The sequence below is a fragment of the Pan troglodytes genome, chromosome 22, assembly GCF_028858775.2.
Source record: "Pan troglodytes isolate AG18354 chromosome 22, NHGRI_mPanTro3-v2.0_pri, whole genome shotgun sequence".
NCBI classification, from domain to species: domain Eukaryota; kingdom Metazoa; phylum Chordata; class Mammalia; order Primates; family Hominidae; genus Pan; species Pan troglodytes.
Genome location: NC_072420.2, coordinates 40,502,330 through 40,646,508, shown reverse-complemented (window position 1 = coordinate 40,646,508; position 144,179 = coordinate 40,502,330). Strand labels below are relative to the sequence as shown.

Sequence of the window (144,179 nt, the reverse complement as noted above, 5' to 3'; positions counted from 1 at the left end):
AAGCTGAACCAGAAAGTTTTCAATAATATTTAGACTCAGTAATAGTTTTTGAATGGTGGGAAATGGAATAAACCTGTGCTAGTAAAGATTCCATTGTATGGTGATGCGAGAGGCCTGGGTGTGTTGAAAGTGAGAAAAAGCAGATAGGCTGATTCTTGCCCTTAAATAATTTGTAAGAGAGCCTGCCATTTGCAGTAACATGGAGGAACCTAGAGGACATTATGCTAAGTAAAATAAGCCAGACAGGGGAAAAAAAAATACTGCCTGATTTCACTTATACGTGGAATACAAAAATAATAATTAAATACATACAAACAGAATAGAAAGTTGATTACCAGGGGTGGGGGCTTGGTAGGAATGTGGAGACATGGAAGCATATCAAGATGCAGTTAGCTGGGATGGATTACCCTAGAAATCTAATATACAATATGAGGACTGCTAAAAAGTGTCCATTTTTGGTACTCTTACTACAAAAAAAAAAAAAGAACTATGCAAGGTGATGGATACGTTGATTTACATGACTGTGGTAATGACTGCACCATGTACACGTACATCAAAGCGACATGTTGTAAACCTTAAATTCATATAATGAGAATATTTAAAAAGAGAAAACAGAGGTCACAGTTCGGCTATACCTCTGGGCCAACTGCCCACAGCCACATAGCTAACAAACCATCCTGATTTCCTTGCAATGCTAGCTGTAACTGTAAACAAAACTTAAGATTTTATTTTGTCAGCATGATTCTGAGCTAATCAGCTACAGACAAAACAGCTTATACAGTTCTACTTGGCCTAAAAGGAATGAGAGTTTATAATAGCCTGTAACAATAAAGTCAGTGTTCTTCTTCATTTGTGCTTCATGAGCTGCACTGTAAATGCTATGACCTGAGCTACTTAGCACTTTTGGTTAGAAGTCTCCCAGTTCAAGACTGCTTTATTACATGCAGAGTAAACTGTTAAAAAAATTTTTAGGCCAGGCATGGTGGCTCATGGCTGTAATCCATGAGCACTTTGGGAGGCCAAGGCGGGCAGATCTGTTGAGCTCAGGAGTTTGAGGCCCACCTGTTTATAAAACAAGACTCTGTTTCTAAAAAAAACAAACAAAAAAATAGACTGGTGTGGTAGCACACACCTGCGGTGCTAGCTACTCTAGAGGCTGAGGTGGGAGGATTGCTTAAGCCCAGGAGGCAGAAGTTGCAGGTTTGCAGTAAGCTAAGATCTCGTCATTGCACTCCAGTCTGGGCAACAGAGCTAGACCCTGTCTCAAAAAATAAAATAGAATAAAATAAAGTAATAAAATAATTTGTAATCTCTGTATGCAGAAATATATTCTTATCAGACAACGGAGGAGCTTTCTTTAAGTACAATACATCACAGCATACGCTGGACACTAAGTACGGGCAACCTGAAGAAGACTGTTCACACAGTGGGACGTCAGCAAACAGTCCAAAAGACGAGCATCAAGAGAAAATCATGACTCAAACTTCAGCAAAGGTATAGGAGCCAGAAACCCCTCAGAGGCAGCAGCTAAACAGCCAGAAGAAATGGGGAAAAGAGAGCACCACAGTCCAGGGCCCCAAATACATTCATACCTGGTTTTCCAGAGTGGAGCTAGCCCAAGGGCTGTACGAGGCCAATCTGACACTTCTAGAGCTTTCCATGTGTTTCTGGCCCTTCCTCTTCCAATCGTTTTAGCCACAGGCCCTGGAGGTGACTTGGAGTTGACAGGGTGAGCCCTGTTCACGGCCCAGCCTTTCCAGCTCTGTGGAGTTGCCAGCGCCTTCACAGAACACGGAAAGGCCATCCACACTGGGCTCTAACATCGCCATCCTTCCTCAGCGAAGCCACCAGCTCTCTCCCCCAGGTCTCTCTGCACCCTGAGCACAGCTGCTGCAGAGCACTTCCAACAGGCCGCCTATGATTGTCGGCCTGCTGCATCCTGCAAAACAAAGTGGCACATTTAACATTAGCAGAGGTTTTATTTACATCATTGGCTGCTTAATGACCTACCGTAGATAGTCTTCCGTACTTGTAACAGATCAGATTAGCTGTGCTTCATTGGTTTCTAGACTGTTCTTTCTGGGAAGTGTTTTTATAGACTCATTAGTCAATCAGCTGGTCTTTGTGAAGGCTACGCGATTTCAGAACATCTCACTTTTGATAGGCAGGAGAGGTGGAAACTGCCCCCAATATCCCTCTAGAATAGTAGTGGTGAGTTAAAGGGATGGTATTAGTTACCTAGAGCTGCTGTCACAGATTACCACAAACCCGGTGGCTTAAAATAACAGACAAGCATTCTCTCACAGTTCTGCAGAAGAAATCCAAAATTAAGATATCAGCAAGACTATGCTCTCTTCAAAGGATCTAGGGGAGAATGGATACCTTGTCTCTTCCAGCCTCTGGTGGCCATCTGCATTCCTGTGGCAGGCCAGGTCTCACTACCAGCTGAACAGGCAGCCTCCACGACAGCGGTTTCGGCACTGACTGAGTGGTTAAGTTAAATACTAAAAGCTGAAAGAGGTTGGGCATGGTGGCTTACGCCTGTAATCCCAGCACTTTGGGAGACAAAGGCGGGCAGATCACAAGGCCAGCAGTTTGAGACCAGCCTGACCAATATGGTGAAACCCCATCTCTACTAAAAATACAAAAATTAGCTGGGCGTGGTGGCAGGCACCTGTAGTCCCAGCTACTTGGGAGGTTGGGATAGGAGAATTGCTTGAACCTGGGAGGCGGAGGTTGCAGTGAGCCAAGATTGCACCACCGCACTCCAGCCTCGGCAACAGAGCGAGACTCTGTCTCAAGAAAAAAAAAAAAAAAAGGCTGAAAGCGCCAGCGTCCTTATACAAAAGCTGGAATGTAACAAAAGCCCACCAAGAGTTTTGCCCAGGCCTTTCCTGGGCCTTGAAGCATGACAAGATAACGAAGGAATTCTTAACAGGACCTGTTTAGGATTAAACAAGTTTTACTGTGGGTCTGAAGAATCTCTCCAGACCTTCACAAACAAGTTTTATTGGGAACTCCCCAAACCGCCCTGATTTAGCAGGTGACAAGATAAGGGTAATCATCTCTGGCACCTGGACCCATCTACATTAAGTAAATTTACTGAGGCTCCAGAGGAAGGTCTTCAGGACTCAGACCTTAGTGATAGATTAGAAGTTAATCACTTATATCTTTGGATGAACGCACACTTACATGTACACATTAGCTTAGAAGGTATATAAGCTCCGGAAAACTTTGTAATTTTGAGTTGGCCCGGTGATATTTTCCTGGCCTTCTCCCTGTCCCTGGTTACAGAAATAAACTTTCTTCTTTCCCAGTTCATCTACATCTCATTACTGGGCTGTGAGAATAAGCACCCCTACCCTCGATTCAGTCTGGGAACATTCCTTGGCTTGGGACTGTCTCTCTGCACTCTATGCCTCTGTGGTCACATGGTCGCCTCCTCTTCTGTCTGTGTAAACTTCCTCTGTGTTGTTCTTATAAGGACGCTTGCCATTGGATTTAGGGCCTACCCAGATAACCCAGGATAATCTCATCTCAAGATTCCTAACTTCATTACATATGCAGAGACAGGGTCTGGGGTCTCTGCCTTTTCCCAAGTAAGGTCGCATCGACAGATTCTGGAGATTAGGATGCAGACATATCTTTTTGGGGACAAACTATCCCGGTTTTCCAGGGACTGAGGGGTTTCCCAGAACATAAGAGGTTTAATGCCAAAATGGAGACTAATTGATTACCCTAACTCTGAGAAACAGATCCCAGAAGAGGAACACCCTTAGGCAGAGTTAGGCAGTGGTTCTCAAAGTGTGGCCTGGACCAGCAGTACCAGCATCAACTGGGTATTTGTTAGAAATGCACATTCTTAGGCCCCACCCCAGACCTACTGAATCAAAAACGCTGAGGATGAGCGTCCAAAATCCCTGTCTTAGCAAGTTCTCCAGGTGATTCCAATATACACTGAAGTCTGAGAACCTTTGGAGAAAAATTTAAGTCTTGGCCAAAAAAGCACAAAAAAGCAGAGAACAAAACCCAACTGGAACGTTAGTTCTCTGTGCTGGCAGCACATTTGAATCCTTTGAAAAGCTTTGTGAAAATCCTGATGCCCAAGCCCTATAATTGGTCTGGGGAGGAGCCCACACAATGGTGCTTTTACAGAGCTTCCCAGGTGACTATTGTGTGGCAGGACCCAGCACCTAAGCCACAAGGCTCCATCCAAGAACAGCTTAATGAGCACGTGAGCAAGTGCGGGGCTCCAAAGAGGTTGCTTGCTCCTTTGTGCACTAAATCACAGAATACACACTAGGCTTTTATTTTGAACTTAAAAAGAATGAAAGACCATATTTCCTTGGTCTACATCTACAGATGGACAACAAAATGTAATTTCAGAGTAATTTGGCAAGCAGAAGTATGTGAATAGCTTAGGAGTAAAAAAAAAAAAAAAAAAAAAAGTTCCCAAATTAAGATAGAACAAAATGAAGGTGTGATGTGGAGGAAGGGTAGAAATGCCGAATATTTTCTCTGAGGTGAGAGGCTATTTTCCACACCTGGCAATGTGAGCCCACCAGGAAACCACAGCAGGTTGACAGGGGATGCCACACTCTGCCATTATGCATGTAGCCATTGCAGCAATATTTTGACTTCTGTCTTTTTTTCCCCACTGCTTCAGCTGTGGCCAGGATTCCCTCGCAGTTCCCAAGAGAAGGGAGTACACCATGCCATGCAGGACCAGTCGGGAGGCTGGGGAAATCCTGGCCCGGAGCCCTCATGATGGTTTCCATGGTGAAGCAGAGTAGATAAGTTTGAGCAAGTTTAGGATTGGATAGTTTGAATAATTTCAGCAGGCTCTGGGCTGGAGAGATGGTCTCTAGTTGTCCAGTACCTGACCTTTGGGGCAATTTAGGGCAGAGAAAACACTGGCTTGGTATATGAGTGTTTGATAAAAGAGGTGGTTGGTGATTTGGGCTTTCTTTTATTGTTTTGCACATGAAAGGCGTGTTTGCAGGGAAAATGTTTGCTATGTCGGGAATTCGCTAGCCCTGGAAGGGATCGTCTCTCCAGGCCCCAGAATAGCAAAGCATCATAAAATGCAAAAAATACACATATGACTAATATACCCACATAATCTAAAATCACAGGGCTCTTACCCTCAGGTATGCCTCATAGGGAACCTGAGCTTGTTAAACCGGGAAGCTGGTGATGCAGACCTGGGAGCCAACTGAGTAGAAACCATGGGTCTGCCTACGATTATCCCGCAGAGAAGGAATAAGGGGAGTGCGGTGCCCAGAGCGACTCTTCCATGTATTAGTGAGCAGGAGGAAAGGAACACCCAATAACGGGGAGAGAAGAAACCAGCAGAGAGGAAACATAGTGACAAGAGGATAGGGAACTCTGGGATTGTCCCCCAGAGGGTCAGCCAGGATTATCACCAGTGATATTTGGAGGGAAGGAAGGGAGGGCCAGCCCTCATATGCCAGGTGGGTAATTTTTTTCCAGAAATGCAGACAACTTTTTTAAAGAAAATTGGCTGTGAGGAGAAGGACAGGAGTCTTAGTAAATACCAGAGAAACGGAATGACTTTGTTTTTAAAGCCAGAGTAGACCTGACCATATTTTTACAGGAAGAACGGGGACCATGATGTGGAAGAAACGGAATGCTCACAAAAAGGAGAACTGTGGAGCAGCTTTTTTGGACAGCTGGGAGGAGAGTGATCCGGCACACAGGGCAACGGGGCACCTTTATAAGGGAACAGACATTTCTTCATAAACAGGAGTGAGAAGAGAGATGAGGCTAAGCCACGCCGTCCATAAGAGGAATGAAATTAGGATTTATATTGGAATGGCTTCAGTCTGCTCAGTAACATGGGAGGTGAGATCATCTGCTAAGACTTCAGGGAGCAGCTGACAGTGGATAAGCGTTTAAAGAGAATTTAAAGGGTATGTGGCAGCTACTGGGGAAAACCAGCAGAGTCAACTCTGAAAGAAGGAATGACCTGCAGGGAGGATGGACAGAGGTTAGAGCTCAGGGGGACACTGGGGAGCAGGTGTTCCCAAAAACAGGAGCATTGATTGAAAGTCTGTGTAAGGGCAGTTACCTCCCAAGCTGTCCACCTCCACCCGGCATGAGGCTGAAGTTCATTCTCTAGAGAGACTGAAATAGAGGCATCACTGAGGTTAAGAGAATTCAAAAAAAATTGACACACTAAAGGGTAAGACCCCTGAGCCCCTTCAGTTCAGAGCACATGAGTTGCCAGACTTATACTCTTCCCGCTACACACTCATGCTAGGACTTTGAGGATTTCTCCTGAGCCCTAACAATGATCCAAACATAACAATGGAAAGACCCAGCCAAACCTCCCTACCTTGAAGCCACGGGTCAGCAAGCCTTGCCCACAGATACTTTGGAATGCACTGCCTTTAAATATGAACTATCAGCAGACATTTCACAAAAGCATCTACAAGCACAGGGTTTCTCAGCCTCAGCACTATTATGATTTGCAGCTGGAAAATCCTTTGCTATGGCAAGGTGTATTAGTCAGGGTTCTCTAGAGGGACAGGACTAATAGGATAGATGTATATATGAAAGGGAGTTTATTAAGGAGCATTGACTTACACGATCACAAAGTGAAGTCCTGCAATACGCCATCTGCAAGCTGAGAAGCAAGAAAGCCACTCCAAGTCCCAAAACCTCAAAACTAAGAAGGGGACAGTGCAGCCTTCAGTCTGTGTCCAAAGGCCTGAGAGCTCCTGGCAAACCACTGGTGTAGGTCCAAGAGTCCCAAAGCTGAAGAACTTGGAGTCCAATGTTCGAGGGCAGGAAGCATCCAGCACGGGAGAAAGATGAAGGCCAGAAGACTCAGCCAGTCTAGTTCTTCCACGTTCGTCTGCCTGCTTTATTCCAGCTGTACTGGCAGCTAATTAGATTGTGCCCACCCAGATTGAGGGTGGGTCTGCTTTTTCCCGTCCACTGACTCAAATGTGAATCTCCTTTAGCAATACCCCTACAGACACACCCAGGAACAATACTTTGCATCCGTCAATCCGATCAGGTTGACACTCAGTATTAACCATCACAGGGGGCTATTCTGTGCATTGTAAAATGCTTAGCAACATCCCTGGCCTCCACCCGCTAGATGCTAGCAGCACCCACGCCGGTTGTGACAATTCAAACTATTTCCAGCTATTGACAAATATCTATTGAAGATGAAATATCTGCCTACTCCCAACCCAGTTGAGAATCACTTATTTAACATGAAAGGAAAGACAAACTCTAAAAAATAAAAAATAGAAAAAAAGAGATGCTGCAGGGAGCATAATATATCTTTTGGGGAAAAAACTGTAATTAACATCCTAATAGCTATGAGTAGATACTTTTTAAATAAAATCAGAAAAAAAGTGTGATTACAAAAAAAATAGATTCAAGCAACTAAAAATAGACATAGGAAACTAAAAATATCAGGTCAAAATGAAAAACAGATGCATTGAAAGGCAAAATTGAAAAAAGAAATCTTCCAGCTAGTAAGACAAAGTGACAGAGAGATGAAAATGGGAGAGAAAAATAAACAAAATGAAAGGATCATTCCAGGAAGCCAACATCCATATAACAGATATTTTAGAAAGTTACTTCAGATAAAAATGGAGAATAAATTACCAAATAAATAATTTAGGAATATTTCCAGGAACTGAAGGATGCAAGACTCCAGTTGGAAAGTTACCTTTAAACATCCAGTACAAATGGATGAAAGACACTTACCTCAATGCAATCCATGTAAATTTTCAGAAAACTGGGGCTAAAGAGAAGAATTTTAAGTCTTTTAGAGTAAAAACTAGGGCACAAAAGATTGGAAATGAGAATGGTGTTGGATTCCTCTTCAGCAATAATGGAAGCTATACAATAAAGAACAATTCAGAGTCTTAAGAAACAGTGCCACGTGTTGACAAGGATGGGCAACTACTAAAAATCTCATGCGTTGCTGGCAAAAATGCAAAATGGCACAGCCACTTTGGAAAACAGTTTGGCCATTTCTTATAAACTTAAGTACAAACTTACCATATGACCTAGCAATACCACTCATTGAAAAAGAAATGAAATAAACACATATATGCACACAAAGACTTGTATGCTAATGTTTGTTTCAGAATGAATAATAAAATCCCAAAATGGATGCAAATAAATTGTCTATCAGTTGTTGAAGGGATGGTACAGGATATCCATACTAGGGAATACTACTCAGCCATAAATTGAAATGAAATACTGGCATACACAACAACATGGATGAATCACAAAACATACTAAATAAGAAGTTAAACACAACAGTCTACGTAATGTATGATTCCTTTTATATGAAGTTCTGGAAAAGGCAAATCTATAGTGACACAAAGCAGAGCACTGGCTGCCTGAGGTTCAAATATAGAGGGGCATGAGGAATTGTTTTAGGGTGATAGGACTGTTCTGTATCTTGATAGTAGTAGTCGTTACACAGCTGTATACAGTCACCAAAATCATAAAACTGTATACTTTTTAATGAGTGATCATTATTGCTTATAAATTATGTATCAGTAAAGCTAATAAGAGTATTAAAAACCAAAAAAATAATTGTTCACCCCCTAAAATTGTATACCTAGCCAAACTATCATTCAATTAAAGTGTTAAGAAAAATACATCTTAAAAATGCAGAAATTCAATACCTTCTAGGTCCCCTTTCTTCACCTTTCTTAACAGGATCCTAAAGATATATTCCATCCACATGAGAAAGATAACCATGAAAGAGGAATGAACATATGATGACCTAGGACAGGAGAAATACTGAACAGCTCCCTGAAGGATAATGAATAGACACTCCAGGATGGAATCTGTGCCAGAGCCCTACTGGAGCGTGAAGATGGAGGAAGAGTCTCTGAAAAAAAATTTGAAAAAAGGAAACTACAGGTTACTCTTGAGACCTTTGAATATATTAAGGAAAAATATATTTTTGGTGGAAAGTCCAGCATTAAAATAGTGGTAAGTACATAAAAACTAAGCAAAGGTAAAATTAGAAAATTATTAACTCCAGGAAAGAAAATGTGATGACAGTATGTTAAATGACTCAGCTGTGGATTACATTAACAAAGACATAATAAAGAAAACATCAAAACATCAATTGTATTGAGAAAATAAGGGAAAGGAAAGATCAGGAGGAGAGGCAAATCCTCATGTTTCATGGAGGAAGTCATCATACAATATCTGAAACTGAAAAATTAAGAAAGAGCTACATAAGCAAGTTTTAGAAATATGGAAGTAAGTGCCCAAAGGAGCAGCTGAAAAAGTTGAAAGCCATTTTGGCAGGGCAACAGGACATGGAAATGGAAATTTTGGGGTATAGAATGCTGATAGATTCTTATCAGCTTAGTAGAATCATGTAATGTTTTCACAAGTAAGAAACAAAAGCCAGGCAATGGGCCAAGAGGGAAGGGGAATGTGTATGCTAAAAAAATTAGGCTGACTTAGAGGCAGAGGCTAAAAAGAAAATGAAGGTTAAATGGGGGTGGTTGGAAGAAATTAATGAGAGGGCAGAGACACAGTCATAGTGGGGCTGTGGAGCAAGGTCAATAAATGGCTGTGGTTGCAGACATGCAGAGGGAATTAATGGAGGCAGCAGGAGGGTAGGGGTGGAATTCAGCATTCGGATCAGAACAATGTGTTTCAAAAACCATCTTCATCAATTTTCTGTTCATCTGCAGGTCAGTTCTTCAAGCACTTCATTTTTCAAACAAAATGTCCCTTTTGTTCTATGCTAAATCATTTTATCAATAAAGAGTCATAATAATGAAGAACAGTTATCAAGACAGTACTGCCGCTGCTCAAGTTTTCAAGGGACACATGCACTAAACACTTACATGCTGTAACGCTTTGCTGGAAATTCTGCCTTTGGCAGATGAATGTGCTTCTCTTTACATACCCTGGTCTACCAGATTAACTAAAGGTCTGCAGGACTCATGATGAACATGATTAAGAAAACAAAGCCTAAGCCATGACATGAATATTATGCTTTTAAGAATTGGCTCCAAATAAGTCTAAAAGCATAGACAGGCTAAAGCCCCTAAATGCAGAATACAACCAATGGCATTATATACATCTTCAAAATGGAGAAAATAGTTCCCAATCTGTAGGGTCAGTGTCAGGGTTAAATGAAAAAAAAAAAATGAGAGCACTTAGAATGACATCTGGCATGGCATGTGAGCTGGACACGTGTTCATAGTCACAGCCATGGTGGTCACAGCTGCTGGTGGCAGCTGGCATGGTAGCATGTGTGGTACCACCATGCAAGCTCACCTTCCCCCTGCACATAGAGTCTGCTCCTCTTTGGTGGCAAGTTTACACCCTGCTTTGTAATGCACTTTAGTTTGATCCTGACTTTTCTTCCTTGTTAGGCTGAAATGTTTCAAAAAGCAAGAGCTCTATCTCATGTATCATTGATTTTTCAACATGCTGGAGTAGGGGGACTTGAAAATAATAGATGCTCAACACCAACAGTGAAATAAGAAATTTTTGAAATAATGAGCATGACCCACCATTCAAGGATGTTTATCCACTCTAAAGGGTGACAGAGAATTTGTTGTCTGAGGCTCCACAGTAAGGAACCTATGGACTTTCCTTTTATTTCATCCATGGGACATGGGTTGGCAACAGTTCCATCTCAGATGTGCTCCTTGATAGATGGAAGATACAGACCCCCTGGCTCCTCACTGCCTGTTAATAAAACATAAGCGCCTCACTTTCATTTATAACTTTATGAGTTAGAGTGGTGCTAGGTGGAAGATACAGACCCCCTGGAAGATACAGACCCCGGACTCTTCACTGCCTGTTAATAAAACATAAGCACCTCACTTTCATTTATAACTCTATGAGTTAGAGTGGTGCTAGCTGCTATAACAGGTAAGTCCCCAAATCTCTGGGATGCACACAATAGTAGCTCATTTATTGCTCAAGTTAAATCCAAAAGAAGTGTTCCTGAACATCAGGAGGCCTTCTATATGACCATTCAGTGACCTGGATGCTTTCCATCCTGTGGGACTCTGCAATTGTCTCCATCTGTTAAGACTGCTAAAACAAAACTGCCATCAAATGGGTGGCTTCTATACAGGAATTTATTTTTCACAGCTCTGGAGGCTGGGAAGTCCAAGGTCTAGGCATAGATTCTGCATCCAGTGAGGGTCTGTCTCCTGGTTCATAGAGGGTACCCTTTTGCTGTGTTCTTATGTGGTGGAAGAGGCATGGGAGCTCTCTCAGGTCTCATTTATAAGGGCATAAATTCCATTCATAATGGCTTCCTCCTCATGACCCCCCTCCCCCATCCAAGATCCCACCTCTTAACACTGTCACACTGAGGATTAGATTTCAACATAGGATTTCTGGGAGAACACAAACATTCAAATACTAGCAGCCCTCTTAAACCAGTTCCAAAGTCACCCTAATGGGCATGAAAATAAAAGTGCTATGTGTGATCCTCCATTCTTTCCCCATCATGGAAACAAGGATAAAGAGAATGGAGGACCACACATAGCACTTTTATTTTCTATGCACCTGGCTTGAAAGTGGCTCATGTGGCTTCTGCCCTGTGGTTTCACTGGCCTGGACTCAGGCACGTGGCCACATTTCACTGCCAGGAAGGCTGGCCAGTGTTGACAGGCTGTTCCCAAGATGAAGAGAAGACAGGCTGGTGAGCTGTTAGCCAGCTCGGCCACAGTGGCCATCTGTCGTCCAGCCTGGCCTTCACCTACCTCTCCAGACTTAGATTCCACTGCACCCCTCCAAGCTCCCTATGCACTTCCCAGCCTGGAAGAGTTGCTATTCCTCAAAAGAAGTGTTTTCTTGCCTCTGAGTGTGGCCCTTCCTAAAATGTCCTTTTCCCTATCTCCACCTGTTCAACTTCTATGCTTTCTTCGAGACGTATATTTCTCTATCAAGTGTTCCCCTAGTCAACATTGATCTCTCCCCCTTCCCATTCTTCATCTGTTTGTCTCTCAAAGGACTCACCACTTTTACCTCATTAGGGAACATGTCTGTCACTTCCATGAAAAAGCAAACTCCTTGAAGACAGATGGCCACGTCTTGCCATTGTGCCTCACCGAAGAAAACCTATAAGCACTACCTGTGCCTGACTGCATCCTTCACTCTGTCCCCATGAAATTGGTTCAATGCCTTGGACATGGTAGATGCAGAGTGAACTAGAGCCCAACTCATGCTCTCTGGTGTCACCTGCCCCAGTCACAAACTGACCATGGCTATCCAACTCCTAGAATGAAATCTGTTGCATCTGCAGACACGGAGAGTGGGCTTGCCAGAATTTGTGGCAGACAGGGTTATCCACTAACTATGTACTTATCAAAGGCATGGTAGAACATGTTTTCTCCTACCTCAAAACCAAACTACAGGGAAGTTATTTTCTTTCCCACCTAGTGACTTTGTTTCTTTTCTCTCTTCCCTTCCAGTATCTCTTCCTTCCTTTGATTCTTTTCTTCCTTCTTTTTGCCCTTCCTCCAGCTTCATTATTCTCTTGGTCTTTATTTCTTTCAAAACGTTATTTACTTTTTTATCTGCTATGTGTACAAGACAGATCTGGATCAATAATCAGTAATGAGGTACTAAATTACATAAGCTTGTTTTTCCCGCTTTGATCTTCTGCAAGCCAGCAGAAAATTTTCCAGAACAGAAGGGGTAGCATAGAATAGGAAAGTGAACCTGGTCCCTTTCCCCACCTGCCAAGAACCTACAGCCTTCTTGCTTGCAAATATGGTATGTGGCTCTATTCAGACAAGGTAGCCTCGATCTGCTTCAAACAGGCTGCCAATTGATGCTTTGCAGCTTGATGTAGATTATGCTGGAGCTGCTGATAAATGCAGTTCTGAAAGCAGCCAAAGTAGAAATAAATTTTCTGTATCCTCTCACTCAAAGTTGATAGCTGTGCTTGAAGAATAAAACATCAGGCTCCACCTAGCCAGCTTCTCTTCTTTGGCAGATGAACTTGTTAACATTTGCTTCCATCAACTTGAGACATCTGCATTGTCACTCCCGTCAATTGCTTTCATCCAGTTTCTGGACCAGAAAGTGAGAACTTTGGCTATATTTTCAGTCTTTGATGTGTCCTTGAACAAGTCACTGTGGGGACAAGAAAGCTGAGACAGTGTCTAGGGTGAAAGAAAGAACTTTTGCAAGGAAAGGCAGCCCCCAGTCAGCACGTAGCTCTAAGCACTCAGTTCCAACGAGCTCAGCCCCCAGTGATAAGTAAAGGAAATCTGAGGCTAGGCATGGGGGCTGTGACAACTGTCCCACAAGGATAAAAGACCAGGAGTCAGTACAGTTAGAAGCAGCATCCTATGGGGCAAAAGGCACAGGCTCTGAAAAGTCTGCTTAGATGGAATCAGTGGTTCTACCATTCATGAATGACCTGGGAAATTTGTCAAGGGACTCTGTGCCTCTGTTTATTTGTCTGAAGATTGGATAACTACAAGTGTCCGCCTCAGAGGCTTCCTCTGAGGATTAAAAGGAGATAATCCTTGCAAAGTCCTCAGCATGGCATCGGGCACAGAAGAAGCACTCCTTGAACACTGGCCATGTGTCTGAGACTGGCTAGGTGCTCACCACCTCCATCTGCTTATCTGGGCAAACAGGAGGATGATCTTCCCACCCTCCCTTGCAACCGAGGCTGTGCTGTGTGATTTGAGCTGACCGATGGAATGCGAGTGGGCATGGGCGCCACTTCTAGGCATGATAATAAAACAAACAAATGTGTGCAGTGGGTTGAATATCACCCCCCTAAACGATGTACCCAAGCCCTAACTCATGGAACTCATGAAGGAGACCTTATCTGAAAAAAAGTATTTTTGTAGATGTAAGTTAAAGATCAAAAGATGAGATCATCCTAGATTTAGGGTAGGCTCTAAATCCAATGACTGCTGTCCTTGTAAGAGGCAAAAAAAAAAAAAAGAAGAAGAAGATTCACACAGACACAAAGGGTGATGTGAGGATGGAGGCAGAGACTGGAGTTCCGTGTCTACACTCCAAGGAATGCCAAGGACTGCTGGCAGCCACCAGAAGCTAAGAGAGCCATGGAACAGATTCTCCCTCTGTCTCCAGAAGGAACCACCCCTGCCAACACCTTGGTTTCAGACTTCCAGCCTCCAGAACTGTAAGACAATAAATTTTTGTTGTGTAAACTATCCAGTGTGGAAATTTGTTATGGCAGCCCTAGAAACTAACACATTTTGTGATCATCCAAACTCTTTCTCTCAGAAGCAAATGACCCAAAGACATAGTCATCCAAGGGACAGAACCTGCATCCCTGAGTCACTGCCTGGATGGAGAGCTGCCTAGATAGCTGCACAAAGCTCATCAGGCTTCACAGGAGTGAGAACAATACTTCCTGTGTATTAAATCACTGAATGGTGGGGTTGTTAGTTACAGCATCTGGCATTGATTATCCAAGCAATATGACTATTATTCTTAAGGGATCTATAGTAGGGATCTAGATAGAGAGGAAAAGAAGCCTGGATATTAGGAAAGGTGGTGAAGAACTAATTACAGTGATTGAGTAACTGTAGTTAGCAGTTCCAGCTCCTCACCTTCAGTAGCATATCAAGTTCTGGACCTTTCTAGTGGATATGGGTTCAGGATAGAGCGACCCACATAGTCCTGCTAAGCCCCACATTATCCCCACAACCTACTGAACTAACTGTTGTCTTAGAGACTAAGTCAGACTTCTTATTACAAAAAGAATGATAGAGTCCATGAACCCTATGGAAAGCCACGGGGGAGACCTCAGATTGGGAATGAGTGTGATTCCAGACCAGAGGAAGCCAAGAGAAACACCCCAGGACTGATTCAATCCAGAATGAGCATCCAGTTTAAAGCAAGTTAAAAATGATGTAATCTATCTAGATGGTAACTCAGCTTGTTACACTGCCCATAAAGGAAACTAGAAAATCACAGCATGGGACTTAAAAACTATAGGAAAAGAGGAAAGACAGAACCCTGGAAAATGCTGAGGGGCTACAGTGGAATCAATTTCACCCCAAACTGAATTGATTTTAGTTAGAATAGCTTTTCACAGTCCTAGACTAGCACAGGTGCTGGGAGGTGGGCTCTGCTATTTGCAGGCTATAGGGTCATGCCTCTCTGCAGCCAGGGTGGCTGAGAGCTTTTGTCCACCAAAGAACATTGGCACAAGGCGTCAGGGAGCCTCCTGGGAAGCAGCTATCCCAAGGACAGAGAGCTTCAAGGTGACTGAGGTGACCAAACACAGAGTTGTTCTCAGGGAGTGAGGACCATTCCATGAATGGTCTGAGGGTAATGGGCATCCCACTGGGATGAAGCTTCCAGAAAAAAATAGAGACCACATCTCTCTCATTATCATACCTTCAGGACTTAGATGGATCCCAATACAAAGCAGTTGGGTCACACCCTCCTACTCTACCTTCCTTCCCTTCAAGGAAAGGGAATAACTCTTGATAGACATAAACTAAGTTAATGTCTACCCATTTTTATCTTAAGGCACTGATTTCTTAATTTAAAAAAAAAGAGGTTGTGAAAAATAAGACATAAACAAACCATGGTACGTATGGTCCAGAATGCTTGGAACCTGAAGTTCTTCAACAGAGAACAAATAGGCAAGCATCAGGAAGACAGAGAGGGGCCAGGCCATGGGTAACGTGGCACAGGGAAGGGAGGGGATGAACATGTGCACAGAGCACATCCCTGTTTTAACCTGAGATGCAGAAGCAGATTCAAGATGTCAGTGTATCCCAGAGAGTGGAGCACCAAGTCACACATGCAAATCAGTAAAGAAAGCAGAGTCCCTGAAGCCACCGAAATGCATGTTCCACCAGCCTAGAAAAGCAGAGGGAGAGTTCGTATACAATTCCCAAGGAGGCAGAAGAGAGGGGTTCATGGCTGAAATGCCTGTGATCAAATAGGTGAGGCTGACGCAGCAGCACGTGATCTTGTGATAGACACTGAGACCCTCACTCTTGGGCTGAGGGTCCTTTCTCCTCCTCCTACCTCTCTGGTCCTCTTCTAGAAGCTTCTGCCTTCCCAGCTATCCATGGAGTCCTGTCCCTTTCTCAAGGACACATCTGCTTTTTCATAAATGTGAGCTTCACTGTGACACATCTTGCATTTTTCTCTCATGCTCTTAGCTGACCTCTCATATATATGTCTCTTAAGTCTCCCATTTGAATGAAGCTTCCAGAGAAAGTAGAGACCACGTCTCTCTCGTCTTCGTACTTCCAGGACTTAGATGAATTCCAACACAGAGCAGATGGGTCCTCCTACTCCACCTTCCTTCCCTTGTAGGGAAGCTTTTCCTTCAAGGAAAGGAAACAACTCTTGATGGACAAAAACTCAGTTAATTTCTGCCCACTTATATCTTAAGAGGCTGATTTCTTAATTAAAAAAACGAGGTTGTGAAACAGAAGATGTAAACAAAACATATGGTGCATATGGTCCAGAATTCTTGGAACCTGGAGTTTTAGCTAAAAATGCCCACGTGTCTCCTTTGCCATATGTCTTGGGATGGGTTCTCCTAGATGCAAACCTTGAGACAAGCATTTAAATATAAGTGGTTTGTTTGGGAGGTTTTCTGGGGAGTATCAGGAGGGAAGTGAGCATGTGAGACATGGAGCAAAGCCCATGCAAAGTGCACTCTCCAGCAGTTTACTGCCTGTGACCTGGGGCTCACCCCTACAACAGAACTCTGGAAGGCAGAACGGTACAGCCTCAGAGTGATTTCACATAGAGAGCAAGTTAGCTGGGATATTTATCCTCCAAGTCCCACCAGGCATTGGCCAGGAACGGTGCTGAGCGGCAGGAATGCCAATCACTTCCAGCTGCCCTGTGTGCTGGCTAGGAGATGCATCAGCATTTGCTGGAAGGATGAGGGCTGGGAAGATGCGTGCATGGATGGAAACCATCTTCTGCCATTCCAATCACATGTCTCCAGGCCACACAGCACCAGGAGAATTGGACAGGTGTCAACCGTCTGGGGAATTCAGGCCACATGTGTGCCTATCTACCTAGTTAAGGCCACAAAAGATGGCCCATGAGGCAGAGACTGTGCTCTTCTCCATCCATACTCCCAGTTGTCCACCGCCTTGTCCCCTTCCTGTGGCTGGACATGAATGCAGTGGTGATCCATCTCAGACTATGAGAGAAAGGGCAGGACATTAAAGATGGCCAGACAAGGTAGAAGTTCTGGTCCTAATACCAGGAAGCTGCTGCTAATCCAGACTCTTACAGATGAGACACATGAGCCCTGTCGTTGAAGCCACCGTTACTGGGGGTGTCAGATAAAGCACTGAGATTCCATCCTAATGGCCACATCCCTCCCCTCCACTCTTCTGAAATTCGCACTGAAAAAGCAATGGAGTGGGCCACTGTTTGTTTGCTTTTGCTCTTTCTTCCATGTCTATTCCCAGGGAATTCAAGCAAGTGATTGGGCAACCTAGCCAGCAAGGGGCGTCTCAGGGCCTAGATGGACAAAACACAGCCTCCCATCTCTGGTGGAGAGTTGCAGATGGGTGGCGGCAGCCTTGCTGAGGGTTCAGCTGCATCAGGGTATGCACTGGCCCTGAAGGATGCTATGCCTGGGCCTGGCCTGTGGTTGCAGGCAAGCGCTCCATTTCTCAGAGCTTTGCTTCACTTGTTTATAAAATGCAGGGCTGAATGAGGTCCCTAAGGTAGCTAGCAACACTCACGCTCTTTGATTTATAAACATGAAAACACATCAGGGAGCCAGTAGATGTGGGTGAGAGGCACTGAGGAGATGAGACCTGGATTGGGAGCCAGACATTCAGAAAGGAGCTGAAGAATGCCTTTGTTCATTGAGACCAAGAAATCAAAAAGGGGGACCCAACAACTCCAATCACTGTCCCACGGAGTTCCCTCACCTTCACACACCCACAAGGAAGTTATCAAAGTCATAGAACACCCACTTTCTGCTTTACCACCCCACCGGTCCTTTACACTGGGTGGATGGGCAGCTCCTCCCCTGGGAGCTTGACAGAAGTGGGGCCAGGGAATGCAGGGAATGGCATGGTATTTCAGGCAGGAATACAAATGGTGCAGAGTCTTCACAGCTCCCTCTCGGCCTGCAGCTCTGCAGTGGCACAGCCATTTGCATGGCAGCCAGATTTATTGGCTTGGCTCCGTGCCTGGGGTTGCAGAGGCTGCTGGCTTGGTTGCAAACAAATCACACGAAAGAGCCTGAGCAACACCTGAACAAGGAGAAAATCTGTGGCCAGTGCTGGCCACAGGCCAGCCTCCAAAGCTCACCCACGGTTGTCAGGCCACAGCAGCTGACGAACCACGATGCTGCTGGTTTGCCTCAGCCCTTGGCACCTCCCTGTCCAAGGGGGTCCTACAGAGACTGTGGTATAATCATGTTGCTGCAGATCCCACCCATTCCCAGAGACCAGGGCTGAGGATAGTGTGATCTGCCAGCCATCTCAGTAGCCTCACCACCGTACCACAGTTTTAAAGACCAGAAAACATTTCATCAGCTCTTCTGTATCTGCAGTGTCCTCATAGAGGGGAATGTACTGGATGACTGTCTCGAGGGATGCTGTGTGAGCTGGGGTGATAGTAATCAGTGCATGCATCACAGGTGAGCTGCAAGACCACACCAAGCATTAAGGTACTAGAGACATGGCACAGAAATTAGCGCTGCATTATAATTTCCAAGCTACCACGAACCTAGTAGCTTCAAACAACACAATTTACTATGCTATAGTTCTGGGGCTCAGAAGTCCAAAATGTGTCTATTATAATAAGGTAAAAATCAAAGTTTTGGCAGGGCTGTGTTCCTTCTGGAGACTCCTAGGGAGAATCTGTTCCTTCCTTTTCTAGAGGCCACCTGCATTCCTTGGCTCTTGGCCCCTTCCTCCATCCTCAAAGCACATTCCTCCCACCCTTTTTTCCAATGCTGATCCTCTCTTGCCTCCTTCTTAGAAATATGCTTGTGATTACATTGAACCCACTCAGGCAATCCAGTACAATCTTTCCATCTCAAAATCTTTAACTTAATGACATCCATGAAGTCCTTTTGGGCATATTCATGTGTTCTGGGGTTTTGGACATGGACATCTTTAGGGGTCTTATTCTGTCTACAGTCATCACTATTGGAATGCAGAGGCAGAGGATCCCCAAAGGACTTGAATCATGAGAGGCATCATGGGGGCACTGGAGATTACAGAACCCAAATGGTGCCCCACATGGATAGGAGGCACTGTAAGTTACAAAATACGTTGGTGTTCAATGCCTCCTACTAGATGAAGTGGGTGTCAAGGCTTCAGGCTCTCAAGTCAAACCCAGATGCAGAATTCAACCTCATCTCTCAATAGCTGCATGACCCTCATCCTCTCTGAGCCTTAGGTTTCTCATCTGTAAAATGCGGATAAAGTACATCCTCTTTAAGACTATTAAGACTCAATGAAATAATATGTGTGAAGCCCTTAATAGCTTGCCACAACCTGATACACAGGAAGAGCTCCACACAGGTTGCTTTTAATCCCTCCCTACCATCCTGGGAGTTATGTCCACTTTATAGAGGGGAAGGTTGTGGCCAGAGGAAGTTGTGCTTCTTTCCCAGGACAACTCCAGTACTAGGCTGGCTGACAACAAGCCCAGGGCAGTCCACTGCCTACAGTGAGGGTAGGCTAACAGCAGGCATTTGTTCTATACAGAAAGAATGACATGGCCAGGCATGTTGGCTCACGCCTGTAATCCCAGCACTCTGGGAGGCTGAGGTGGATGGATCACCCGACGTTAGGAGTTTGAGACCGGCCTGGCCAATATGGTGAAACCCCATCTCTACTAAAAATACAAAAATTAGCCAGGCATGGTGGTGAGCACCTGTAATCCTAGCTACTCGGGAGGCTGAGACAGGAGAATCACTTGAACCCAGGAGGTGGAAGTTGCAGGTTGCCAAGAGCCTGTAAAAGAAAGAATAGCATGGAATAAAGTAGGATCCTGGGTTTGCAGTTTTCAGGTGCCTGTTGACCTCAAGACCACCATAGGCTTGGGGATTTTTTCAGCTTTTTGGGGGAATAAACAGAGGCCTAGAAACGTACCTGTGTCTTGGTGCCTATCTGTCCTGAATTCCACTCTATGTCTAGCCGTTGTAAACTAGGATGACAAGAAAATCTACAGTGCAGTGGCTTTCTAACACCCTCCTTAGAGAGGAAAATGAAAAGCTGAAGCATGCTGGCTGACTTTGGACTCTGACCAGATCAAGGTCTTCCTTGACTGTTTACTGAATGAAAACATTAGGGTTCCTTTATGTACCTCTGCCCTCAAATACACTGGGAAAGATGATTTCTGTAGAGTGCATGCCACAAATGTGGGCATGGATGTATTTATTCATTCTTGCTGCAAGTTCTTACAGAGCACCTGAACCGCTGGTAAAACGGGTGTCCCTGACCTCATGGAGCAGCATGGAGGAGACAAGTATTGATTGGACAATCACAGTGATGCCTGTGAATTACAGTTGTAATAAGTGCCATCAGGAACAGGACCTTAGGTGAGTCGGGTGAGTAGGTATGTGGGAAGGGTTGGGGTGTGAGGGGAGGGGGCTGTGGCAGAAACTGCAGTGATGCCCCAAATCTGCTTCCTCCACTTCCTGAGCACACAGGTGGACTGCATTTCCCTGCTCACCTGCACATAGGCGAGACCAGGTGTTTTCTCCCAGCCAGTGGAATAAATGTCAATCAGTCACTTCTGGGTTTAACCCATCAGAAACTTTTGACACAGCCTCCCGCATGGAAAATGCAGATGACTCTGGAGCACCAGTCTTGGATTCTGCTGTAAGCAAGAAATAAAGTTCTACTGGGTTCAGGCACCGGGATTTGGGGGTTTGTCTTTCCATCAGTTCGTTCTCCCTCAACTACTCCAGAAAGTAACAGGTCAGCTCAGAACTAAGATGATAGGAAGTACCAGATGCAGAGAAAGAGGGGCAGGGTGAGATTGAGAAGCAGACTCAAGCATCTTGATGTTGGGGCGGGCAAGAGAGCACATCCCAGGAACATCAGAAGCCTCTGGAACAAGAGGAGAGGTGGCAGTGTGGGTGCCACACAGAGGAAATTGGCTTTATCCTATGAGCACAGTTAAGACATTAAAGAATGTTGAAGTTTGAGGGGAGGGAAGCATGGAAAAGATGATAGGACCAGGTTTGCAGTTTTTAAAAATTACTCTGGTTGCTACAGAATATACTAGAAAGAGGAAATGATGTGGTGATATTGGAGGGATGGTCACTGAAAGTATCCAGGTATAGAACAGTGTTAGCTCTCAGGATTAGCACTGTCTAAGCCTTTGCACCTGTCAAGAGTTACAGAGTCAGCCACAAGTGATTTTGTCTAGAGCCAGACATGCCACATGTGTGGTTCCCAAACCACAGTGCTTGGTTAGAAGGCCTGGGTACAGGTGGCCTGGCTGCAGCAGAGGGAGGAAAGCAGCCAGCCTAATATTTTTGGCATCAGTAAGGTTCACATAAGAATACAGCAGGAAGGCATGGACTCCTCCTAGTTACATCGAATACCATGTGATTTCACCTGAGTCTAGGCATTTCTGTGCAGGAATCCATCTCATTAAATCAAAGACTCAGCCTGGCTTTGAACAAGACAACATCTAACAACATAGTTCATGCTGTAGGTAGCCTAGAAAATTCTTCCTTAGCTTGAGGGCTACAAGAAAGACCCCCAGTAGAAGCCCCAGAAGCACTAACAGAGAAGTATATCTCTCTCCTTTCTGAGCTGTCATGGTCCATGTGATGGTAGTAGCTCTTTAAACCGTCAGATGCCAGAGAAAGCCTGAAGCACAGGCATATAGAAATAATGAGTGGTTAGCTTTTTTTGGGGGGGGGGCAAAAATTTCATATTCAAATCAGCTTTACAGGGCAGAGAGCAAGAACAGTGGCTCTACTTTAACAATCCTCTGGCGGTTTTATTCATAAAGCCTGATCAAGCCTTGCCCTCCAGCAGGTGCCCTCCAACACATGCCTCAGCCCAAACCCATCATTATCCCCTCTCTGCAGACTCCTAACTCCCATGGAGGGCACATACAGTATAGCAGCATTCTGTTTACCCTTAATTCTTATTGAATTAAGCAACTGTTAACAAAAGAGCAAAAGACTTCCTAAAGGGCAATGGGGCACTGAACATAGTGCATTGTCACAGCTGTAGGGAAAATGGAGCCAGTCTTGAAGCAGCAACCAGAGGGGAAGAGTGGCAGGCGATGAGCATAAATCCACGTTGTGCAGTAAATCAATGGGCAGTAAATAAAGTCCAATCTACTGTTCAGTCTGATCAAATTACAGAAACTGAAGCCCAAGGGTGAGCTGAATGTTATGGACTGAATATTTATGTCCCTTTAAATTCACATGGTGAATCCCTAACCCCCAAGATGATGATATTGAAGTGGGACCTTTGGAAGGTAATTAGGCTTAGATGATATCAAGAGGGTCGGGCCCCATGATGGGATTAGTACCCTTGCAAGATGAGAAAGAGCTGGGCACAGTGGCTCATGGATGTAATCCCAACACTTTGGGAGGCTGAGGTGGGTGGATCACCTAAGGTCAGAAGTTTGAGACCAGCATGGCCAAAATGGTGAAACCCCATCTCTACTAAAAATACAAAAATTAGCAGGGCGTGGTGGTGCACACCTCTAATCCCAGCTACTCGGGAGGCTGAGGCAGGATAATCGCTTGAACCCAGGAGGCAGAGGTTGCAGTGAGCTGAGATTGCACCACTCCACTCCGGCCTGGGTAACATAGCGAGACCTCCATCTCAAAAAAAAAAAAAAAGAAGAGCAAGTTCACTGTCTACCATGTTACCATGTGAGGACACAGCAAGAAGGTGGCTGTCTAAAAGCCAGGAAGAGAGACCTCACCAGGAACCAAGTCCTGCAGCACGTTCATCTTGGACTTCCTAGCCTCCAGAACTGTGAAAAATATGTGTCTATTGTTTAAGCCACCCTTGTATGGTATTTTGTTTTAGCATCTCTAACTAAAAGAGTGACCAAGGGACTCTACCTTGATTGTCCACGATTTGAGCTGTAATCAAATGAAATCTCCTAAACATGACATTTGTGTGAATCCTCATCTTAAACGCAAATCCTAAATAAGCCCTAACCCTAAACTCTTCCTGTTCAATCTCCCCTTACAATTATACTAATTTATTTAGGTTAATCTCCACAGTCTATAAAATGTGTGCATTCAAAGGTACAATAAGAGACTCATAAAACTTGAGAAAAGATGATCTTATGAAGTTAAAATCAATCAACCCAAAATAGCTGACCCATGCAAATGACAACCCGTGAGATGGTCTGTCACTATAACTGTTGAGACTGAAATCATGCCCAAGCCTCCCTCAACACACAGGAAGATGAGACAGAACAAAGAAAAGGAATTGAAAGTAGTCGGAAAGAAGAGACAAAATTATTGTTATTTGCAAGTGATAGGACCTGGAAATCCAAAAATATTCACTGGAAAATGATCAGGAATGTAGTTCAGTAAGATGAATAGTTACAGAGCTAAATCTACAGAAATCAGTAGTTCTTTGAGATAACAGCAACACCTACTAGAGAATGCTTTGGAAAAATATCGTGCTTACAAGGACAACAAAAACTATGAAACACTTAGAAATAGAACAAAAAGAAATGTGCAAGACCTATATGAAGAAAACTACAAAACCACCAAACGTCATAAAATGCTATGAAAACAATAATATAAAGACGTCAATTCTTCCCCACTGTGCCCTAGTTTATTTATAAATCTAATATAATTCTGCCTGCCCATGGTGTTCTGTTCTTTTCTTGGGTGTCTTGGATGTTCTATTCTTGGATGTCTGTGAGACCTGAATAATTCTCTCTTTTTTTAGCTAGTATGAGTGGGTTTCTATTCATTGCTACCAAATGACTAACTCAACCTAGGCTACCTCTTCATCTCTCATGGGCTCATGTACCTTGAGTCTCAAGTCCTCTCCTTCTTCCTGCACCTGTCTCCACATGGGCTTTTGCAGCTCCTTGAAAAAAAAAAAAAAAGTTTTTTAAAACCTTTTTTGCAACTTTTACCTGTCACCACACCAGCCTTGTCCCAGCTCAACATCTCCCTCACCTTAACTGGCTCAGCTCCCATGAAGGTTAATTCAGAATCACTAGAGAAATATTCAGACAGGCTGAGCCCACCCCTTGAGTCAAGTGCCTACCACTGGTCCAACTGGCTGTAGCCAAGGGAAACTGAGTCCCATGGCTTCAGTTGAGTGAAGTGTTGTGTGTTGCATGTTGATAAGGGAAGCCATGGTTGACTCTTTACCACACTGGTTTATCAATAATGACAGCTTACATTTATTAGACACCTACACTGAGCCAGACACTCATGCATTTTGCCTCATTCTAAATTCCTAACACTTTGCCAACCACCTTACCACAAAGATTTTATCATCACTTTGCTGTTAAAGAAACTGGCTACTTGAGGTAGGTAACTTCTCTGTAGTCACTTGACTGACTGTAAGTCAAAGATGGATCCAGTTTCAAGTCTCAAATACTTGGGTTCTTGCCTCCTGGCCTCCCCAAGTTCAGAGAGCAGAGTCACATCCCCCAGGCTGAAGTGCAATGATAAATTCAGCCTCTGGGATGGCAAAGTTGTGCACCTCCTTCTCAAGGACTTTGCCCAAACACTTCTTCACCAACCACCGCCCTTATTTACCCAGGAACTCCTGTCAGCCTTCAGTGCACTGCCGGGCATGGCTGCACCTGGAGAAGACTTGAGTGATTGATTCTCCATGATCTGCCGTGCTGTGCCCCTCCTTCCATTCCAGCATCTGCTTATCCTCATCCCTTCCCCACCAGACTGACAGCACCTTGACAAGGACTGTCCTGCTTTGCAGCCACTGCACCAAGTCCACACCCACAGCAGGAGTTGAATACACATGGCTGAAGGGACATTGAATTACTGATGCTCCAAATTGCTGGCACCCCATAGCACCTCAGGAGTTTCCTTCCTTTACCCTAAATAAATACTGCAGCCCATGGTAAGGAAAAGGTGCTCCCAAGCCTGGAGCCACAATCCCTTGTCCTTCTTCTGGTTTTATGAGACCACAGACTCAACATACCCAGTTCCTATGCTGATGGGGGCACATTTGGAATCTTCCTCATGCTGTTAGCTGAAGCTCTAGACCCTGATGAATCTACCTGGGAAGCGAATAGTTAAATTCATCCCCGTGTTTCAAAGGAAAGCCGTTATACCCCTGTCCTGTGATTGGAACAAGAGAGGCACATCACAATCTTTGAGGGACCTCTCCAAATTTCACGTCTCTCACCCCACTCTCATCCTTCTTCCCCCAGTGGGCCATTGTTACTGAAAGAATATTCCCAGTCCCTTGGGGACATAGGGAAGACCCACTCCATTGGGATTTTCTGCTGTGCATGGAGAGTCCCCTCTAAAGAAAGCATCCTCATTATAAGCCAGATTAGCTTCCAGAGGGGTCAGTGTTGGGGCAGCACCGGCCAGAGTGCAGCCAGTATAGACAGTGCCCCTACTTCCTTTAGGTGAACTATTCAGAGGATGGAGGTGCTTGAAGTATGAGGTGTGGTGAAATTGATCCAAAATATGTAAGTGTTTGTTTTGTTCCTGGTTTACTTTACATTGGTAGCTTAAGGGAACGCCAAAGAAGACTACATGGAGACCCATCTGATTTCTGTGGCATTCATACCCCTGCTGTCTCAGGAAGCTTTTCCTGGAGTGTCCCCTCAGCCTGTGGTCCTCTTTTCAGTAGGGACCACAGCATCAGGAGCCCCTCAGAGTCCTCGCTGGTTATCAGGGCCAAAGTGATCCTGTTTAGCTCTCTGATGATTGGAAATTCATCAGAGTCTATGAGTTTTCCCTGTCTCTGTCGACTGCAGGGAATTGTCTGGCAGGAGAGATTTCCTTACACAAGAAAATATGCACACTTTCAGAGGGATTTTTGAGACAGTAAATCACCCAAGCATGCCAGTGTTTCTTGACCTGTGCCTTCCTGACAATAAACGGGGCCCTGCCGCAGGAACAGCGGCACATCCACCTGCAGTCATTGCCTTGCCCATGCCTCACTCACACCATCCCTTACATCCACACACCCATGCACACACATGTGCACACACACGATGTCATCCCTCACCCCTTTTCCCATTATTCTTCATGCTCCACCTTGACCCTTTGTTAAGGAGCTGACAAAGGAAAGACATGCAATGTCCCACTGTGTACGACAGCAGTCGTGGAGCATCTCAAACATCTCAGGAGGTTGAAGATGAGATGTGACTTACACATCACGTTATCATGTGGAAAAGTTCAAACAAAAGCCACAAGTGTCTCCCAAGGCGGGTACCCACCCAACCAACTGGCTCCCAAATCAGTGGCGGTGAGGTCCTCTCTGTGTGATGGACCTCTCCTCACTGCCTACAAAACTACTTTGGGATTTACAGAACAGTTTACCTGCAAGGTTTGCATGGGAGAAGGTGGAACGGAAGAGAAGCCTGATAGCTTCTCTAAATTGCTACAGGTTGCAATAAATAACCCTACCACGTGGCAAATCACAGCATAGAGGAAGTTGGGGAGTTTAGAGAGGGTGCCAGTACCCTGGAGCCACACAGGTGCAGAGCACTGCAGGTAAGCTGCAGAATGGCCTATAACAGGCTAGAGCGTCCCCTTTGGAGATCTGAAATGGGTCTGCTGAGTAAATCTGGGGATGCTCCAAACACAAATGCATCACCTTCTTCCATTTTGTTCTCCTGAATCAGTCATAATTCCCCAGGGAAACTTCTGTCTTTGGCACCCGAGGATACAGGGCTCTATTCCCATGATAAGAAGAAAATATGTTGCCATCGCCAGCCAGCACTTAGGACTCTGCAAATGAGGCAAGCATGGCTGAAAATGGATCTCTCACTCTCAGCAAAAAAGCTCCTAACAGAAGACAATGTGTTACATCTCTGACTCCTAAGAGAAGGAAATAGACACCTGGCTCACAGTCACCTCTAACATCAGGTAAAATAAAGAGAGAAAGAAAGGCAGTCACTTGAATTCACTCATCGTAACTTCATTTTATTACAACATCAAGGAAAATAGTTGCAGGAGGAATGAAAATGGAGAGAAACATAGAGATTAAGCTACTCACAATTCCATTGTCTATACCTTCCTACAAGGGTATAAATATCACAGGTTTCTGTACATGCATTGGAGGTTTGCTATGCGTGTGTGGATTGTGTGTGGATGACTTCTCTCTAGGGTGTTGTTCTTTTAATTTCTTGACAGATGATGGTTGAATTTGGTGTTTTCAGGTGGACTAGGAGGGGGCTCTCCCGCTAGGACTGAGACCCAGCCTTCTTCTTCTGGAATTTTCTGAACTGAGACTGAATGGCCACCGCTGCACGTTCTGTCTCTGGTGCATCCATGTCAATGTCAAATTCTTCTTGAACTTTCTTCTGTCCATCTGTAGCAAGACAAACACAAACAGAAGGCAATCACTGAGCTGAAAATAGGAAAGCAGACAGCCCCACTAGATAAGTGAAGCCAGGAAGTCCACCTTGGGGCACACACAGCGGCTTAACTTACACCCCAGGACAAGAGCTCATCTGCAAAGTAAAATCCAGTGGAGTGTTTTGACAGAGCTCAGAATCTACCACCTGAGCAGGACAATGAAACTCAAGGACACAGTCTCAACACTTCATGTATTTTCTGCACATGATTTTCTGTTCTCAATGACCATCTTGATATATGGTTTTAATATTGGCTGTGCTGTTACTTTCTCCTGCTATCTCACAGAGGTACCATTTAATATTGCTAAGATATTGGTCCAATGATAGCTGATATTCACAATTACTGAGTCAGCAGAGTCATATACTGAGTTTCCGTGTATAGTTCTGTGTGTCATTCTCAGGAAAGATTTGCTTATTGCAATCAGGGCTTCCATTTTTATCATCGTCAAGATGGGATGACACCATTTGACCTTCACAGTTCGACTGAACTTTCACAAAGCTTACATTCTTGTTCCTATGAGGTAGACTTGGCAAATGGCTTGCTAAGGTGGAGGGATTTCACCAATTCACACGGTGACAGGATACAAAGCGGGGGGTGGTGAGGAGCGAAGGCTTGGGCCTCTGTGCTGTATACCTTACCACAGCACGGGGCCAGTGCAGCCAAGACAGAAAAACAAATAAATCAATAAAATTCTTCAGTCGTGGAAGGTAAATGTCTTTCAAAAGCCTCTAGTCTGATGAGACCCGGCGTGTCCAGGGTGGTATGGCCGTAGAGTGTATAGTGTATGCTGCTCGGGTGATGCGTGTATCAAAATCTTACAAATCACCACTGAAGAACTTACTCATGTAACCAAATACCACCCGTTCCCCAAAAACCTACAGAAATAAAAAACTAAAATAAAATAATAAATGCCTCTAGTCTGATGAAGGCTAAACATCAGATTCATCAAAGGCATCCTTTTTCTTTTTCTTTCTTTTTTTAAATACAGGCATGAGGGTCTCATCCCAGACTCAGGGCTTCCTCCTTGCACAGCCGCAGTGGGAAGGGTGCTCCTAAGAGCAAGATGGATGTTGAGAAATCCGTGTCCCTGTGGGGAGGCCAGACATCTACACTTCTTTTAAAAAGACTCTCAGGTGTGGCCAGAATTGAGCTCCAAGGACAAAGGAGGCCTTGGAGTTAGCTCAAGCCGGAACTGGGGACAGAACTGACCTCTCCTGGGACCTGGGCCAAGAGCCTCGCTGCCACCCTGGGCTTGCACCTAGAGCAGAGGAGGCCAGCCCTGTGAGGAGCACAGCCAACTTGGAGATGGGAGAACTGGAGGCATTCTGAGGCAGAGGAAAAGCCCCAGCCAGTGAGCAGGGAGTGGGCTCTATTCCTGAGTGTCACCAGGCAGCCTGAGTTCATCATCCACTACCTTGTTTAGGGACTTTGCATAATAATGCTCAGGCACCAGCTCTATCAGAGAGGGTGGAGGAAGCTGGGGTTCCTTGAGGACTTGAGGTAAGGCCTGCTTGTTCTATTCTGCTTGCTCTAGATAGATAGATAGATGATGATAGATAGATGATAGATAGATAGATATAGATAGATAGATAGATAGATAGATAATAGATAGATAGATAGATAATAGATAGACAAACATAAGTAGATGATAGATAGGTACAGATAGACAGGTAATAGATAGATGAGAATCAGCACTTATTTCAGATGTATCTGCAGAGCTGTAAGCAGCCTCCTCTCAATTTTCCTAGATCCTAAGCAGCTTCCACCTGGAACCCTTCAATCATCCTCTCACCTAGGAGGAGGGAATGTCAGCTCTGGCTTTGGAAGCCTTGTAGGACTGATGGAGCCATGACCCAAATCAGAGAACTGTTGTCTTCTATTTCAAACTTGCTGCCAGTGCTCATAAAAGCAGAGATGTTGAGTGCACCAATGTTCAGGAATATTTCAGAGGCAGGGGAGGGGGGTGCTTCCTTTTTAACCCAGGACAGCCCAAATGATAGACAAGTGGAACTGTTTCTCACACTCCAGGTAGCTATTCACATTGTCTTCTACATTGCCAGGGCCCTTTCTTTGCAGAAAAATAAGGGGTAGGATCACTGGGAGAAGTAAAAGTTTCCTGTGGCTCAAGTAGATGCTTTAAAAGTGGTTAATTAATGTTATCACATGAGCCTGGGACTGGAGGGCAAGTGTCTAGCAAACCCAGAATGCAAATGGCTCCAGTGTTTGTGCTCATGGCAATAAACCCTTTCGTACCAATAACATCCTTGGTTAGGTAGCATCTACAGCACTGGGAGTTGTCATTTTTCATAAGGTGGTTTATAGTCCCAAATCCTTCTACTCCCAGAGGAATCCTTGCATCAACTGTACAGTGAGTGCAAAGGGGAAAAATTCACTCTGATTCCAAGTAGGAGGGGAAGTTTCCCTTTTAAATGTAAAATGTTGCTGGAATCTGAAGTTTTTAAAGGGCCTGATTCATCTTTTCCCTTTTATAATGATGGAAGAAAGCGGCAATATTATTTTTTGACAAATGACAAATGAAGACGCGGAAAATTATGTATATTAAGGAAATATATAATGAAACAGTGAGGACAGGTCACAGAAATCAATTTTGCACTTATATCTTAAACTGATATCTCAGCCAAAAGTGATCGATTGATTCCTCATTTGAAAAATATTACATTGTTTAAAACAGAAACCACTAACATTTAAGGAATCGCTACTTTCTGTATACTTCAGAGTCCAGTTCCCGGGGGGAAGGTCAGATGCTGTTACAGGAGTGACAGGAGCTCCTTCCGCTGAGCCAGCCAGGAGTGTGTAAGGAAGAGAATGGGGCACCCAACTGCAGTGGAGAAGGGACAACCAATTAGACTTGGTGGCACAGGGTTCAGTACAAATGGTCTGTGGCCCTGGAAATCAGGAAAGTACAGTTCTAAATACCCCAGATTCAGCAGGCACAAAGGTAGGGGAGGAGAATAAGGGAAGGAACCACAGCCAGGCCTCCACTCCCAGAACCACTCTTCAGGGCCTTGGAGCCTGCCAAGGTTCCCCAAGGATGACCCCAGTGACAGTGACAAGGCCACAGGAGCAGGGTGGCCCTGTGAGGAGCTTCCCCAGCCCCATCACTCCCGGGCAGAGGCGGGGACCCACGGGCAGTACAGGGGGCCCTTTCTACTGCTGACACCCACAGGGAAGCCCTCGGCCACGCCTGCTGGGGAGACTGAAGAGCCCTAGGAGAGGACATTCCCCGAATATGTCCCCTAGGGGCACGCCACACCCCCAAGCCTGCATTGCAGTTCTTCACGGTGCAATTGCTACCCATTACTTTACTTCTTTGTTTCCTTCTCTGGTTTGTCCTCGGTCTTCTACGCTAGAGTGTGAGCTCTGTGAGGCCAGGGACTTTGTCCGCCTTGTTCCAACAGCTTACATAGGACCCAGCACACAGTAGGTGTTCAATTAAAAGCTGTTGATTGCAAGTGAGCCATTAATTAATATGCTAGGCAGCTGTCAAAGGCACGCTTTTATCTGGAGGACTAAACAAGCACGGTACCCTCCTTGGTAACCATTTACTTCAGTTTGTGAGGCGAGTCCTTGTCCTCACTCCCTGCAGCATTGTCATGGAGGAGGGTCTCAACGGTTCTCTAAGGAGGCATGTAGCTGGGAGCTGTCCTGAGAAAGCCACTGTCTGGGCAGCCAGAGGGACACAGCCCACAGGGGGCACTGTAAGGAAGATGGAAAACCTGGCACCTGAGAATGACGTCAGGAAGCACTGCTGTTTCATGGGGGAAAGCCTCAGGAAATGCTCAAGGCTGGATGGAGAGAAGAGGGGCACAGGTGTCCAGGGGCAGACGTCCAGACCTCAATAGGCACACAGGGAAAGAGGAAGGCACAGGTGTACCCTCATGTCCCTGGGCCAGGGCCTGTGGCCCCAGAGGAGCCTGTGGGGACCCAGCAGAACCAGAGAAGCTCCAGGCGGGTTTTTAAGCCTCTTCTTGCCTAGAACAGAGCCTGCCACCAATAGCTGGCCAGGGAATAAACAAAACCTGGGGCCAGGTGTGGTGGCTCATGCTGGTAATCTCAGCACATTCGGAGACTGAGGTGAGAGTTTGAGACCAGCCTGAGCAGCATATGGAGTCACCGTTTCTACAAAAAGTTAAAAATTAGCCAGGAGTGGTGGCAGCTAATTTTTACACAGAGCTGAGCATAGTCCCAGATACTCAGGAGACTGAGATGGGAGGATCACTGGAGCCCGGGAGGTGGAGGCTGCAGTGAGCTATGATTGCACCACTGTACTCCAGCCTGGGCAACAGAGTGAGACCCGTCTCAAACAAAAACAAAAAACATAGGCCTCGTGTCCCAGCAGCCAAAGCCCTCAATCTCTTGGGGTTGAGAGGCTGTCTCTCTCCTCACACCTAGATACTCTCTGCACTGAGCGAGGCACCCTGCAGAAGTGGGTCTATGGAGTTCAGGTAAAATCTGAATTTGGGGATTGCCTCTGACTGCTCTGTGACTCTGAAAAAAGTTCTTAGCTTCTCTGGTGCTCAGTTTTCTCATCTGGAAAACAAAAGCCTGTGCTACCTGGCTCCCAGTGTTAGGTTTATGTTCAGATCAACACTCGGTTGTACCTTAAAGCTCAGGCCACACTGTACTGGGCATGGCGTGGAGAGTTGCAAAGGCCAGTGAAGGGGACGTGGGCAGTAAGGTGGCTCTCCAGCCTCAGGGTGTCTGTGTCTGCTCAGTGGTGAGATTCACGGATCACTCGGGCCCTCATCCAGGGAGGAAGGGGGCACTTTCCATCATGGCCGCCCGCATGGCCATCATGGTCAGCTGTGTTTGCTGGGCTTGTTGCAAGATGGCCCCAGCTCAGAAATACAAGGCAGAAAGAATATCCTTAAAATTTGTTCAAAAGAGAGACTTCCCACTGCCGACCGATACAGTCCACAACTCACAAGTCATGTCACTGTAAAGCTTAGATGATGCAAAAGGACATTCTCCTTAGCTACGAGGGCACACACCACGCCCTCCCAGTGGCCTAGAGGCCTTTGCACAGCTTCTGTGTCCAGGAGGGAGCAGGGCGTCTAAACGAGTGGTATGGACGAAACGAATTCCATTGTCATGTCCAGATTGCAGTACAATCATTTCCGTCATGTTACCACTTGCTCCTCCACACAGATGGCTGAAGGCTTAGGTCTGGACCGGGTGGCCTCTCCCTGACATATGCACATAGAATTCTGCCACCTGTATTGGAAAATCACTTTGGCCATGCCCACTCTCCATGGCGGCTTTTCAGTCTGAGGGAGCAGCAGGTTAGACTAAATTACATTTGGCCTGAGGATGCCTCCATACTCCAGTCCTCAAATAAAAACTACAGTCTTAGTACAAAAACTAACTAGAAGCCTCACTCGGGAGTACTGTACAGGCATGCTCTGGTCAACAAATAGTGGGCTCTCCATCAATCACAGCAGCCCATTTTCAGTCGATCACAGGTGGGCAACTTACTCAAACAGGGCAAAATGCTGCACTGTAACCAGTTAAGCTGCCTCGGTGCCTCACATCTGCTTTCTGCCCATCAAGGCTGCCTGACCACGTGGCAGGCTGGAGTTCTGAGAACCTGTTCTGGTTCAGAGAAATGCCTAATTCTGGAATCATTCTTTGCTCAACTCCACTACATTTGACTTGTCTACGGCTTTTCCTTTTAAGAAGTATTTCACCAAAACACCTTGTAAGCCATCCAGGGCTTCACAGTTGTCATTACTTGTATTTGCCTCAGGTCCTGGAATTCTACCTTTTCCCACTCTGCATAGACATTCCGAAATTTTCAAGCTGACCACAGAACAGTCAAGAGATATTCATGCCAATTAGCAGATTTGATGTAAGAGAACAGCAATTCCCACTCCACTAGAAGACGAGGGGAAACCCGACTTATTGATCACTATAGCTCAAAAAAAATGGTCCCATGATTCAACGTCCTGTGTGCCTGGGGGGCCATTATCCCTCACAAGGCCTTCAGACTTCAGCCAAGTCCATCACCTGTAAGATCTCACCTCAAAGGAAGTGACAATCAAAATCTCTCAGGCTGGGCAGCTACGTGAACTGCTACATTATCTAGCTACCTGTCCGTTACCTGTCCACCTGTCACATTGCCCTTTCTCAACAAACAGTGTAGTTGCAAAATGGCTCCAAGCAATGAGGCTTTTCCCTCTGAGCAGAAACCTCATTAAACCACCAGGACCTGACACAGAGCTCTGCCAATGGCCCTTGAATAATGAAGAAATGATGCTCCCTGAGGCTTGGAAAAATAATGAAGAAATGATGCTCCCTGAGGCTATAATAGCTCCCTGAGCTATAATGATTCAGTTCTGCCATGACCTCCACTAGGAAGCAAAACAGTCCTATTCAAGTTTAAACTTTGCACTAGTATAGACATTTCTTATGTTACTTTCCTGAAATACTGCCTTTCCCCCACAGAAACTGAATAGAAGGTGGCCTCTGCAATTATATGGTTTATTATGTCACAAGAGAAAGCTCAGGCAGCCCTTCTTAAAGATGGAATGGTAATAAAAACCACTCTTTATTGAGCATTAAATAGATCCTCTCTCATATACTCAACTAGATTTTATTTTACAGATCATTTGATGGGCAAATGTAAAATAGAGAATCATAAATATAAAGGTTAGGAACTATTATACTACCAGTTGAAGACAGTCCCAAATGAATATTACGAGTCTCAGGGCCAGGCATGGTGACTCACACCTGTAATCCTAGCACTTTGGGAGGCCGAGGCAGGAGGGTCACTTGAGCCCAGGAGTTTGAGACCAGCCTGGACAACATAGTGAGATCCTGTCTCTATTTTTTTTAAGTCTCTGGTATTGTCATGAAAATCCAAAGAACAGAAAAATGCTTTGATAAATTAAAATTCCACTTGCATTTATCTATTCTGATACAACAGAGTTTGGTGCTGGAGCAGAGGTTCTCACATCAGTCCCATAGTCCATCAGCAGATACTTGTCGAGAAGAGTATGAGTTTGCTCGGGCTGCCATAACAAAATACCAGAGACTAGATGGCTTCACCAATGGGAATTCATTTTCCCACAGTTCTGGAGGCCAGAAGTTGGAGATGAAGGTGTTGGCAGGTGTGGTTTCTCGTGAGGCCTCTCTCCACCTTTTTGCTGTGTCCTCACCACATGAGGACATTAATTTAACATTAATCAATTAACCATCTCTTTAACCATATCCAAATGTAGTTACACTCTGGGGTACCAGAGGTTAGAGCTTCCACATATTAATTTGGGTGGGGAGACGACACGGCTCAGCCTATAACAGCACCTGACCTAATTTGGAGGCTTCATAGGTTTTAAAGTTGCTTTGCATCATAGAGAATCAGAATTTAAGATTCCCTATTTTACAAAGAGAATTTGGGCTTCTGTAATCTGTAGTTTGGACTTACGTAGTCATTTATGAGAGCTGAGGAAACATTCATCATCCCCGTTCTAGAAGGGCCTCGCTTGAGATCACCTCGTGAAGACTGGCCAAGCCTGACTTGGGATCTGGGTCTTGTTCCAAATCTTGTTTTCATTCTGTGGGTTGTGCTACTTCATCTCCTTAGATGTAGACCAAGCTGACAGACTTCTTTAGGGACCAGTCAATATAGCTCTGGCGGAAAAGCATCTCTTGGATGGTCCAAGTCTAAACACATAATACAGTCAACCAGCTTGCAAAATCTGCTGGTTTACTAGGCAGTCTGGGGGAACTATACCAAATTCATGAGTTCGGCGAGTGGTCTGAGAGAGCCATCCCTGTCCTGGGGGCTGGGAGAGAGCAGAGAACAAACCTAGTCCCCTCCCTCCCCAGGAAAACAAATGGAAAGGTAAATGCACAAGTAAGTAATAGAATTTCAGAGATTCAAAGAGCAAAGCAGGCCGCTGCAGAGTGTGAGGTAAGATTGTCAGGTGGGGTCTCTGCCAAGGAGCCATCCTGGGAGGGGCACAGCCCCACAGTGAGGCCAACCAGGATGGGGGCGGCAGCCAGGGCTCTTCATGGATGGTGGGAAGTGGCACTTCCAGAAAAATGGACTTCATCTGTGCGTTCACAATCTAAGAGGCAGGCTTCAAATAATTAACATAAATTCCTAGGAAATTAACAGACATGAAAAGTCACCTAGGGCACGACAGAGCTATTCATGGATCCTGCAACAGTCCCAGAAAGGATAAAAAGTTTGAAACACAGCACAATTCAAAAATATATTAACCCCTAAACTTAGGAAAGGAAACTCTCAAATCTGTTTGTTTCCCAGTTGATGGCGATGAAAGGTCATTGCTCACGTCATCATGGTTAGATCATTGGAGGAACCAGCAATAAGTCACCACAGCAGCTTTTACTTTTAACACACAGACACACACACATACAACATGCCACACACACACAACAGACCGACACATCTACACCCATCACACAGTCACACACCACACACACTCATACAAACACACCACACACACACCACACCAAACACACATATCATACCACATATGCAAACACACCACACACATACCACACACACATCACACATCACACATCAAATACACACCACACACACACCACACACACTACACCACACACACACACCACACCAAACACATATCACACAAACACACAACACACACACCACACCCACACCACACCAAACACATATCACACAAACACACAACACCCACACCACACCCACACCACACCAAACACACATATCGTATCACACACAAACACGCACCACACACATCACACCACATCACACATCACACATCAAACACACTACACCACACACACCACACACACAAACACCCCACACACAGACCAAACACACACACCACACACACACAAACACACCCTACACACACACCACACATACATACCTACACCCACACACCACACACATCACACATCAAACACACCCCACACACACACACCACACACACACCAACACACACCTCTCACTCCACACACATGCACTCATACACAAACACACCTCACCAGACACACTCCTACACAAACACAACCCTCACCACACACACTCATACACACCACACACAAACACACCACACTACACACACAAAACACACTAACATACCACACACTCACAAATACACATTACACACACACATACCACACATACACAAATACACATTACACACCACACACTACACATACATACACACCACACACACACAAACCACACACACCATAGACATACACACATTAGACCACACACATCACACCACATACACACTCATACACACCACACAAACAGGTAAATGCTTTAATTTACATATTTATCACTCTTCATATTTTAAGATTGATTTGATAGAAATGAATGACCTCCTAACGCCTAATCCTGTAGATCAGAAATTTGTGCCCAAGAAGTAAATTGGGATATAATAGTCCCGAGTAGGAGTCTGCCTTCATTAGGAGTCACAGCACATAGCGTACTATAAAAGGACCTAAATTTTAGCAAGCTATGAAGAAATAACAGTCATTTAACTTAAGTATGCCTTGCAATTGGGGTATTTTAATGCCAAGGTTCTTAGAATGTTCTACCTTCTTTCAAAGTACAATATTAACTTTGGAAGAATTAACATCTGTCAGCTGTGTTGCCCTTGATATAATTAAGCTAATTGATGCGGAGTTCTGTGCTGCTGGGGCCCTCTTAGCTGGGATCCCCTCGCCCACACCGAGGCCACTCGGCCAAGGAGAGGGAGTGGGGTTCCCTCCTAAGGACCCAAACCCTTGCCCTTGAGGCAGAGAAAGCCAAAGAGACAGGTAACAAAGCAAGCAAGGATTGCAATTTTATCCTTTACACCTCACATTGGATCAAGATATACTCAGAGAATAAGGCGTCTAGTGTTGGAGAAAAGGTCAATTCCTCCAGAGGAAAAAAATTATAACAATAAATTTATACCCGTAGTACCTAATAATGCTGGCATACAGCATCACACTTTATGAAATGCCAATTTAAAAAAAGACAATAAGCTCTTTAAAAAGCTGGGAACAAAGCATGCAGAGAGCCACTGTGTCCTTCTGCCTGACTTCCCGAGTTGCAGTCCCTCTGCAGCTTGGGGAGTGTGGGATTCCAACAAGCCAGCCCCACAGCCCAGAGCCACTTCTCGTTCCTGCCCGCTGGCTCCATATTTATCGAATGGGGGCTGCTGGTGCGAAGAATTGCAATTTTCCAGGTCTGTGCTAAGAGGCAGAGATTAATGAGCAAGTTCAGGCATTAGCAGTCCCAGGCAAGGGGACTTTCTGCATCTATTGTATTCCCCAAATCAAAAACACAATTCGCATTTCTTCTAGCTTTCCATTTACCAAGTTAGTGCCTTCTTTGGTACTTAAAGCTTTTTCCAAGAGCGAACAATTCTCTTTTGTCCTAAAATAGAAGTATTCTGAAACCCACAGTCTTCGATTGTTCAAATCAAGTTCTCAATAATACAAAGCCTAATTTGGTAGCCAAAAGTAAGAGTTTACTCTGAGCGCCTCTCGGTCATCTATTTCCCATTATTCTGTTTCTCGGGCTTCCATCCAGAGGCACCCTGGCTTATATAAAATGCCCACTGTGGCACTAGATAATCAAATTAGCACAAATCCATGCTTATCGATTACAAAGAATGAGAACTAATGAGATCAGATCTGCCTCCAAATTTATTAAGCGAGGAAGAGCACAAAAAAACAAGGTATAATCATCATTGAAGAAATACTAATTTTTCTGTTGAAAAGGCAAAATTCATTCCTATTTGTATGAATTGCTTAGGCTATCATGACAAAGTATCACACACGGGGTCACTTAAGCAACAGAAATTTATGTTCTCACATCCAGGAGGCTGGAGTCCAAGATTAACGTGTTGGCAGAGCAGGTTCCTCCTAAGACCTCTCTCCTGGCTTGCAGATGGCTTCCCTCTGTGTCCTCACATGAGGATCCCTTTGTGAATGTCTGTGTCCTCATCTCTTCTTCTTATAAGGACAGCAGCCAGACTGGATGAGGGCCCAGCCTGAGGACCTCATTTCAATTGAATTACCTCTATAAAGACCCTATCTCCAAATAAGATCACATTCTGAGGTTATGGAGATTAGGGCTTCAACACATGAATTTGATAGGGAGGGAGTACGCAATTCAACCCAGAACCACTAGCCAAATGCCTACATTTTCAAGAAAAAAATGAAGACAATCAGAGAGGTATGATGAGAAACAGCTTGACTAAGGACAGCTTGAATTCAAGTCGTGACTCTTGACTGTGGTCAGAATTGCCTTCCTGAGGTTCAAATCCTTGCCCAGGCTTGTTTTTCTCTGGAGAGCATGTGCAGGGACACAGTTTGTAAGGAGTAGAGGGCCATCCCAATGCAGAGGTGCACTGCCCAGGACGGCAACCGGCAGCCTGGCTTGCCCAAAGCACCCTCCTTCCAGCTTCTCCCTCTACCACCAGGCTGAGAAGCTGTAGGACATCATTCCCCGACGTCTCAGGTGTGGAAGTCTGCTGCACAGGTGAGGGCTGGCCAGGCAGGTGCACTAGAAGGATAGGAGAGGCAGAAGTGCGCACCAGGGGCCAGCCAACCACAGGAAGATCCCACGTTCTGGTAAGCCCTGAGGCAGAGGTATTGGGTTTCTCTGGGGCAGCTGTCGGGACATCCCAGTGTCCTTTGCCTGGTGGCACATGCCAGGCAACATTAGGAGCAGTCAAGCATCTGCTAGAAAGATCTATCATGTCGCTAAATATCTTCCATATGAATTGTTTCTGGCTGGACACCATCTAGGCTGAGCTCTCTGCCTCCCAGAAATTTTTTTTCTTTAATTTTTGTTTTAAGTTCCAGGGTACATGTGTAGGATGTGCAGGTTTGTTACATAGGTAAACGTGTGCCATGGTGATCTGCTTCACAGATCAACCCATCGCCTAGGTATTAAGCCCAGCATCCATTAGCTATTCTTCCTGATGCTCTCCCTCCCAATAAGCCCCAGTGTGTATTGTTCTCCCCCATGCATTCATGTGTTGTCATCATTCAGCTCCCACTTATAAGTGAGAACATGTGGTGTTTCATTTTCTGTTCCTGTGTTAGTTTGCTGAGGATAACAGCTTCCAACTCCATCCATGTCCCTGCAAAGGACATGATCTCATTCCTTTTTTAGAGCTGCATAGTATTCCATGGTCTTTATCCAGTCTATTACTGATGGGCATTTAGGTTGACTTCATGTCTCTGCTATTGTGAATAGTGCTGCAATTAACATACACACGCTTGTGTCTTTGTAATAGAATGATTTATATCCCTTTGGGTATATACCCAATAATGGGATTGCTGGGTCAAATGGTATTTCTGCTTCTAGATCTTTGAGGAATTGCCACACTGTCTCCCACAATGGTTGAACAATGGTTGAGCGAAGACATACATAGGTTCAAAACAAAGGGATGGAGGAAAATTTACCAAGCCAGAAATTATTAAAGGTCTTATAATAAAAGCCCTTTCTTCCAAATCCAACAAGAGTAGATTCTGCTGTCTGCACCACCACCTCCTATAGCCATAACCAGTTACACTGGGGCCAGGGGAGGAGAGAAATATTATATAAAGAAAAGGGGTAATCTTGTGCTTTTAGAGATCAGATTGCAAGATTTTAGTTTATTTACATAGAAAATACGTTAATATTTACTCGAGAATAACTTGAAGGAAGGTGGGTAAATGAAAATGCTTTTGGGAGTGAGAGTAACATACCAAATGCCTTCTTCTCTCTGAGCACATGGAAAGAATTGAAATTCCTTCCCAGGAATCAGCAGCTAGCTGCCCTAACAGCAAACTGCAGAAAAGCCACAGTTTGCCCTTCTTCACACTCTGACTGGGAAACATAGAAAAAAAATCTCTTCAGGCTGATTGGAGGGATAGAGGACAAATTAGTCATCCGACAATTCAGATAACCCCTCTGTGCAAGCTAACCAGCTTGTAAGCACCCAATAAACTCCAGGAGCAGAAAGGTGTTGTGGCTGAGTCTGTTCATTGCCTTTGTTTATCCCCTTTTTCTTAGTTCCAAAACCCCTGATCTGGGGCTGAGCACATGGTTATCCAGAAAACAGTTTCCAGCCTCCTTACTGTTGGATGTGTCCCTGCAACTAGGATTTGGTCAATATGATGTAAGTGGAAAAAAGAAATCTTACGATAAAATTAACAGACACCCCTTGCCCATTTTTTCCCTCTGTTCATATCTGTTTTCTGTTGGCTGAAAGGTAGGTGCAATGGCTGGTGCTCATGCAGCCATATTCAACCATAAGTTGGAAGTCTTATGCCAAATATTGCCAAACAGTGACAGATGCTTGATGCTCCTTGAAACTACACAGACTCCCCTTGACCATCTACCTCCAGAATCCTTCTATATGACAGAGAAATAACCTTCTCTATTGTTTAAGCAGTTGTTATCTTGGGGTTTCAGCTCCTTTTAAATGAACCTCATCTTCTACACGTGTGTGATAATCAGTGTATAATTCATCAGGAAACATTTTATTTCAAGTTGATAATGGAAATTCACATGTATTTTACTGTGTATTGGATGGGTTCATTTCCTTCCCTGAACTGCACATTTTATCTTTTGCTTACGTGCATCCATTCAGTTTTTGAAATGGGTGGTCATTTCTTCATAGTATTTAATGCTTTAAAAATCCCAGAGATTTTTTTTTTTTTTTGCAGAAATACTTCCTTTATATTCAGTAACCTTTGGCAACATTCCCTCTGAGGCTTCCCTGCTTCATGTTATTTTTTTCTCCTTGTGGGACATTTGCTTCTCCTTCCATACCCTTCCCTTTGCAGTTGTGGAAACTGTGTAGTTTTTCAAGTGCCTGAAAACACAGGAAATTGATGTGAGCAGGTCCTGCTCCAGGGAAGGTGACCTCCCTAGTCAGATTTCAGGCCACTCCCTTCAGTCTGCACTAGGTCTATTTGTTTCTTCCTTTCACAGCTTTGGAATAATTGGAGTTTTCCTTGTTCTCTGATATTCCCTGGTTTTACCAGGTATCAACTGACTCTCCTGAGGGTGCTCACCACCTTCTAGGACTCACATGTGCCCCAGCTTCTAAAATTTCAAATACCAGATTTAAAGCATCAAACTCTAAAAATTTCACCACCATAGAGAATTTCATACAGTTCCCCAGTTTTTAAACAGAAAAAAAGTCAAATGCAATCATAATTACAGGACATTTTTAAGTAGTCTCAAAGGAACATCAATTAGCCTAATTAATATAAGAACCTCACTTGAACCCACTGAGTTTCTTCTAATTCTCCTTGCCCCATAATTCTACAAAGAATTTTACTTTCTTCTTTTTTTCTTTCTTCTTTTTTTCTTTTTTTTTTTTTTTTTTGAGACAGCTCTGTCACCCAGGCTGGAGTGCAGTGGCATGATCTCGGCTCACTGCAACCTCTGCCTCCTGGGTTCAAGAGATTCTCCTGCCTCAGCCTCCTGAGTAGCTGAGATTATAGGCACACGCCACCACACCCAGCTAATTTTGTGTGTGTATGTTTTTAGTAGAGATGGTGTTTCACCATGTTGGCCAGGCTGATCTCAAACTCCTGACCTCAGGTGATCCACTTGCCTCAGCCTCCCAAAGTGCTGGGATTACAGACATGAGCCACCACGCCTGGCCAAAGATTTTGACTTTAAGAAGGAAAGGTAGAAGCCAAGGCAAATGGAGTACGTTCCAGGGTTCGGTGAAGAAGGAAGAGAAAGGCTGGTAAGAGCCCCCGAGAGCTTCATGAACAATGGGGAAAGCAAAGAGCAGCTTGGGTTGAAAAATCATCACATGTACATCAGAAAGGGACTAAAGCTGCTTTCAAAAGTGGGTACTCTGGGCCTTTTCTCCTTACAAATACTCTTTATTCTCTTTGGGGCTGTCTGATTTAAATAAAGAATAAGAATACTCTTTATTCTCTTTGGTGCTGTCTGATTTAAATGCCTTTCTCCCACAGTGTGTGTGTGCATCTGGCATCCTTCATGACGCACGTTTCTGCGTCCTTCTTGGCCCTGGCTGTCAACTCAGCTGCTGGGCCACCCTATCTCATGGGGCACTTCCCGCCCTGGCTCTTCACCCTGAGCTTCTAATCCCTGCAGACAGGTGTTTCTCTTTGCGTATTTCCAGGGATTACAAGCCTTCTTAAATGCACAAGACTATTCGGTAGACGGGTCTGTTGTGTATGGAATTTCACGTGGGGTAAAACTCTCTGGCAACTCCAAAGGGGGTCTGTGAAGCAAAGCCAGGGCCAAGTCCATCCCAGGTCCAACCATGCAGCTGAGCTGATAGACGCCCATCACTGCTCAAAATCTCAAGCCTGAGGCTACCACCAACCTGGAATCTCCATTCAGTCGTGGGTTCTGTGTTTCGTTTCATGCTCTACACTTTTCACGCATGGCAAGAAAATGGCAGAGCAGAAATAGACGCTACTGTATACGACTCTGAAGTCCCATGTTTTCAAATACCCTTCAAACATGCTGAACATGACTGGGCATCCCACGTCAGAATGTTGTCATAAGGACAGAGAGGGCTGTTGCCCAGAGGTGTGTGCCTGGATTTGTAAGTGAGTATTTTATGTCTAAACAAAGATGGGTGCTGATTTCTAGGGACGGCCAGCCCTGTGACAGTTAAACTTCACAATCTCTGCTTTCCTAATCCACAGCCACAGCCCCTCACGTCCCTTCTCTTTGTAGGTTTGGAGCAAAGACATAGCACTTCTATTTGCTTTTTTTAAAATGACACTATCTTAAGAGCTCATGGCCAGGCACTTGCTGATTTCTTGGAAATACCTTTTTAAAGATGGGTCATTTTAAGCTCTGTACCTTTTTCTACTTATCAGGAAGATGAGTTCTTATATTTATAAAAAGATAATAAAATTAAATACCCCAGAAGTAAAGTTATGTGGCATTCTAGACTAAGTAGCTGAACTACATATAGTAACCTGGACTCAAAAAGATTAAGTAAGAGTAGAGTTTTGGTGTTAGTTTTAAGCAACAAGTAATAATGTCCTCACTTTGGGAGGCCTAGGTGAGAGGATCCCTTGAGGCCAGGAGTTTGAGACCAGCCTGCGCAACATAGTGAGACCTCATCTCTTCAAAAAATAAGTTATCTGGTTATAGTGGCCCGCACCTGTAGTCCCAGCTACTCTGGAGGCTGAAACAGGAGGATTGCTTGAGCTGGGAGTTCAAGGTTATAGTGAGCTAAGATCTCACTACTGCACTCCAGCCTGGGAGACAGAGCAAGACCTTGTCTCTAAAAAATAAAAATAAAAATAGATTAAATTAAAATAATAACGTTCTGACACCAAATCACCCCGAAAAATGGCATTGGGAAGTTCTTCCCAGGGTTGTGAAAAGTTCTGAAGCTCTAGACTTTTTTATATTGGTTCAGGTAGATGAACACCTAGGCAGAATTCAGATGGGGCCTGGTTAAATGTGACCATTTAACCAGGGCCTGTTTTATGTGGCACCTTGGCAGGAAAGCAAGGCTCCTGCCCTTTGTGGGTGCCATCGGAGCATCCCCATCCAAAAAGCTTTTACAAACCAAAAATAAAGTGGATTACTTTTATTCTTTTCAAGAAATTTCAAAGACAGAAAGAAATTTTCTGGGATCAGGGCAACAGGATCAAAAATTAATCAGTTTGGAAATACTTTAAAAAAAAAAAACCTTTCAAAAGACCAGCAACGAAATATCATCCCTTGACACATTCTAATTATCAGCAGAGGTAGTAGAAGCATTTCTGTCTAAACCAAAAATTTAAGCAGGGATAAAATACCCATTTGGGGCTGCCATGGCTCAAGGGAGCATTAACAGAGGCTGATGTCAAGAAACTGATGTCAAGAAACAAATTTAGATAGAATGTTAGAAAAAAAAATGTCTAACATCAGTCTATTAGAGATTGCAAACATCTCCCAGGAGCAGTAGCATCTGACCTTTTGCTAAAGTCATTTTAAGCTGAACTGAGGAAATACACAACAGGGAGTCATATTTCACCAGCTGTGAATGGCCGGGGTGACCTAATAGGCCGTTTCTAGCCCAGAGAGGTAATTGGCAACGTTTTATAGTTTTGTTCAACTGTGAGATGTGTGAATAGAATAAGAATGAATATCTTATCTGCAGGTAGCTCATCTTGTCTTCTAAAACCCTATCTCCTTCTTCCACAAACAAGTCTGGATTATAATTTCAAAACTACGGTTCAACTCTTCCACACACAGCCATCATTTAAGGTGACAATAGGCTGGATTTATAGAAAAGACAAGTGAGGCTTTTTCAAGAAACAGCTATAACTCAGTATTCCATTGCCATGGGGCTGGGGAGCACCTATCCCGGCAACCTCTGGCTGAGGTTTCCCCTAGTGCTTGGTTGGTACCAGGTCACGTTGACGAGGCCCACAGGTGAAAAGGTTATAAAGTTTCTAAAGAATGTTGGCTACCTTCTGCCTGAAAGATCGCAGTCACACTTTAATTTCATGTATGCCAATTGCCACCAGAGGGAGGCACCCACTTCTTTTGTGTTTCTGTCGGGTGGACCACTGTTGTCTACACCTGTGCTCACCTCGAGGCCAGTCACTGGGGTGCCAGCCTCCTTTCTAAACTGGACATACGCTACAGAAAGATCCAGGAAAATAAACCCTGTTTCCCTGTTTTACTGTCAGATAGTTGGAAATGCAGTTTTTCTAGAGGAAATGTTAAATTTTCCCATTTTCACCCATTTTGTTGAAATAGTTGTTATTTCAACAAAAATAACTACTTGTTATCCTGTGTTCACAGCCGGTGACAATCCCATTCAGATCTCATCCATTGCCCTTACTTTCCCCTCCACTGCCTCCACCAAGAAAATACATCGTATTTCTCCTGTGGACTCATGTGCGATATCCCCTTGATGCTTACAGAAAATAAAATCAAAAGGAGTCAAATGTCCTACACTGTCCCAGGAAAGAGACAGCCACAGAATCATAAAGAGTCAGAATTCGACAAGTGCCCAAAGACAATGTCATCGTACAATGCTGCAACCCAAAGAGATAAAATGATTCACTGCAGGTGAACCAGGAACAAATGAGTAAAGCATAGAATGGCAGAGACAGAACAAATGGGAATTCACCCAAGCCCCACCCTTCATGAGCAAACCAAGAGTCAGATGAGGTTTATTGGCAGGCCTTCAGGCCAAGCAGCTCAGGGGCACTGCAACTGGGGAAATGGCTAAAGGGCGAGGAAGACCCTAACAACAGTCAGCAAAAATGCCCAGCTCCTGCTGGCATGGAGGCAGCCTGGCATCAGCTAATCCATGGAAAACCCCAGCCAAAATCGGATGCTAAACATTACTCTATCTTATTCTGAAAGTTCCATGAAACAATTATTGAGCTCAGAGTTACCTGGGAGGAACCTTCAAAGCACTTTCCCCAACCAGCAAATGCATTATAATCTACAACCCAGCATCTGCATGGACCATTTCTCATTGCCTGGCCCATTTTCAAAGCTCACTATAAAAACACTTTTTTTTTAATGGACTGGTGGGAAATTGGATTTTGGTGAGTGCACATCCATCCAAACTGCCAAAAGCTTTATGTTTGTGTGGAAACAGCGAAACTTGAAGTGTAAGAAAGTTTGGGGGAGAGGAGGATCATGGTCCCACGATGATTAGCCCCATTTGCGATGACTGCTGTGGGAAGCGAGGTCTGCCCTCCTACACAGGCCAGGTCTGTTGCACTTGGATTTGGTGAACTGGTAGCAACTGGAGTCTGAAGTGAGAATTGCTTCACTCACATCAGTGCCCGGCCACTAAAGTGTCTCTCTGACATCCGAGGAGACTTTGCCTTCTAAATGAACGCCAGAGCATGATTCGATTTCCAATTGTTTTCAGGGTCTGGGATGGTAGAATAGTAGAGAGAGAAGAACACACCTTAGAAATATTGAAGAAGGCTTGGGAGGCCGAGGCGGGCAGATCGCCTGAGATCGGGAGTTTGAGACCAGCCTGAACAACATGGAGAAACCCCATCTCTACTAAAAATACAAAAATTAGCCGGACGTGGTGGTGGGCGCCTGTAATCCCAGCTAGCGGGAGGCTGAGGCAGGAGAATCACTTGAACCCGGGAGGCAGAGGTTGCGGTGAGCCAAGGTCACGCCATTGCACTCCAGCCTGGGCAACAAAAGCGAAACTCCATCTCAAAAAAAAAAAAGAAAAGAAAAGAAAGGAAGGAAGAAATTTTGAAGAAGCTGCTTGCCAAGCACAAAAACAGCAGCAAGCATCCCCTTCACATAATCATAAGTTCCTGAAGGGAGAGTTTTCATAAACGTTGTGATGGAGGCCACGTCGCTGACTTCCCAGTTCCTCCTCCCGGCACCCCCAGCCATATCTTGGTCTATCCAATCAATACATATTTCCACTGATCACAGTTCTATACCATTCCACATCCCAAGAGGAAAAAAGGAAATGGCAACTGGAACAGAACAACCATGACCAGAATGCAAGGAGATCCCAGCAGGTGAATAAGAAGCATCTGCTCCTTAGTGAATAGGAGAAGGGGGTAACTTTCAAAGGAAATACAATTTTAAAATTAAACCTAGTGATATGCAAATAATTTGGCTTCTTGCTCATGATGAGACTGAGGGAAATAACATGTCAGAAAAACAGAGCAGCGACACGGAACAACAGTCTGTAAGAAAAGGGTGTGCTCAGCCTGAGCAGATACAGGATCTGCCCGAGGAAAAAGCGATAGTAAAAGAACAGATCAATACGCCATAATAGCCACAAGAAATTGTCATTATAATAACTGTAATATCTACTCCTTCGAATTAATGCTGGAAATAGTGAAGTCTATAAATGGCTGCATTTGAAATTCAATGATCTCACAGTACTTGTTATTCTTCTTCCTTCTTGAACGTTCAGAATGTACTTGACATTAAAGGGGCCCTGATCTAATTTCTTCGCCACGGTGCAGAAAAGAGCAATTCCCCTGGTTGTGTCGGGGGAGGAGAGAGAAGAACTTAAAAGGAAATACGTGCAATTTAAATAAGGAGATGGTCATTTCTCATATTTTTAAGCAGCTGATCCTGCAGTCACAAATTTGAAGTTTAATTCAAGGTTATGAAGCCAGGAAATCCAAGAGGGATCTGAATGAAAGCAGATTGGCTCCTTGACGCCTCTCCACACGGGTGGAGGCAAAGCTTAGCCTCTCCTCTGAGACCTCAGTGCTGCCTCCCAACCCAGACCAACACCTACAGCCCCAGGCACAGTAGCAGCTACTCCAGCCTCCCAGAGAGCACCTGGAGCCGCGGGCACTCCCACCCTCCTCCCCACCTTTCCTTTGGACCGAGGCAGCTGGGGAGTCATCCAGAGACTCCGCTCAGTGGGAGCAGAGCCTGGGGCGCCACTGAGCCCTTGAGAAAGCAGCTTTCTGGAAGCCCACAGTCTGTGGGTGTGTGGCTGGAAGCTACTCTCCTCCTCCCTCCTGGTCTGACAAACCCCAGTTTACTGGGGTGAACCGTGCCTGCCCAGTCCCCTCCCCATTTCCCAGTTGGCCTGCCATCCAGCCGGGCCTTCCGTTCAGACTGGGTGGAGGTGTGAACGGCTCTGTATCCACCCTCGCCCACCTTCCAGCCAGCTTCCTCTTGCGTCTCCTCTTTGGCCACCTCCTTGTCCCCATAATGACACCTGAGGAGGGATGAGGGGCTTACACCGACTGTGGGGAACACACATTAACCTTCACAGGGACAGCCTCATCGCTCCAGGAATGTCAAATAGGTCATCCTTAAAAAAGAGATCTGACAGTTTTCTTTCCTTTAGAAATACTAAGCCAGCCAATTACACTACACAGTTAACATGAAAGCATGGTCTCAACAAACCACTTTTCTTGCTTTTTTTTCCTGAAGCCAATCCAGAATTTGTATACAAAAATCATTCCCACTTTGTCTTTGGGAAGCGGCAATCACTTATCTTATAATAAGCTACATTTTTTAATTAGTGTGGACAAATGGGAACAGGGTGACCTGGCCCAAAGGCCAGGGAGGGAAGTACATTGGCAACAACTGGAAAAAGGCACTTGGTACAATGGAACCCTGCATTTCTTGCTTCTCAGATTCATTCTCCTCTCTTCTTCTGCTCCACCTAATCATTGCTCTGTAGTTTTGGCTGGGAAAGTCCAATGGGTAGAAGTGATTAGAAGGCACTTTTTTTTTTTTTTTGAGACAGAGTCTCACTCTGTTGCCCAGGCTGGAGTGCAGTGGCACGATGTCTGCTCACCTCAATCTCCGCCTCCTGGGTTCAAGTGATTGTCATGCCTCAGCCTCCCAAGTAGCTGAGATTACAGGTGCCCGCCACCACGCCCAGATAATTTTTGTATTTTTTGGTAGAGATGGAGTTTCACCATGTTGGCCAGGCTGGCCTCAAACTCCTGACTTCAGGTGATCCACCCACCTCGGCCTCCCAAAGTGCTGGGAGCCACCACGCAGGGACTTTATTTCTTAATTCTAGCAACCTACTAGTCTCTGCAAAGTTGCCACAGCTTAGCTGTACCTTTCAACAGGCCGAAGCCCCTGTCTGTCCGCTCCTCCAGAGAGCCCTCCCTGGGATTCTGGTTTCTCCTTTTCTGGGTCTGCCTCTCCCCCGAGCTATGTTCTAGATTGGCTGCTAGAGAGCTTTCTTGGGCGACCCTGGGGACTTCTGCCCGGGGTCCGAAGCATGTTCTGTGGTTGCTCTAAGGGTATCCTGGAGACACGCCCAGGGCTGCAAGGCTGACTCTTCCCTGCCTCATGTGGAGGGGAGAACACATCTAGCTTGAGAGGGAGATCTACTCTCTGAGGACAATTCAGCCCACTCTGCCCACTGACAGCATTATTTTCCAAGGAGAAATATTAGCATTTTTCTGTGCTTTTGTAATCCCAGATGTACCTAATATGAAACCTACAAATTTAAACCATCTTATCATTTGGCCCAGCCTGAGATCTAGGTTGGGTTTTGCTTCTGAAAAACTGCCTGCTGTGCACATTAATTCTATAAATAAGATTATGAGTGTTTCACCTACTTAAAAGAGCAAAAATGTTTTCAAGCGCGTGAGAAATACTATTTCCATAAAAGTAATTGACAAGCAGAACCTGAAACATTTGAAACCTGGAATATCTCCTGCTTGGGGCAGGTTTCCAAAGGCTAGAAGGATGCACATTTTCCTGGTTCAAGCTGCTTCATGGCCAAGATCTTGAAGAAGATCTTTAAGAGCAATTCATTGAGAATAATGGATAACTTTACTTTTTCACCAAGGTATATAAGCTTTCTCTGTATGATGTGGAATGAAATTCTATTTCAGCTGATCTAAAGCTGTCCACTGCTCAATTTCAAAAAGAAAGAAGGAAGAAAAGGATGAAAGGTAGGAAGAAAAGACGGAGGGAAGGAAGGAAGGGAAGGAAAGGGGGAAGGAAGGGGAAGAAGGAGGAGCGGAAGGAAGGAAGGAGGGAGAAAGAGAAAGTGTGAGGAAGAGGGCAGGTGAAATATGAAGAGGCTATAAATGAACATGTTGCTTTGATGTTTTAATTTTGAAAAGTATCATGGCTGTCCGTATTATTAGTCTGAGATCACCCCATTTGCCAGAGGCTAGTTAACTAAACTGATGAGATAATGGTACTATGGACACGATAGTTTCTGGTTTGGCTAAGATGTAGTCCATTAACCTTATTGTGTTCCAGGGGCTTAGACCACAGCCCATCCAAGTTGCCCATTTACAAACAAGACCCTGGTCAAGAGGGAAGTCAGGAGAAAGTGTAAATAGAGACAACCTGGTGTGTTTGGACTGTGGGTCAGATGACCAAAACTTTCCTCCTCTTATTTATGTGACCTTAGGACAAGCCCGAGTTCACCAGCAACTTTGCCTGAGATCCTCTCCCAACCCACCTGCAAGGCCGTGGTGACATCAAAGGGAAGACAGCATGGGGGATCATTTTTTTTTTTTTTTTTTTTGAGACGGAGTCTCGCTGTGTCACCCAGGCTGGAGTGCAGTGGCATGGTCTCGGCTCACTGCAAGCTCTGCCTCCTGGGTTCACGCCATTCTCCTGCCTCAGCCTCCTGAGTATCTGGGACTACAGGCACCTGCCACCACACACCCGGGCTAATTTTTTGTATTTTTAGTAGAGACAGGGTTTCACCGTGTTAGCCAGGATGGTCTCGATCTCCTGACCTCGTGATCCACCCGCCTCAGCCTCCCAAAGTGCTGGGATTACAGGCATGAGCCACCGTGCCCAGCCGCATTTTTTTAAACTATGCAAGCCTATAGAGATGTAAAGAATTGCAGCTAGAGATGGGTAGGAATCTCCGCTTCTGTCCACAAGGCTTCAAGCACTTTCACACCCAAGACTGATCAGAAGCACCATACTTATCCAAGGTGTTCCTTGCTCAATGAAGTTATTATAATGCTCACTCTGAAGGGCAAAACAAACAAAAAGTCACTCTTCTAACCGAGATGGATGTTAATAAATTCCCTCTCAGCACTAATCCCTAAAGTAACCTTCAGGCAGAATCAGCTCACTTGTTGAGCAATATCACCCATTGACTGGGTTTGTCTGGAGACTGCGATGGCTTTAAATGCCCGGCTTAATAAGCAATTCCAATGTCATTTTTTCCCCACCTGGATCAATATCCGAAGCAGCTTTGTGTGTCCATTTCTTCCTTCCAGAATAGAAACTCTTTAGAGGGTTTGGAGCCGAAAGCACAAAGGACCCCATCTCTTGAGCATCAGTCACTTTTGTTTTGATATTTTTTTTTCTGATTTCTTCAAATATGGAAAAGGAAGGAGATAAAGGGCCAAGAACCTCCAGATGGAGACCGGAGCTGTTTGAGTTTTTACCTTGAAGGCGCCACCACCCATGTGCCTCTGGTATTCACAGCAGCACTCGCTATCTCTCACTATGGTGGATTCTGACCTTTAGGCAGCTCAGGGTTTCATTGCCCTAGCAGGAAACAGATTGAGAGCTTTCTAGCCTGGGATATGTTGCACACCTTAGACATTAATGACTTTAGGGAGGTGCTTTTTTCACAGCCAGTGCTGTCTGTGAAAGTTAAAACCTTTCTGACATTTCTGACACACGTTGCAGCTGGATACTCAAAGTTGTCTCTGTTCCTTTTCAAAGAGGCTCATCTTGGCTTGGTAAGTTTCCATGTGGACTATTGAGATTTGTGCAGAATTGGCATATTAGACCCTCAGCGTGGACTCAAGCTTCACCTCCCCCTGGATTCCAGACACCTGCACCCTCTGGCCTACAGGAACAGCAAAACTCTGAATCGCAGGCTGCTCTGTCTTCCGTGTACCCTGATCCATCCTCAAACTCTGATCTGACCACAATCCACATCTGAAGCAGAGCAGAGCTGAGTCACTGCTGCAGGCAGGGGCAGGGTGTATTCCCTCTGTAGCCTTTCTAGAATGCATTTCTTCCTCTTGCCTTCCATCCAGCCACCCTGTGCCCAGGAGCAAGATCAGCCAGGCAGCATCCTCTGCCAAAACTGACCTCCTCTCTCGGGCATGATAGTGATCACTCAATCATCTTTGGTTCCTGGACTCAACATCAGTTTCTTCTTACTCCAAGCTGATGCCCAGCCTTGCACACAAAGCCTTACTCCACACAATTCCACATACCAAGGAGAGTTGACAGATAAAATATATCCTAAGCAAAATCTGCCTAAGTCAGCACGTAGGTCTTGAAAGATAATCTTGCACCAAGAACACAGACACAAGTGGGAGGGGGATGAATGTCTACTGGGAGATATGGAGCCACAAAGGGCCAGGGGTAGGAGGTAGTGAAATTTCTTTGGAAATAAATTTTTGAATTATATTTTTCTATTTGAAAAATCACAGTCCATTTAATGGTAGCATGTACATCTGTCTGCCTATAAATGCAAGTCCTTCTTGGGACCTCTCTCTCTACCTACTTAAGAGCAGAAAAATAAGAAAGTGACTCTGTGTGTGTACATGTATGTGTGTTTCCTCAAAATCCAAAGGTGAGATAAACTTAAACTTTTATGGTTTGGGATTGATTTAAAACAGGGAGAGGAAAGTACCCAGTACATTAACATTTCATCTTATTTATTCTTGGCAATCATATAATCATATCAAATCAAACTAAGTCTTAAGTACTCCTAGAATATCCCCACACCTACTGAAACTTCTCAGGCCATAGTCTCTCTCCCAAGGAAGGGGCACAGGTATTCAAGCATGGAGCCCGAGCTTGTGCAAGGCTACTCACACTCAAAGAAACACAACGACAGTGAGTCCCACAGGTAGTTCAAAATAATACCTTTCCTCTGTAGCATTTACCTAGAGCCTGGATGTGAGGGGATTCTTTTCTTAAAATCAGGTGTGTTCATACACCTTCCACCCACAGAAACAGAGCCTTGTAGAAACAAATGCATCACAGCTCGCTAAGTCAAGAGAAATCCATTCCAGTTTTAGAAATTCAATTTAGCTTGGGTAAGCCTCCAAGCTCTGAAAGTAAGCCCCATCACGAGGTTTATTATTCATAAATCTCTTTTTCAGGTTGGAAGGCTCCCAGCAGCCACTCTGCTTCCAGTATTTTTCTGCTTTTGTGTGTCAATAAAAATATTTAACTCTTGGAGTCTCTCCGGACAACCAGTATCAAGGTATGGATCAAGAAATCCAGCAATGTAGTTTCCCCCAAAAATCTTTCGGTTGTGTTCAAATTACTAATTTGTGGTGAATAATCTAGATTCAGATGGTTGTGTCTATATTTGTAAACATGTTTGAATTTAATTTAGCCATTTAAATGAGACAGAAAGATTTATAATGGAAGCTATGAGCTATTGTTCCTTTCAAGTAGACAGTTATTTCCAGAAACAAATGAAATCTGTGGCTTAACTAATCAAACGATGAAGGTGCTTTGCTCATAGAGGAATGAAAAATCTCTGAACCTCCAAGCCCTGAAACGTTTATTTTCTACATTAAAAAAAATTATAACCCTAATATTTCTGAAAAACCTGTCTTCCTACTGCAGATGATACCACAAAATCTAGTTCTAGTAGAAACATCGGGTTTGAGTGTGTGTACTGAGGTTAACATCCTGGGAAAATGAGAAGGATTTTGAAACATTCTGGAGAGTATGCAGTAGGTCATATTTCACATCAATAAATACCATGTTGACAACAATAACAAAAATAAATATTGAATTTATGAGAAATTTGATTCCCAGAAAATGGTGCTCTCAAGATAATATTCAATGTAATGAAATGGCAGGAAAGCCCAGGAATCTAAATACCTTCTGAAGTTTTAATGTACCTGACTTGGGTCTTCTGTGATCCAAATAATTTCAAGGCACCTGTAGTTCACTCCCACAGTCTTTATTGCTTTGTACGTTAAATGGAGACCTCAACTAAATTTACAATATTTGGATTACAAACACCCTGACTTGTACAGACAATTAATACAATTGAGAATGTTCCTTTTATTATTGTTACTATCCAAATTTCATAACATTTTGATGGGTTTTTTTAATACTTCATATTTCAATACTCAAGGGTCCTTGCTCCTTCAAGACATGTAGACAGCTTCATTTGATATTAATAGGAAATATACATTAACATAATAGATCTCCCTAGATACCTATAACGACAGAATAAAATCATTTGAATTTCAATGGAATGTAATACTAGGTTAAAACGGAAATTCCAAGATGATCGTCTCATATCAGGAATTTCAGAATAAAAAATTAAGTAACTTCAATTCTTTAGGAAAATGTTTTTTAGATTACTTCTAGAAGTTTTTACCCTCATCTTTCTTGGGCTGTTCCAGTTTTTGTCTTTGCTCCTTTTTAAAGGCAAAAGCACAGACTTTAAATTATAATAAAGTATCATGTACAAATATCATATATAGGCAGTTTTAGCTGAAATTAAAGTATAGCATGTTAATAATAATTTACATTTATACAATGCCATTATCCAGTAACTGTAAAATAATCTCAAATTCCCTTTTCTACCCAAAAGTGACTATCATTTAATATCTACAATTATCTAATGAAAAGCCTTATTCATAGCATCAGGAATATTTCCATTTAATTAATTTTTATACCTCCATAAAAAACCTCACTCAGTTTCCACTGGTGTGGACCAGTTTTCAGCTAAAAGAAATTCCATGTCTTTGAATGGCAGAAAATGGCATCACTTATAGTAGCCGGTAATTCCCTTTGGTGCAAAGCACTGAGCATGTCAGCATGGTTTGAAAGACCAATAGGATGCCAAGATAAAGCCAAGGGGCAGAGGCATCGAACACAGAGCACCTAGTCCTGGCTTCGTCACCGTGTGCCTGGTCTTCAGGATCCTCAAGGCATGACATGAGACATGCTGAGCAGTAGTTCCCAAAGTGTGAACCAGGTACCCTGGGGGGTGCCTACATCCTTTAAGGGAGCCCAAAAGATAAAAAACATTTTTGATCTTATAAAAGATATTATTATTATAAAAGGTAAGAGTTTGATCTTAAAGGATATTATTTGCTTTTTTAAATCTCATACTCTCACAAGTGAGCAGTGGAATTTTCCATAGGCTACACATCACATGATATAACAGATTGAACGCAGAAGCCAATATGAAAATCCAGCTGTCCTCTGTCAAACCAGACTTTAAAGAGAGTTGCAGAAATGTAAAATTGCCACTTTTTACTAAATATCCTTTTCCATTTTGGAAAATATAATGACTTTTCATTTTTTAAAATGTTACTTACATTAACATGTAGTAGGTTTATTATTTTATTTTTAATAAATTAATAAGAAAACCATTTAAAACTTTCTCCATTTTAATTTCTAATATAGGAGACAGTGTATGGCAGATACACCTGATATCAATAGCCTAACTTAAGCATACCCTGAGAATGACCCTATGGTCTAAGAAGAATGTGTGCTTAGAGTCGAGTTCCGAGCTAAGGAATCTGGGAGTGGCCAGTATAGAGATTCATTCTTATCTATGAGGAACATCTGAATTCCCAGCCCATCCCATGGGATGCAGGCCATACAGGGGATTGGGGACATTTGTTTTGGAATGAATGTAGATTGCCAAGTAGAAGTTGCTAGAGGGAGGGTGCTAAGTGAAAACGCTGTGTAAACTGCATGCTTGTTACAGGCAGCTGTGGTTCTTTTATCCAGCCCACCGCCACTGGACTGCCCTATAGGTAACTCCCCTCAATAAATCCTACGTCTTGTTCACTGGCTCCAGGTCTTTTCTTCAGTACCATCTCTATAATAGTCAGTAGGGTTCCAGCATGACAAACATCAATAGATATCACCAACATAAACAAAAGTTCTTTGGGGTCCTCAAGAATTCTTTAAAATGGAAAGGAGTTGTGAGAACAAAAATGTTGGCTGGGTGCAGTGGCTCACACCTGTAATCCCACCACTTTGGGGGGCCGAGGCGGGTGGATCAGCTGAGTTCAGGAGTTCGAGACCAGCCTGGCCAACATGGTGAAATCCTGTCTCTACTAAAAATACAAAAATTAGCCAGGCGTGGTGGTGGGTGCCTGTAATCCCAGCTACTCAGGAGGCTGAGGCAGGAGAATCAATTGAACCCTGGAGGCAGAGGTTGCAGTGAGCCGAGATTGTCCCATTGCACTCCAGCCTGGGCGACAAGAGCGAAACTCTGTCTCAAAAAAAAGTTGAGAATCACTACAATAGAGGATCTCTGAGAAGACTTCTGACTGTAAAACTCTGTAATTCTAAGGTTGTGAGGTTCAGTGGAAAGGAACTTGCATGAACAGACGGCTATGAATGTATGAACTGGGAAAATCAGTGGAGGCTCACAGCGCCCTATGCTCCCCTATGGCAGGCAGTGGGTCCTTCCTCATATAGGCAACTACAATATTGCTCCTCCCTTTTAAGCCCCATCCTTTGCTCCTTCCTCTGCTTCCTGCCTTCCTTGCCAGTACCCCACACACCCACCCCAACTCACACACAGGAGACAGGAAAAGCCCTGGGTAGCAAAGGAAGAGCCATTGGCCTCATGGAAAACCTTGTTTCCTTCTTCTCCCAGCCCCCTAGCTCCAATTAGGACATTGTGGAGCCCCCACCTCTCTACTTATTGATATGATGACCCCTTTACCCAGGGAACACTGCACTCACCCTGCCCAATAGGACTGCCCTAAATGGGTGGGCACATTGGCAGGCTGCAGACGCAGAGCAACATTCTCATACCTGAGTCTTGCTCAGCTCAGACCCACCACAGAGGCTCCAAAGGGGTTGTGAGGCCCCAGGGAATTTTAACCGATGGTATTTGAGATTGGCATTATCCACAGTCTGATTGGTGGACACTAGCATCAATTTCATCTAGTTGGAAGCAAGAGTCATTTTCCATAAAAGGAGAGTTCATCTTGAGTTGACAGAAAGGAAGAACACCCAGAGTCTCACCTCACCGGAACTATGCTGTGGCCCTTGGTGCATACCACTGGGTATTTTTTATTATTATGCTTGTTCTTATGTCAATTGCTAAAGTTAGAGACCTGGGGTTCCAACTGGCTCTATTTCCTTCAGGATCCATGCACTTCCCATTTCTAGCTAAATCTCACCCCAATGCCAAGCCTCCATTTCCTGATCCATAAAAATATGATGATCATTCCTACGATTTAGGGTCATGGTTGAGATGGGCCCATGAAGAGGCAGGATGCAATGTTCCTGTCACTGCTATCATTTTTATTTGCTGGTGAATCGCTGCAGTGACATTCACTGACTCAGCACCTTCCAGTGGACCAGCCCCGCATTCTGTGTGCTCCGGAGGGCTGAAGCAAGTTTTAAAACATCATTTCAGAAGTTGTGTACTTCACAGTTTTCAAATCACTTATCTCATTTGATCTCATTTTATCCTCACAACAACTTGGATGATTCTCGCCCACCCTAATGAAGAAAGCAGAGAACTAGATTTGCATTGTAATTACCATGTTGCCCAAAATGGGAGTCCTCCTATGGAAGAGAAACTTCTTATCACGGCATTTAGCTAGCTCAGTTTTCTTCATAAAACCAGACCTCAGTGCTCACTGTGAATTGCTAAAATCCTCTGTAAGCTGAAGCGCAGACACATATAGTAAGCTGTTTGGGATGGGATGTATGATCCGCACCTGCTGCGTACCCAGGGCTGCAGATGGCAAAAGAGAAAGAACTTGGACTATTCATGTCCTCTTACCATTTTCACCAGATGTCTTGTCTTTTCCATTGGTTGCCCCAGCACCTTGTCGCTAAAGGCAAAAAATAAAAGAAAAAAGCAATTGTTATCAGATATACTCGGGATTACTTTTGTCTCTTTTATTGTTGCAAACATCTCTTGCATTATATCAAGTTCTATGTTACTTTAGCTCAGATGGCTAAAGCACTGTGCTAGTGAGAGTAGGAATGGATCCACCAAGAAAGGATGTACTGAAGCTGCACAGACCGGCCCCCTCATCCACATCCACTGCTCTAGGAATGCAGGTCACCAGTAACAAGAGAAACCAGGAGGGAGATCAAGCACAACTTCAACGAAAATATGAAGGCAACAGCCAAGGTTCTGTATCAGCTACAAGATCAGCATTGTTAATGTGTCATTTTGTTAATGACAGTCATTAGGCTGCTGTATTTTCGTTCCAGTCACCATGTCCAATGTCTTCTTTTTTTTTTTTTTTGAGACAGAGTCTGGCTCTGTCGTCCAGGCTGGAGTGCAGCAGCACAATCTTGGCTCACTGCAACCTCCGCCTCCCAGGTTCACACCATTCTCCTGCTTCAGCCTCCCAGGTGGCTGGGACTACAGGCGCCCACGACCACGTACGGCTAATTTTTTGTATTTTTAGTAGAGACAGAGTTTCGCTGTGTTAGCCAGGATGGTCTCGATCTCCTGACCTCGTAATCCATCCGCCTCAGCCTCCCAAAGTGCTGGGATTACAGGCGTGAGCCACCGCGCCCGGCCCAATGTCTTCTTTTTAAATAAATTTTAATCAACTAAGAAACTCTTATGTTTCCTCCTACTTATAAACTATTTTTTCTGCCATTGTTTATACTTGTCCTTTGCATTTTCATTTTACCAGGTTAACTAGAAGTATGAAGTCTTTTAAGGTTAGACTTAACTCTTTGGGGAAGATTCTCTGGGTGTGAAGTCTGGGGAGCCACGTGAAATGCACCACACATGTAAACAGAAAGGGTGTTTCCTCAAAGCTTAACGTGATTCTAGTTATGGAGAGAGAAGCATTTTGTCAATCCCAGTTTTTGGTTGTTATCAAAAAGTATGCTTTGAGTTGAAAAGGACTGAAAAGCTTATAAAGTCTCTTTTTTTTTTTTTTTTTTTTTTGAGACACAGTCTCACTCTGTCCCAGGCTGGAGTGCAGTGGCAGGATCTTGGCTCACTGCAACCTCCGCCTCCCAGGTTCAAGCTATTCTACCTCAGCCTACAGAGTAGCTGGGATTACAGACACATGCCACCACCCCCAGCTAATTTTTGTATTTTTAGTAGAGATGGGGTTTCACCGTGCTAGCCAGGCTGGTCTCGAACTCGTGACCCCGTGATCCACCCGCCTCGGCCTCCCAAAGTGCTGGGATTACAGGCATGAGCCACTGCACCCCGCCAAGTCTCTAACTTTCAGATGAAGAAAATGAGGGAGGTAGGGAGCATGACTTGCCCCAGATCATGCAGCTAATGAGTGGCAGAGTCAAGACTGGAGCCTGGACTTCCTTCACCTCAGGAATTGCTACCATGATGCCACTGTCTGAATGGGATCCTAGAAAAAAACAGCAGAGCACCGAACAAGGAGAAAACCATGATAGGTGACTAAGGGATAAGGTACCCTCAAAATTCATACTTGGGTCCAGGTCTTTAGCCTAAAAACAATATCAGAAAAATAACAATCAGTTCCCTTTGATATTCAACATTGCCATAAGAAATTCTCAGGTCATTTGTCAACCCTTAATTAATGGTAAATGTATCATCTCGGGAAACCTTGCTCTCAGAATCTGAGAAGTATAAATAAATAGAGTAAATGATCCAGATTTATATTAACAAAGTGAACCATCCTCATATATGCTTATTGCATTACGCAGACAATACCCCAATAAAGAAGCAAAGTAAAGCTTCTCACTTATTACCAATACCATTCACTTTCCATCTGAGTCAACGTGAAATGATTTAAATCAGGTAAACCATTTCTTAAATATAGCAGATTCGCAAGTAAAAATGCCTGCTTCTTTTTGTCTGTCCTTATGCTGATGCCTCCTCTTTTTAAACACAAGGCTCTTACATTTGCTGCACTGGGTGGAAATCTGACTACTACTGAGTTGGACCAAATCCGAGATGGAACAGCCACCTCAGGTGATTAAACTCTGGCATTCAAATCCAGTATCTTTCCCTGCATAATTCATAGATGGCTCCAATAAAAGAAAATTTCACAGAATAAAAGAACAGTGTTTTAGAGTAGAATAAAGTCAAATTAAATGGAAGGCAAGTGCAAAATAGGTGCATGTTCAACCCCACTGTCTTTAACTGCCTTAAATATGGATGCCTTTCAAATGTCATGAATAACTTTTCCATAAAAGATCACTTTTTAGAAACCAGAGGAAAACCAAAATGAAATGTGCACAGGGGAGAAAAGGAGTCATTTTTTCGGGATTTCTAAGATGGGGTTTTTATGTCAGGTTCTATTTAATGGAGACACAATGAAGGTGATTTATGTCGTAGGAGAAGGTGTCTCACATCAAAAAATGATCCTGACAAAAAAAGAACTCGTTATTGAAAGTATTGAAAGTATCTCATTTCAGAATTCTTTGAGACCTTTTGACATTTTCAATGGAGGTCTGAGGGCAGAGGGGGAATTCTCCAAGAGCTACCCCATTCCCAGGGTCTGGTCTTTACAATGCCAGACAGTTGCAGTTTCACTGAATTTATACTGGAGAGAGTCTACACCAGGCTGGGTGTCGGGTAATCATGGTTCATGCTGCTGGGGCCAGGCTTCAGGGGCGCTCAAGCACCATCAACTCATTGAGTTCTGACAGCATCCCTGATGGGGTAGATGCCCTTAGTGTCCTCATCAGCCTCACTTTACCAATTATATCCTGAGGCACAGAGAGGAATTTGCTCAAGCCCACGAAGTGGGGAAGAGGCAGAGGCAGAATTCAGCCCCCAAGAAGCTGGCTCTGGAGCCCTTCCTTTTAGCCACTGTACTTAAGCATCTCTCAGTACTGTGTGCAGCATACCTCCTGAGGGCCTCTATTAGTGGGCGGGGAGTTAGGAGGCAGTAAGATTTGAATTTGAAGGTAAATGTGACTTCATTAACACCACAGGCTGGAGTTTTGAGAACACTTGGCTTTTAGGAATAAGCAGAGGCAAACAACAGCCAAGGGCTCAATTCCAGAAATGCTATCAGATCTTTGTTAATGTTTAAATAACATAAGCACCCAGAGCTAGGCTCTACTAAAATAAATAGCAGATGGATGTGTGGATGGATAGATGAATGGATGAGTAGTCGAATGGATGAATGGATGGGTAGATGAATGGATAGGTGGATGAATGGGTGGATGGATGGATGGATGGATGGATGGATGGATGGATGGAAGAATGGATGGGTGGACCTAAGGATGGATGAGTGGGTGGATGGATGGATGGGTGGATGGATGAATGGGTGTGTGGATGAATGGATGGATGGATGGATGGATGGATGGATGGATGGATGGATGGATGGATAGATGAACAGATGAGTAGATAAATGGGTGGACGGATGGCTAGATGGGTTGATGGTCAAATGAACAAACAGATGGAGGTAGGTCATTCTCTAAGCAACCAAGGAAAAGATTCTTTTTCATGACGTGACAGAAGTTAGCATCTTCGGGAAGAGGCTGCCTTTTTTCTCCACCCCACTCTCATCCCCAAATAGGAGAAGATGTGATCTCTTATCTCTGTTCTGAATGAGCTCCAACTACAAGTTCATCATCCTAAGAACATATGTTGCCGACTGAACAGAAGTAGTCATAGTTCAAAAGTATTATTTATTATAATTGAACTAATAAATGAAATCAAGTATTCAAGAAACAGTGCACAATAAATTGGCTTCAGAGCAAACCCTGATATGAGATTCTGGAATCCTGAGCTCTTTCTTAGGAATTTCAGAAATGATTCAATGGTATCATGAATACCACCAATGTGTCATTCAGTTTAGATATCAATATAGCTTAATATGTTAGGTTATGCAGAAGGCAGTACAAGTTCTCCCTAAACAAATATGCATAGCCACAATGACCAACTTAATGCAGGTGTAGAAAATATGCTATTAGAATTATCTAGAGAACTAAGGACTAGAGTATTTGAGAGCTTCATGAATATGCATTCAGATATCCGCGAATTTGTCAGCAGATATCTTCTTTGATGTTTTCCAAGGGATCTAGAGAGTGAATCAGTTATGACTGCTAAGAAGAGCATGGGTTGACACATGTGGGATTTTGCTATCTTTTCTTCTGGGGAAGCAGGTAGTAGAGGGGTAGCAGAGGAAAAAGTCACATCAACTTCAACCACAGCAAAACCAGATCCATTAGATTGTCTAATAATTCCACTCCCAGGAGAATGCCACCATGAGTCTTGCAGTCTATATCACAATACTCAGCTCAGATGTTCTCATTCTTCTCCTGATCATCTCCAGCCCGACACCCACCCTAATGACTTCCATAAAATGCTCCTGTTTGGGACCCTCCACAACACCTTGTCCCCACGCAGACATGGCATCTTCCTGGATGCTCACCAAAGAGTCTAGAAGAAGGACAGCCCCTTCCTCCTTCAACTGCCTGAAATCAGCATTCCTGGTGCTCAAGCCAGCTCTGTGTCTATCTACATCATCAGAGACACTGGCCCTCCCTCTTTAAACATGTTAGAGCAATGTCCCTATTTTTATCTCCAGAGACCTCCACAAAAGACAGGTGGCCCTCTGTGAGACAGTGTATTCCACTTGGATTGACCTTCATGATCACTAATAGTAACACCACTGGGCTCTTTCAAACAAAAGACATATTTCCCTCACAATGACTTCCTTCAATATTGTCCTTATTTCACCATTAGAACATGCTACATACCCGTCTAAGGTTCAACACCAGAATTCAAAATCACAGCCTGCATCCTTGGCCCTGTGCCAGGCAGGTGGTGCATGTGCTGGGACTCTGCGGAGGGGCCACAGGAGGATCCAGGAGGCAGATGAGATGCCTCTGGGTTCTTAAACACGTGCCAAGCAATTCACACAGCTTCAGAAAGCGAGGTTTCCATTCTTGGCAGTGTTCGTGAATAAAAGTAGAGTGCTTCAGAATTTAATAAAACCCCAATTAAAGGGAACCTAAATAACAAATGGGTATATGAAGATCCTTGTGCATCTAACTGTTTCCTCTGATAATCTCATACATGCCCGGTATCCATAAAAAGGCAGGAGAGGTGTTTAAAGGTACAATTTTTTGAAGTAAATTTTCCTGACAGTTCTGTTGCACCAAGATCTGCAGGAAAGTAGTGAAGAATATATATTAGTCTGGGTTTCCCAGAAAACAGAGCATGAGGCAGATGTTGGTTGCACTACGGTTTCATTAGAGAAGGCAGTGCCAGAAGTGAAAGAGAGAGGATGGGAAGGTGGGGAGTGGAGAGGCAGCTGCTATGAGGATTCTTCATCAGACTGGCCATTGAGAGGTATAACCAAATGCTGATCCTCCCAGCCCCGGAGGGTAACCATCCTTCTACCCTCTGTGTCTACGAGTTCAATTGTTTTGATTTTTAGACCTGACAAGTACGTAAGAACATGCAATGTTTGTCTTTCTGTAACTGGCTTATTTCCCTTAACATAATAATCTCCAGTTCCATCCATGTTGTTGCAAATGACTAGATCTCATTCTTTTTTATGGCTGAATAGAGGAGGTGGGGATGGTTAATAGGTACAAAAAATAGTTAGAATAAATAAGACCTGCTATTTGATAGCACAACAGGGTGACGATAGTCAATAATAACTATACACTTTAAAACAATTTAAAGAGTGTAATTGAATTGTTTGTAACTCAAAGGATACATGCTTAAGGGAATGCAAACCCCATTCTCCATGATGTATTTATTTCACATTGCATGCCTATATCAAAATGTCTCATGTCCCCTATAAATATATACACCTACTATGTACCCACAAAAATTAAAACTTAAAAAAAGTTTTAAAACACAAAATTCTAAATGCTGATCTTGCAGTGTGGCCCCCGAGAGCTGTGTGAACTGTGTCTGAGGACAGAGGCTCAGGCTCTAGGGAGAAGACCAAAAAGTTATCCACCGTGGGGTGGAGGATTACCTAGGTGCCGAGGCAAGAGACTGAAGGCACAAACTGTTTCAGTATAATAAAGAAAATAGTTAGAATAAGAATAGTCATAATACAAATTAGATGTAGAGATGATCATGAACAATTATCAATCATTATTATAAACATTATTAATCATTAGCTTTTAATATTACTCTTTGTTGCATTACTAATATAACCTAGGAATAACCGGCGGACATGGGGTGAGGTGCTGAAGGGACACTGTGAGAAGTGACCTACAAGGCAAGAGGTGAGCCCTCTGTCACGCCCGCATAGGGGCCGCTTGAGGGCTCCTTGATCAAGCGGTAACGCCAGTGTCTGGGAAGGCACCTGTTACTTAGCAGACCGCAAAAGGGAGTCTCCTTTCCTTGGAGGAGTCAGGGAACGCTCTGCTCCACCAGCTTCTTGTGGAAGGCTGGATATTATCCAGGCCTGCCTGCAGTCATCCGGAGGCCTAAACCCCTCCCTGTGGTGCTGTGCTTCAATGGTCACACTCCTTGTCCCCTTTCATGCTCCTCCCGTACTCCTGGTTCCTCTTTGAAGTTCGTAGTAGATAGCAGTAGAAGAAATAGTGAAAGTCTTAAAGTCTTTGATCTTTCTTATAAGTGCAGAGAAGAAAACGCTGACCTATGCTGCCTTCTCTCTCTGCTTCGGCTACCTAAAAGGGAAGGGCCCCCTATCCTGTAATCACGTGACTTGCTTCACCTTGTCAATCACTTAGAAGATTCACCCTCCTTACCCTGCCCCCTTGTCTTGTATGCAATAAATAACGGCCAGCCCAGCCGTTCGGGGCCACTACCGGTCTACGTGCCTTGATGGTAGTGGTCCCCCAGGCCCAGCTGTTTTCTCTTTATCTCTTCGTCTTATGCCTTTATTTATTACAATCTCTCCTCTCCGCACACGGGGAGAATACCCGCTAAGCCCCGTAGGGCTGGACCCTACACCACCAGCTGCCATCTCCCGTTGATCCAAGGTGCTCCACAGAGCACCAATTCCCCATGTATCTGGACCATGCAAAGTCTTGCACCTGGCATCTGCCTGGGTTGATGAGGAAGCCCCAAGGCAAGGGGTGGAGGTGGAGGTGATTGATGTGGGCAGGAGATGACATGCTGTTACTGTGTACCTGCCTGAAGTCTGCAGAGCCCACGCTGAGCCAGCCACCCACGGGGGTCCTCAGAGAGGGCCTAGTGACACATGAGAGGTGTCTGACTCAGCACATAGACAAGGCTGGGTGACTATTTTTTTTCACTAAGTTGCAAAATCACAAACAATCCCTTCATATTCAATACCCTGCTAGTTGAACGGACCACATCAAGTTCCACGTGAATAGTCGGCCTTGGATCCATTTCTGTCTGTACTTTGAGCTTAGAATGGACATAAAGATATGTCTGAACATAAGTATGCTACATTTAGGAGCTGTGCAACATCATCAATACCTAGGTCTTCAGTTCAGGGCTTGAACAGAAAATGTGCTGGCATCCCAAACATCACTAACAGTCCCACAAACAAATTCCTTTGAAAACAAAAAACTCGATTACTTCTCAGTCTACTATTCTTCCTTGTGAAATCCATTACAAAATCACAGTGTTCTTGAAATAGCCACCAGTGGGTAAGGCAAGCAAGGCATTTCCCCTGGGCACAAAATTTAAGAGGGCTCCACGAAACTCAGTAATCAAAATAAATCATATGTTAATGCAATATTTTTCAAATAAAAAGTACTGCAAAAAGTCATGATGAACAAAATACTAAAATTTTGTCCAGGCACGGTGGCTCATGCCTGTAATCCCAGCACTTTGGAAGGCCGAGGTGGGTGGATCACCTGAGGTCAGGAGTTTGAGACCAGCCTGGCCAACATGGTGAAAAGCCGTCTCCGCTAAAAATGAAAATTAAAAAAAAAATGAGCTGGGTGGGGTGGCAAATGCCTGTAACCCCAGCCACTCTGGAGGCTGGGGCAGGAGAATCGCTTGAACCTGGGAGGCAGAGGTTGCACTGAACCGAGGTCATGCCATTGCACTCCAGCCTGGGCAAAAAGAGTGAGGCTGTCTCAAAATAAATAAATAAATAGATAACGAAATATTAAAATTTGAAATAGACAGGATTGGAATGACTGATATTTCCTTCTGCCTTGGGCTTCAGTGTGGCTCAACCCAACTCTAGTCACCATGTCTCCCTGAAGTAAGGAAAAGATTGGAGAGACCCAGTAATTCCAAGCTTTCAGAAAATTATTCTAATACAGTCATTGAAACCTTTTCATTGTATCATGGGCCATGCCTGGGCCTGAAGGACTTCTGTGGTTGTTTTGAGAGTGTTTATTACACGACTTCTAGAATGCTGTAGTGGAAGGCCTCGCTTCCACCCTTTGTTGTCCATACCCATAAAATCAGTGTGCTATTCATACATCAGTTAGAAGCCAACTCACCCAAACCTGTTTTATCATTTATCATAACCCAGAACACGAGACAGATCACGCCTATTTGGGAAATAATTCAGCCCAGTACACTTTGTTCCATCTTTAGGATAAAATACAAGTTCCCATTAAAAGACACGTATTTTTCATTCCAGAGATTGAAGAGTATGAAATGTGAAATGAATTCCAGCTGGTTAAATTTGGGGTCCAAATTGCAGTCTAATAATATTTTTTTCTGAATGTATGCCTCTAGCATTTAAGTGGGTAAATCTGTATTCACTCTAACTAAGAACTTGGTTTGAGGCCGGGCGCGGTGGCTCACGCCTGTAATCCCAGCACTTTGGGAGGCCGAGGCAGGCAGATCACGAGGTCAGGAGATAGAGACCATCCTGGCTAACACGGTGAAACCCCGTCTCTACTAAAAATACAAAAAATTAGCCGGGCGTGGTGGCGGGTGCCTGTAGTCCCAGCTACTCAGGAGGCTGAGGCAGGAGAATGGCGTGAACCTGGGAGGCGGTGCTTGCAGTGAGCCGAGATCATGCCACGGTACTCCAGCCTGGGTGACAGAGCAAGACTCCATCTCAAAAAAAAAAAAAAAAAAGAACTTAGTTTGATACTTAATTTGGTGAGATATGGTTGGACTGGGCGGGGGGCTCACCACTTTTGAAGACCCCTAAGGGTTAGGGAATAAGGAGGCTTCTGAAGCCGTCAGGGCCCAGGTCATCTCCAAATTTCTTAGGGTGCCATACACCCTTCCCTTTCTTTCCCATCTCCCCAGTAGACTTGCCTATGTGGCCACCAAATATTCGTAAGAGCTTTATTCATGAATCCGGCTTTGGCAACACTAGAAAGAAAGAGAGCATCCTCATGCTGCCAGATCCACAGGGGACAAGGGACAACTGGACCCACAGAGGCCCCTGGCTCACAGAGGCGTTCCCTCTCGGCCCCGTGATCAAGCCACGCAGGGATGGAAGTGAAATGGGCTCCTCCCAGTCTTGCTGTCAGCCTCTCATGGCTACTGCACAGGAAAACTTCTCTAGTTAAAGGACTGTAGTGTCTCCCAGGCTAAGAAGTAAAGACTACTTTTTAAAGTGAAACGTAGAAATTAGGTACCTTTACCAATGTGCAAAGCTGTCAGGAGAAAAAGTCACGGGTACAGGGTCAGACAGGTACCCAGACTCAGGCAGGTCAGGGGACCAACTCTGTTCATTTTTGCCTTTGCTGAGCCAGGTCCTGGGCTGGGCCCGAGGGTCCCAAGCAGAAGGGACCCACTGCTCCCACTTTGGTGGCTCACAGCCTGGAGGGCCAGGCAGAGAATAAAGCAACCATCTCAGCGTGGAGGGGAGGAGCTGAGACCCAAGAATGATTGACATCAGGGGCAGTGGGGGAGTCCCCTAACTCACACCGCTATCAGCTCTTGAGGGAGGTGTGCCAACCACTGACTGTCCCCACCAGCTGCGTATCACTGGAGAAATTCCTCATTGAAGTCTCAGTTCCCTCCCTGCCAAAGAAAAATGATAATCCATGCCTCCTACTGGCCACATCTAAGGGGCCTGGACCCAGCAGCCACGCTCCCCCCACTTATCCATCAGTGACAGCGTTTACCACAACAGCCATTGTTGAGTGATGTTAAATGGGTGGTTTATGAAAAGAAAGGAAGTATTTGTTCCTAAGTCCTCTTTAAAATTTTGCCCCCCGTTCCCAACGTCTGACTTCTGTTGGCCCCCGTCTACCACGAAGTTGCTGAGATTCTGCAAAGGAAGGAAAATAAATCCATCTCGTTCTCGTGGTGGCTTGAAAGCTCTTGTTAGCAAGTGCTACTTAACACCGTCTATCCCCCGGTGATGTGTCTTCTCGTAAGTTATTTTTCTCCACAGTGCTGTCTTCTTTTTGTGCTGTAGCATCCTGATATCAACACTTCTAATGGTTTCAGGGTTTTAGCTCCCCTGGAATGGCAGCATCTCGACAAGCAGTTCCCTAGATGGATCATAAAAAAGGGGAAAAACACGAATCCGCGTATCTTTGGTATATATTGCACATGGGGACCATGAAGTTTCAGCTATTGCATACTCCTCGCACAATTAATACCCCACACAGCAGAGACACAAAATGCAGGACTGCCTCCAGTCACCCCAGTAAGCCCTTCTAAGGGTTTCTTGTCTGCTTTCTCTGAATCACCCTGTTTATAAAGAAACAAAAAGGCCTGTTACTATGGTATTATATGTAATGTTATTTTGACGAAGGCTAATCAGGCTCTTAGATGATCCATCTTTGAATGAACAGAGAAGCAAAGCCACAGGGATTGCACAGTGAAATGGCATCAACAGCCGGGCAGGTAAGCACGTAGCTGACGACTGCTTGAGGCCACCTCAATCATTAAGCAAATGGATTCTCAGGAACATTGAAGACCTATCATTAAAGGCAACTTCGAAATCAAAGTTGCTGAATTTGTCTGAAGAGCAGAAGAGACTTTTATGCCTACATTTTGTGACAGAGACAGAAAAGATTTAATTTCTCGCCAGTGATATTTTTAAGTCATCTATAATTCTCCTAATAACATTCCAAAAATTGAGCATTAATTTAATCCCTAAAGGTGTAGAAATTCATGTCAAAAGAAAACTTCAGCTAGAAGGTTTTAAAAAAAAAAAAAAAACCAAAAAACAAAAAAAAAAGTTGGTTAAAAAAAAGTGATGGGATTTTCAATGACAAAGGCATTAACCTTTCTAATTCCTCCTCTCTTCTTTCATTCTCACCTCTGGAAGACCCAAAGGCTGAAATTCTGCCTCAAATACTATGTTCTATTCCTGTCATTTTTTATCCTGACCTTTATGGTAAGAGAATTAATTAGCATCACTGCAGTTTAGGCAAACCATTTATAAATGTACCATCATTTTCAGGTATCCACGATTTATTTTATTGGAATTAATTTTATACTTTTTTTCACAGCTATATTTTTAAAATTCGCATTTTCTACTTTAAAAAAATTCTTCTTTGTGCCAATTTTCCTGTTGAAGAACACTGTTTTCTATTTGCAAAAGTAGGATATGGCCGTTGTGAAATTTTTGGAACATAAATGCGCAAGGAAAAATGCAAAAAGCCACCTACAATTCAACTAATCAGAGTTAATCCATGTTAATACTTCAGAATATTTTCTTTCCATCTTCTTATAGGTGGACATATATACAGTATCTCTTTTATAAAACCAACCACATGCCATATATATAATTTCATAAAGGTATACATTACAACTTAAGGAACAGTTGCTATTTAATGACTTCTGTGTGGACTCTTCTAATTTCACAGATTTCACAGTGAAATGTCCAGCCCACACTGTTGAGTTCATTTGGAACTCCCTCTGACTTTTCAAATCTTACATATTTCATACCTGTCACTTGTTTATTTTTGAGATGGAATTTCTCTTTTGTTGCCCAGGCTGGAGTGCAATGGTGTGATCTTGGCTCACTGCAACCTCCACCTCCCAGGTTCAAGCAATTCTCCTGCCTCAGCCTCCCAAGTAGCTGGGATTACAGGCATCTACCACCATGCCCAGCTAATTTTGTATTTTTAGTAGATTTGTATTTTAGTAGATTTAGTATTTTTACTAGTATTTTACTAGTATTAGTGTATTTAGTAGATTTGTATTTTAGTAAAATAAAGCCACTTGTTTATTCAACTTGGCTCAACAAAGACTCATGGTGACGACTTTTGTGTTGCTGTCGGTTTCCTGAAAATTAATATCACAGAAGGTTCTGAATGGTCCTTGACATTGGGCAGAGCTACTACCACTTTTGCAGTGTGGTGGGCTGAATTGGGACCTCCACCCACAATTCACATGAGGAAGCCCTAACCCCAAGTACCCCACAGTGTCATCCTATTGGAAGATAACATCTTTGCAATCGAGTAAAGAGAGCTCATTGGAATGGGCTCTAATCAAATAGGACTGTGTCCTTATTAAAAGGGACAATTTGAACACAGACATGCAGAGGGAAGACAGTGTGGACACACAGGGAGAAGACGGCATCTACAAGCCCGGAAGAGGGGCCTGGAGCAGACTCTCCCTCACGGTGCTCAGAAGGCACCAACCCGGCAGACAACATGATTGTAAACTTCTGGTCTCCAGAACTATAAGAGAATACATTTCTGTTGTTTAAGCTGCTCGCAGACTAATTAATACATTCAGACAGCAACATAGAAAAGAACAGACTCATCCACAGGGGGCTGATAGAAGGATGCTCAGGAAAGAAAGCCGGGCAAAGGCCTGGCTCCCAGGCTCTGGGGCCTGTCCTGGCGTCCTGTCCCAGGGGAGGGAGAGGGTGCCTGGCTTTGGGGGATGCCCAGGGCACAGGGGAGGGCATCTCCTTCAGCGCAGCTTGGGTGTGTGCCCTCTGCAGGGGGGTGTGACTCCACGGGCATGGGCTGAATTCTCTCCTGAACCCCAAACCACATGGAGGTAGGACACTCCCTGGGCTAGAAAGAGATGTGTCCTCCCTCAACCACATGCCCAGAACTGTTTCTCCAGCCCCGAGCCAGAGGTTTCCCCAGCTGCCAGCCTGATGTCCTTCTCGGCCGCCTTGTGAGGGCAGCGCCTGGCAGAGGGACAAGCTGTGGTCAGAGCAGAGGGAGGGCAACTGGGAGCTCCGCTGGGCCTCAGGCTCGTTGCTTCTTAGCAACCAACACCTCCCACAGCCTGGCTCCCCCGGGACTACATGGTTGAATAGCCCCCCGGAGCAGGAGCAGGTGGCGCTTGCTCAGTGTCAGTTTGAGAAGGAGCAGGACAGAAACCCATTTAACGGCTCTGGCTAGGGCTGCTGTTCAGAATCAAAAGCGCTCCCATTCACTGAATGCCCTCCCTGCAGTCAGAGACCCTGGCATAATTTACAAGGACCAGGAACATAGGTCACTCTGGTGTCATTTTGTTACTTTTCTATACTTCAGCTATTCATTATAAAGTAACATTTATAAACTGTTGCACTATGAGATTTAATTGACTTAAAAGCCGATATGATCATGCTATACTCAAAACGGTGTAAATACCTTGCATCGTAATTAGGCTTATTTTTATTTAAGGTGTGCTGGTGAAGAATGTGGGCTCTAGGGCCAAGGGTAGAAAGAAAGGACTGACCATAAGCACACAAAGAAACTTTTCAGGTGATAGAATAATCTCTGTCTCTCTCTCTCTCTCTCTTTTTAAGACGGAGTCTCCTCTGTCACCCAGCCTGGAGTGCAGTGGCATGATCTCCACTCACTGCAACCTCTGCCTCCTTGGGTTCAAGCAATTGTCCTGTCTCAGCCTCCCGAGTAGCTGGGATTACAGGCACATGCCACCATGCCCGGCTAACTTTTGTATTTTTAGTAGAGACAAGGTTTTGCCATGTTGGCCAGGCTGGTCTCGAACTCCTGACCTCAGGTGACCTGCCTGCCTCAGCCTCCCAAAGTGCTGGGATTACAGGTATGAGCCACCATGCCTGGCCAGAATAGTCTATATCTCAATTATAAGACTGCATATGTCAGCTGGGTGCGGTGGCTCACTCCTGTAATCCCAGCACTTTGGGAGTCTGAGACAGGCGGATCACCTGAGGTCGGGAGTTTGAGACCAGCCTGACCAACATGGTGAAACCCCGTCTCTACTAAAAATACAAAATTAGCTGGGCGTGGTGGTGCATGCCTGTAATCCCAGCTACTTGGGAGGTTGAGGCACGAGAATTGCTTGAACCTGGGAGGCGGAGGTTGCAGTGAGCCAAGATCACACCATTGCACTCCAGCCTGGGCAACAAAAGAGAAATTCCATCTCTCAAAAAAAAAAAAAAAAAAAAAAAAAAAAAGACTGCATATGTGTCAAAACTCATCGAACATACAACTAAAAGGGGTAGATTTTACCACATGTAAGTTACACCTTAATAAACTTAACCTCAAAAATAAGTGTGCTGGAATCCAACTACCCAGGTAATCCCAGCCCTGGCCCCCAGCAGCTGTGTGGCCCAGTTCAGGTCACTTAACTTCTCTGAGCCTCAGTGTCTGTTTTTATTAAACGAGAATAACAATATACCCACCTCATTAACGTGTGAGAACTAAATGAGATAAAAACGCTCACATTGCATGGATTTGGTCTCTAAGAAAAATCAGAGAGCAAAATAATGGTAAAACAGGCTAAGAAGAGATGTTTCTCCTTTTTTTTTCATTGTATTCAACTTGCAATATAGTAAAGGTAATGAAAACAGTGCATTGAGCTCACAGTTGAAACACTGGGAGTAAATATGGCGGAATCACCACAAATAAATGATTCCGCTCCTCAAAGCCTCGGCTTCTTCATCTGACCAGTTTCTTTTCCATGGTGAATTAAAATAAAATAGCATACAGAAAATATGTACCTCACATGGATGTTAAGAGACTCCAAACAAAGAATACTGAGATTTGTGTCATTTTTCTCATGAAGGATGCAGGCTCTACCTGTGTTACGAAGTTGTTAATTTCAGCTGAAGTTCCCTGGATCTCTGATTCCAACGGATGCATTTTGTGTGTTTTGTACAAATCACAGCTCATATTTTTTTCTAGAAAGGGAAAATACAGGAGGAGGGAACGCTGATGACAAAGAAGAAATGTGGATGGAAGACTGGGAGAACTCAGTGGCCCTGTTACACGGTGTGTGCATCCGCTCCAATCAGCAGTCTCTCCCCAAACCAGAGGTTGGATCAAAGGGCCCAGGAATCAACATGCAAGCACCTCCATTTATGCCAGCTACAGCCAAATTCACCTGCACCCCCCAACCCCACCAAGCCACCCTTGGCAACCCCATGGATCTGTAGGATGCTAGGACAATGCATCAATGTAGGTGTCTACCACCTTCTGCATCTGAACTGTACCCAAAGAAATACTTGTCCATCCAACCCACTTCTTTGATTGCCTTCCTGAATTGGTGTTGAATCCTTAGATTAGTCTCAGAATAAAGGCTGCTGGTATATGAGCCAGATGCTAGCTAGAGCAGCTGCTGTGATTAGAAAAAAAATAACAGTGGGCTCTCGGACAAAGGCAAAGAGACCCAAATGTTTATTACAAGGTTATATTCTCACAGTCTACGTAGAAGTTGCCAGATTGAAGCAGTACAGAGAAGAATAGAAGAGATTCGATTTCTCTCCCCATCCCTAGAAGTTATGGCTGACCAGCCCGATGCCAAGAGTAACAGGGGGTGGAAAACTGTCAATGAAAGATCAGTGTAATGACAGAAACTGAGCCCTGCCTGTAACTCACCCATTTAAGGGTAAGTCTTTCTTATACAGATGATTAGGGGAAAAACCAACAGGCAGGGCCAGTCTTCTAGAACTAAATGAAACTGACGATGTAATCATTTCAAGAACACTAAGGATGCCTGCCTGTCCCTCCGAGGATGATGTGGTTCTTCTAGCAATTTTATACTTCAAAGGCTAGGGAAGCTGACATGAGATCAGAAAACCCACATGGGGTCTTCCCGGATTACAGAAACCGGCCACAGAGAAAGACACATCTTTTCTTTGCTTTCAGCAGTAATGCCAGCTTTCCATTCCCCCAGTCCTCCCCAGTACAGCTGGTAAAATGCCATGCCGGGTGTACTCAGATAAAAGCCAAAGAATGACCAAAGACCACAGGATGAAATGCCGCAGCAGCTGGGAGACTCTTGCCCTGCCAGTCCCTAAGCAGTCATCCATCCTGAATGATCTCTCACCATGGCCACATTGGCTCTGCCACGGTTGAGCCAAGCATAATGTACCGCTGCACTCGGCATCCTCATCAAGTGAACAAAAAGGTGTGAGAAAGAAAGGACACAGGCCAAACCTACGGTTATTCAAGAGAAGCCCATATTTAGAGCTGAGTGAATAGATGAGACCTCCAAGTTCGGCAAAGATGTTTTCCTTTCTTTGCACCAAGCCACAAGGCTCTGTCTGCAAATGCAAGCAGCTATGTTTTTTCAGTCATAGTAAGAACAGCTAAACACTTTCATGGAAACAAGCCTACTACAAGGTGGCTACTACCTTTATCCCGACTGGATGGAGAGAAAACTTGAGACACAGAGAGGCTTAGGATTATGCACAAGCATGTTACAGCTATGTGAGGGGGTCAGGGAATGGAATTTGAGTCTGGGCAGATTGACTTGGTGTTCTACTTGCCATTTAATCTTTCCGGTCTAGAAGGGGAAAGATTGGCTTGGAAGACGGAAAACCTGACTTGGACGCCCCCTTTCTGCCATCAACGATGCAGACATATGATGCCTCAGTCCATCTGGTTGCAGAGTCGGAATCATGTTTCCTGCCCTCTCTTATTTTAAAGCAACGTTGTGGAAATGTATGACATCGCACAGGACTCTGCATTTGAAAATAGGTGGGCCATTTTAGGAAAAAACGGGACAAATGCATTTCACATTGTCAGGGAACTCGGTAATGTATCACTCAGAGTCCCGTGTCCGCTGTGATGTCAGAACTGCAGATGTACGTTTCATGCATCTGTGAGGACAGGACCCCGGCACCATGAAAACAGCTCTTGCTTCATAAATCACTCTGTCCAGGTGTCTCAAGGTGTTTTTCATGTGTTTAACTGGCTTCCTAGACCCCCATGCAAACCCTTTTCCTATGGAGGCTAATGCCACTGTTCCCGCAATGACCTGTTGTAATGAAATGCAGGTGTGTAGTTTATTTGGCCCTGTGTGCTGCCAAACATGTTTCTCTAACAGTGAGTGTCCCAAGCTTCAGAAGCTGGAGACTTTCTTTTTTGGTATAATAATAAACAAATAGCCAGGTTTCTCCCCCCGACATTCAACTAGAACAAAAATAGCTTCAGAAAACAGTAGAAGCCCAAGATTGTATACTTTTGGAAGAAAAGGAATGTTTTGTCCTAAATCAGCTGTCACAGCCCAAGAAGTGGATTGAGACTCAGATTAGCAGACAGGTAAAAGTTATATGGGCAATTTGATCAGATGCTCCCCGCAGAAGTGAAAATTCTACTCTCCCACAAAAAAAAATAAAATGCACACACGATCACCACTACCAACAACCAACTCATCTAACAGCTGTGCCTCCTTCATAATAGATATTTGTTCCATATTTTGTTTTAAATTCCTCTGAAATCCAGAAGGATTTAATTGGCTGGAAAACAAACCCAATTCCAATTTAAACATTGTTTTCCAGGGACAAGGCACTTAGAAATGGCCAAAGCTCACACCACCAAATTACTTCCTATCTGCACATATTGATCCCGGAATTACTAAGGTAGACCTCTTTATTTCCAAAGCCCAGCATACAAAAATGTTTAATTGAAAAGCCTAGTACATCTGCATTCTGTTCCCTCTGGACATACTCAGGAAGAAGAAGTGAGGACCAAAGACTTGATAGAAAAAGACGTGGGACAAAACTGGCCAGCGGATGCTTTCACCTGGATAAACAACCAGCACTCGATAAAGACAGTTGGAATCAGAATTCGAGGACATTTGCACACAGAGTTTAGCATTTATATGGCCTTTAAACATATACACGTATACACAGACACTCACATGCACACACACACACACACTCACACACACGCACACACAGATGTACATGCACACGCATATGCCAAGTGATTTTGAATCCATTTTATTACTTCATCATCAAAAGAGTCCTCAGCACCAGCCAAGCTGATGCTTGAACACAATAGTTTCTTATTCAAGCATGCTGCTAGGGAGGCTTCCTCCAAACCAACTTGAAAGCTCCCTTGGATTTGTGGGAAAGACCCTCCACCCACTGACCTCCATGGTCAGGCTTGGGCCATTTTGAGAGCTTCTACTTGGACAGGGAATATATAGATATAGATATAGATACAGATACAGATATAGATATAGATATATAGATAGATATAGATATCTCCAGACATTGCAAAGATAATGGAATTATGTTTCTTCAGCTCTGCCTCTTTTGTTTTTAATTTGTTCATTAAAAAGCAATTGGGATGCTTTTCATTTTGACCCAGGACTGGCCTCATGAGAGAGTGACCCATGCGGTCCGAGGGGGACCACTCTCAGAAGGGCCCTGGCTTGGTCTGATATGTTGCTGTCCCCATCTTCAAATTCTAATCAATGTTTAACAAGGGGCATCGTATTGATTTTTCATTGGGGCCACAAATTATGTCACTGGTCCTGCCCTACTCCCTGTCACAGGCTCTTATGGATGTCCGAACTCTGAGCTACGTTACCTCAAAAGAGGTTGAAGGCAGATGGGGCCAGGAGGGAGGGTTACAGAACTGTAATGTGTTTTTAACTGGACTCACTTCTGCCAGTATCTGCCTGACTCTTCAGCCCGTGTCTCTTTTCCTTGTTGTAATACTAATGGGGACATTAAGGAGCCAGAGAAGGGGCCTCCGACGCCACTGCTTGTACCTCTGGAGTTACATTTAGTGGCATTTATATTTTGTCATGTGAAATTTGAAATCCTCATCCAAAATGCAACTGTGGGGGAACTCTCATAGGAATTTCAGCCAATTCTGGCTCCCAGCAAGAACTCAGCAAAAAAGTGATGACATGGAAATTCATAGAATAGTGCCTGAAAAACCAAATGAATCATTTTTAAAGACGGCAAAGAAGGAATCTGGATGAAAAATAACTATGAACTTGAAGGAGGTATTTGGTGGAGGTGCTTGACAAATTGCTACATCTATTTTAAGAAACTTTCTTGGCCGGGATTGGTGGCTTAATGCCTATAATCCCAGCTCTTTGGGAGGCCGAAGCAAGCAGATCACTTGAAGTCAGGAGTTTGAGACCAGCCCAGCCAACATGGTGAAACCCCGTCTCTACTAAAATTACAAAATTAGCTGGGCGTGGTGGCGTGCACCTGTAATCCCAGCTACTCAGGAGGCTGAGGCAGGAGAATCACTTGAACCCAGGAGGTGGAGTTTGCAGTGAGCTGAGATAGCACCATTGCACTCCACCCTGGGCAAAAAGAGTAAAATTGAGTCTCAAAAAAAAAAAAGAAAAAGGAAAGAAAAGAAAATTTTCTTCAAGAAGAGGTAAAATATCCCACATTTCTGAGGTATAGAACATTTCCAGAAATAATATTTGAGGTGTGGCACTGTATTATCTAGATATTTTGACAAGACTTAAGCACATGTGAGAGCAGAGTTATAAATACAGGGTTGAGCCCATCCCCTGAGCAAACTTCAAAGAAAAGACAATAATATAATGGTTAAGAAGCCACTAGAAGCTCTGAGATACAAAGTGCAATGATACTCTACCATGAGCAAGCACGGATAGATACTCTCACAAAGGGAAATAACAGACATACCTAAATCCATGTACACAGTTCTCACAATTGGATCATGTAAATTTTACAACCAACCAATGTGTGCACTTTCAAAAATGTAATTGACTGTCCTCATGTAATCTCTTTCCAATATACAGAAGACTTTTCACTTTTAAAGAAAGATGCAACAAGTCCATAGAGCCCAAATATTCATTGATGTGGATGAGAAAATGTCCAACATGTTTAAAGCAATTTTTATCACCAGGCAGGAGTTCAGAATTAACTACAGTATCATAATGGACATGTATCTATACAATGAGCTTGAAGATTGCTAAATTCTCACATGGCTCTAAATTGTATGACTTTTAAGATTCGCAGAGTGCTAACGTAGTGCTATTCTTCAATCAATGTGTGCTAAGCCCCTACTTCTGTAAGCCCCGGCTGCTTTGGGAAGGTTACCCATTAGCATCTTCTTTCCTCTCCTTCCCAGCTCTGAGCAATGGCAAATTAACCCATGCATCCTGGCACTTGCTTTATACAGAGAATAGGCCTGTAGCTCTGTGTGGACACCAGAGTAGAGTTAATTTTATGTGATTCTGTCTCCCCCTACAAGTTCTTTAAGGGGTAAGGACCACATCTTATTGATTCTCCATCAATGGGAGTTCAATGATATAGTGCTGGGAAGATGAAACGGTATAGAAGAAGACATAATCTCTCTCTCTCTCTCGTCACAATCTAGAAGAAAAAGGAAATGTGACTACAAAATTTGTGATGACTGATTATATATGCAATGGTTTTGGCCATAAAAAGGGCCACCATTTTCTGGACAAATGTTTCTAAAAATTGTGTATGTTAGGGTTCAGAATGCTCTTCCTCATTCAAACAGAGCACTAGGGAGTAAGCAAGGCATAAAGGTGATTGGTATAACCTCAAAGTCAAGAACACTACCAGGCAAAACAAAAGAAAACTTTGCCAACAAGGGTCTTGTTTCTTTGATTGTTTTGTTTTGTTTTTGTATTTGTTTTTGTTTTGAGGCAGGATCTGGCTCTGTTGTCCAGGCTGGAGTGCAGTGGCATGATCATGGCTCACTGCAACCTCCACCTCTCAGGCTCAAACCATCCACCCATCTCAGCCTCCTGAGTAGCTGGGACTACAGGAATGCACCACCACACCCGGCTAATTTTTTTTTTTTTTTAATTTTTGGTAGAGACGGGGTTTCGCCATGTTGCCCAGGCTGGTCTCTAACTCCTGGGCTTAACCAATCCTCCCACCTGGGTCTCCCAAAGTGCTGGGATTACAGGAGTGAGCCACCGTGCCCAACAAGGGTCTTAATGAAACATTCCGCAGGGAAGCATTATTAACATTTCTCAGCTTCTCTGTGTGTGACGGGATGGGAGGCTGGGGGTGTCAGGGTGGAAGCTGGAATCCCTAGAAATAGAGTGGAAGACCTGATGAACAAAACAATGGCTTTGTCAAGATTTCTGTGGCTGTTCTTTTTTTACTCAAGGCTAATAAAAATATTCAGGACAATTTTAATTTAATAAATTACTTGTGCAAACCCTAAGTGGAATTTGGACAGGTTTAAAAGAAATTGGGTTGTATCCAGAAAATGAGAAATGTAATAGGATGGAAAATGTGGAAGGGAAACTTAGGCTTTCTCTCAAGAAGCTCTGTGATTTTGCACAAGATTCATCGTTGGACACTCAGTCCCCTATTTTAAAATGACCGCTTTGAATGAAATGACAACGGTGCCCTTCTCTGATTCCCTGAATTCTAAGTGGAACTATAAAAACGACAGCCTTTCTCAAGGTCAACCGTCCTTAAGCAGGCTGACGTCAACTCAAGGAAGGGCAGAGCCACCATGTTCAGTGGCATAGGTTGTTCACAGCACAACTCCAGGCGGTGCTGTTGGCACAGACCACAGTGTCAACGGCACCTCTGGGGTTGTAAGGTGCTTCACTGCCACAAACACTCATGGTAAAGAAGACTTTAGAATTTCTATTTATATTTGTGTAGGATCTAAGATCAATTTAAAAATTAGGTTTCATTCACAGCTAATATCTGGATTGATACTGACATCATCACTTGGTGGGTAGGAGAGAGTAGGAGTCCCACAATGGGACATTGTCCCAGACACACTGCCTGTTGACTTGCTCTCAGAATATCATCATGTGATACCTTGCAGTTCCTTATGTTCCATTAAGAGGATTTACAGATTATACAATCTACCTTTAACTAAACTAATCTTCCCACAGTAGGTAAGTGGCTTTTAAAATGTCCTATATAGTCACAGGCCACAACATAGATGAACCTTGAAGACATTATGCTAAGTAAAATAAGCCAGTCACAAAAAGACAAATACTGTATGATTCCACGCACAGGAGGTACCAAAAGTAGTCAAATTGATAGAGGTAAGAAATAGAATGGGTTTGCCAGAGGATAGGGGCGGGGTAATGGAGAGTGGTTGTTGAATGGGTGCAGAGTCTTGGCTTTGAAAGATGAACAAGTTCTGTTGACCCGTTTCACGACAGTGTAAATGTAATTAATACTGCTGAACTGTACACTTAAAAGTGGTTAAAATAGTAAATCATATATATATTATTTACTATATATTTAATATATATTTCAATTAAATATATATTCAGATTTAATTGAAAAATTCTGCATTAAATCATAGACTGAAAATAATACTAACACCATCAGCACAAACACCAAGGAAATGATAGAAGCACTAACTAAACCTTCTTTTCTTAGGATGTCTTCATGGGCACCAATACAAGCTTAAAAACCTCAGCCATCAAATTAGAACTCAAAAAGAAGTACAGTTAGCAAAAAGTCTATTGGAATTACAGATTTCCTTACCCTTCCTTTAATGATTAACTCTTACTATATTGGCATATTCGCATGTACACATAATTGTAAAATCAATAAAAATTTGTTGTGTATACATGGTCAAATTTTTTCCCTATTAAGGTACACTATCAAAAACTTCGGAGTATTGATATCCATAGTCATTGTGGACACTATTCCATTGTTCTGTTATGGATCTGCAGGAAGATTGAGAAGATAGTTCCCAAAACATTGATATGCTAAAACAGACAGTTGTTGTTAGAGCAACGACAATTGTGGAAAGTCATAGAAGGCAAGAGGATAAAATCACGTCAAGTCACCCTTATTGTTGTAAGGAGAAGATCTCACTATGGCATAATGGTTTGAAGTTTTGCGTGTTGCTATTTCCACCTAAAACTCTCTGGAAGATGCAGAGATATGATCTGTAAAGGAAGGCTCCACACCATCGCCCGTCTTGGACATGGGCAGGCTTGTGGCAGCGCCAGTGTCTGTGTGTATGCTGTCACCCCTCAGAGATGAGGAGACCAGCACCCAGGATGATGTCACACAGCCACACTCAGCTCAAAATTTGACCCATTCATTGCATCAGAGATTTCTCTGCATAACAACAAAAAAAAAAAACTGTGAGAAAATTTACAATTTGAAAAAGAAAACCCTAAATACAATTAGTCATTTTGCTGGGTGCAAGAAAAAAAAAGTGATATTTCTCTAACAACTCCTAACGAAACAGTGGCTATTATTTAATAAAGAAATTGCACACAGTAGTTCCCCCTTAACCTTCCTTGGTTTCACTTTCTGAGGTTTTAGTTACCTGCTGCTAACCACAGTCCAAAAATATTCAATGGAAAATCCCAGAAATAAACAATTCATAAGTTGCAAATTGCACACTGTACTGAGTAGCGTTATGAAACCGCTTGCTGTCTAAGAACATGAATCATTCATCTGCCCAGCGTATCCACACTGTCTACACTACCTGCCCGTAGCCACTTAGCAGCACTTTCAGGTATTATCGGATGGAAAAAGCATAGCATGCATAGGATTCGGTACCACCCACACTTTCAGCCATTCACCAGGCATCTGAAGATAAGGGGGAGCTACTGTACATAAGAATCATAAATTTTAAAGCAGGTGTAACCTTTTAACTAGCTTTTTTAAAAAATACTAGAACTTAACCACCTGATGAACAGATGCTTGTATTGTTTTTTTTTAAAAAAAAAAAGATCTTGAAAAAAAAGGAAGAAATTATATTATTTCTCCCTCTTGTGTTTCTGTGTTTCCTTGTTATATTTTTACTCTTATTTGATTAAGACACATGTTAATGGGTCTTGTCAACTTCTGGAGTCCTTTTCTCAGAGGTCATATAAAATTAAAATAACCATTACTTCATTCGATTATTGACCAAAGCACAGATGTGGTGCTACGGGAACAGATGACTGTGTCTTTTGTCATGCCACTATACCACAGACTTGGATTGTTATACCAGGAATAGCGTGATCTCAAGCCAATCTGGATCCCATTTTGCTATCAAACCGTCATAAATAATATTTAACATTCAAAAGTTGTCTTTTGAACTACGAGGAAGAGGTCTGACTCGTGTATGGCTGGAGACGTTTTAGTCTCATCCAAGTCCAAGACTGTCCTAAAATGGAGGGCAGAAACCTTGAAGAGAGGGACTCCCCTGCTCTCTATTCTAGCTCCTTTGTGAGGAAAATTGCCTTATTTGAATGGTTGGAACAGTTCACAGCTTTTGCTTCCTTGCCCTTAAATGTTCAATTTGTGGATGATTACCTTCCTGCTTTATGAGTCTAATTTGTCTTCCTTTCATTTATAACATGGCAGGTTAAGAGTAAAATATAAAATAATGGCATTTAGCGGGTGATTGATTTTTCTACTGGCAATGTCATAAATATGGGCCAAGTGTTTCCCTTCCAGAAATGGAATGAGCAGTAAATTCAGTGAGATTCTGAAGCATAAATTCAGAGCTCTTTGTGAGGCATAAACAATATACAAGCAGACCCATGCCTGGAATGTGTGGCTTATGCTAAATTGTTCATGTAGAATGGCCCCAACATGAATGTGGCATTTATAGGTTTGAGCCATTGATGACTGTGGCAAGCTTGCTTTGTTTGTGGCACAAAACAATCCATTATCGAACATTCCCATATCTATACCCCAAAGGCGCCTGTGCCAGGTGACTGGAAAACGTTTCTGTATTCATTGTTCACATTGCACCTCATTTGAAAAATGGGAAGAAGAATGGCAAATAGTTCATCCCTGGGGATGATAGGAAAGCAGAGCTCCTATCAGATTAATCACATGGGGATATGGACGTGCAATTCAGTTTCGAACTCCCCAAGAAAAGAAATTTGAATCCATCCCTTTTTGCATATAAATTTTCATATATTCCTATTTCAAATATAAATTTACTAAAATATTTAAATATTCAAATATCAATTATTTATTTTAATTAATATTATGAGTATGCTATTAAGAATTAATTTTAGATGATAATTAAATTATTTCCTTGCAATAATATGCAACTTGCTTTCCGCGTGCTAGATGTTTACCTTCAACAATATGCCAGAGTTTACAACTGGGCTGACGGAGATTGGGCACTGGGGCTATATTACTACAGATCTGCTTAGACTCTCTCTTATTCTCTTCTAATCACAGTCAAATTGGTTTTCTGTTTCAATACAGCAAACCACTTTCCAAGGTATTCACAGGCTCTGCCTCTCTGGCTACAGTCTCTTTTGCTTGAGTTTCATTGAGCTTATCTGAAGTGAGCTAGTCTCAATGGAGACAACAGGGAAACATAGGATATTAGAATTCTACGTCCCTTGCTCCGTTCCCATATTTTCCCTGACATTTTCCCAAATGTCAAGAGGTCCTTCTGTTGAGATCCTTCTTATTTTTTCTCATTTTCTTTTACTGTCATGAGAGCACTTAAGTTGCGTATATAACAATGCACCCATTTCCCACATAAAAGGATTTACATGGCAAACACAGGTTTCAAATCAGGAGTAAAGAACAAAAGATGGAATACATCTTTTCCAAATGTATCCCAACCACAAGCCTCAACATTTAGAGAAGAGGGTGCCTGGCCTATTGATTACAGCAACTGATAAATCCACATCCCAAAACTTATTTATTCATTCAGTAACTGGACATTTACCAAGTGCCCAACCAGCAGTCAGACTTGTGAATGACATAAAATTGTCCCTTTTGGGAAGTTCACAGTCTGGGATGCTTCTAATCAATACTATGCAGCCTATAATACTTTAACAGCAGGATATTTAATGTTGTGTTTCATAAAAATATCATTCAATATAACATAAACCTGTATGCATGCATCCCTTAAAATTCTTCTTTTCTCCCAGTATGAAGACCTTTCTAGAAAGTCATTTTAAATTAACGAAAAGCCCCAGGCTTAGGTCCTGATATTATCTGTGCGTCCAAATAGTTCAATGTGTCCAGTGGCCTAAGAACAGAAGGACCATAGACAAATTGTGAATGCCTTCCCCCGATCACATCTCTAACGAAGCACTGAGAGTAGAAATTAGAATTTTAAAAAATAATGCAGGTTGGGTGCGGTGGCTCACACCTGTAATCCCAGCACTTTGGGAGGCCAAGGCGGGCGGATCACCTGAGGTCAGGAGTTCGAGACCAGTCAGACCAATATGGTGAAGCCCCGTCTCTACTAAAACTACAAAAATTAGCTGGGCGTGGTGGTAGGAGCCTATAATCCCAGCTACTCAGGAGGCTGAGACAGGAGAATTGCTTGAACCTGGGAGGCGGAGGTTGCAGTGAGCCAAGATCGCGCTACTGCACTCCAGCCTGGGCAAGAGAGAGAGACTCCGTCTCAAATAAATAAGTAAATAAATAACACAAAGAATGTGCTCATCATAAGTTTAAGAAACTTTCCATTACAAAAACATGTTTTCTTTTCATCTTGATAGTACTACTTCACTAAACCTTTAATAAAATCAATAATGAGTCATTTATTTTCTTTTTGAAAAAAAAATATACATCTTGCATTGTGTCATTCTTAAAATTCAAAAGAGAAAACCTGAGACTTTTTAACCCCACAGCATTTCTTCATAAAATGCATGACTGGGGAAACAAGTTTTACGGCAACTCTTAACAATCATCGGCCCTGGGAAACACATATTCCTGCTTAATTTTGACCTCTTCTCTATTAGGAAAAGTTGAACTTCAAACCCAGATTGTAACTGGTGACTATGTGGACTTAATATCCCCAATTAGAGGAAAGAGTATCTTTCATGGTGTTGTCCAACGAAACTAAAACTGATCTTGCTTGATCTGTCAGAGTCCTTGCTGCAGGTACACCCTCAAATGGGGTTATAATTACATAAGAAGTTGAATTGTCACTTGACCTTCTGTTGCTGGGTTTTGCAGACCATTTGCAAAACCCACATTTTACGCAGTCACCCTCAGAATCTGTGCTTAACAACTGGTCTAAAATATACAGCTCCTTACAAATCTAATCACCCACCCATTAGCATCTGTTTGAGTTTACCCTTACATTGTAAGAAGCTCAAAGCCATAATCTTTCTCTTCTTAGGATCTGTTTCGTTTTAACATTAGTCCCTCCACTGGGCAATCGTGAGAGTCAACTATGTAAGCCCAAACCACTGTTGTATGTATGATATTTTAAAATCCGTGGCAAAACATTTTTTTAATTCATGTTTTTTCTATGTCCTCACCTCACGAGTTAACTGCATGTAGCCTCCTGTTTGCAATCTCTGTCAAGAAAAATGCCATTTACAGCTTTCTTCTTCCTTTAGAGATTATTGTACGTTTTAACGTATACATTAAGTTCGACATGGATTCTGTTTGGGTGCTAAGAACAGACATGTGTATCTGAAGATTTACCCTTAAATGTCCTTGATGTTTTTCAAACCATGCCTTTGATGGGCATCGCCTTGCCCTGCGGCCAATGTCTAGACGAAAGAAAGAGCCACAGCCCTTGTACTGAGTTGCACTTTCCCATCCATGCCAAAGCAAGAAAAAAGCCCAGCCCATGACCGTCAAACTCGGGGTTACGAAGAGGCTTTTCCCAAAGGGGTCTCAAGTCCAATTAATAGCTGTCATTTGATTACGTGACCTGGAACGTCTCCAACCCGCACCCTAAACAGGGCAAGGGTGTCACGTTTTGAAATTCACGCTCAGATGTTTGTCCTTATGCCTTCCAACCTTGCCCCTAGCTCTCCTAAATGAGTTCTTTTGAAAAGCAACTTAAAAATAGACACCTAAAGGAGAACGTGGGACTGACTGTCATTATTCCAGGAACTCTTTTTTCAAAAGCTCTATGAAGTGGCTGAACAAAGGTAGTCATTTTTCTTGTGCCTGGGTGAGTACGATGAGGGAGAAATAATGCACCTTGTAAACTGAGGCTGTGATGGTTAAGATTTCTGATCCAGCTGATAGACTTAAGCCTGCATTCTGATCCCTGCTACATTCTCTTCCAATTCATCTCATAGATTGCTCCAGGCACATCTGACATATTTTAATACCAAAATGTAAATCAGACACCCCCACAAACCACCTCCTCTCTCTCACATTACCCTAAATTTGGACTTTACTTTCCTCGCTGTACTTTACTTTCCTGAGCTGTTCTTTTCTATCACATGTCATTTCCCCTAAAAAGTGTTGTTACAGGAAATAAAGACGTCTTGTTGTAAAGCTGCCCAGTTTAAAGCCAGTTCGAGGCTCCCTTTGCCACTCCACCTTTCCCTTAAAGGCGGGGAGGCCTGGAAGTGCAGAGCAGGCCCCGGGGAGTATATGACACTTTGGGGTCCTCTCCAGCCAGCAGGCTTGCCCACTGGCCTGGGTAAGCAGCTAATGAGCTCCGGAGCCTCTGCAGCAGGCACTCAGCCCTGGCACTGCAGCAGGCACTATTGGCCCACCAGACCCCAATCAATCCTAAGGTCAAGGAAAGTCTGGCAAAATCCATTGCTCTGGCTTTCTTTGGTAATTAGTCACACATGCAAGTAAATGATGATCTGAAAGCCATTTCTGCCTGAGAGTTATTAAAACCAGGAGCCTCATTTAATTCATCCAACCAAAGAAACCCCTTGAGGGGTGCCATGAAGGGGGAATCCAGTTCTCTACCCAGAAAGGAGCTTCTGTTCCACTTTACTAAAGATTTTAAGCAGATTTGAGGTTTAGTCAAAGGACAAATTCCTGCTCTCCAAGGAGCACATGCCCAGGAACTTGGAGATCAGCCAGGAGCGGTGGCCATGCTGGTGGTCAGAGGGAGGAGGCCTCATGTGATGTGAGGGGGAGAAGAGGGCAGGAGGGAGGATGAGGAGCAGAGAGCTGGGAGGGGTTTTGTGAGCAGCAAGGGGAGGCAGAAAAGTGGGATGCGCCTCTTGTGTGCTTTCATCCACATTAAAGGAACTAAGGCAAGAGCTCCTGCAAGAACCTGCAAATGTGTCTGATAAGCGCCATGGCGGGGCGGTGACTACAGAGCTGCCCTGATTACCCGTTCAGCACGAACCAGGCTGTGACCCTAATCACAGGTGAGCTCTGGAACACGCGCTTTCTCCCTGGAGACCCGCACAGTTGAGTGAGCCCAGCAGAGCTGAGCATCCTGGAGAGCTCATGAGCACCTTGCTGGCCAGAAGCCTCAGCAAGTGACGGCATGACTGAGCCAGAATCCCAGGGTAGCTGACTTGACCCGAGAGGCCACCCCTCAGTGCTGTGCTGCTTTCTAAGTCCTTCTTCTATAGGAAACTCCTATTGGATAAGTTGTATATAAAGAAAAACCACTCCACGCAGCCATCCCTTCTTGTTGCAAGCAAGGTGAGCTGATGTGGACACAGAAGCTTCTGAAATATCTGTAGAGTCCAGCAGAAAGCCCCTCCTCCTAGCATGTGGGAAATGGAGGTCTCGTCCTCATCATTCCATCTCTATTTCAGAGCCCCAGCTTCTTTCTTTCTTTCTCCTCACCTCCCCTCTCCTCCTCCAACCTCTGCCATCCCCTCTGTTCAGCAAATTCCATACACATTTAGACATCAAGATTCACCCGGCAGTCAACCACCCAGCATTGCAGCCCAAGTCTTGGCTCTACTGTTCTTTAGCTGGTGACCTCAAACCACTTAGTTCCCATCTCTGTGCCTCAGTGTCCTCATCTGTCAATTGGGAATAATAATGGTGCCCACTGCACGGAGTTGTTGAGAGGTTCAAAGAAGGTGACAGGTGCAGAGACAGCCTGACACTGTCGGCACACAGACCATTAGGCAAGTGTTAGCTGCTGTTACAGGTACCATTGATTGTGGTGGTGGGAGAATTCCCATCTTCCACCCCACAGTTGGTCTCTCCCTGCCTCAAACCCCTGGCTTTGTCCTAAACCCCATTTCTAAGTTTTATAGTGTTTTGCTCTTCTTCTTGTCATGTTTACATCAAAAATCACCCATCAGAGAGATAAAAGCAGGGAGGAGGCATTTTATTTCTGAAGTTGTTAATTTTATCCTAGACTTCCAAGAAAAGAATCATCCATCTGTCAAAAAGAGACAGAGAAGATAAAAGATCTTTAAAAGTAATTATTTAAGTGCCAACCAAGAGGAAATGAAAATGCATTTGGCTCGGTTATTGAGTTGAATTAGAGAATGGTGTTGTACCACCGCTAATCTGCTTCATAGATGAGAAAAAAGGAGAAGATGATTTTAGAAAAACAAACGTGCTGTCAGTTGGCCCCAGTAAAACACATTCTGTATAAACAAGTTTAGAGAAGTGACTTTGGATTTGCAAAATTGTAGCTCGTCTTCTGCCGGGGCCGCCTCCGGTCTTAGAGCCACAGATCTATACACACGGATGTTTCCCAGTTCCTACTACTTTTTGCATTTCTTTCCCTGGTGCTCTGATTAACTGCAGAGGTAGTTTGTACAACTGAGCCATGAAATGCCACCCAACGGCCAGCCCTTTCCCCACCTTGTCCCCTTCCCTTCCATGGCTTGCATTCACCAGATGACCACCTGCCCACTCACATTCTGAAAGGTATCACCGCGGGAATCATGCAAAGACACGCATCTTCGTAAGAGAATAAAACATTTGGCTTTCTCTTCTGAGCTCTAAAACCCAAAGCACTTTTCAAAGTCACAATTCAATCAGAAAGCAAACCTTTCTCTTCCTCAGGCTAATTGTAGAAGTTGCAAACTTAACCAATTTCTGCACTTACCATTCAAACCAAGAGATTAATCCTGTCAGTTCTCCAAGCAAATAATTACAGGATTAATTTGTTCCTCAGCACTGCTAAGTCCCTCACATTTCCTGAGACTAATCCTTCAGCCGAGGTCCCTTCTCACTCCTAAGTTTCCCTCTCCAGGTCGAAGCATCACTCACCTCACTCATGTTGGCTCTAACTCAACAGCTCAGTCCCGCCGCTCAGCACAGAGAACACTGCTCAGGGGTCGCTGCTCCACCGGTTCTGGCTTTTCTCTTAAAAAGAGCTGCCCGGTGGCATCATGCCTCCCTGGAGCCAATGAGATGCATTCACCTGTCTGCAAGCCTGGCCGACATCTGAGAGCACCAGGGGCCACCTAGTGGTGCAAAAGAGAACGGCACGTTAGGTCGCTGCTCCAAATTCCGCCAGGATGGAAGGAAATGCTCGATTTCTTTAAAAAGTAATACACTCCAGCCTGGGCAGCAGAACGAGACCCTGTCTCTTTAAAAAAAGAAAAGAAAAAGAAAAAAGTAAAAGCTAAAGTTTCAAAGATCATCACAGGGATGCCATTGTGCGTTTTTCAATGAGTGCAAGATTGACATGCATGGAAAATACCTTTCAAATGTCAGGGGGAAGGATTGTTTTTCTACGGGAAGAGGAGCTCTGAAAATACCTGCGTGCCCGCTCACGCACTTTCAGGTTTTCCCAGGAGCTGTGTTTCCCTTGCCCTTTATAACACAAAACTCAGCCCAAGGACTTTAATATCTCTGCTGTCTCTCCCCTATCCCATATCTGTCGCCCTGCTTGTACCCTGAGCTGGAAGGATAAGAGTAGACGGACTGGGACATGGGAATGGGTCCCCACGACTTCAACAAAGGAGGCGAGCGGCTCCAGCAGCCTTGCTGATGTGCCCTCCTCACAACCACAGTGGGGCCAGGAAGGAGCCTGGGCATTGGCCCTGGCCTGGTTGAAGGTCTCCTTGCCCTAGTCCTGTTCAGCTTTTCCGGGAAGAGATTCCATCCTTTGTTCAGTCCCAACATCGTGAGGCTCTGAAGAGTCTTCAAGGCATCAGAGTGGGCCCTCAACTGTCCCAAAAAAGCGTTGTGCAGACTGAAGGCACATTCACATCTGTTACTCTGCCAGTCCTGGTACAGGACTGAGCGGGTCTGGCGAGAAGATTGAAGCGTCTTGCCACCCGTCCCCAGCGCCCCTCGTCTCCCTGTGCAGAGCAGGCCACCAGACTCCAGCCCATCAACCCTCTCTCCTCAGCTCAGCAGCCCCACCCCTCTGACCTGGACTGCCCTCCTTACATGCCCAGGTCACCGATGCGACCACATCCTCAGGTCCACCTTGGACAGCAAGCAGAAGGCCATGCGCCCCCAAATGGGCACCGGCGAGCACAGGCTGCCCTCAGAGGCCTTGGCCAGGAGCACCAGCTGGTCAGCACCCTCGCCCACACCGTGGGAACACCAGCCAGCAAGACAGAGTCTCATACATGAGTTATTATAAAATAACCTATATTTCACAGAGCGACAGAAATGAACATTATATATATTATATAAAATATGTGTTATATTTGTTTACTTTTATATGTATATAAATTATTTATTTACATATCCTGACCACACAAATCATTTGCAAACTAATGAAGACAGCATCCTCCTTCTCTCACTCCCCTTCTCCTCCTTGCCCCCAATGCCACGCTTGGGAAGGCCCACGTGGGATGCCTTTAGGGTTGCCCAGGTGGTTAGTAGTGGGAGAGAAGGAGAAGGAGGGCAGGGTGAGGAACCGGAGCCATAGTGTCATCTGCGATGTAGGACAGGCTGACAGATTGGAAGAAGGGTGCTTGCCTATCTATGCTAGGAGACATCTGTGATTTCTCAGGGCAAAAACCACACCCTCCCCAGGGGACTCCTGCCCTGTTGGGGGCTGGAGCCCCCACAGCCTGGAGGTGTAGAAGGGGCCTCCCAGTGGCAGCCTCCATGGGGTCCCTGCTGTGGTCCTCCAGGCTGTGCAGAGGGCACGTGGAGAATCAGCCTGTGCTCTGCTGGCTGGCTCTGGAGCAGACCTGCATTTTTAACAACACAAAGACACATCAAGGGCTGCAGCAGCCTGAGGTTGGCAGCACAGCAGTTAGTGCCGAGGCTCCAAGTAGAGGGGCAGGATTGGAGGTGCAGGGCTGGGCTGAGGCTTTGCTGGGTAGACTCAGCAATTCTTTGGGACCAACCAAGGGACTATGAAGACTATTGGGGAGAGGATGGGTTATGGTCTGAGCTGATTGCCTTCCTCCAGAATTCACACATTCAAGTCCTAACCCTCAATATCTCAAAATGTGACCTTATTTGGAGATAAGGTCTTTAAAGAGGTGATTAAGTTAAAACAAGGTCACTAGGGTGGGCCCGAATCCACTAGGACTGGTGTCCTGATAAGAAGAATAGATTAGGGCACAGGCACTCACAGAGGGACAACGCTGTGAGGATACAGGGAGAAGATGGCATCTACAAGCAAAGGAGAGAGGTCTCAGAGGAACCAACCGTGCTGCCCCTTGACCTCACACTTTCAGCCTCCAGAACTGCCAGGGGATACATTTTGGTTGCTTAAGCCACACAGTCTTGGTACTTGATTCTGGTAGCCACAGGAAACGAACACAGATGCCATCACAAGCACACAGAGAAATTTCAGGGAAAGGATAGAAGTACCTTAAGGGGGATTTTTCTCAAGGCCTTGTGGTATGCAATTTCATCCTATTTATTTCCCCAGGATATCTTTAGCAAAATAACTATCTCCTGTTAATGAGTCGTGGAGTTGTCCTGTTATAGAGAACACAAAATGAATGTTCAGTATTGCTACAAAGGGAGGGTCAAGCTGCCCTGGGAAATCGGTGCTCGCCAGTGACACAAGACAGGTCTGAGTGTGCAACCCACCAGGTCTCAAATGCAAGCATGCTAGCTGTCAAGAGGCACCCCAGCCTGAACACACATGGCATCCTCTCCCATAGATGGGCCCTGGGACGACATCTCCTCCCATTGATCCTCGTGGGACAGTACTACCCCGACAAGACCAGTTACCAGATCAAGAACGCCAAAGACTACCTGGACCTCTTCATAGCATATCCAGGGACAAGGACAGTCAATGAGCAATCTTTCAACCTTTTCCTGTGGTTCCGATGAGACGTCAGGTTTGAGAAGTGCTGCTTGACACAGTGATACTCTCTCCCTTTCTACCTCCTTTTCAGGCCCGCTTGGTTGTGGTTTACTTTTACACATGTATGTCAATAGCTTCAACGTGCCCCATCATTCGACTTTTCTCAGGTTAGCCAAACACTGTTACGTGACCAACGGGGTTCTGAACCAGAAGCTTAGAACTTGGATCCTAGATGTGAGAAATCATTTTCTGTATGACCTTGGCGAAGTTGTTCCATTGCTCAGTGTCTGATTTTCTCCACTGGTAATATACAAGTATTCAAGCCTTGCATCTGCCAACCTAAGCAAAAATATCTACATGAAATATATTGAGCTGGGAAATAAATTTTGAAGGAACTTCAGAAGAATTAGATCTACAGCTTCGTATATTAGATCTTGGGGAAAACTTCAGCCTGGCTGAATTAAAATACAGACATGTGGTTCTATAATTTATGGAAATGTATATATATAATAAGGACAGATTATTTTCATCTTCTTAGAAGCATGATCCTGCCTGAAGGGGCAGGGTTGGCCCAAGCTGTCTTTGAGATTATTTATAGGGACACTATATATTAATGACCTAGGGCTTTTCATCAGACTTGCGTACCAAATGCATCATTTGTGTATAGTTTCTGGAGGTGTGGGGGACTTTGAAAAAGAACCTACCTTCTGCTTCATTTCCTCGCCTTTGCAGACATCCAAAGGCTATGTTTTAATCCAGCACAGATGAAGAAGGTGGTCATCCTCCTTGGAACGGAGACTGCACAGCCTGGCCTTGGTGGCGAGGCTCCCTTCTTCTACCTTCACTGCTTCCCAGCCCAATGCCAACTATACACTCTGGGTGTCTATATGGGGAGCCTCAGCATCCCTGGCCTGATGGGTGAACCCAGGGGCTCCTGTCTTTGACTCCTTACCTCCTTCCCTGCTGCCCTGAGCTTGAATCTTCCTGCAGACTCTAGCCTGCTGCCAACCACTGGATGTGATGTGGCCCCGAGCCAGGAGGCTATGCAGGTTCTATCCACAGATATGGACATGCAGCCTAATTATTTAAACCCCTCCTGGAAGGATGTACTTGTTGTAAGGATGCATGAATATGTGTGCTTGTTTACTCAAGCCTTGTCTCCCACCTTCTGGACTTTAAGCCTCTTGAGAGAGGGAGAGGCCAGGCCACATCACCCCGCTTATTTTTTCATTGCCATGCCTGGCATGATGCCCAGCACTGAGTCAGCACCTGAAACCACTTCTGAATAAATAAATACCCAGCGGTCACTAAGTGTGAATGTTGCTGTAGGAAAGAAAGCTCTTTTGTTCTGTGAAATTAAATTCTCTTTCCCATGCCAACAGGTAAGAATTTTCTCTTTTGAAAATGAGAAAAAAGAGTATTTTTAAAATCTGCTGTCAAATTTTAGTCCAGTTTTCTAAAATGTTAAAAAATCTTCCCACAAAACACACCTGTTTTAAACCTAGATAATTGGGTTTTACTGCCTTTCTGAAGAAAAAATAATAATTAACAGAAATATTTGGCAATGGTCTTCCAGGATTTTAGCAACTAATATTGCACAAACATCATTATGCCTCTACATCATATCCCATATCTTCTCCACACTACTGGTCACTCTTAATTAGCCACTCTATATAGTAGGTGTGTATGTTTTTTTATTTCTTGAAGTTATTGAAAACCTGGTATGCATAACTTGTATTTTCTTTCTCTCTCTCTCTCTCTCTCCTTTACCCTCTATGTCTCCCTCTAATCTGAAATAATTTGGGTTTTATTCATGCAACCTTCCATCCCATCTTCACACCTAGGTAAGGTGACTCTTCCAAAAGGCACCAGCCAACAGGAGAGAAAGGAAGAATATGGGAGACATACAGGGACAGGTAAAATCCATTCGTGATGCTCCTACGGATCTCTGTCTTGTCACATCTTCTAATTCCATGTGCTACGAACATAACTGAAGCCGCTGCTATTCTTAAGGCTTAAATTATTCCCTATGTATGGATGAAAAGGTCATTTTATAACTCATAGTTCCTTTCAGCCCAGTTAAATGTCCAAGCCTGTCCTGCTGATGAGGACTGGCTGCCTGGCCTGCAGGGCCTGCGTGTCACCTCTGCAGCCCCTCTCTTTGATGAAAAGGTCAGTGGGTGTTTGTCTTCGAAGTGCCACTGCAGCTGTGAAGGCCGCACTGTGGGCTGGCTGAAAGGACCTCTCGATTCTCAGCAGCCTGACAGCTTTCAGAATTGGGCTTGGTTGAGTCCTTAATTATTTTCCCTGTCTCCACTCTCCACACAGGTGAACTCCTCCAATTTACTTTTCAGTAATTGTTCCCAAAATTTCAGATCCATGATTCTTTCTGCAGAACCAGCCTGCTCGTCTAGAGCTACAGACCAGATCGTGTCCCTGCAAAATTCGTATGCTGAAGGCCTGCCCCCCAACACAGCTGCATGGGGAGATAGGGCCTCTAATGAGGTTTAAGGTTCAATGAGGTATATAAGTGTTGGACCCTAATCTATTATGACTGGTGTCCTTATAAGAAGAAGAGATTGAGACACAGACATGCACAGGGGGATGGCCCTGTGGAGACACAGGGAGAAAAAGCCAAGGGGAGAGATCTCAGAAGGAGCCAGCCCTGGCACCTTGACCTTGGATTTCCAGCCTCCAGAACTGTTAGAATGTAATTTTCTGTTGCTGACCCTCCCGACTGTGGTATTCTTTTAAGGCATCCTGAGGTGACTAAGACCTCTGACCAAGAGCTAAAGTTGGTTTCTGTGCTGGACTCCATAGTGGACCACCCCAATCCCCCACCCTCTGGGTACTGAAGTACTCATTGTCCCACCTGCTGAGAGTGTTGGTGATGGACCCAACTCTCAATTCTGAGCCCCTAAAGAGATTGCTGTCAGCCAAAGGGAGCTATGCAGGGGGCAGAACATATCCAAAAAAGGCCTGGCCCCCTGGTCCCAATTTGGAACAACTCTGCAGAATCTTCCATTCCATCTCCAAAGCTTGTTGTAGGATCCACGGAGGCATTGCTCTGCCTCAATCATGGCCTGAGTTCTGTCTCTGCCCCATCCTGCCCCATTCACTGCCACACAGTATCATTACAAGGCATGGCTCAGTATCGCCCTGCATTCTCATCTCCACCTTAGAGGCAGCTTCCAGGAAACTGACCTGACAGTCACATCAGGAGCAGTGGGAGGAAAGCAGACCTTGGCACAGGGCTTGGATCTGGATCACCTGCCAGCCAGCTGAAAGTGTGGACCCTCAGTGCAGCGTGCAGGTGCAGCATGGAGCCCCACTGATGTGCAGCAGTGTGCAGGTGTTAGGGCACTCACCCTGGGGAAGTGGGGTGCTATACCTGTGGAAAGCATGCACAATGTGGGAGCCATGACGTGGCTGAGTCAGATAGCCAAGAAATATGGGGGAAAGGGTAGTTATAAAGACAATGAAATCATTTAGCTGCTGCTGCGGAAATCAAGGCTATAGACAGAAATAAAGCAAGGCTGGGGGTGATTCATTAGGAACTCAAGGCTAAGTATGAAACCCAGGCCCATTTTGGAAGCTCTGGCTTATTTTATAAAAGTAAAGAAGACTCTTATTTCCTGTGGGCTGCAGGCAGAGGAACCTGAAGAAAGGCCCAAGCCTTATCATGAGCCTAGCAGAACCCCACACAAATCTAAATCCTCAGTGTCAGCAGGTGTGCTGGGCCAAGGTCAGGGCCTGATTGAAACAGAAATGGATGCTGAGTCACGGGTGGATGTGCTTGAAGATCTCAAATTCCCAGATCCCTCTGATGCCTCTGGGCTTGCAAGATTGGCCTTCTCCCTGTCGAAGGCTAGTGCCCCTGGTGCTTGAAGATGATGCAGAGTCTCTGTCTGGTAGGATAATACACACCTATCCCAAGAGAATTCTCACCTTCCCTCATGCCCAACAAACTCATGACTAAGCTAGAATCACCCATAAGCTTGTGGGGAAGAGTGCTAAGCCTGATAGTGGAGGAAAGGGCTCTCCCCAAAGGACCTGCAGGACTTGGCCAACATGTACAAAGAATGTGTAGAAGACTGGATTTGAGCATCAGATCAAGGCAGGAAGGCACTAGCAGGAGCAGGAGCAGGAGCAGGAGCAGAAAATGAAGTTGGGCAAGAGAAAGTTCATTGATACAGGAAAACTACCTGATGATACAGGACTTAACACTTTAGGAAAGACCTCAGGAGATGATACCTAAAAGCTGCTAGGGTGGCTTTTGGAACATTGAAGAAGATGGTGCCCATATTGACTGAGGCCAAAATGCCAGACCCGCCATGGCAACAAGTGGATGTGGGAACCAAGGGCCTAGAGTTGAGAGCATGCCACAGTGGATACACCATGAAAGTCTGGAAAAGTGCAATGAGGGCATTGCCTTTACCAAAGCAACAAGGAACGTGCTAATAGAGGGACCTCAAAAGTACTGAGTAACACGGTGGTGTCCATCATCTGCAGGACAGGACTGGGCATAGGGGAAGCCACTACAGAACCAGGCTCCCTGATAGCAACAGGCATGGCAAGATCTAGAAATAATAGAGGCTGGGTGGCAACAATCACCCATCAAAAGCAAGGTGGGTGCAATAATCATAAAAGGGCAGGCAGCAGGCTGGCCTTACACCAAGCTATGGTAACAGATGTTAATAGAACACAGCACCCATACCAACAAGACAGAGGGCAGCCAACAAGTAAAGCCCTCAATCTACCCTTGTGGTTCCCAAAGGAGGAGCAGGGCATTTCCTCTTCTCTCCCTGGGGAGGCACTGGCAATGTCTGGAGACATTTTTGTTGTCACAGCTGAGGGAAAATATTTTCAGTTATTACAATCTGAACTAAGAGGATGTAAATGATATCTAGTGTGTAGAGACCAGGGATGCTGCTAAATATCCTACTGATATGGTTTTGCTGTGCCCTCACCCAAATCTTATCTTGAACTGTAGTTCTCATAATTCCCACATGTCATGGGAGGTACCCAGTAGGAGGTAGTTGAATCTTGGGAGTGGTTACCCCTATGCTGTTCTCAGGATAGTGAGTGAGTTCTCATGAGATCTGATGGTTTTATAAGGGGCTTTTCCCCCTTTGCTTGGCACTCATTCTCTCTCCTGCTGCCCTGTGAAGAGGTGCCTTCACCATGATTGTAAGTTTCCTGAGGACTCCCCAGCCATGCAGAACTACGAATCAATTAAACCTCTTTTCTTTTAAAATACCCAGTCTTGGATATATTTCTTCATAGCAGTGTGAAAACGGACTAATACAGTAAATTGGTACCAGGAGTGGAGTGCTGCTATAAGGATACCTGAAAACGTGGAAGCAACTTTGGAACTGGGTAACAGGCAGAGGTTGAAAGAGTTTGAAGGGCTCAGAAGAAGATAGGAAAATGTGGGAACATTTGGAACTTCCTAGAGACTTGTTGAATGGCTTTGACCAAAATGCTGACAGTGATATGGACAATGAAGTCCAGGATGAGGGTCTCAGATGGAGATGACGAACTTGTTGGGAACTGGAGTTAAAGTAACTCTTGTCATGCTTTAGCAAAGAGACTGGCAGCAATTTACCCCTACCCTAGAGATCTGTGGAACTTTGAACTTGAGAGATGATTTAGGGTATTTGGCAGAAAAAAATTCTAAGTGGCAAAGCATTCAAGAAGAAACAAAGCATAAAAGTTTGGAAAATTTGCAGACTGGTGATGTAATAGAAAAGAAAAACCCAGTTTCTGGAGAGAAATTCAAGCTGGCTGCATTAATTTGCATACATAATTAGAAGCCAAATGTTAATTGCCAAGACAATGGGGAAGATGTCTCCAGGGCATATCAGAGACCCTCACAGCAGCCCCTCCCATCACAGGCCCAGAGGCCTAGGAGGGAAAAATGGTTTCTTGGGCTGGGTCCAGGGCCGCCCCCTGCTGTGTGCAGCCTCGAGACGTGGTGTCTTGTATACCAGTCGCTCCAGCCATGTCCAAAAGGGGCCAAGGTAGAGCTCGAGTCATTGCTTCAGAGGCACAAGCCCCCAGCCTTGGCAGCTTCCACTTGGTGTTGGTCATGCAGGTACACAGAAGACAAGAATTGAGGTTTGGGAACCTCCACCTAGATTTCAGAGGATGCATGGAAACACCTGGATGTCCAGAAAGAAATTTGCTGCAGGGGCAGAGCCCTCATGGAGAACCTCTGCTATGGCAGTGTGGAAAGGCAATGTGGGGCCAGAGCCCACACACAGAGTCCTCACGGGGCACTGCCTGGTGGAGCTATGAGAAGACAGCCACTGTCCTCCAGACCCCAGAATAGTAGATCCACCAGCAGCTTGCACTGTGCACTTGGAAAAGCTGCAGACACTCAACCCCAGTCTGTGAAAGCAACTGGGAGGAAGTTCTGTACCCCACAAAGCCACAGGAGTGGAGCTGCCCAAGGCTGTGGGAGTCCACCTCCTGCATCGATGTGACCTGGATGTGACACATGGAGTCAAAGGAGATTATTTTGGAACTTTAAACTTTAATGACTGCTCTATTGGATTTCAGTCTTGCATGGGACCTGTAGCCCCTTTGTTTTAGCCAATTTCTCCCATTTGGAACAGGTATATTTACCCAGTGCCTGTGCCCCCGTTGTATCTAGGAAGTAACTAACTTGCTTTTGATTTTACAGGCTCATAAGCAGAAGGTACCTGCCTTGTCTCAGATGAGACTTTGGACTTGGTCTTTTGGGTTAATGCTGGAATTAGTTAAGACTCTGGGGGACTGTTGGAAAGGCATCATTGTGTTTTGAAATGTAAGGACATAAGACTTGGGAGGGACCAGGGGTGGCATGGTATAGTTTGGCTGTTTCCCCACCCAAATCTTATTTTGAATTGTAGTTCCCCTAATTCCCACATGTCATGGGAAGGACCTGGTGGGAGGCAGTTGAGTCTTGGGGGCAGTTACCCCCATGCTGTTCTTGGGATAGTGAGTGAGTTCTCATGAGATCTGATGGTTTTATAAGGGGCTTTTCCCTCTTTGCTTGGCACTCATTCTCTCTCCTGCAACCCTGTGAAAAGATGCCTTCTGCCATGATTGTAAGTTTCCTGAGGCCTCCCAACTCATCCAGAACTGTGAGTCAATTAAGCCTCTTTTCTTTATAAAATACTCAGTCTTGAGTATTTCTTTATATCAGCATGAGAATGGACTAATACACCTACAGTATTCAGGACTGCCCCCGACAGCAAAGAATGATCTGGCTCAAAATGTTAATGATGCCAAGATTGAGAAAACCTGAGCTATACAAACACACCTATACAAAGATCTATAAGTCTATACAAGAAACCAAAGATGGACAATCAAGGGGCTGAGAGCTGACATCTCAATAAGAAGTCAAGATTCCTTGCTCTATTTTTAGATCTGAACCAGTTTTCAGATCCAGAAGCAATTGACAGAAAGCCAAGTCCCCAGGAGAAAGGATCTACCAACATCAAGCCTACTGTATGCAGTAGTAATTTTCCTAGTTCTTCCTCAAAAGGACCCATAGACAATTCCTTGAGTAACAGTGCACCAGGGAAGGAGAACACTCAAACATCTTGAAGATTTTTAACTGTAGAATCCAAGTGGAAAGGGGGATCCAAAGCGTTGGTCTTCCTGTTAGAGAAGGGGCATCCAGGGGTCGAGTATAGATGGGATCCTGGCACGGGTACAAAGTGGATGGACTGGAAATAGATGTATTGGACAGTTGACAGAACATCCATATTAGACTCATGGCTTGTGGCGTAAGAGTGTTCTTAGTTGGGAAGGCTAAGTAGAAGCTCTGAACTGTCCTTGCTCCAGCCAAAATAATAAATAAAATAAATAAATAAATAAATAAAATAAAGGTACATGGTATGTGGTCAGTGACCTGGAAAATACCTCCCTTCCTTTCACAGCCAGGAAGGAGGATCAGAAGGTCTGAGCCCCTGACATGGCACCAGCTTTCAAGGAGACCAGCTTTTGGTTTCAAATTGAGGTCATTAAAGTCCTTCTACCCCAGAAGAGGCAATAATCCACCTTGACTGGAATTGACACATATTCTAGTGTGCATTTCCTTTCCAGTCCACAAGCCTCTATCGATCCAAATGCAGCAGCACCACCTGAGGCTCCGTGTGTGACCCACTGATACAGGACAATGCGTAGCATCACCTGGAACACGGGCCCACTCTATGTCAACAGAGGTATGACAGAGGCATACTAGAGTGGGTATACCATGTAAATCTGGAAAAGGCAATGAGGTCATCACCTCCACCAGGGGACACCAGGGAGACTAATTTTGCAAGACTCAATAGCAAAAAGAAGGGAGCTGCAGAGAGAGAGCTGCAGAGGTCTTCAGAGCATTTCCTTGAGTCTTTGAATACCGATCTGTGCAAGAAAATTCCCTGAAGCCAAAATGAAGGAAACCATCCAAGCTCAAGAAAAAGCTCCATGAATAATTCCCAGAGGTCCCATGGAATTGGAATCAATCATCTTCCCACCAGCCAAAAAGAAGCAACCTCAAAACACTCAGGCATGGGGTAGAGGCTCCACCCGTCTTATTAGAATTAACGTAGTCTTTGACTCACCATGACAAAGCCTCAGATCAAACCTCAGCAGAATCAGACTTGTCCAAAGGTTACTTAATTGCATGCAAGAAAAGTAAGTAATCCAACACTCTTTAAGGGAATATGATAAAATTTAGTACCCCAAAATATGAAATTCACATCTGGCATCCAAAATTACTAGGCATGCAAAAAAAAAAAAAAAGGTAAAAACCACAATCCATTTATTTCATAGAGACTAAAGGCAAAGAAGATGTAATTACTAGACCCTCCCTCCTATGCCTCTGCTCTATGATCCTGGACATAGAGCAGATGCACTCCAGCCTGGGTGACAGACTAAGACCCTGTCTCTGGGGAAAAAAAAAAAAGTTTCATCATGGTTTCCCCCCTCACCTTGGATATATCAATATGGTAGAAACCATTTGTCTTTCATACTCAAAAATGGTCATTTTCCTGTATTAAGGATTATGTCAGACAATCAAACAAGACAAAAGTGTGTACATGTGTGCCTATGTTTGTGTGTTCTGGGTGGAAGCTGGAGAAAGGGGTAGATGTAAAGTAAACCCACCACAGTACACTCCCAGTGGCTACTGGGTGAAATTGTACAGCATTTAAATGGGTCACAAAAGAAGAACTATTAATAGTTACTCCTATGTAGGCTTAATGCTTTCGTCAATAAAATACTGTGAAACTATGCCAACATCTTTCCAAATGAAAGCAAAAACGATATCCAGAATTGATGTCCTGCAAAAGATTCATATCATTTCAGTTATTCCAAGACCGTAAAACATTAGCATAAAAGGTGATAAGTTCATTCCTGTTAATATGAATCCTTGCTTTAAATAATTTCAAATATTAAATCATACTGAAGAACTTATTACCAATATAATAACATTAAAAAACTCCTCAGTCTATTAAATTCAGTCAACCAAAAGTCTTCAGAAAAAATGTAATTCCCTAATTAAGCTGCCCCGAGGTGGGGACCTACAAGTCCTACTGTGTGGCAAGGTTTCCACCAGGGCGGCGCCAGGGTTACCAGCCACATGCATGAGCTGTTTCAACCAAGGCACAGCTGTGGAGAACGAAGCTGAAAAATGCATAAATGCCAGCATATATTTGGATCCCAAAAGGCAAAAGCATTTTCATCGTAAAGAGAAATTGGCCAAAAAAAAAACACCTTTATTTCTCTTCTAAAAAATAGCTTTTGCAACCACGTTCCTGTGAATTTCATCCAAAGATATTTGGGGTTACAACATTTAATTCAATGACCCTACTTTGGCCTGAATATTCCAAAAGCCAGAATGTCATCTATAGCATCATCCCTACCCAAGACATTCAGGTGTGGACAAGCTCACTGTCCACTCTGCATTAAACACATTTCCTTTAACAGTAACTGTAATGCCTTTCATATGGTCCATAGGGACATATCATTCTTTGAGGTCCTGGCATCCCTGATCTCTAGGGTCACAGAAAAAATACCTGAAACTTCATAAAAAACTAGAACTACCATAGGAGTAGGGCAGAAACATTCAAGAATACCAGTCCAGAGGACCAGAGATGGATAAATAGCTGCAGGAAGGGACTTTCACTTTGGGAGAAGGGAAGAGTTCTGTAGTGGAGAGGGAGGAGAGGCTGTGGAAGGTGAATGCACTCTTTGTGTGGAAAATTTGCATTGAGAGAACCAGGGACAAGAAGAGACTGATGGGAGAGTGGGGTCAAGACATAGAAACAAGGCTGGGTGTGGTGGTGCATGCCTGTAAATCCAGCGCTTTGGGAGGCCAAGGCAGGAGGATCATTTGAGCTCAGGAGTTTGAGACCAGCCTGGGCAACATAGTGAGACCTTATCTCTACTAAAAATTTTTAAAAATTAGCAGGGTGTGGTGCTGCACACCTGCAGTCTCAGCTACTCAGGAGGCTGAGGCAGGAGGAGCTCTTGAGCCCAGAGGTCAAGGCTGCAGTGAGCCATGATCATGCCACTGCACTCCAGCCTGGGCTATGCAGAAAGACCCTGTCTCAACCAAAAAAAAAAAGAAGAAGAAAAAAAGAAAAGAAAAGAAAAAAAGACATAGAGGAGAAGAGTCAGGGGAGATTACCCAAAAGGTCTCCCCAAGAATCACTGAGTGCAGAAGAGGGAAAGAGGCCCAGAGACAAGTTACAGAAAAGATCTTAGATTGTGAGTAAGCAAATCACGCATCAGATTAGAGGAGTTAGGAAGAGACAGCTAGGTCAGCACCTGCGAGGCAGGAGACCAGGTTGCACAGCGAGGGAGAGAAGTAAGGTAATCAGGGGCCTCAGTCTGAAGAAGAAGAGCTGCATCTTATGACGCCCTGGATCGTCTTACTAGGCATGGAGAATTCTTACGGGAGAAAGCTGGGCTGAACTAATAAGTTAATAGTGGTGGGGAGGGGATCCACGGGCCCTGGTACTGGCTGCCCAAGCCCTGGCCCAGGGACACCTGCCAGGGATGAGTCACCCATCTGTGGCTGGAGCCATCCTGTCTCTCTGGGGGATGGTTATCGTATTGTGCCAGGATAGCTCTGGGGTCACTCGCCCAGGAAGTCAGGAAACCCAGACTGTATATTCCCAAAACAGACAAAAGGGAATCTCTCTCTCTCTGGACCCAGAAGCATGGGAAACAAGGAGATAACAAAAGACTGGCTCCCTAGTCCCTGACTTCAGGAACATAGTGAGATAAGGTCTCACTATGTTGTCGAGTCTGATCTCAAACTCCTGAGCTCCTGATCCCACCATGGCTAAGATCTGTTCACCGTATCCACATGTGAAGGGGCTCTGATTTGAGGCTTCAGGTGGAGTGAGACTTCTTGCAGTGAGGAGGAACCAAAGAGGAACCAGGAACGATGATGGCACCTGGATGAAGCGGGTGGTGTGAGTCTGTCCCTCTCAGGGACCCCAGAGCTGAGTGTTAGCAATGCAAGAGCCAGAAACTTGATGGAACTGCATTGTCTTCTCCATGAGCTTATGAAAGAGAAACAAAGCCCAACACTAGTTAAAGTGGTAAGGATAGACTTTATTCAGCAGTAACTATTGCAGTAGAGAAGGGGTCTAGCATTAACTAAGCTCAACTTTGCCAAAACAACCATAAGGAGACTTTTACAGACTGGAGTGTGCTGAGGGAAAGGCAGTGCCAGGTGCTAGGCTGGACTGGTTCATGTGACCAGGACACCTGGGTTGGTTAATAGGCACTTATCCAGAGGAGAGACAAACGTCTCATGTCTTTAGGACAGGAGGTGGTGGTGCAAATAAGAGCAAGGTGCCCACCAAAGTCAGGGCCTCACCCTCGCATGGGGACAGGAGTGGAGTTATCTCCCTGAATGTTTGCATTTCAGTGAGTCAGCTCACAGGTCCTTGAGAAGACAGTTCTAGGTGGTAGAAGATTTACATCTCAAATGGGCAGAGAAAAGACTTACAATTGCAAGCTTTCTAAAGGAACTGCTCTTAAATAGGGCTCAGGGCCTATCTGCCTGCCACCAGGTGTTGGCTGGAACAAATGGTAGATCCTTCTGTCAGCAATGAGCTTTCACAAGCAGGAATTTTAGGGGCTGGAGGCATTGTCATCCCAGGGACACAGCCTTGAGCTGTTAAAAACCATGCAAGTGTTTATTTAAGTCTCTTAATGTAGGAGGCAAATAAAATCATTTGTGCTGAGAGTCTGCAGTTTTCACAAGCCAAGCTGGAGGCCTAGTTAAGACGACGGCTCAGAGGTGCCTGAGAAGAGCTTAGTCAAGGAGAATCTTGGCCCAGCTGCACTGTCTACTCCATGATTGCACCATGCCTTCCATGATGGCACCATCTTCTCCATGAGCTGCACCGTCATCTCTATGACTGCACTATGCCTTCCATGATGGCAATATCTTCTCCATGAGCTACCCCGTCATCTCCATGACTGCCCCATGCTTTCCATGATGGCACCATCCTCTCTGTGAGCTGCACCATCTCCTCCATGAGCTGCACTGTCTCTTTCATGAACTGTCTTGGTGAGATCCTAGACAAGGCATGATCGTCACTCAGTATCTAGTGCACCCATCTGAAGGAGACGTAGCAAGGCTGAATGCAGAGCTGTGCTGCTTTGGGACCTGCCTGGCAGAGAGTGGCTCAGAACCAGAGCAGGGTCTGTTCCTGCCAAGGGAAGGAGGCAGCACCTGGAGGGTCTGATTCCCTGAGCACATCCCAAGAGAGCTCCTCAGCTTGGATGCTGCTTTTCATGGTGGCAGTTGGCCATGGTGAACCTGTGGCACATGACTGGCAGGCAGCAGCTGTGGATAAGAATGAGCCAGAGCCAGAGAGGAAAGAGAGAACAGACACACGAACTCACTCATGCATGAGCCCAGGAGCCACCCTTCTGAGACTCCCAGGGATTCCTGGAGGTCTCTTGGACAGCTGTTCATTTCCAGCCCTGAGGCCAAGAGGGATGAAGTGACCAAAACCGATCATTGCAAGGGAGCATGACATTATTTTTTAAGCCCCAGGCTGCTGAATCCTGGAGTGTCTGCATCTTCATCACAGTCTAACAGCCAGAATAGATGAGGTCAAACTCCATGGGAAACAGGACAGGCCCTGCGAGCCTCCGCTGCCAGCCCTCTCTTGAGATGCAAATGTTTAGGATCCTGTTCCTTCTGGGTTGATTCCCCTTGTGATGCCATCCAGCCATTTTAGATGTCTTTTGCACATGAATTTCCTGCCAAAGCAGCAGAGATTGCAGGAAAGGATGATTTTTTTCTACAGATGGCAGAGGGGGAATGGTGTGCCCAAAGGCCCACACGGGCAGCTGGGTTCCAGACAGAGACCTCAAGGGAAGATGGAGTCCTCTGGAAAAGGAAACAAAGCTTAATTCTCCTTCCAGGGTCAGTCCTGGGGCCTCTGGGTTGTATTTAATTTTATTTGGGAAGATGGCATTTCTTTTTCGCATCTGCAATGTACACTAAGAGGATAACCTTTCCCCTGGAGAAGCTAGTGGCCCTGTTCCGTCCCCCACCAGCCAGCTACCTCCACAGCCTCAAGCTCAGCAGAACTGGGAGAAGGCGGGTGCTGAAAACCTTGGACCAGGGTGGGAATGACAGGTCGTGCCCTGGAGCAGGGGATGTATGCAGGGTGGGTAATAACAATTGTCAGTTCCTACGGAGCAGCCACTATACTCAGCACTTCTTATTCAGGAAACCAAGGCTGGCAACTGGAAAGCACTGCCCACAGCCAGGGCTGGCAGCCGGAGGCTGAGCTGCAGGTCCAGGCAGTCTGCTCCAAAGCCTCGGCTCCCCACAGTGCGATTCTGCCTGGCCAGCCTGTCTCAGCCTCTGTCATCTTTGTGTGTGTGTGTTTGCCCTTGTCCTTGGCTGCTGGCTGTTTGAACATACAGTAAGCCCCACTGAACAATGGGATGGCATTGGCACAAAAAACACAAATCAAGTGATCAATGCCCCGTGATTTGGCTCCAGGGCTAGACCTGATGGCCCCTTGGCATTAAAGAAAGATCACACGATAAAAGTTTCCACTGCCAAGTATGTTGTTTCAGTTTCTAAAGCATGTTCGCAAGCCTTACAACACCTCATCCCATCATGATTTGGTCATAATTAGCCCCATTTTTAAATACAAAATGAGCTGAGGTTTAGTGGACTGTGTATTGATTTCTCATTGCTGCTGTAACAATTCACTGCAAACTTCGTGCCTTAAAACAACACAAATCCCGTATCTCTTAGTTCCAGATGTCAGCAGCCTAAAATGTGTCAGGGGGACTGCATTCCTCGTGGAGGCTGCAGGAGAGAATCTATGTCCCTGGTCTTTCCTGGGTTTGTGCCCGGTGTCACTCCCACATCTGCCTCGGCTGTCTCATACCCTTCTCTCACCCTCCTGTCCCCTCTTCCACCTTAAGGACCCTTGTAACTACAGTGGGCCCACCGAGATAATTCAGAAAATCTTCTCATCACAAAATCCCTAACTTAATCATGCCTCCAGAGTCCCTTTTCACCATGTAAGGCCCCACATCCTCAGGTTCCAGTGATCAGCACATGGACACGTGTGGGGAGCACAGTGCCCAAGCCCCACAACTCAGAAATGAAAGAGTGAGGCTACCATAGCAGCCGCTAAAAGGCCTGGTGCTTGAGAGATGGTCTTTGCATAGACATGGATGTATCGGGGTGTCTGGGCACACAGAGCCGCCAGCACAGACTACTTCCCAACCAATCCATTCCCCTGCCTTCCAACTCTCTCTCTCTCTCACACACACACACACACACACACGCCCCCCCCCACACACACACACACACGCCCCACATACATACACACACACAGGCACACACATACAGGCACACACACATACACTGCCAACATGAGGCTTTGGACCACAAGAAATCTGACTCTACTGAACAAGCCCTTCCCTCGGCCCCCAGAGGTGTGAGCAAATGACTGAATGAATGAAGTGGATTGAGATATGAAGAGCTGAGACCAAGACCCGACGTACAGCAGGGCTCTGCAGGGGCCGGGCTATGGTTGCCAAGCACTCCGAATCTGACTATGGATGATTCACCTTGAAAGTCAACTCTGGCAAAGACATTTCAGGAAATTCTCAAATCTCAAAGAATTTTCCTACTTCTTTGAGGAGTTGAGCATCTGGTTCTCATTGTGCAACAGACTCAGTCCATTTGTTTCCTCATAAATTAAGTGTATTACTTTTTCAAGACGATGGGATCTAATACTTACAATTATAAAAATAAAAGAAGAGTAGAGTAAATGTCTGATGCTGTCATGATTCCTTTCAGCATCAGAAGATAAATTTTTTCATGTATAATTTTATTAGTCGATGCTGAAACCATTATTTCCAAGTGTTCAGTGACTTTTCCAAAGATAAAGCCTTGGAGATAATTAAGCTGGAATATTTAAGCTATGATGATCTGCATACAAGGAAAATAGCTGCTCTTCTTGCCCAAGAAAAATACACAAAATTGACAAGCATTCATAGGTAATAGTTATCTGATACATAACTATTAAGTAAGAAAGCACCCAGGTTCTTACTTCAAAATGAAGTTCAGTTCTGATGATGCATTTCCATTTTATTAAAACTAGCTGCACAACAAACAGGTAAATATTGTTTGCATTTCAAGACAAATGACAAGACCAATTTCAAAAAAGGGTTGCAAGAAAAAAATCGTAAAATTTGGGAAACCAGGAAATTGTCTGATTGAACTTGTTTTAAATGATGATAGCTTTCAGATTCACAGATAATTTGCCTTCATAATTATGGAAAATTCATCTTGAACAATGACAGCTAAAGTTTTCTACTCTAAAAATATTAATCTCCTGTGGAGTCTAAGATGAGCATCTTTACATTTGCATTAAGTTTCACTTTTTATCTTCTAAAGGGGCTCTGAAGTGTGGTTCATTTTCCACATTTCTCTTATACTCGTGCAAGGGTAGACCCGATAGAGTTATCTTGCTTAGGCTTATTCTAGTTTCAAAAAACAGCAAACATTCCCAGCAGGCTTAAGCCAAAGAGGAGGAGGGGTTGCAAGGAGACAGGGCTGGTTCATGGAAGCCAAGGACAGGAAGTCAGGTGACCCACGAGGAAGGCCCCTGGGAAACCAGGAGGAATCAATGGTGAGCTTCCACCCTCTCTCTTTGCAAACTGGCCTTCTCAGTCCCTCAAGGCCACAGGGTAGGTAGACGATGACCATCCACAGCCCCTGAGTTCACATGTGGCAGGGCCCATGTGTGCACGTGGTCAGATTTCCCACAGCCCAGCTAGGCCAGGTGCCCACCCACAGCTGGATCATCCCCACCTGGGGGATGTGAGCACACAACAGAATCATGGCCCAGGAGCCAGTCCTAAGCCGGGCGGGGCCAGCATGTTCCCAAAAGGGGCAGGTCATCCCACCAGGCAGCCATCGAAGCAAAGTACCGCCCTCGTCTGTTGGGACTTATTGAAGGCTGAGTGATTGGATTCCACTGTCTGAAGAAATGTGGGGTTCATGTGGGCCCATGTTTCTAAACAGGAAGCAAACGGCATTTGGAGCAAAATGCTTGGTCATCAGTCAGCCTGACCCACACTGCAGGGGGCTTCATACCTCTACCCCACCTACTATAAGCCAAAGGGTCCCCTCCCCAGTCTTCATGACACTAAACCACCCACCTTCATGTCACATGCCTCCTCAGAGTACAAGACTGCATCTTATTGAAAAGCACTGGGTTTTAGTCCAAGCCTTTTGAAATTCACAGTGAGGGTCCTGAGACCCAGAGCAAGATACAAAAGAGTGCAAGCGATTTAGCATCAGACAATGGCCTCTGCCGGCCTCCTAACCATGCAGCCTTAGAAATACCTTCACATCCATGGACCACGGCTCCTCACCATCCAAAAAATGAATTCAATGGCACCTCTCCCATAGACTTATTGTAAGGATTAAGTGAAATCAGATGTTAGATTGAGCCATATGAAATGTCTGGATCTGTAGGACAGTTGAATATCTTATTTCATATGGCTCACGTAACACTCAAGGGCTCTAGCACATAGTAAGTGCTCAATAAATATGAATCCTACAGGGATGCAAATTAAACTCAGACTATGCAAAATACAATGAAAAAATAACTTCTACCTAAGAGCACGGTATCCCTACCCCACCTCAACTTTGGACAGAATATAGCACATGGCATTAACTAAGGTAGAAACGATAGTGCTAAGAAAGTATCCTTGGGGGAAATTTTAATTAAGCACCATCTGTAACAGTTCAAAGAAAGGTGGTTAAGTGACAATAGGAAGGACAAAAGGAGGCATCATCCCAATGGAGCGGTAGAGCTGGTGGCCAAGCAGTCTTCTGCTTACAGAAGACACTGGAGAAAGCGATTCTCAGCCATCGTCCCCCAAAGACAACACAAAGCCTTGGTCTCCAGCAAGCAGGAGGTGGCGGACAGGGATTGGTAATTGGCAGGGTGGTTGACTTTGGGGTGGTATTCATATTTAACTGTTTCAGCCTTACCGTGGGTTTTACATAGAAGAAATGGCTTTTATTTCAAGCTCCACCAGTCCCTAACCTGTCCTGTGCATACATACACCACCCTGAGACCCTCCACTGCCTCCAGTTCTGAGCCCCAGCAGGCCAGCAAAACACAGAGTGCACGAACGGCCTGGGCACAGTCCAAGGAGTATCCTTGGCACTTTCCACTAGCAGTTAACTTTTAATTAAAAGGTAAAGAGACATTAATTATCAGTTAACAAATTTCAATCTCTATTCAGACAAGGGAATTAATGTGTTTTTAAAAGGCCTCAATAATTATTTCTTGAAGTTGAGAAAAGGGGTGAAGATAAAAATATACCTTTGCCCACACTCTTCTCTTCTCATTTTGGAAAACTTGGGTGCAAGGGCAGCCACACCCAACACCTGCCTGCCGGTGCTCTGGATTTAAGGAGGGCAAGTTATTTGGCATAAGACAGTGGCCCATCTGTGGACTGAATTATTAACATCTTTGAAAGGAAGGGCGTCAGACCCCCGCAGAAGGGGAAGGTGTCCGCAGGCTTTTGGTTGGTCTTGGTCATTTTTGGAAGACTTTGAAACTCTACACACGAATGTCTTTCTCGGCTTGCTCCTGCCCTGTCCCCATAGAGCTTGGCTTTCCGAATGCAGGTGGAAATAGCTTCTGCTGCTCACCTCTAAGTCCAGATGGATTTTTGCCACTTGCAAAAAGTTTCTAGAGGTCAAATAAAATTGTTCCCAGGAAGGGGAAAGAAAGGGTTCTCTTGCCATCGTGACTTTACAGTCATCATGTTGGCAGAGCTTTGTGGTGGAGGACAATGATTTTCTTCTGCCCTTGTTGAGTTCTTTGTAACCTTGTGATTTTTTTCTCCCCAAAACCTCCCTCTGAGATGTTCTCCTACTTTTTTCCAGAAAGGTCATTTCCTTTCTTTCCCTGGGAGGAAAATTGAACTGGTACGTCTTACTTGAATTACTCAGCCTCTGAGAATGGAAAGTATGAGGGAGATCAAACGGCTTTAAGCTCCGCGGATTAAAATTGCTCCAAGGTCGCTCTGCCAGATGGGCAACATGCTGTGAGGTCATCTGCCATGAATAAATTAAAACCTGGGTCAAATACAGAAAGGAAAAGAAAACTCATTTGAAAGACCCCAGTGTAGGTTGAGCTTTCAGCTCCTCCACGGGCCCACAGACACAGTTCATAGTAACAGAACCAAAAACTCCCCAGGACTCCAACCTTGCAGGCCAAGGGGTTGAGGAGCAAGTTTTGCAAATGTTGAAGCAAAAGACAGCACCAACGCACTATTGTCAAAGATGCTCATTCCTCAGAAGGAGGGGACAAGAGTTCTAAACAGACCAGGGCCTCTGTGTACGTGAGTGGTGCCCTCAGTGTGGATCCCATCCCTGGCCTGGTCCTCCTGTCCTCAAATGTCCTCTCCTCCTCCTCCTCCTCCATCGCCACCACTACATCCTCAGAGAAGCAAGGGCTACAGCCTTTTCCCAAGCGCTCATATCTCCACAGACCCAGCACCATACTGAGGGTGTCTCCTGGGTTAGAGACCATCCCAGGCCTTATCCCACACAACTGTTGGTCCCAAAGGCATCCTCATGAAGAGGGAGAGGGCGGAGTCAGTCAGACTCACAGGTCTTCCCGGGCTTTGGGGACTGCGTGACTTTGAGAAAGCTGTGTGACCTCTCTCATCCCTACTCTCTTTTTTGTTTTTTCTTTTCCTTTTCTCTCTCTTTTTTTTTTTTTTTTTAGATGGAGTCTCACTCTTTTTGCCCAGGTGGGAATGCAGTGGCAGGATCTTGGTTCACTGCAACCTCCACCTCCCAGGCTCAAGCGATTCTCCTGCCTCAGTCTCCCAAGTGGCTGGGATTACAGGTGTGTGCCACCACCATGCCCGGCTAGTTTTTGTATTTTTAGTAGAGATGGAGTTTCACCATGTTAGTCAGGCTGGTCTCGAACTCCTGACCTCAAGTGATCCACCCACCTCAGCCTCCCAAAGTGCTGGGATTACAGGCATGAGCCATCACATCCAGCCTGATCCCCACTCTCCTTCCCTGCAATCAACCGGAACTGGAAACATCAACTTCATGGGAGAATTAAGGAAGCCTCCACAGAGTGGAGTCAACACATCTCAGTTCCCCTTCCACACCACACCCCAGCCCTGAGACTGTGCTCGCTCCACCTCTGTGTCCCCAGCACCAAGCACTGACCAGATCCATGGTAGATATTCAGTAAAGAGACAGTCAAGGGACCCGCCCAAACCCACAGACACCAAAGTCTTTTTTACCTCAGACACCAAAGTCTCAAGATAACAAAGACAATCCCAGGTAGAATATTGGATGAAATGATGAAATTCGCTTTGCTTGATTCTGGGCTCACCAAGCACATGTTTTTCTTTTTATTTATTTACTTATTTTTGAGACAGGGTCTCACTCTGTGGCCCAGGCTGGAGTGCAGTGGCATGATCATGGCTCACTGAAGCCTCAACCTCCTAGGATCACATGATCCTCCCACCTCAGCCTCCCAAGTAGCTGAGACTACTGATGAAACAGTGTTTCACTGTGTTGCCCGAGCTGGTCTCAAACTCCTAGCCTCAAGCAATCCACCTGCCTCGGCCTTCCAAAGAGCTGGGATTTCAGATGTGAGCCATGGTGCCCAGCCCCAAGCACATATCTGATTTTCATCTTTACTTCCCTTCCGGAATAGAGCACAAGTCTCTTAGCCAGTGAAAAGGAATGCTTTCTCAGGTAAATTAATGAAATATGTTCTTGGACCTTACCCTGGCCCTTAATAGGAAACCTCATATTCTAGATATTCCTGTGTTGTGGCATCACTCAAATTGAGTTGCTAAACACAAAAAGTGTGGATGACACCCCAGATGAGTGGCGGCCCCATCAGCCACAGGCCCCTCTCCTTCTCCTCCTCCCTTCCTCTTCCTTCCCCTACACTGTTATCGTCTCTTGCACTCCCTCCTTCCTTACCACTCTCCAAACCTATTTTCCTCTCTAAATCCCAAATCACCTGCTACTGAATCCCCCAAGAAGGTGGATTTGGGGATGCCACAGCCCCATCACAGACCCCCTCTCCCACTCAGTGGGATCACATTAGCTGAGCAGAGGACAAGCCACCTACAGCTCCAGATGACAAAACACACACACGACCATGTACGCAGAGAGCTGATGAGAACAGAAAACTTCCTTAATTCAGCAAAGTCTGGAGCCAGACTGAGACCCAGACCCGCAAGCTCCCCAGGGCATCACAGTGCCCTCCACACAGATGGAGGACACAAGAGTCCGGTTTTCTTCTCAGCCTTTCACTCCAATTTGTGATCTTTCTCAACTTGATTAGATCATTTGTTTATATCTTTGGTCTCTAGTCTTCTGGAAATAAAGAGGTTAGACAACTGTTAGGCAAGAAATGGAAAATGCACTATTTTAAAAACAAGCAAATAAGCAATGACAACAACAATTTCTAGAACGTCCACTCTGTACCAGGCTCCTTGCTAGAAAATGAAAGTAAGCCTCAATTGTTTTCCTTAAAGACTCATGACTTTTTAGGACAATTTATGTGTGGATGGGTGAGTGCGATCTGCTGTGGCTTCATAACACAGGCAGCTAAGGAGCAGCCAGATGGCCTGCGAGGGTCAGGGAAACCCATGTGAGCTGGGGCTTAGCGTCATCCAGAGTTACACGATAGTTTAATATGTGTAATACATAACGTTACACTGTGTTTCATCATCTAGAGCTATAGGAGGAATGGGGTGAAGGATGAGGATGAGCGATGGGGAAGGGAGTATTGCAGACTCGGTGACCACAGCGAGCTAAGATACAGAAGAACTGACAATCCCAGTGTTCTGTTATCTGCCAGCAGCTGTGGAGAGAGGGCATGGTGCATAGATGAGGCACGAGCCGCTGAGGCTGAAGAGAGAATTTGGAATGAGAGAGTGAAAAACACCACCTATCCCTCTCTAGGAAGGCGGCTTGGGTAACAGGAAGCCACGGATTGCTTTGAAGTGTTCTAAGAAGGACCTCTCTTGGCAGTTCAGAAGATGAGCTCAGAGGGGCAGGAGAGATGTCAGCAGTAAATGATGAGCCCTTGGCAATACTGATAAAAATTTTAAATGCATTTCCCCACTTCTAGGAATTGACGTTATACGTATGCCTGCACAGAAGTGAAACACATCTGTTCATTGTGCCGTTGTCTATGTTGGTTAATAAAAAGGGAGAAAGTGTCCATCAACAGAGGACTTATTGAGCAAACTCTAGAGAACCTGCAAAATGGAACACTACGCAAACATCAAAAAGAAGGGAGAGAAGGAAGGAGGGAGAGAGGAAAGAAAGGTGAGGCACTTTATGCAGTATTAGGAATATACCTTCAGGATATATTGTTCAGTGAAAAGCGTGCTATCTTTCATGTAAGAAAGGGGGAAATAAGAATACTTATGCAAGCCCAGGCAACACGGCAAAACCCTGTCTCTACAAAAAATACAAAAATTAACTGAGCATGGTGTTGTGCCCTTTTAGTTCTGGCTACTCAGGAGGCTGAGCTAGAAGGATCACTTGAGCCCAAGAGGTCAAGGCTGCAGTGAGCCATGAGTGTGCTACTGCACTCAGCCTTGGCGGCAGAGTGAGGCCCTGTCACCAAAAAGAAAAAGAATATATATATGCAAAAGTTTCATGTTTACATAAGGAAAAACTAGTAACAGCAGTTACCTATAAAGTATAAGGAGTGGTAAGTGTGTCATTCAGGGCCTGACTACAAACTGTTAGGCCACTCAGATGGCTTAACTGGAGAGTTGAATGTAGAGATGATATACCCAATCAATACCAGTCAGTGTAGAGATGACACACCACGTCTGCAGGCAGGAGTAAGAGAACCATAGAGGAAGTTAAACAGCCAGGCACTAACAGCTTCAGAAAGCCGTTTCCATCACCCCTTCCTCCTCCCATCGCCCCCTTGCCTGAGGGACAGAAACAGTTACCGGAGTCCCATGAGAAGGGGATTCACCCAAGAGGCCACCCCAGAGAACCTGCTGCCATGTGAGAATGTAGCTGACACCAACCATGGTAAGGCAGAGAGGGAACAGGAGGGGGAGGTTATGGAACCCGCTGGGTTCCCTCCTCTGGCTCAACCCCATGCCCTGTCCGCATCTCCCACTGGCTAAACAAAGCCCAAGAAGCGGGGCCGGTGCACTGTATGGGGGCAGCTTCCTGGGCTGAGCAGGGCATGAGGGCGGAGATTGGACATTGAGGTTGTGCACCTTTTATATTGTTTCAATTTTGAATCATGCAAATGTGTTCCCTGTTCAAAAAATAATAATATAATGCCAAAATATTCAAATAATTCAATCACTGGGACCCAGAATGACAGAGAAAACAGCGTGCCCATTGCCCCTCCCCCACTGGCCCATGCAAACGGGGAGGAGAGGAGAATCTCTCCATGCCCAGAGTAGAGTCAAAACATCAACATGGAACCAAAACAGAAAAACAAAGACAAAGAGTCGTGCACAGGATTGAGTGTGGGGCGAGGGTCTTACTCTATGATAACTTCTAATATATTGAAGTGTCTGAACTGGAAATCACCGCCACTGCTCTAATTGCTGGGGAAGGTTTGGAGGTAAAATCATCTTAGAGCAGCGTCCTCCTCCCTGTGTGGCAAAGACAGGCTCATCTGCAGCCAGTGAGGAGGCATTTGTAAGGGAAGCCCGTCCTGGGAAGATGCCAAAAGCTCCAGGGAACGATGCAGGGCTTGTGGTTTGCAAGGGTTGATGCCAAGGCCGTGCAGCAGGAGTGAGAATCTTTTCACTTAGGTTGTGTGAGGCTGACTGTGTTGCCTCCGAGAAGAAACAGTGCTCACCCTGGCAAGGTGTACCTGCTTTGCAGGTGACAGGAAGCAGGCAGCTGCCCATCAGGCTGTTTGCGAGATGGAACTGGAGGTGAGGCATCTCCTTCACACTCACTGTGGAACCTCCTGGACCCTTCCCCCTGGGGCCTCAGTGGCAGTGACAGTCTCTATCCACCGCCAGCCCAGCCTGGAGGCACTCAGAAATCAAGATTCATGAAGGGAACCCACGAAGGGACTAACTCAGTCCTTGTAGGGGAGCTCAGGGGCCTCCGAGGGAGCGTGGGGTCAGTGAATTCAGGACCTTGAAAGAGGCTGTCCTGTAAGCGGGGAGGGTGGGAAAGGAGCACAGGTCATCGTGAGGAAACTCCACGTGTGACAGCCTCCTCTCAAGACCTGCATCCTCACACGTCTCCCATGGAGGGTAGAAGGAACCCCGAGCTGCACAAAGTCCCAGCCTCACTTCTTTCAGCTCTGCACTCCTCTTCCCTGATCAACCTGACCCTTCAGTGAAAAAACTCTGTATCACTCCTTCACCATCGAGGATGGGTTCAGAAAAACAGTATACCATGGAGAAGATAGTAAAAACCCCAAAACTGTATTGTCCTGATAGGAAGGTTTAGGGACCCTCCACCACAGCACCAAACCCCTTTATAAGATAAATCCATGCTTCCCAAATCAAATGAAAATGACAAAACCAGGCAATGCTCCTGAACCTTAAATAAATATATGATTTTGAAAATTCTGATTGCTCTAAATTTAATGTGCATTTCATTCCTATCACTCATGCCCTGTATTTTTAAAACATAACTTGGTAAACATCGTATCACCTGAAGCTTTGTGCATTATTCCTTCTCTATTATAGAAGCTTTATCACTGCATTATTTCCAATTGATTTGTGCAGTTCCCTCACACAAGACACAAAAAAGATAACACCCCACCATCTTGTGTAGATGAAGGTCAGGCCTTCAAGGCCAAGTGTGGCCTCCTAAATGTGGGGCTTGCAAACTTGGAGGACTCACAAGGTCTTCGTGACCCATGAGGGTTAAAATTCCTTCCCCTTTTCAGCAGGAAGTGACCCACTTCATTGCCCCAGCAAGGCTGGAATTCCACCTCTCCATCCAGTGTATGGATACGCAATATTAGTTCTCAGCATTCATGTGAGTGGCATTTATTTATTATTTGAAGAGCCATGCATTAACCTCTGCAGGTGCTTTATAATGTAGGGAGCTAGGATCCTATCCTAATTAGGCGAACAACCCACAAATTAGGGACAGTAGAACCCATAAGTAACTGTAGCACAAGATTGAAATTGCCCAGCAAGAGTCGTAGATAGGTATATTGCTATGCTAATTTTTTTCTGCAAAAATTTGAAAAACTTCAAACCTCTGAAAAAAGTCAATGATTACAATCAACACCTATGCACCCTTGACCTCAATTCACCAGTTGTTAACATTTTTCCACATTTCCACATTTGCTTTCACCCTTCCTTCCCTTTCTTCTCTCTTTCTCTCTCTCCCTTTCTTCCTCTCTGTCTCCAAATCATTCAAAAGTAAGTTGCAGTCATTGTGATACTTCTATGTTTCATTTTACACAAACGTTTCTTCTAGGAAAAAGGATATTTTTCCTATATAACTTGAATATCATTATCCCACCCAGGAAATTTAACATTGATCAATAATATTACCAAATGCACAGTCTATATTCCAATGTCCCAGTTTTCCAAGACCTTCTCAAGGATCATGCAATGTATTCAATCTTCATCGTTCTTTAGTGTTTTTTACCTAGAACAGATCCTTTGCCTATGTTTTTGTTTTGTTGGTTTATTTATTGTAACATATTTTTTAAGAGTCCAGGCCAGTCATTTTGTAGAACGTGCTAAGTCTGTATTTGTCTGACTGTGTCCTCACTAACCTTAGATTCCAGTTAAGGGCTTTGGGCCAGAATGCTAAATATTTGACGGCGTGCCCTCCCCCTCGCATCACAGTGGGCAGCCCGTGATGTCAGCTTCTCCCATGATGGTGATGTCGATAGACGGCTGGGCTAAGTGTTGGACCTCTCCACTGAGAGGAAATGTTTTCCCTTGTAATTAACAAATAGGGAGGGAGTGACGCTCTGAGACCATGTAACCATCCCGTTCCCAACAACTGCTCCTCCCAGGGTCTTCACCTGACTCAGTTACAGCAGCAGTTGCAAAATAATGATTTTCTCATTCCATCATTTTCCATCTAATTCTTTCTCTTTGTTTTTTGTTTTTGTTTTTGTTTTTGTTTGCTTTGTTGTTTTGCTTTTGCTACTTGGAAGTGAAGAAGGGAAGAGACCATCACTTGCTGGGGTGATGAAGGAAACCTCAGGAGAGAGAGGGCATTTGGAGATGTGGAAGGAGACCTAAAAAGCTGCATTTGCTGCCTTATATTAGGAAACAGATGTTTCCTAATAAACACTAAAAAACCAAACAGAGCATCCTGGCTGAGCTAGGCTTAGGTGGCCTCCTTTTCTCATGGATTTACTCCCATCCATTAGTTTGTGAGGACACAAGTGAAGAACCACATGGGGGGAGGTAGGACTAGAACTGTGTCCACAATCGGGGTAACAGGTTGCTAGGCTCCTGAGCAGAAAGAGAGGATTAGGCTGTGGTCCTCATCTTCATGCATGGAACACTCAATAAATCCTGTGCTAAACCCCTTCCTTTGATACTGTGCTGCTCTGCTGGGCTAATGATTCACCAAATACTGAGGAATCTCAGACACACAACTGCAGAGTCCATGCACTTGACACAGCATCCCAAGGCACTGATGCTACTTAAAGGTTTAGGGGAAAAGAGAAATTTTGTATTAAAACATGTAGGAATATGATTAGAACACAAATTGCAGGCAAAATGTTCAGCTAAAGCATGAGATTTCACAAAAATGTTGTACTTTCGGTAAGCCATTGTGGACTTTGGTGAGCCCCCAGAATCCCAGGGACACACAGCTTCTCCCTTCTGCTGCAAAGACAAGATTGAGAAGAACATTTGGGAAATATGCTCAAAGTCAATTAAGCAATGAATGAGCCACAAACATCAGATATCAGGGAGCAAAAGTAGGTAACAAGCAGATTCGATGGTGCAAATGTTGGCTGCTGTGGGATCCATAGTATACTCATGCAAAGGGGTATTACTAACACATATGTTAACACTTCGTTTCTAATAATGTCATCATTTGTAACAAGGATTCTAAACCATTCTAAATTGGCCTTTGTTCTGATTCTCATCAATGATAAGTCTTCTTTGTCTTATCCTAGAGTTAACTGGATACTTCATGGGGTGTGTTAGTAAACAGAAGAAAGGTTCTAACTTTCTTTAGGGTGTAAATTCTGTATTCTGCAGAGAGAGAGAGAGAGAGATTAATAAAGAGAAAACACTCAACGAAGGAAATCCATTGGAATAGAATAAGAATTCCAGGGCCTTATCAAGATATGGAATACAGCCTATTATTTTATAAAATGAAAAAAAAGACATTAAAGCTTTAAAATGAATAGAATGAGGTCCCTATCTTTATGGAATTGCTGGAAATCCAAGCTCTGAGGGCTGAAATTGAGTTAAACCATTTGTAAACCTTGCAAGAAGCAAATGAAAATTATTAAGGCTTTTTGAGTGTATATTTTTATGAATTGGAAACTATACTCAATTTTATAACTATGAAGCAGGAGGCTTCTTAGGCTCTGACCATCAATTTCAATTCTGAGCTCTCCTAAATATTTAGTTCACTGCCTCTTTTGAACCGAAGTCTCAGTAGCTAAGACTTTAACGATGTTAGAAAGGACTCCCTATGACTCTGCCCAGTGGAGTGTGTTGGGCAACAGACCACGTGCTCACAGACAGGAGCACTGCATTGCACGAACTCGGAGCCTCTGATGCCACTCAAGCAGCTGATGACCAGGTGCAGGGTCCTTCCCCTGAGGGACATGTGTCAGGGAGAAGCACCCTGACAGACTGCGGGGCAATGAACAAGTTCAAAGCTCTACTCCATCTCTACACTTATGGATCCTTAAACCCAATCTATACTGTCCTTCCTGCACTCTTTTTATCCAACTATAATATCTATCACAGTTTATAATTTTCTATTTATGGGTCCAAGATATGTCTTCTCCACTTCACCAAAGTTCCTTGCAGGAGGGGCTCATGCTCTTGTCTGCCCCTAGGGACCCAGCACCTACAGCCTACCTTAGAGTACATGCAAGTTCAGCATTTGTTAATGGATGAATGAATGGCTCCCAAGTAGGAATCATATCTGAGAGTTTTCTCCCTTGCCTAGGCATTGGTCACTTGATAGTTGGAGCTGCAGTCTACTTGGATTTTTATTTAACCAAGTGAGTAGATCCAAGACTGTCCTATAGCTTCAATCATTCATCCAGCTCATGTTCTCTGAGCCCTTACTATGTCCTAAAGACTATTACAGGAACTGAGGATGTGAAGATGAATAGGACATGTACACATGAGTTAACACATCAGTCAAATCAAAGCCTGCTCCCAACAACTCTTTCTTTTCAGGGTCAACCAAGCACATTGAATCTTTTACTTAACATGCAATATGAAAAAAGAGAGAAATTATAAATTTAAGGAGACAGACAAAAGAGATGGTGACCTTGACTCACCAGTATCCAGGCCCAAAGAGGAGCATGTTCTCTGATTTCACTCCCTGGAGCCCCAAACTTTATTCTTCTTCTCAAAGCAGCAGACATTAAGAGAGACTGCTGAATTTCTTATACATAGAGACCCTTAACGGCCAAAATTGCAAGCAAATTTAAATTCCAAGGCCAACTCTATTGATTGGTATTGTTCTCCTCCAGCCGTGGGTTCAGAAACTACTACTAAACTAAGTGAGAAAGGCCACCATCAGCTAGTGATGTCTTCCATTGGTGCTACATGCCATATTTTTGTTAGTCGTTCCCTCAGAGGTGGACATTACTATGGGGCTGACAGGGAGGAGATCACAGAAGCAATTTCTACCATTGCCTTAGCACAATATAGGGCATACACTAGATGCTAAAGAAAAATTTAAGTAGATCGATAATAGTCTCTGTTCTATCAATGTTCTCTTTGTGAGATTCATGCCACACTTTCTGTATCACTTTGCAGCTGAAGTCTATAGGAAGGCTATGATTTTGGGATGAACAGATGGCACGTGGCCTTTGTTCTGATTTTCATCAATGATTATCCAATAGGGTAATACTTTTCTAAGTCTTCTGATTCATGCAATAGAGTTCAAGACATTCTTGATTTAAATTATGCCAGAGATTATCTGTGTTTGCCCAGGACAACCGTTACTGCATTCTGTTATGATCATTCATTTATTCATGTGCAAGTTCTGCAGATACAGTAACAACTACTAATTCATTTTTGTTTTGTCAACCCCAAGAGTAGTGCTCAGTGGATCGAATTAACCGTTAATTAAGTAAATGAGCTGAAAATTTTATACCAAGAAGATGGAACTTTTGGCTTAACAGATAGGACATCTCTTAATAGAACAGATGGATATTGGGTGACATCTTAGTTTTCCCCATATTACAGAGTAGTAGAATAACTGAGGTGTCTCTGAGTTGGAAAGAAAAGGATAAATTATATTTAAAGTAAGGCAGAAAAATAGTATCTGTCATAAATTTTTAAATCAAAAATAGCACAAAAATACTATAATATTAAATATATAGAAAATAATCACGGGGAACTCAGCAACAAAAAAAAACTCCATCAAAAAATGGGCAAAAGACTTTAATTTAGCCATTACTCCAAATAAGATATACAAATAGCCAATAAGCAAATAAAAAGATGCCCAAAATCACTAATCATTAGGGAAATGCAAATCAAAATCACGAGATTTGTTCTGGACTGAATGTGTGTCCCCAGAAAATGCATATGTTGAAATACTAACTTCAGTGTATAATAAGAGATGGTAACTTTGGAAGGTGATTAGGTCATAAGGGTGGAGCCCTCATGAATAGGACTAGTGTCCTGATGAGGATAGACTCATGAGCTCACTCGCTGTCTCTCTCTCTCTTTCTCTCCTCTTTGCTTTGTGAGAATACACAGAGAAGTGAGTCATCTGTAAACCAGGAAGAGTGTCTTTACCAGACACCAAACATGCTAGCACCTTGATCTTGGACTTCCCAGCCTCCAGAACCAAAGCAATAAATGTTTGTTGTTTAAGTCACTCTTTCTATAATATATTTGTTATAACAGCTCAAGATGACTAAGATAACATACGACTTCACACCCATTAAGATAGCTATTATCCAAAAAGAAAACCCAGAAATTAACAAGTATTGGTGAGGATGTAGGATGTAGAGAAATCAGAGTTCCCACCATTGCTGGTGAGAATGTAAAATGGTGTAGCCACTGTGGAAACCATATGGTGATTCTTCTAAAAATTAAACATAGAATTACTATACGATCCAGCAAGTCCACTTCTGGGAATATATCCAAAAGAAGTGAAAGCATGGACTAGAACAAATGTTTGTACACTAATGTTCACAGCAGCATTATTCACAATAATCGAAAGGTGGAAATGATTCAAATGTCTATCGATGGATGAATGGTTAAACAAAATGTGTGTATACAAACAATGGACTATAGTTCAGCCTTTAAAAAGAAGGAAATTCTGACACATGTTACATGAATGAAGCTTGAAGACATTTACATAGTGAAATAAGCCAGACACAAAAGGAATATATTGTGTGATTCCACTTGCGTAAGATACCTAGAGTGGTCAAATTCATAGAGATGGATAGTCGCATTATGGCTGATAGGTGCTGGGGAATGGGAAATTAGTGTTTAATGGGTACAGAATTTCAATTAGGGAAGATGAAAATATTCTGGAGATGGAGGTTGGTGATGGTTGCACAACAATATCAATGTACTTAATACCACTGAACTGTACATTTAAAAATCATTAAAATGGCAAATTTTGTTATGTATATTTTACCACAATAAAATATATTTTTAAAAACAACAAATGCATATGCCCTTTTAGGATTCTATTTCACTTTTGTGGAATTCTTTCCTACATATATAATCACAAATACATAAAATGACACACAGACCATCCCTGACTTGCCATGGTCTGACTTAGGATTTTTTGACTTATGATGGTTTACCGGGACATAGCCCCATCATGAATCAAGAAGCATTTATATATATAAAGTGACATCTTGCAGCTTTGTATATAATAGCAAAATATTGGAAGCCATCTAAATTGCCTTCATGAGAGGACCAACTGGATATATTATCATTCTAATCATACAATGGAAAGTTTTACAGCTGTAAAAATGTATCAAGATGCTCTGCATAGACTTATGTGGAAAGTTTACCAGGATATATACTTGAGTGGAAAAAAAGCAAGGTGCAAAGCAGAGTATGATATGCTATAATTTGTGTTTTAAAAACAGGGGAAGAATATGTCCTTGAATTGTTTGTAGATGCACATGATTCTCCTGGAAGAATACACAAGAAATGAATTTTTTAAATGTCTGTGAAGAGGGGAAACAGGAGCCGGGGAAGGAGGAGGGCTTTTCATGTCATTCCCTGCTTTGTTAATTTCGGAACCAGGTGAATGTACTGTCTGTTCATATAGATTCCTAAAAACTAGTTTTTAAAATAAAAATATGCTATGTCAACAGAAGAAAAAGCAATTCTGCGGAAATTTTACTTATAGTAATCATCTGTGATAGCCACTTATTTAGATTTGCTGTATTAAATCGTAGGGCTGCCTTAACAAATGACCACAAACTGCCTGCTTTATAAAAACAGGCATTTATGCTCTCGCTGTTCTGGAGGCCAGAAGTCTGAAATGAGTGTCAGCAGGAACACGTTCTCTCTGAAGCCTCCAGGGCAGGATCCTTCCTTGTCTCTTCCAGCTTCTGGTGGTGGCTGCAAACTATGGTGCTCCTTGGCTTGTATACGCATTACTCCAATCTTCACCTCTGTCTGTCTTCACCCAGCATTCTCCCTGTGTATGTGTCTCTCTATTTCCAATTTCTCCTTCTTTAAGGACACTATTCATGTTGGACCTAGGGTTCCCCTAATGACTTCATCTTAACTTGATTGCATCTGCAAAGACCCTATTTCCAAATAAAGTCACATTCACAGATTCTGAATGGACATGAATTTGGGAAGATAGTATTAAAGTCAGTATATGCACTAAAGATTATACCGGTGTCTCAATGTGCTTATGTAATTACTATCCTCTTCCCTGGCCCCATCATAGGGGCCTCCTGTCTTTCTTTCTCCCCAGAAGATTGCTGTAGAGATGTACCCAAAAGGAACACCTAAATGACCTAACAGGACAGTTGATGTCCACTCTTCTTATTATTTCCATCGTTCTCTCCTGCTCAATCCCAATCCACCATTTTCAGATATTTCTATTTCAACCAATATCCATTGCGGTTATTTTAATAGTAATAGTGAACTAAAGGACTTACTTGAGAATAACACTCATGCTGCAATAAATTACAGAGAATATCAAGTGAGTTGTTAAATCAGGAATAAGATACTAATCATGGACACAAGTACAAGTTGGGTTTTTATTCTTATTTTAGTTCCCTAGGAAATAAATAATACTTTTCTAGCTGGGACAGCAGGTTGGTTTTGCAGGCCTGATCTTCTCATCTCTGGATCATGACCTGATATCTTAACCTTGGCTGTACTGAGGAGTTAATGGCTCACTCTTCATTTTATTCAACATCCAATTGTTCTGTTACTGGGCTCTGCTACTGCTGCCAAAAAATGTTATGGGCTATGGGCTCACTTCCTCCTTCTTCTGCTCCTTTTCTTCCCTCCATTCTTTGTATCTTCTGCAGGTGTGGCCCCCAGCAAGCCCTGCACTGTGCTGTGTTCTCTTGCCACTATTATGGGTGAGTAAAGACAGATAAAATAGTGGTCAAGACACAGGATGTAGCATCAGACCCTCAAGGCTCAGATTACACATATGTTACTTACTAGCATGGTAGCCTCATGCAAGTTACTGGACCTCTCTGAGCCTCAGTTTACTTATCAGGCAAGGAAGAGAGGCTCTCTCTAAGGAGGTGACATACCTCTGAGACCTGAATGGTGTGAAGATGTGTGGAAACAGTGCTGAAGGCAGAGGATCAGCAAATGCAAAGGTCATGAGACGGAAAGAAGGTCAACCAATGTGGGGAAGGCAGGTAGACCAGAGAAGCTGCAACATGGTCATCTAGTGCATATGTGTGCTGATGGGGTGGGCAAGCATTGGGGGGATAACTGAAGTCAGAATAATTAGGCACACCCAGGTTAAGAAATCTTGGAGGATTTTTTTCTTTATGTATAATGGGAAGCCACTGGATAGTTTTAATAAGGAAATAATATTATCTGATTTACATTTTTAGAGACTCTTCTTGCTGCTAAGAGAATGACACTTACTGGAGGTAGAGTGAAAGCAACGAGACCATAAAGAGTCTAGGGTAGTTTTCTAGACAAGAGGTGATGGTGGCTTGGACCTGCATGGGAGCCATGGGGATGAGCCTAGTGGATGAGCTGAGGAAATGTAGTATCAAGGTAGAGTTGGCAGGACTTACTGTGGATTTGTATGTCACAATGAAGGAAAGAAAAGAATTAAGATCTACTTCCAGATTTTTCTCCATATTTTATACAGGATCAAAAGTTCTGTTTTGGACATTTTGCTTTGAGCAGCCTAGTAGACATCAAAATAGAGATGTCAAGGGGGCATTTTATATACAAAGCTAAGATCCTGGGAAGCTGTTAGCATATAGGTGGTATGTAAAATCATTGGACCATAAAATATTACCTACAGAGAGAGTGTAAACAAACAGGAAAACAAGGACAAGGGAAATGGTCCTCCAACATGCAATCTTATAAAAACAAGCACTAAAGAAAGCAATTTGAAGTAGCAGGAAAATCAAGAAAATGAGGCAACATAAGAGCCAACAAAGAAGGTGGCTCAGAAGAAGCAAGTGGTCAAACTTAAAGAAATCAAAAACATGATACAGAATGTGAAAGGAAAAGTCTTTGGTGAAATAGATAGCATAAATAAAAAAACAATTACAACTTCTGGAAATCAAGGGCACACTTAGAGAAATGCAAAATGCACTGGAATGTCTCAGCAATAGAATCAAAGAAAAAGAAAGAACTTCAGAGCTCAAACACAAGGTTTTGAATTAATCCAATCCGTCACAGACAAAGAAAAAGGAATTTTTAAAAAATAAACAGAGCTTGCAAGAAGTCTTCTCCAGACAAATGCTGAGAGAATTTGCTACTCCCTTTATAACATAACACAATGAGAAAAAAAAAAAAACAAGGTGTTCAGGCAACAAATAGCATGATGAAGCATGATGAATAGAACAGTACCTCACATTGCAATACTAACATTGAATGTAAATGGCCTAAATGCTCCACTTAAAAGATATAGAAAGGCAGAATGGTTAAGAATTCACTAACCAAGTTTCTGCTGTCTTCAGGAGATTCACCTAAAACATAAGGATTCATATAAACTTAAGATAAAGAAGTGGAAAAAGATATTCCATGAAAATGGACACCAAAAGCAAGCAGGAAGAGCTATTCTTGTATCCAACGAAACAAACTTTAAAGCGACAGCAGTTAAAAAAGATAAACAGGGATATTATATAATGATAAAAGGACTAGTCTAACAGAAAAATATCACAATTCTAAATTTATATGCACCTAACACTGGAACCTCCAAATTTATAAAACAATTACTACTAAACCTAAGAAATGAGATAGACAGCAACATAATAACAGTGGGAGACTTCAATACCCCACTGATAGCACTAGACAGGTCATCAAGACAGAAAGTCAACAAAGAAACAATGGACTTAAACTATACCCTACAACAAATGGACTTCACAGATATTTAAAGAACATTCTACCCAACAACTGCAAAATAAACATTCTGCTTATCAGCACATGGAGCATTCTCCAAGCTAGATCATATGATAGGCCACAAAACAAGTCTTAATAAATTTAAGAATATTGAAATTATAACAAGTACTCTCTCAGACCACAGTGGAATAAAACTTGAAATTAACTCCAAAAGCAACCTGCAAAACCATGCAAATACAAGGAAATTAAATAACCTGCTCCTGAATGATCATTGGGTTAACAATGAAATAACGATGGAAATTTAAAATTTCTTTGAACTGAACAATAATAGTGACATAAACTATCGAAACTTCTGGGATACAGCAAAAGCAGTGCTAAGAGGAAAGTTTATAGCATTAAATGCCTACATTAAAAAGTCTGAAAAATCCTGGCTAACACAATGAAACCCCGTCTCTAATAAAAATACAAAAAATTAGCCAGGCGTGGTAGCGGGCGCCTGTAGTCCCAGCTACTCGGGAGGCTGAGGCAGGAGAATGGCGTGAACCCAGGAGGCGGAGCTTGCAGTGAGCCGAGATCGCGCCACTGCACTCCAGCCTGGGCGACAGAGCGAGACTCCGTCTCAAAAAAAAAAAAAAAAAAAAAAAAAAAAAAAAAAAAAAAAAAAAAAAAGTCTGAAAAAGCACAAATAGACAATTCAAGGTCACACCTCATAGAACTGTAGAAACAAGAACAATCCAAACCCAAACCCCACAGCAGAAAAGAAATACTGAAGATCAGATTAGAACCAAATTTGCAGAAACAAAAAAAAAAAACACAAAAGATAAATGAAACAAAAAGCTGGTTCCTTGAAAACATAAATAAAATTGATGGACCATTAGTGAGATTAACCAAGAAAAGAAAAGACAAGATCCAAATAAGCTCAATTAGAAATGAAATGGGAGATATTACAACTGATATAGGAAAGAAATAAAAATAGAAAGGATTATAGAAATAGAAAAGATTATTCAAGGCTACTATGAGCACCTTTGTGCACATAAACTGGAAAACCTAGAGGAGATGGATAAATTCCTGGAAATACACAACCCTCCTAGATTAAACCAGGAAGATATGGAATCTCTTAACAGAGATCAATAACAAGCAGTGACCAATAACAAGCAGTGAGATCGAAATGGTAATTTTTAAACTGCCTACTAAAAAGTCCAGGGACAGACAAATGCACAGCTGAACTCTAACAGATGTTCAAAGAAGAATTGGTACCAATCCTACTGACAGAATTCCAAAAGATAGAGAAAGAGGGAATCTTTCCTAATTATTCTATGAAGCCAGTATCACCCTAATACCAAAACCAGGGAAGGACATAACAAAAAAAACTACAGACCAATGTCCCTGATGAACATAGATGCAAAAATCCTCAACAAAACACTAGTGAACAGAATCCAACAGCATATCAAAAAGACAATCCACCACGACTAAGTAGGTTTAATACCAGGGATGCAGGGATGGTTTAACATACACAAGTCAATAAATGTGATACACCACATAAACAGAATTAAAAACAAAAAATCACATGATCATCTCAATAGATGCAGAAAAAGCACTTGACAAAATCCAGCATCTCTTTATGATTAAAACACTCAGCAAAATCAGCATATACAGGACATACCTCAATGTAATAAAAGCCATCTATGACAAACCCACAGCCAACATAATACTGAATGGGCAAAAGTTGAAAGCTTTCCCCCTGAGAACTGGAACAAGACAATGATGCCCACATTCACTGTTTCTATTCAACATAGTACTGGAAGTCCTAGCCAGAGCAATCAGACAAGAGAAAGAAATAAAGGGCATCCAAATTTGTAAGCATGAAGTCAAACTGTCGCTATTTGCTGATGATATGATCATATACCTAGAAAACCCTAAAGACACATCAAAGAAACTCCTAGAACTGGTAAACAAATTCAGCAAAGCTTCAGGATACAAAATTGATGTGCCCAAATCAGTAGCTCTGCTATATACCAACAGTGACCAAGCTGAGAATCAAATTAAGAACTCAACCCATTTCACAATAGCTGCAAAAAAAAAAAAATACTTAGGAATATATCTAAGGACATGAAAGACCTCTACAAGGAAAACTACAAAACACTGCTGCAATAAATCATAGATGACACAAACAAATGGAAACATATCCCAAGCTCATAAACAGTTAGAATCAATATAGTGAAAATGACCATACTGCCAAAAGCAATCTAAAAATTCAATGCAATTCCCATCAACTACCACCATCATTCTTCACAGAACTAGAAAAAAGAATCCTAACATTCATATGGAACCAAAAAAGAGCCCACATAGCCAAAGCAAGACTAAGCAAAAAGAACAAATCTGGAGGTATCACATTACCTGACTTCAAACTATAAAGCCATAGACACCAAAACAGCATGGTACTGGTATAAAAATAGGCACATAGACCAGTGAAACATAATAGAGAACCAAGAAATAAAGCCAAATACTTGTCACCAAAACAGCATGGTACTGGTATAAAAATAGGCATATGGACCAATGGAACAGAATAGATAACCCAGAAATAAATCCAGATACTTTGATCTTCCACAAAGCAAACAAAAACATATAGTGGGGAAAGGACACCCTATTCAATAAACGGTGCTGGGATAATTGGCAAGCCACATGTAGAGACATGAGACTGGATCTTCATCTCTCACATTATACAAAAATCAACTCAAGAAGGACCAAAGACTTAAATCTAAGACCTAAAACCATAAAGATTCTAGAAGATAACATTGGAAAAATTCTTTTAGACATAGGCTTAAGCAAAGACCCCATGACCAGGAACCCAAAAGCAAATGCAACAAAAACAAAGACAAATAGATGGGACTTAGTTAAACTAAAAAGCTTCTGCACAGCAAAATAAATAATCAGCAGAGTTAATAGACAACCCACAGAGTGGGAGAAAATCTTCACGATCTATACCTCCAACAATAACTAATATCCAGAATCTACAAAGAAGTCAAACAAATCAGCAAGAAAAGAAACAAACGATCCCATCAAAAAGTGGGCTAAGAACATGAATAGACAATTCTCAAAAGATGATATACAAACAGTCAACAAACATATGAAAAAATGCTGAACATCACTAATAATCAGGGAAATGCAAATCAAAACCACAATGCAATACCACCTTACTCCTGCAAGAATGGCCATAATCAAAAAAATTTTAAAAAATAGATGTTGGCATGGATGCCGTGAAAAGGGAACACTTTCACACTGTTGGTGGGAATGTAAACTAGTACAACCACTGTGGAAAACAGTGTGAAGATTCCTTAAAGAACTAAAAGTAGATCTACCATTTGATTCAGCAGTACCACTACTAGGTGTCTACCCAGAGGAAAAGAAGTCATTATACAAAAAAGATACTTGCACACACGTTTATAGCATCACAATTTGCAATTGCAAAAATATGAAACAAGCCCAAATGCCCACCAATCAACAAGTGGATAAAGAAAATGTTATATATATATATATATATATAGAAAAAGGATAAAGAAAATGTTATATATATATATGTCATACATATATGGTAAATATATATATATACACACACACACTATGGAATAATACTCAACTGCAAAAGTGAACAAAATAATGGCATTTGCAGCAAATTGGACGGAATTTGAGACTATTATTCTAAGTGATGTCACTCAGGAATGGAAAACCAAACATCATATGTTCTGACTCATGTGGGAGCTAACCTATGAGGATGCAAGTGCGTAAGAATGATATATTGGACTTGGGGGACTTGGGGGAAACAATGGGGGATGACAAGGGATAAAAGACTACACACTGCCCACAGTGTACACTGCTTGGGTGATGTGTGCATCAAAATCTCAGAACTCACCATGAAAGAACTTATTCATGTAACCAAACACTGCCTGTTCCCCCAAAACCTATTGAAATAGAAAAAATGGCGGGAAAAAAAGAAGCAAGTGGTCAAATGAATCAAATGCTGAGGCGAGGGAGGGGACCCATGTGATTCTCTTGGATCTTGACAAGATGGTGGTCATGGGTAACCTTGACCTGAGCTGATTCAGTGCTGTGATGGGAACAGAAGCCAGAATGAAGCTGGTGGAAAGAGAATGGAAGAGAAGGGACTGTGCCTATATAGTGCTGTTCTCACACAGAGTCTGGCACATAGTTGTCTCCAATAAATATCAAGGGTTATTGTTACCCATCACAAGGCACTTTTTGAATGCAGCTCAGCATGGCTCCTGAGTTGTAGATCACGACATATGAAATCCTAAAGTCAACATGCACTAGAAAATGCTGCTTGATCCTGGACTTGACCAGAACAAAGCACTATTTGGTCAAACTTACAAACTCATGACGTGAACAAAGAAGGTGGAGTTCTACTGTGCAAATTGGGTCCTGAAGCACAGGTGGGAAGAAGTAAGCGGCAAAATGGAAAAGTCCTCCTGGTCACACAGGCCCAAGGACACACCTGCCAGACTCACCTCCCTAAACAAAGGGGTTTGTTCTATAAATAAGTATTTTTTAGCATCATATGCCCTTGTCAACATTTTAGTGATGTCATCAGAAATGAGAGATGCTGGATGCCTGACTTAATCAGAAGATCATGCTTGGTGACCTCTCCCCCAGGTGGTAACAGCATGGGACCAGCTCACATTGTGAGTGGAAAGAGGGGAGAATCTTCTTCCAGTAATCATTATATTTGAGAAGCATGTAGGTTCAGCAGAAAACCAAAGGAGTAAGAAAAATTCCATGAACTCTTAAACGCCTGAGCCCCAAAGTCCTGAGGCAGCAGCTGACCAGGCCTTCAAATGCTCCTCGTTTGACTTGTCTCAGGGACCCTGATTCTGCTGTATTGGGAAATACACAATGTGCCAGCAGACTCATTCAGCAGTACTGCCTTCTGTAGCTCTACAGAGACCCTGCACCCAGTGAACTCACAGATGTGGTGATCAGTCTGATAAAGAATTAATCATTTAGAAAATTCAGTGTCTCTCTTTACTCCCTCTGCCAAACATGTGAGGCATGGAAGAGATGGATTCATTGAATCAAAGGCTCAGACACCCTAGCCACACTCTGCCCTTTACCTATTCATTCAACAAAAACATATTGAACCCTTCTTATATGCCAGGAGCTGTCTAGCCAGAAACACATAATACAGCAACACACGAGACAGAATTTTCAGGGACCCTCATGAAGCTAGCTTTTGGGAACAGAGACATACAATAAACTAGTAAAGAAATGAATCCATGATACTCATTTCAAACACAAATAAATGCTACCAAGAACAATGCAGCAGGTGAAGAAATAGAGGTGACAGGAGTGGGACATGGAGTGATTTTATATACGGTTGTCAGAGTTCCGCTGGTGGAGGAACCATGGAAACACAGACCTGAATAAAATGAGGAAACAAACCTGGTGAGTATCTGGGGAAGGAGTGAAGATTCAAGGGCAAGGGTGCTAAAAGGATAAAAGCCCTGAGACAGGGATGAGCTTGGTGTGTTTGAGAATTTTGCAAGAAGACCAGTTTGGCTGGAGTAAAACAAGAGAAAAGAATGGAAGAATGCAAGATCGTGTTAATTTACGCAGACATGCAAGCATCAGACATGCAGAGATTTATGGGTCATGGCCAAAAATTTGGGTTTTATTTAATGTATTGGTAAACTTTTAGAGGCTTCTGAGCAGGAGAATGGCATGATCTGATTTACGTTTTAAAATATCACTCTGGGCTGCGCATGGTGGCTCACGCCTGTAATCCTATCACTTTGGGAGACTGAGGCAGGTGGATTTTTTGAGGTCAGGAGTTCAAGACCAGCCTGCCCAACATAGTGAAACCCCATCTCTAACAAAAATACAAAAATTAGCTAGGTGTGGTGGCGGGCACCTGTAGTCCCAGCTACTCAGGAGGCCGAGACAGGAGAATCACTTGAACCCATATGGTGGAGGAGGTTGCAGCGAGCCAAGATCGCATCACTGCATTCCAGCCTGGGCGCCAGAGTGAGACTCCATCTCAATAAATAAATAAATAAATAAATAAATATCACTCTGATTATTTTATGGAGTAGAAGCAATCAGTTGACTATTGCAGGGGAGAGATGATGCTGACTTGGATGGAATGATAGTAATGGAGGTTATATTAGTTGTCTATTGCAGCTGTGACAAGTTGTCACACACTTAATGCCTTAAAATAGCACTAATTTATTATCCTACAGTTCTGTAGATCAGAGGCTGATATGGTCTCCTGAGACTAAAATCAAGGTGTGGGCAAGGTTGCATTCCTCTTGGGAGGCTCTAGGGAATGACTTATTTCCTGTTTGAGTTGTGAGAATTCAGTTTGTTTTTGGCCAAAGGACCAAGGTCTCTGTTTTCTTCCAAGCTGTAAAATGACAGCTGTTTTCGTCTTTTAGAGGCTGCCACATTCCTTGGTTGTGACCCTTTTTCTTCAACTTTAAAGCCAGCAGCAGCAGTTCAGTCCTTCTAATGTCATATCTCTCTGACCCACATTTCAGCCTTTCTCTTCTACTTTTAGAGGCTCATGTGAATTAGGCTGGACTTACTCAGATAATCTAGGATAATCTCCTGTCTCAAGGTCTATTACCTTAATTACATCTGCACAGTCTCTTTTGTCATGTAAAGTAATAGTCACAGGTTCTAAGGATTAGAGCATGAACATCTTTGAGGGGCCACAATTCTGCCTACCACAGAAGGGATGACAAATAGATGAATTCCAGATGTATTTTAAGGATATTACCAACAAGACAATGAATGAAATATGTAAAGAAGAGAACCAAAGCCAGGTAGCCTGACTACTAGCAGCACCATTTACTGATTTGAGGGGCAGTGAGTTTGGGAAGAAATCTGATATTCCTATGTATACCGAGGTGTCCATTCAATATCCACATGAGATGCCAAATAGCAAATTGGATAACAAATATTGAGTTTAGTGCAGGAGGTCAAAGATAAAGAAAAAACATGAAGCTATCATCATATTTATGGTTTTTAAAGCCATGAGACAGTGAAACTACCTAGGGAGGAGTTGTAGATAAAGAAGAGAAGAGAACAAAAAACTGAGTCCAGAATGACTCTTAGTCCAGTCTCAACCAATATTTAGAGGTCACAAGAAGAGGACAATCCTAAAAATAAAAAGTATAGAAAGAAAAGCTAGTGACATGGGATGGGGAGAATCGAGGTTCATAGACACCAAATGAGATTTCAAGAAGGAAGTGATCAAGTGTATCAAATGTTGCTGGTGCATCACACAAGATGAGGACTGCAGATTGTGTCTTGGATTTGACAAGATGGAGGTGGTTGATGACTTTGACAAAAGTGATTGCAATGTGGAGAATTAATCCTTCATAGGAATGGAAAGAAGGGAGCCTGACAGATGAGAGAATGGAAACTGATTTGGGGAAGTAACTCTTTTGAAGGTTTTGCTGTAAAGATCAGCAAATTAAGTTCGTGACTAGAAGCAGATAAGAATTCAAAGAACAATATTTTGGTATGGGAGATCATACAGCATGTTTGCTGATGAGAGTGATCCATGAGAGAAGAGAAAAGGGATGATCCAAGGAAGCCACCTGTATAGACAGAAGCAATGATATCCAAGGCACAGTTGGAGGGGTTGGGCTTAGACACAGCAGGCCCTGTATCACAGGAGCAAAGGCAGAGTGCATGAGACGGACAAATGCTGTTGGGTTAGCAGATTTGGTGGGGAAAACATAAGGTAGATCTCTGTTGATTGTTCAATGAAATAAAGCAAGGTCATCAATTGGGAGTGATTATTATTCAGCAAATATTCACTCCCTTTCCCTGCCATCTCCATCTGAAGAATATACTTTCCCACCTCATTGATGTGGGACTTGGCCTTGTGACTTAGTTTGGCCAATGATATTTGAGTAAATATGAAGTGAACAGAGTGCTTTTGCCACTGTCAAGAGAAGAATATGCCCTTGGCAACCAGGTGGTACCAGAATAATGAGAGACACATGAAACAAGGAGCTCCAGCTGATGCATAAACCTGTGAGCATGACTACAAATTCTTACCACTGTATGCCACTGGGATTGTGTCCTTGCCCGTTACACAGCAAAAACTCACTGATACAGAAGGATATTGGCATTTTGAGGGTAGATAAGAAAGTATGAAATAGTTGTTTCTGGGTGTGGAAAAAAATTGACAAGAGAAAGTAATAGGTTAGTCAGGCAGTGCTGAGGACCTACATGAGGTTGTGTTACGAATTCAAAGTGGAACCAGTCCATGCTGGTAGCAATTGTTTCTAGCCAACTTCAGTTGCTTGGATGCAGGTGTGAAATGGCCAGAAGTTTTAGCCAAGGCTGAGTTTTGCCAAGCAAAGTCAAGAGGAGCAAAACAGCTGAGGATGTTTTCAAAGTAGTGATTATATTTAAGGACTCTGTAAACTCTAAACTGGGTCAATAAAAAAACAAGAAAAGAAAGAGGAGACATAGCGGTAATGACGAGTGAAGAAGAAATCGGATTCATTGGCATTCCCAAAGTAGATGAAGTGCTGTTGGAAGAGAATGATTAAGATAAGTAAAGAAATGAGGGAGATCTTGGAGAAAAATGCTTATAATTAAAATTTTGGAGGTCTAAGGAATAACCAAAGGAGTAGGATGTGGCTGAGATAGAGCAGAGAAAAATTTGTGCATGCAACAATGAGGAAATGAAGAAACTGGGGAGCCCAAGTGTGGTGGTTTCACATGAATGTTGAATCACCAAAAATGCTAGGAAAATTCTGGGAGCAGTTTTGAAGACAAAGTGAAGTGTTCTGAGCAGTTTTGAAGACAAAGTGAAGTGTTTAATATTTATATTTGTTCGTATTAAGTTGAAAAGACAGATGTTCTGAAGCAAGAACAGATTAATAATTCTTACTTATGCCGGGCACAGTGGCTCACACCTTTAGTCCCAGCACTTTGGGAGGCCGAGTCAGGCGGATCACAAGGTCAGGAGATCGAGACCATCCTGGCTAACACAGTGAAACCCCATCTCTACTAAAAGTACAAAAAAATTAGCCGGGCGTGGTGGCAGGCGCCTGCAGTACCAGCTACTTGGGAGGCTGAGGCAGGAGAAAGGCGTGAACCCAGGAGGCGGAACTTGCAGTGAGCCGAGATCAGGCCACTGCACTCCAGCCTGGGGGCAACAGAGCGAGACCCTGTCTCAAAAAAAAATAAAATAAAATAATTCTTACTTACAGTAACCATACTCTTCCCTCCACGCTTTATTCTTACCCGTAAGGTGGTGCAATGAAAGCCAAATCAGACATCACCCTCCATATACCATGCTCTGCAATGACATCATAAACCTGGGTAGTTACAGAGGCTGACTTAGAGAGTAGCCCTCCTCCGTTCTGAGACAGAGAAATAATCTCCCTAGGTAAATAAATTTTCTTTAGAAAACACCCAGGGATTTTACATTTCAGAATATAAATAAATGTTTCTAAAAGGAAGATAAGACTAGTGTCTCCAGATTTGGATCCCAGGAATATGTCCATGGTCCCAGGTCTCATCCCCCTTGAAATGTAAACACATACCTTCAGGAGGATAAATCTCTCTGGAAAGTCTGTCAGTATCTAATCATTCTTTAGCTTTCAAGTCGTATTCTTTTAATGAAATTTTAATAAAATTTGCCCAGAAAATTCTAACTCCAGAAACACAAAAATATTTTCTCTATAGTTCCCTAGCTAGTAAGAATGACATGAATGTTATAACCTTTAGTGAGCAAGGAGAAGTAACCAGAAGATGAGCTGAGGCCTGTGACAAGTGCAGAGTGATAGTTAATTTTAATGTGTCATTTTGACTGGGCCACATGGTGACCAGATATTTGATTAAATTTTTCTTCTCTATTCTCATTTTAGCCATTGTTCCAATACTCCACTTATCCAAACAATAAAGCATAATATTTTAGGTGTCGGTGTGAGGGTGTTTCTGGATGAGATTAACATCTCAATTAGTAGACTGAGTCAAGTAGATAACCCTCACTAATGTGAGTAGGCCTCATCCAATCCATTGAAGGTATGAATAGAATCAAAGGCTGAGTAAGAAGGAATTCTTTCTCTGCCTGACTGTCTTTGAGCTGCGACATTGATCTTCTCCTTCCCTTGAACTTGAACTCAGACTAAAAATTATATCATCAGTTATCCTGGTTGTCATGCCCTTGGACTTTGCCTGGAACTTACACTATTGGCTCTCCTGGTTCCCAGGCCTTCCAAGATGGGCAGGAACTATACCATTTACTCTCCTGAGTCTGCGACTTGCTGACCACAAATCTTGAACTCATCCTCCATAATAGCATGAGCTATTTTATTACAGTAAATCACTTAGTAGAAGATATAGATAGATAGATAATAGATAGATAGATAGATAGATAGATAGATAGATAGATAGATAGCCTAATGGTTCTGTTTCTCTGGAGAACCCAGACTAACTCATATGGTAATGGCAGTTACCTCAAAGGACCAGAATTTTTTAGGAAAGGGGGAAGAAAATGATCAAGAAGAGATCATGCAAATCAGAAAGGATAACTGCCATACTTCCCAACTCTATACTCCATGCAGAATGGGAGAGGAAATAGCCACCATTCAAGAGGACTACAGGAGAAAGCAGGGTCCTCAGGGTCTCAAAGAAGATCTCAAAGAAGAGAACTTTCTGAGAAAAGACTGGACGTACACGGGGTTTTGCTGATGATAGTGCCGATTCCAGAGGACACAGTGGAAGTATCTGCTTGGTAAGGAAGGGCTGGAAGATTGAGTCCTCTTAAGGAATGTGAAGAACCTCCTGAGGGCACAAGTCAGGGTATGGGGAAAGTGTCTTCTCAAAGGCTTGACATTCTGGTAGACGCTGAGAAGTACAGAGTGATGAGATTATTTCTCATGGTCTTTTAGGAGAAAGTGGATAAGTAGCCCTAATGATATCCTCAGACAGGTAGAGAGGCTGGGGAAGGAGAAGTCTCGCAAGGATTACTGTGCCCTGTGCACCCCTTAAATGCTTCAATGAGAGGTGTGCCAGAGACAGGCAGTCTTTCTAGGAGAAATCCCTAGCTATGCACTTGGCAGTACTGAAGAGACTCTTGTCTGGAGACCTGTTTCCATGCAGACTCTGCTCAAATCATTAATGAGTGGACTTAACAACCAAAAAATGGGAAGTGAAACTTGGAGTTCAGTTACACAGTGGAAGATGATGTATGGTAAAAGTGCTCTGAGGAGAATCTGGCCATTCAAAACTACTCGTTTCCTCAGGAGATTCTCAGTAACACATCACCCACGAATTACCAAAGACCTTCCCCTAGGGTAGGTCCTTAATAATATTTTCCATGTTCTTTATTCTGGTTCATCCCTGCTCATCATTAAAGCCTGTTTCTCACTAGATCATGTGTCTGCTGCCTGACTTCTCTTGGGCTATACCCTGACCTCCTCTTCCTCTTCCTGTTACTTCTTTCCCCTCGGATCTCTCCAACATCTTTCCCTCCCATAGTGAAGGACAAAATCCACCACCTCCATGTATTTCTTCAACCTTCACTGGGCTTCTTCATTTTACACATCTACATCTCTCTTTATCCATTAATTCAGCGTTATTAAGAGCAACAACTTTTGCTAGATTGCCTAAAGTATATATTCTTTTCTGGAAATGCCTAAAGTATGTGTTCTTCTCTGCAAAATGTACTAAGTGCACTGCTGACCACAGTTTCATCATCTTCAAGTCATCTTTGGAATCCCAGTCTACTCATCTCCAATCCCCTCTCTTATCATTATCTCATCCTAAATTTAAGCAGTCCTTGAAATCCATTTATTCCAAAAAAACCTTACCACTATGTGAAAACGATGGCAAAATCTCCCAGCCCACCCTCCGCAAAGGAAACATGAAATCTCATAACAATACTCACTACCTTGCTACTTGGTAATGATGTTAATAGCCTGCTTTTTAAAACATTCATTTAAATGTTCACCTGGTTGACTCTACATTATTTCATTTCTAACCTCAGTAATCCGTTCAGTATTTTAAACTTTTAAGAAGGCATAAATCACAGCTTGATTTTATGTAGTGTCACACTCAGACACATGTTATTACTTGTTTTTATCTTAATGATGGAATAAAAAGTCAAGAGTATTCTGGAGTTATCCTTAAACATGGCCGACCATAGTCAATGCTCTTACTACAATTTGTCTTTGTCTTGGAAGGTTAGGATTGTGCATTTTCCAGAGAATATACATAAATGTTGCATTCTTGCAGGCTGCTATTGCACTTGCCCACAATTGCCCTGAAAAAACAAATATGTTTAAAGCATGTCACACGCACTAATTTTAAGTCTAGCTATTCCTACAAATCTGTACAAGAAGAACCAATTGCATATCAAGAACAACAGAAGAATGTTCATTAATACCCCCAGATATATTGATTAATTTGTTTCCTTATAATTATCATAATCAAAGAGTAGTTGCAAATGTGGTACAATTTCTCAGCAGTTTACCAATAAAGCAGAAAGACTTAAAAAGTCAACTCTTGGTGCCAGAAGTTGTAGTATTCAAATCTGGGATTTTTTACATCCTCTGCTTTTACTCTTCCCCTGATATTTGCTTATTTGATTCTAAAGTCAAATAGAAAAAGGGAAAAGAGGCAAAATTCCCTGAAGTAGATGCCTTTGGTGTTCTAAGTCCCATCTCCTTGACCCACTGCCTCCAGATAGGATGAAGAGTTTTGGGTGAGTTCAAACCCATTATATCAGTCTGTTCTTATGTTACTAATAAAGACATACCCGCGACTAGGTAATTTATAAAGGAAAGAGGGTTAATTGACTCAGTTCTACATAATCATGGCAGAAGACAAAGGTGGCAGGCAAGAGAGCTTGTGCAGGGGGAATTCCCATTTATAAAACCATCAGATCTCATGAGACTTATTCACTATCACGAGAACAGCATGGGAGAGACCCTCCCGCATGATTCAATTACCACCCACCAGGTCCTTCCCATGACACGTGGGAATTATAGGAGATACAATCCAAGATGAGATTTGGAGGGGGGTACAGCCAAACCATATCACCCATCTTGCATTTTGCAGCATCTCACCTCAGATGGCCACCTTGGGTCTTTCACTTTTGCCTGCTCTGGAGTCTTCTCAGTAGTTGGGAGCAAGGGAGGAGGAGGTTAATATCCCCAACCAATGGGAATGGGAACAGATGAATAAATGTTGCACCCTCCTGTCCTTCAAGCAGACCTTTCTGGGAGGCATCCCATACTCCTTGCAGGGGCTCCACTGGGCTTGAACCCTCATCAACTACAGAAGCAACCCCTATTGGCTTTATGTATTATACTGATAACATATGAGGGTACCCTCGTATGACAAACCCTCTGTCAATCTCCCTACTCTCTAACTCTTGCTTTCTGGAATCACCTTATTTGGTCGGGGAGGAGACTCAAACTAAAATCCTCCTCTCCATCAATTTTCCTACTACTGGGTCACATGTTTTGTCAGGAAATTGAACGATAAGGAAACTGAATTTAAGAGCCAATTTTAATTCCAAGTAACTGCTATGGTTTGAAAAGTTCATATACTGGAAATTTAATCTCCAATGCAATAGCATTGACAGGTGTGACCTTTAAAAGACGATTAGGTCATGAGGGCTCTGTTGTCATAGGTGGATTCATGCCATTATATCACAGGAGTGTATTACCACATGAGCAGGTTCCTGATAAAAGGATGAGTTCAGCTGTCTTCCCTTCCCTTCCCTTCCTTTCCTTTCCCTTCCCTCCCCTCCCCTCCTCTCTCTCTCTGTCTCTCACAAGGATGCTCTCTTGCTTTGTCTCCTTCTCTCTTTTCCTTCCACCTTCACCAGGAGATGACACAGCACAAAGGCCCTCACCAGATGCCAGCACTATGCTCTTGGACTTTGCAGCCCTCAAAACTATAAGCTAAATAAATTTCTGTTCTTTCTAAAGTATCTATTCTCAGGTATTCTGTTATAGCAGCATGAAACAAATGAAGACAGTGACAATTTTGGATCATCTGAAAATTTCACTAATACCTCAAAAAGTCCTGACCTGTACATTGGCTGCAAGAAATATGAACTAAATAGAGAAGAAATATAAAGTAAACAGACCTGAGAAGCAAAGAAATTTTTCTCTTTCAGAGAGTATTAGCTCATGTGAGAACTCAAATGCAAGTCCACAGGGAAAATTGCAATCATCATTCAACCTTAAAACAACAATTTGACAAAACCAATAACTTGAAAATTCTATGAGGACAGCACTTTATTCTTTATGTCCTAAGAAACCTTGGAAGATTAATAAATGTTTGTTGCCTGACTTTGAAGTAGCTTCTATCAAAGATAATAAAATAAATGTTCTGAACAAAATTTGGCCTTCCATTGACATGATACTTCTGGAGTCCCAGAGACGCCATTTTCTAGCGTGAGTCGGGGTTTATCTTAGAAGTCAAATCATCCAACTATGGTAAATCTCTCCTTGGCTATTCATTTTTAATTTCTGTATAATTTTCACTCACAGTATTTGCTGACTCACATGAAAGAAAAATGTTTCATTTAAGTTTTCCTCTCCCTTTTTTAAACTAACACAAATTACTTAACAGCAACAAGGATTTAACTAACGCTTTTTGTGTATTAAGATACATATAAATATGCTTTAGAAAAATGTTTATGTTAAAATACTTATAGGGGTTAGGAATGAATTTGTATGGCTTTAGAGTTTTTTTATTTGGGGTTTGGGGTTTGTTTGAGTTTTTTGGAGGGAGATGATTTTTATTATGTGTGTGTTTCCTGGTACATGAACAAGATTATCCAAGAAATAGAGAGAAAAAGAGAAATATCAGAATTAGAAGGACTACTTTGTTATTGATGGGCTTAAAGATACAAAATATATGATTTTGAATTATTGGATATTAGTGCTAGAATCTGACATATAGCTTTGTAAATTATTTACATGAGGGAGTGCATGTGAATTGTCATTTACAGATGACAGAAAACTTAATTTAGAAGGGATAAGCACTAAGAAGTTTATACAAACAGTCAGAAAAAAAGGCAGATGGCTGTTAATGTAGGCAAGGGCAGGTTGATACATTTTTTGAAAAGTAATGCATATAAAAGGGGTTACATTCATTTGCTTGGACTCACACAGAATACTGCAGACTGGGTGGCTTAAACAAAGAAGTTTTTTTTTTTTCACAGTTTTGGAAATTAGAATTTTAAGAGCAAAATGCCAGCAAATCCCATTCCTGGTGAGGGCTCTTTTCTTGGCTTACAGACAGCCACCTTCTTGCTGTGTACTCATATGGCAGCTGGAGACAGAGAGCTTTTGGGTGTCTCCACCTCCTCTTATGAAGTCACCAGTTCCATTGGCTTAAGGCCCCACCCTTCTGGACTCGCTTAACCCTAATTACCTCCCAAAGGCCCCATCTCCAATACCATCTCACTGGGACCCAGGGCTTCAATATATGAATGTTGGAGGGACACAATTCAGCCCATGACAGGAGTCATGGCCTTTGGTGCAGTCATTTCTCTTTTCAGAACCTATCTTAAGAGACTATTCCAAACTATGGGAAAAGATGTGCATGAGGATTTTTCTTTACGGGAAAAAAATGGAACTAACCTAAAATGTGCAATGATAGAGAAAGGCATAAGTGAAGAACAAGAAAGCACTCAAAGAAACCATCAGCAGCCATTAAAAATGGCAGCCATGAAGACTATGCAGCAATAGGGAAAATACCTACAGTGACAGGTGATTTTTTTTTAAGACAAGAAGTGGCATTGAGTAAATCTAGTTAGGATTGAACTGCTTTAGGTTTTTGTTTTAGCTATGGTTACTATTATGGACTGAATTCTGTCCCCTCCCCAAAAATTTCTATGTTGAAGCCAAATGTGATTGTATTTGGAGATAGGGTCTTTAAAGAGGTAATTAAGTTTAAATGAAATCATAATTAAGGCCTAATCCAATCTGACTGATGTCTTTATTAAAGAGAACAGGGATGCATGGACACCACAAAAAAGCTGTGTGAAGCCACAGGGAGAAGATGACCATCTGCAAGCCAAGGAGAGAGGCCTCAAAGGAACCAACCCTGCTGACACCTTGATCTCAGACTTCTAGCCTCTAGAACTATGAGAAAATAGATCTCTGTGTTTTCAGCTACTGCAGCCTGTGGCACTTTGTTACAGCAGCCCTAGTAAACTTATACAATTACCATCCCTGTGCCAAAGCTTTTGCAACCCATTAACAATGCTTTAGCTTAGGATGGGGGCTTTAGTGCTCAGAGGTTTTTCTCACTGATCTTACTCCACTAACTCAGCTTTTGCACAATCCTATGTGCCAGCCTCACAGAGGATGTTTCTTCAAGCTCCATCCTTCACCATCAGTAGATGCTGCTGTTTGTCACTCAGTATTTGCAAGGCTGGTGGCAGGTTGCAAGCAGATCTCTGTTGTCCTAGACTTGCATCAGTCTTAGATAGTCCTTGTGTGTTTGGGGCTTAAGAATATAGCATAATGAAGGAAAATGTTTTGCCCTCTACTCTCCTAGGTTCAACGGCTGGGGTCAGGGAATCAGACTGATAAAAGACAGATTAGCAAGAGGAAAAAAACCATTTTAATTATGAAAAATGCTTGGGAGTTCACAAAGAAAAAAATCCATCTCAGGGAGGTGCCAGATGATTGAGGCTTATATACCATGCTATACAAAGGAATGCGGGTAAGGGGAATATGGGGAGTGGGAAGGGAAGCTGGCAAGTTATGGGAATTGGACCAGAGAAAGTAAACAAAGGTTATTTTGTTAGATTTGCTATGCATATTTGAGTCTGCATCTTCTCCATTGATAAAAGTTAAGAGTCCTCCTCTTCCTGGTATGGGAGATGGAGACACATTTCCAAATGGAAATTTCCTTTCTAAATGCAAATTTCTTTTACATAAAGAAAACTTTGCCCTATTTTTAGAGCTTTTTCTGCATCTGCTGGTTGTCAGTGGCCTTTAGCTCAAAATAATCCATATGCTAAAGAGATGTATTTTAGGGTGGAATATCCTGGCACCCTCCAGCAGCTTTCTAAGTGTCCCCGACCCTCCTTCCCATGAAAGCCAAGCTCTGCTTTCTAGCTGTTGTGAGCCTTCCTACCCTCCCCTAGGGATAGGAGATCCTAATGGTGATGGAATAGTATTCTGGCTGATATTGTATGGAATTTTAGTCACCTCCAAATCTCATGTTGAAATTTGATTCCCTGTGTTGGAGGTGGGCTTAGTGGGAGGTGTTTGGGCCATGGGGGCAGATCCCTCATGAATGTCTTGGTGCCATCCTCATGGTAATGAGTGGGTTCACATGAGATCTGATTGTTAAAGAGTCTGAGACCTCCCTCCCCTTACTCCCTCTCTCCCCATATGACTTTCTGTTCCCCCTCCACTCTCCGCTATGAGTAGCAGCTCCCTGAGGCCTCACCAGAAACCAAGCAGATGCCAGCATCATGTTTTTTGTACAGCTGCAGAATCATGAGCCAAATAAACCTCTTTTCTTTATAAATTACCCAGCCCCAGGTATTCCCTTATAGCAGTACAAAACAGACTAATACACTAGCCCAAGGCCTTTTCTGTCCCGGAGTAGAGGCTTTGTCTTCTAGCCTTCCCTTAGCAGCAATGGGTCTGTTTCTATGCCTTGGAGGCTACAAATTCCACTGCCTCCTCTGTCAACAGCTAAAGGCTTTTGCAATGAGGGAAGCACCAGGCAGAAGGGTGGGGTTTTCTGCTTCTTCCCCTTCTCCCTGCCACCCAGGCCCCCTACCCCTTCAGTGGTGCCAATCATGCCCTATAGACCTGCACTACCAAAGACGGTCTCTCCAGCTCCCCTCTGCAATCTTTCTGAGGGATCACTGGTGGAAGTCTACAGAAGAGTCTGTGAGTGAGTGTGAACCCCTGTGGCTGGTACCCCCAGGGTGCTTGTGCACTGCCTTTTCTTGGGGGAGAGACTCTCCTTCCTTGATGGCCAGCTACTTGATTGCCCCATGATCTTAGCTCTCTGGCTCTCTGATGGGTTCAGGAAAAGCCATGATTTGGTAGTTAATCTGGCTTTTTCTCCTTAAAGTCTGAATGACATTCTTTCCAGTTTTTGACATCCTAGGCAGACACAGAACCCTTATATCATGTTAAATGGCAAGTTTTGTTGCATGTAAATGCTAAATTCTGCAACTGGAAAAATCTATTTTGCAAACAAGACAATGTCAAGCACAACACAATTCCCAAGAAGCTTTGATGTCAC

At 43.6% G+C, this 144,179-nt stretch overlaps 1 protein-coding gene across 1 annotated transcript; it reads right to left on the bottom strand.

Moving 5' to 3' along the window:
• Positions 1–27,071: 27,071 nt before the first annotated feature.
• PCP4 (Purkinje cell protein 4) lies at positions 27,072–88,777 on the bottom strand. The gene is made up of 3 exons (XM_531603.7): positions 88,685–88,777; positions 57,694–57,745; positions 27,072–27,485 (listed from the first exon to the last, which is right to left on the bottom strand). The coding sequence occupies exons 1-3, from the start codon at positions 88,691–88,693 to the stop codon at positions 27,358–27,360; spliced, it is 189 nt and encodes a 62-aa protein (XP_531603.2). The 5' UTR covers positions 88,694–88,777; the 3' UTR covers positions 27,072–27,357.
• Positions 88,778–144,179: the final 55,402 nt, after the last annotated feature.

What these genes read in the sequence shown, in the direction of transcription:
- PCP4 (XM_531603.7), bottom strand. An exon ending in CAAGACATCTGGTGAAAATG is followed by an intron (nt 27,486 to 57,693) that starts GTAAGAGGACAT and finishes GTCTTGCTACAG; the next exon opens with ATGGACAGAAGAAAGTTCAA.